This window comes from Rana temporaria, chromosome 8, assembly GCF_905171775.1.
Source record: "Rana temporaria chromosome 8, aRanTem1.1, whole genome shotgun sequence".
Lineage (NCBI taxonomy): Eukaryota > Metazoa > Chordata > Amphibia > Anura > Ranidae > Rana > Rana temporaria.
This window is the reverse complement of record NC_053496.1, coordinates 90,692,052-90,836,230: the sequence shown is the minus strand read 5'-3', so window position 1 is coordinate 90,836,230 and position 144,179 is coordinate 90,692,052. Positions and strand designations below refer to the sequence as shown.

General features: G+C 43.6%; 2 protein-coding genes across 9 annotated transcripts in view; one reads left to right on the top strand and one right to left on the bottom strand.

Moving 5' to 3' along the window:
- The window catches only part of PIK3AP1 (phosphoinositide-3-kinase adaptor protein 1), a 242,196-nt gene extending 225,128 nt beyond the window's left edge, over window positions 1-17,068 (bottom strand). The window contains exon 1 of one of the 2 annotated variants that reach the window (XM_040362258.1): window positions 16,885-17,068. In XM_040362258.1, coding sequence (XP_040218192.1) covers window positions 16,885-16,930 — 46 coding nt within the window. In that variant the 5' untranslated portion in view covers window positions 16,931-17,068. The remainder of the gene's footprint in view (window positions 1-16,884) is intronic. The other variant, XM_040362256.1, reaches the window with a different exon arrangement.
- A 17,540-nt stretch (window positions 17,069-34,608) lies between these two features.
- PPP3CB (protein phosphatase 3 catalytic subunit beta) lies at window positions 34,609-131,138 on the top strand. Of its 7 annotated transcripts, none has more exons than XM_040362253.1 (15): window positions 34,609-34,820; window positions 62,179-62,379; window positions 67,397-67,521; window positions 68,748-68,859; window positions 70,557-70,702; window positions 74,550-74,689; window positions 74,770-74,847; window positions 75,881-75,975; window positions 78,510-78,635; window positions 79,239-79,316; window positions 84,097-84,123; window positions 94,485-94,569; window positions 100,872-100,969; window positions 116,451-116,480; window positions 129,150-131,138. In XM_040362253.1, exons 1-15 carry the CDS (start codon window positions 34,805-34,807, stop codon window positions 129,323-129,325), a joined length of 1,533 nt encoding a protein of 510 aa, XP_040218187.1. In that variant the 5' UTR covers window positions 34,609-34,804; the 3' UTR covers window positions 129,326-131,138. The 7 variants fall into 7 exon arrangements, with proteins under 7 accessions (XP_040218187.1, XP_040218182.1, XP_040218183.1 ...); XM_040362248.1 differs by having other exon boundaries at window positions 34,609-34,853; XM_040362249.1 differs by lacking the exon at window positions 84,097-84,123 and having other exon boundaries at window positions 34,609-34,853.
- Window positions 131,139-144,179: the final 13,041 nt, after the last annotated feature.

The window sequence follows — 144,179 nt, the reverse complement described above, 5'->3', positions numbered from 1 at the left end:
GGTGACAATTGATGGCACAGTTGCTGTTTGATGGCATGGCACAGTGGTGACAATTGTTGGCACAGTGACTGCATTTGATGGCATGGCACAGTGGTGACAATTGATGGCACAGTTGCTGTGTTTGATGGCATGGCACAGTGGTGACAATTGATGGCACAGTGGCTGCATTTGGTGGCATGGCACAGTGGTGACAATTGATGGCACAGTTGCTGTGTTGCATGGCACAGTGGTGACAATTGATGGCACAGTGGCTGCATTTGGTGGCATGGCACAGTGGTGACAATTGATGGCACGGTTGCTGTGTTGCATGGCACAGTGGTGACAATTGATGGCACAGTGGCTGCGTTTGATGGCATGGCACAGTGGTGACAATTGATGGCACAGTGACTGCATTTGATGGCATGGCACAGTGGTGACAATTGATGGCACAGTTGCTGTGTTGCATGGCACAGTGGTGACAATTGATGGCACAGTTGCTGTGTTTGATGGCATGGCACAGTGGTGACAATTGATGGCACAGTGGCTGCATTTGGTGGCATGGCACAGTGGCTGCGTTTGATGGCACAGTGGCTGCATGTGATGGGCACAGTGAGGCTGCAATTTTTTTTTTTTCGTTTGCACCCCCCCAAAAATTTTGAGCACCAGCCGCCACTGTTTCTAACATAGAAAGCATATTACAGTATAGTGGATTTGTATTGTGCACTGTGCAGCATTGTGACGGGTGTATTTGGGTACGGCAGAATTTTTTTTTCTGTTTTGATGCTTTACCTCTTGCTACACACAGTGACAAATGATACTGGAAAAAAAGTTTTATAACTGGTGTGATACATTCTGCTTTTTGTCAGTGTAGGGAGAGGTTGCTGTGCAGAGCAGGGACAGACTGTAGTGACACAAATCGTTAGCTAACAGGTCCACAAAAGTCCTTTTAAGGACTGGTATAGGTGTACTATTGTTTGGTGTGCAGTATATAGGGGTGTAATACACTTATAATATACTTTCTAATATAGAAAGTAGGGCTGCAACTTACGATTATTTTCATAATCGATTAGTTGGCCGCTTATTGTTTTGATTAATCGATTAATCGGATAATAGCCTTAAAAAAAAAATGCATTTTTTTGGGGCAATTTGTTGTTGGGCAGATTACAAAACACAAATTGCCGCAAAAACACATTATATGCTTTTCTGAAGCTTCTCCATTGAAGTATATTGAACCAAAAAAAAACAAAATAGCACCGTTTTGCGTTATAAAGTCCTTGCCCTTTCCAAATACGCAGCAGCTGAAAAAAAATCATGGATGTGAAGTGTCCCATAGGAAAACATGTAAATGAACTATAGTGTGTTTCTGCAAAAAGCACCAAAGAACAGAGGTGTGAACCCAGGCCTGAGATGTTTAGTAACATAATGGGGTTTAAAGAAAATAAGTACAAAAAGAGCAAATAATCGCTACTGTAAGGGGTTAATTTTTTAAATGTGGGACAGTGAAAATAATATTTACAGTAGCGATTAGCTTTTTTGTACCATAAAGGGCTAATTTTAGTTTTTTTAACCCTATTATGCTACTGGCCGATTAATCAATTATGAAAATTGTAATCGATTTTTTTTATAGTCGATTAGTTGTCGATTAATCGATTTGTTGTTTCGGCCCTAATAGAAAGCATATTATAGTGGATTTGGTGACTGGTGGTGTATTTGCATGGTGACTGGTGGTGTATTTGGGTACTGCAGAATTCTCTTTTCTGTTTTGTTGTGTTACCTCTGCTACACACAGTTACTGGAAAAAAGTTTTATAACTGGTGCAATAAACCAGTGGCCCCACAAAACAACAGATTGAAGCGGGGTGTTATATAAAAATATACTTTCATAATAGTGTATTTGGGTACTGCAGAACTTTTGCCTGTTTCGCTGCGTTACCTCTGCTACACACAGTGACAAAATTTACTGAAAAAAAGTTTTATAACTGGTGTGAAAAAAAACAGTGGCCCCCCAAAATGACAGATTGAAGCGGGGTGCTATATAAAAATATACTTTCATAATAGTGTATTTGGGTACTGAAGAATTTTTATCTCTTTCGCTGCGTTACCTCTGCTACACACAGTGACAAAATGTACTGAAAAAAAGTTTTATAACTGGTGCGATAAACCAGTGGCCCCCCAAAACGACAGATTGAAGCAGGGTGTTATATACCTTCTTCCACATATACTGTGCTTCTTTAGAGACTTTTGTCACAGGGTCATTTAAAAAATGACAGGCAGAGGAAGAGGCAGGCCCTTCCGCAGGGGTGGTAGGGGTAGGGCAGGAGAACCAGGCTGGAGCCAAAGTGGGAAGTGGCACAAGGTGTGTTCGATTACATCAAAGGACGCACCAGATTTGGTTGAGTGGCTCACCACCAACACCACCACCACCACCACCATATACCCTCCGCTTGAGTCACAGGAATTATTTTCCGATCCATCAGAAGACATTTCCGATGCACAGCCATTCTTGGCATTGGATCAGGAAGAGGAGGTAGCAACAGCCGCCACTCAGCAGTCTGACGACAGTACCCAGATCAGCCCAAGGAGGTTGGTCCCTGCTGTTGTTGCCTACCCTGAGATCTCTAATGTTAGTGGTGGGGAAGGTGACGTCGATGATGACGTGTCTACAGACGTCACGTGGGTGCCCACAAGAGAGGAAGAGATGGACCAGCAGATAGGGAGGAGAAGCAGGCCAAACTAGACTGCTGATGTATCAGGAGGGATCCATCAACCATGTACGGTCACATCTGGCACTCCCAGGATGCCGGCCCATGGCTCCGCAGTATGGGCTTTTTTTTAACGTGTCCGCTGCTGACAATAGTGTTGCCATCTGCAGCCTTTGCAGTCAACGCAAAAGTCGAGGTAAGCCCAACACTCACCTAGGGACGACCGCCTTAAGAAGGCACCTGGCCTCCCATCACCGAGCCCAGTGGGAGCAACGCCATCAGAACCCACAAAGCCACACTCCAGGCTCTCACCGTCCAGCCTCTTCTCCTTCTCCTCTATTCTCACAATTGTCCTCCACTCCACCTTCATCATGCCGTCCTCACATTTTTCTGCAAAAAGGCAGGCTTCCATGGCCCAAATGTTCGATCCTAAAAAAACGATGATGCCGGATAACCCTCTTGCCCAACGGTTGACCGCTGGCTTGTCGGAACTGATAGCCCGCCAACTACTGCCATATAAACTGGTGGACTCCGAGGCCTTTCGAAAATTTGTGGCCATTGGAACACCACAATGGAAGGTCCCAGGAAGGAAATATTTCTCACAGAAGGGCATCCCAGAGCTACATGGCCATGTTCAGCAGAAAGTGAATGTATCTCTGGCACACAGTGTCGGAGCCAAGATACATCTGACCACAGACACGTGGTCTAGCAAGCACGGGCAGGGAAGGTATATAACTTTTACTGCCCACTGGGTGAACCTTCTGATGGCCGTCAATCATGTAACTCGTGGCACCCATGTAGATTTGGTTTTACTGCCACGGATTGCATGCAGGCCTGCCTCTTCTTCTCCTCCTCCTCCTACTCCATCCTCCCTCTCCTCCTCGGCTGACTCCTTTTCCGATGCTACCGTCTCTTCCGCTGCGCCGCCCAAGATCCTAAGAACCTATTCGACATGCCAGGTGAGACGTTGCCATGCTGTGCTGTGTCTGTTGTGCCTGGGAGACAAGAGCCACACTGGTCCTGCACTCCTTTCAGCTTTGCGTTCACAGGCAGATTAGTGGCTAACACCGCTCAATTTGACAGTTGGTAAAGTGGTGTGCAACAACGGTGCCAATCAGCTAAGCGCGCTGAAACAGGGAAAAATTACACATGTGCCATGCATGGCACACGTCCTGAACTTGGTCGTGCAGCGATTCGTTGCCAAATACCCTAGGGTCCAGGACGTCTTGCGGCAGGCCAGGAAAATCTCGGGCCATTTCTGAAGGTCTTACATGGTCATGGCTCGCCTTGCTGACATTCAGCAGCGACATAACCTGCCTGTTAGACGTCTTATTTGTGACTGCCCGACGAGATGGAACTCAACCTTGTATATGCTTGATAGGCTGCTCCAGCAACGACTACCTGTACGAACTCTGCCGCAGGACAGGTTCTGGGGAGTTTTTTTTTTTTCACCGCGCCAGTGACTACTAATGCTCGACTCATGCAGACTTCTGCGGCCATTTGATGAGATCACCAAACTGGTCAGTCGCAGCCAGCAAATGTGGGCCTTCATGCTCCAGTGTTTTAAGAGGGACCTCCGTATAAAAAGCATAAAGGACAAGGACCAGTACTGGGTGGCAATGTACTTAGACCCCCGGTACAAACAAAAAAAGGCTGAAATATTACCACCATCACAGAGGGCTATCAGAATGCAGCACTTCCAGGGCTTGCTTCGAGAAATGCTGCATTCTGCTTTTGCGTGCGCTGGCAGAGGAATTTCCACTCACAGAGAAACAGTTGCGGGTACCAATCCAACAGCACCTGCAAGAAGAGGGCGGTTTGAAGATGTGTTGGTAACTAATGATATGAGATCATTCTTTCAGCCGACCCATCGACAGCTGTCCTCCGGATCCAGCATTAGGGAACGCCTAGACTGACAGGTGTCCGACTACATTGGGTTAACGGCCGATGTGGATGCACTGAGAAGTGATGAACCCCTGGACTACTGGGTGGGCAGGCTTGACCTCTGGCCAGAGCTTGCACAATTTGCAATGGAACTGTTGGCTTGCTCCTCGTCCAGTGTCCTGTCCGATAGGACGTTCAGCGCAGCAGGGGGGGGGGGGTCGTGACCGATAAGCGCACTCGCCTAGCTCACGACAGTGTTGACTACCTCACATTTCTAAAAATGAATGAGGCATGGATCTCGGAGGAATTCAACACATGTGACCAGTAGACCATGTTTGATTAAAATTCCTGATGATAGGCCACAAATATCCGCCACCGCCCATAACAATTCATGGTCCCTGTCTTAGGTAAATACAGCAGCATAAAAAGTCTTTTATGTCCATTGAATGCCTAATTTTTGGGGCCTGCACTTATTTATCCTGTGAATGCCTAATGTACCTCCTGCCACAGAATACAAAGTTGTTTGCTGTCAGGTGAACGCCTGTGGGCTAATTTGTGGGGCCTGTAATGGGCGGCACTTACTTCTGCATCCGGTGAATGCCTAATGTACCACCAGCCACAGAATACAAAGTTGTTTGCTGTCAGGTGAATGCCTGTGGGCTAATTTTTGGGGCCTGTACTGGCCGACGCTTAATTCTGTATCCGGTGAATGCCTAATGTACCACCAGCCACAAAATACAAAGTTGTTTGCTGTCAGGTGAACGCCTGTGGGCTAATTTTTGGGGCCTGTACTGGCTGACACTTACTTCTGTATCCGGTGAATAGCTTAATGTACCTCCAGCCACAGAATACAAAGATGTTTGCTGTCAGGTGAACGCCTGTCGGCTAATTTTTGGGGCCTGTAATGGCCGACACTTACTTCTGTATCTGGTTTTTCGCTTAATACTTCTGGTAGGTCAGTGTCCATGTTGTGGGACTATTTGTGCACAGCTAGTAAGTATTTTGTGGCTGCAAATATGACCTGCAGGTTTTTAATGTTCGCCTGCCATTAAAGTCAATGGGGCCTGCCGCAAACTTGCGGTTCGCGAACATTTGAGAAAGTTTGCGGTTAGCGTTCGCGAACCTCCCCGTCAGATGTTCGTCCATCACTACCCGTGAATAGATCAGACTTTCATTTGTAGCAGCCGTTTCTTTGTGTTTAGAGGGAGATTGTTCCTCATCAGCTCTTTATGTCTCCAAAAACTTGCACTATAGCAATTCAAGCTCTATCATCAACATCGTTCTACAGGTTTTCATTAAGGTCAAATTCCAAGTTATTGTAAGTTGGTTATATGCTTTTCTTTCATTTTCAAGTAGCAATACTCATTCTCTGTTATACTAGTGTTATTTTTTTAAATCAGAAAGAAAATTTATAAGGTGGACTCTGCCACTATACTAAAATAAAGTAACTGTTGTCACATACAAAGTGTAGGTATACATACCTTCAGCAGGCGCAGTCTGATCTTCCCATTATGCCCAAATGCCAAGCTGTTCTGACAAGCTTTAGAACAGGTAAGCAGATCAGAAAAAATCGAAGAGATTTACTCACCTGCAAACTAGTTAAAGTGGATCAACATTAGCTTCTTGGGGCCAAATCCTCAAAAGAGATACGACGGAGTAACTGCTGTTACTCCGTCGTATACCTGGTCCTAACTATGGAACTGATCCACAGAATCAGTTTCCCATTGTTAGGACGAAGATCCGACATGTGTAATTGAATTACACTGTCGGATCTTAGGATGCAGTACCGCATCCGCCGCTGGGGGCATTTCGCGCCGAAATGCCGCCTCGGGTATGCAAATTAGGACTTACGGAGATCCACGAAGCTTTTCAGCTTCGTTTTTTCTCCGTAAGTTTTATTTTGCAAACGCAAAATTAGGGCTGCTTTTACAAGGTGTAAACTGTTTACACCTTGTAAAAACAGACCTTTCTTGCTAGCGATTTTTTTTTTATTTAAAAAAAAAAATTTGGCGACATATCTTTTTTTTTACCCCGACGCAACTTGATTGTCCCGTCGCGATCCACAAAGCCCGACGTAACGTAATTTCGCGCTATGCACGTCAGGAAAATGACGTCACGAGCATGCGCAGTACGGCCGGCGCGGGAGCGCGCCTCATTTAAATGGGAATCGCCCCTGGAGAAGAGGAACGCCTTGCGCCGGCCGGATTTAAGTTACACCGCTCAAAATTTCTAGGTAAGTGCTTTGTGGATCGGGCACTTAGGTAGAAATTTTGCGGCGGTGTAACTTAAATAGGAAAAATTACGTTGCGCCGCTTCTTTGTGGATTACCCCCTTGGTTTCTTTTTATTGGTGCATGTTTTGTACAGATTAATAAATTATTGTTAAAATGTGGATTCAAAGAGAAACAACCGATACATCCTCATAACATCCTATCCATCTATTGCCTAATAGGCTAGCTTTTTTGCTAGTTACTGCTAATAAGTGTTTATCCAACCACACTCACATGTTAAATTGTAAAAATGTGTAAAAAAAAATAAAGGAATACAGTATATGGTATAGCTGTAATGTTTTCAACAGCTTTTATTCAAGGCAGCACTTGCTTTTGCTATTGTTGTACTGGGCATCATTCAAAAATGAACATATCACCCATGCAGACTGTTCACAGAGGCCCCAAAAGAAAAGAAGAATTAATAGGGTTACCATCAGCAAAGGAGAAACTTGGGTATCTCAATTTATTTGTCTTTTGGCTTTGAAAGTAATAAAGAGACGAATGAGAGAACAGCTCATATGTTTGATGGCATTTGACAGGTTGCAGAAGCAAAGTGTCAGGAAAATCATGAGCATGGCCATGACTTGTGTGTGTGTGCATTATACAGACCATGGCCCAATAGGCAGGTGTCCAGCAATGCGCTCTAGTGTGTGTGTGCTTACACTAATGTGCTTTAGTGTAAAAGAGGCAATGGCAATTGACAATGGCTTTGGCACCAGTCACCCTAATTATAAATTCTGTGCTTAAAGAGGTGTTCCCGGACGAAATTGTGATTTTAGACTAAAAACACCACTTTACTTCTCATTCTTCTTGTATTCTATTAAAGTTATTCTGTATATAAATGTCCGTTTTCACATGGCTGTTGGGGCCATGACTTCCTGTTTGTCAGTCCTTTTGTTGCCCATAAATAAAAACCAAGGACCTGTGCTCGGGAGGGACAGTCATGCTATGGAGCCAAGAATGTGAGGATGGTGACTATGTCTGTTTACTTGGGGAAATGCGGGAGACAGGGGTTTACTGAGATCAGTGTTGCCAACCCACCGAAGTGAAATTTACTGGCAGAACGGCAAAATTTACAAACGGCACTGACAAAAAAATCATGAAATTTACTGACAGATACACATTCTTTATTGACACTGCAAAAAAGTACCTGAAATGAATTTTTTCTTTTTTGCAAAACAGTGCAAATATCAATATGTGAACTATAAACACATAGCTAGTGCTATTAGCTATGTGTTTGCGGTAAAAAAAAGTCAAACATATTTCTCCATTGACATAAAGGTCAGGAAACTATAACACAGCCGGCACAGAGTTCCCCCTTACATCAGAGTCTGCAGGATTCCCCCTTACAGTGCAAGGGACCTCCTCTCCACAGTCCACACATGTCTGTTTCTTCACGTAACCCCCATCCCAGCGGCGCTCCCACTCTTGACTCCTTTCTAGGCTCCCCTCAGAGACTGCAGACATGATAAAAGACAAGAGATGGTCAAAGGCTGCGGACATGATACAGGAGGTGGACAGAGACTGCGGACACACTACAGGAGGTGGACAGAGACTGGGGACATACTACAGGAGGTGAACAGAGACTGCGGACATACTACAGGAGGTGGACAGAGACTGTGGACATATTACAGGAGGTGGACAGAGACTGCGGACATACTACAGGAGGTGGACAGATCCTGCGGACATACTACAGGAGGTGAACAGAGGCAGCAAACATGATGGTGTCCTCCTCACCCCCTCACAGTAGCCTCCTCCTCTATCCACCATCATATTACTTCTCCACATCATCAGTGTGCTGTGTCCTCCTCCTGTGCCCCTTTCACCTTTCCACAGGTCAGGGCAGCACAGTTTTTCAGTTGTCAGCTGGGCTGCCTCTTCGATCTCCGGGAACACGGGCTGGATACTGGAGTCTTGCTTCTTTCCGGATGGCTGTCCTCTCTGTGAATTTAGGCCCAGGCTTCTGGCCTAGCGACACGCTGTGTTGTCCTCAGCAGCTCCTCAGAGGAGAAGATGCCGGTCCCGAGAGAGCAAAAACAGGAGTGCCCTTTCCTTAACCACTTCCCGCCCGGCCTATGGCCGATTTACGTCCGGGAAGTGGTTGTGAAATCCTGACAGGACGTCCATGGACGTCCTGCAGGATTTCATGCCGCGCGCGCCCGTGGGGGCATGCAGCGCGGCGATCGGTGATGCGGGGTGTCAGTCTGACACCCTGCATCACCGATCTCGGTAAAGAGCCTCCGGCGGAGACTCTTTACCACGTGATCAGCCGTGTCCAACGGCTGATCACAATGTAAACAGGAAGAGCCGTTGATGGCTCTTCCTCACTCGCGTCTGACAGACGCGAGTATAGGAGAGCCGATCGGCGGCTCTCCTGACAGGGGGGGGGGGTTCGCGCTGATTGTTTATCAGCGCAGCCCCCCCTCGGATCGCCACACTGGACCACCAGGGAAGCCCACCCTGGTGGTCCAGGGTGGGGCAAAAAAAAAGTCTAAAAAAAAAAAAAGCATTAAGAAAAAAAAAAAGATGCTAATCAGTGCCCACAAATGGGCACTGACTGGCACCCTGGGAAAATCAGTGCTGCCCCACAGTGTCCATCAGTGCCACCCCACAGTGTCCATCAGTGCCACCCCACAGTGCCCATCCATGCCCAGTGCCCACCTATCAGTGCCCATCTGTGCCACCCATAAGTATCCATCAGTGCCACCCATAAGTGTCGCCCATGAGTGCCCATCTGTGCCGCCCATGAGTGCCCATCAGTCCCGCCTATGTGTGCCCATCAGTGCCGCCTATGTGTGCCCATCAGTGCCGCCTATGAGTGCCCATCAGTGCCGCATACCAGCGCCGCCAATCAGTGCCACCTCATCTGTGCCCGTCAGTACTACCTCATCGATGTCCATCAGTGCCATCTCATCGGTGCCCATCAGTGCCGCCATATCAGTGCCCGTAATTAAATGAGAAAAACGTATTTACAAAAAAATTAACAGAAAAAAATAAAAACGTAATTTTTTTTCAAATTTTTTTTTCAAAATTTTCAGCCTTTTTTTAGTTGTTGCGCAAAAAAAAAAATCGCAGAGGTGATCAAATACCACCAAAAGAAAGCTCTATTTGTGGGGAAAAAAGGACGCCAATTTTGTTTGGGTACAGTGTAGCATGACCGCGCAATTGCCATTCAAAGTGCGACAGTGCTGAAAGCTGAAAATTGGCTTGGGCGGGAAGGTGCGTAAGTGCCTGGTATGGAAGTGGTTAAGTAACCTCCCCATAAGTCTGTGCGGAGGTGTCACATGTTCCAGTGCTGCAGGGCATTGTGGGATGTGTAGTCTGTTTCTCCTAAGAGTCAATGGAGTCCATATCTCCCGCTACTTGCAATCCCACAATGCATAACTCCTTAAAGGTATCTTACATATTTACAAGCGTGAATAAAGTCCCAGCGGGGATGGCCTGTCATTAGACTCTGACAGGATGACCCCGCTACATCAATATCTGTTCTTATTCTGCATGTATAGATGCTGCCCAATACCATTTCTGTATGCTGAATGTAGTTCTCAGGTATATGATATCGTGTCTGCATGTTGCCACTTATCTTATTCTGTATGCTGAATGTAGTCCTCAGTATATATCGTGTCTGCATGGTGCCACTTATCTTATTCTGTATGCTGAATGTAGTTCTCAGTGTATGATATTGTGTCTGCAGGGTGTATAGAGACTTTGTATTGGTTTATTGTTGTATTAATTGTATTTTTATTGAAGTATGCACTTTACTAAGGTGGAAGCTGTGTAAAAAAGAAGAAGGGGTGTTTTGTAGTACTGCCTGTGTCATATTATTATCTTGCACTTTTTGATTTATGTACCTTTATTAGGGTGATAATTGTGTATATAGGAGATTAAACACCTACATGAAGTTAAAATGTTGTATAAAAACACACTGGGGTAGATTCAGGTAGATTTGCGCATCCTTATGCATGCGCAGCGTAGTTCATATGCGCTACGCCGGCGCAATCGTGTGAGGTTACCACCTGATTCAGGATGCCTTTTCGCGTTACTTTGCGCCGGCGTAAGGTAAATTTGAGGGCGCAAGCCTGCGCAAGTGAAAGTGGGTGTGCCCCTATGCAAATGATGGGCTGACCGTACAGCAGTGGCTTACGCCCGGCGTATCCTCGACGGAGCATGCGCAGATCGAGCGCTTCCATGTGCGCATGCGTGCAACTACGCCCATCCCACTTCCTGGGCTACGCCGGCCCACCTGTCCCAAATTTGCTATGGCACCTCCTCAGAGGGTAAAAAAGAGGAAGAATAATTTTAATTCCAGGGAGATGGAGGTCATGTTGGCGGTACTGACCAAGTATGATGCCGCCCTGCATGGCGCCCAGCGTAAAAATACCAGCACGGCACAGAGGAGGGCAATATATGAATCCATCACCCTGGACATAAATGCCATTGGGAATGAAGAGAGGATATGGGAGGAGATTCAGAAGAAACTGAATGATATGCGGCGTCGGGTCCGTGACAAACTTGTCCTAATCCGCAAACATGACAGGGGCACGGGAGGAGGACCAGCCTGCCCATTGCGTTTAACTGCGGAGGAGGAGGTTATAGCGCAATGTTTGGCGAAGGAGCAGGTGGAGGGAGTCCCAGGATATGACTCCACTGTTGGGGACTTGGGGACAGGTAAGTGTGTTTTATCTCCTATTTGTTGTGTATCATGGGAGGGGGTAGAAGGGAACATGTAACAAGTGTGTGGTTCCACCAACATGTGTTTTTTTGTGTCATCCACAGATGTTGAGGATGAAGCTGGGCCGTCGTCGGCTGCAGGGCGACCCGCGCCATCCCCATATCATCATGGGGTCCAGTCAGCCCCCATGCAAATACTGGGCATGTTGGTGGAGGAGAGCGCCCATAGGCCAACTATGGAGGAGGTAGTTGTGGAGGTGTTGATTGACCTCCACCATGAGGACTCAATCTACCTCCAGGAGGATCCCACCATCCCTGACCTCCCCGACCATCACGTCATCCCCCTCCAGGGCAAGCCCCTCTAGTGTGGCCCCCTCCAGTGTCCCTCCCACCAGTGTCCCTCCCTCCAGTGTCCCTCCCTCCAGTGTGGCCCCCTCCAGGGCAGCCCCCTCCCCATCTTCTCCCTCAGTACGGGCCCCAGCCTCTCCTCCCAGGAAGGCTCTATCTAAAACGAGGGGTGTACCATCAGGCCTCCAAGAAGGGCTGCAGGAGGAACAGGGCCGGCAGACACGCCATATAGGGGCCATGGTGGCAGACTTGAGGCGGGTGGCGGACAGCCTGGCCTCCTCCTCCTCCTCGTCAGTGCAGCAGGCCCTCACCCTGCATGCTGAGCTTGGCAGGAAAAATATGGAGAGCCTGGAGGAAGTGATCTGCAATAGTGTGGCGATGGTCACCTGCATGGTGGAGCAGCAGGCGGCCACAGCATTGCTCACAGCGGAGGTGAGCAGGTTGGCAGAGGCCAACACTGCTGCTGTGCGGAAGGAGGGGAGACTAACCCGGCGGCACCAGCAGCACAACACCACCCGGCAGCTTCGGATGCTGGCACAGACAAACTCTGTGCTCACCCGCCTGGCCAACGCCATGGAGGGCAGGCAGGCACCACCTGCCAGGAGTGAGCAAGTAGGGGATGATGCTCCTCCCCCCCCCTCCATCCCCACCCCATGCTCCATCCTCACCCCAGGCTCCACCACGCCAACTGAGGAGCCAGACCTGGGGCACCCGTGGCACCAGGATGGCCAAAAGGAAAAAGATGAGGATTTTTCTGCGGCTCTGAATTTGTTTTGGAATTGAGATTTATGCTCAGATTATGAGCTTTTTTTTATTATTTGTATGCTCAGATTATGAGCTTTTTTTTATTATTTGTATGCTCAGATTATGAGCTTTTTTGTTTCATTTTTATGCTCAAAGTTTGAGTTTTCTGGTTTCTTTTGTAAACACACGGTGAGGAGTGTATACTACAGTGTGACTGGTGTGTGAATGGGGGGGGGGTGTCACTCCTGCTGGAAAAGGGGTGTCACCCTCTGCCATGTGAAAGGTGTATGAATGTACAGCAACATAATTGGAGCCTTGGCGTGGCGTTGCTGCTCCCTAGTACCGTGCGGTATCCTTGGGTCTAATCCAATTTTTGGTGGATGTGGGGTGTGTGTGCTAGGGACCACAGTGGTGTGCATGCACGCATTCTACTTGTGACATGATTAATGTGTGTGTTTAACGTGCAAAGAGGCGTTCCACGAGACAACTCCTGACTGCTCTTCCCTCAGTAGACTGGGTAGAGTTGGTTAGAGGGGGATTGCGTGGGTCGGGGGTCAGGTCATCACGTATGTCAATCTGCAGGCCCTTTCTCATGGCGAAGTTGTGCAGAATGCAACATGCACCGATGATCTGGCACACAAAGTTTGGGGAATACAACAGGGTACCCCCAGACTTATCCAGGCATCGGAAACGGGACTTCAGGAGGCCAAAGGTGCGTTCCACCACTCCACGGGTACGTGCGTGTGCTTCATTGTATCTTTCCTCTCCTGGGGTTTGGGGGTTCCGGAATGGAGTCATGAGATGGGGTCCAAGTGCATATGCCGCGTCACCTGGAAGGGAAAAGACAGGAGGATGTTAGTCATGCATGTGCCCCTCATGATGTCTGCATCATGGGGGGGGACAGTCATACCTGACACCCATGTCACTCACCAACCAGCCAGCTGTCCCCATACACGTTCTGTTCAAATTCTGTGGAGATGGGGTTTTGATGGTATATGAAGCTGTCATGGCAGGACCCTGGGTGTTTGGCACGGACGTGCCATATGAGGCCTTGGGCATCAACTATCACCTGTACATTGATTGAATGCCAGTGCTTCCGATTGCAGTATATGTGCTCTATGTCACGGGGGGGGCCGTAGTGCCACATGTGTGCAATCAATGGCCCCCACAGTGCGTGGGAATCTGGCAATTTGATAGAAATCTGTCACTGCCTTCTGCCGCAGGTCCTCCTGGTGGGTTTGATGAAGTGGTGGGACATGCGTCTGAGGATTGCAGGGACAACCTGGTGCACACATCTGCTCATGGAGGATTGTGACATCCCAGCCACAATTCCACTTGTACGCTGAAAAGATCCACTGGCCAGGAAATGCAGTGTTGCCACTACCTTGACCAGTGGCTCCACTGCATGTCCACGATGTGTCTTGCTGGTGATGTCATCATGCAGGATTGTGGCTAATTCCAGGATGACTTCAGGGCTGAATCTAAACATGCGAAACACCTCCGAATCCCCCATGGCAAAGACGTTCCTGCGCACTCGGTATATCCTCTCCCGTGCCCTCCTACGAGTCGGTTCACTCAGTAGTATTGCTAGGACCATGGCTGCCCCTGGCATGTTGGCACACAGATGTGATGTCCTGCAAGTGTGGGTACTCTGCTTGCTCAGCTCGTCCGTATTGGTGCTGCTGTAGTTGCTCTCCAGCTGACCTGTGGACATCTGTTGCCAAGTTGCCCCTGCTTTTATGAGGAGCAAGTTTGCCCTGGCCGTACAGCTTGCGCGCATTGTGCGCAAACTGCGGCTGCTGACACGTGCAGGTTTGTGAATCAGCGTTTGTTCCTCATTTGCATATTTGCTGAGGGAAAAGAATGGGAGCGCAAGATGCGCACAGCGTAAAAATGCCCATTAAATGCGCCGGCGGAGAGAAACTACGTCTGTAGGAAGAAGCCTAATTTCAGGCGTAGCTCTTTTTCTGGGTCATCCGCATAGTTGCGTGGGCGCAAATTCTTACTTATGTGGCACATATCGAGATGCGTCGGCGCAAGTCCTTCCTGAATCTACCCCACTGTAGGTAAAAAGGGGAGGTGTACAGTACAATAGTACTGTTAAGCGCCACACTATATAAACATTGGGCCAGATCCACAAAGAAGTTACGTCAGGGTAACGTTACCCCTGGGTCTATGAGGCGTACGCAATGTTAAGTATGGACGTCGGTACAGCGTAACATTTTCCGTCGTTTGCGTAAAACGTTTACGAATAGGGCTTTGCGTAAATTACGTTCACGTCGTCTAGGCATTGAGCGGGCGTAATTTAATTTGAAAAATCTACGTGATACTGAGCATGCGCCGTTCGAAAAAAAGCGTCATTTACGTGGGGTCATGGTTAGTTTACATAAAACACGTCCCCATGTTCCTCATTTGATTTAGGCGCGCTTACGTCGGAACATTTACGCTACCCCGCCGAAACTTTATAGGCAAGTGCTTTGTGAATACAGCACTTGCCTCTCAAAATTGCGGCGGCATAGCGTTACTACGATACGCTACGCCCATTTAAAGTTACACCTATCTAGGTTTTTTGCTTTTCACAATTTGTACCCTATTAGTGGGGTATAAACACAGTCGAGGAAGCTGCATCTATCGAGGGTTCCATAGCGTGGAGTATTGAGTTTATTGATTGTTGTCACTGCTGCCAAACTGTCCTGCCACTGGCCAGTTTTCTGGAATTTGCACAGTGCGGGCAGCTTATTCAAACCCGTGAAGCATTACCAATATGCTGCTGCTCATAGGTAGCCTGCAATCAAGAAGGAGACTATAGTTAGGCTCTCAGGGGTGCAAAGTGTACAGCCTTATCTGCTGCTTCATTGCTTTTTCTGGGACTGTGCTGCACAGGTACATTTTATATTTTAGTCAGGCACAGCACTGTTTTTTGTGGGTGGAGTCTTTTACGTTAAAGAGTGGGAACACTGAAAGTATAGTATTTGCATAAATTTTCTTATATATACTGTATGTTCTAAAAGAAAAAGAGGGGGGGTGTAGGTTGGCGCTGTTCTGATGAAAGAAAGGTGACCGCAAAGTAGCCTTTAACTGGGTGTGTACCCGAAACTAATAATAAGGTGTAAACGTAAAATGTGTACGACACGTGAATAAATAAAGAAACCTGGAAAAGTTTTTGGAAAAAAACTTTAGAAAACAATTTTTTTTTTAATCCACTTTATTTATTTATTTATTTATTTTCTTATTTCATACATAAATATGCCTAATTGGCATCCGTTGCATTTCAATTGACATACATTATACAACATTTTTACGTTCCTATAATATAGTCTCTATATTTTTATATGGCTTCATTCCTAAGTGGATTTAAAAGAAGCTTATGGCCCGTAAAGAAAAACCAATTGTATTATAGCAGACATCTCTAACCAAGGTAAAGACGTCGCTAGGATGAAATGGCGCACGCATGTAATCCATGACACTCACATTACACAACATACCTAAAGAAAGTCCCCGCGGGGCATACATATATTTAATGACACTTAGATTGAAAAAAAAAAAATTAAATAGAAAAAATAAAGTGAAAAAATTAAAATTTAAATGTTATAAAAAGGTTATTACCCTATCTGCAATAATATGTATGTTTGTTACAGGATCAAATTCATTTTAAAATATATAATATTTAAAAAAATTCCATTTAAAATTTTAATATTTTAAAAAGTATACTTTTTAAAAACAAAAGAGGATGCATAATATATGAAGCCTAAGAATTGCATGATGTATCGAGATTGCTAAATTGCAATAATGGGAAGAGGATATATAATTAATTTGTGACTTATGGGATGTATACAAAATGGGTATACAAAAAAGGAAGTAGGATCTGGTGTTGGAATAGAATAAAATTAAATTAAATGAGGGAAGAAACTGTATTATAAGATATATAAGAGATAAAGGCCAGATAGGTGGCGATTACTAGTCAGAAATTAGTGAGAAAACAATTAAGGTCAAGGTCTATATTCATTCCAGCTGGCTGGAGAGTATCGAGCTGGAAAATCCATTTTGTTTCATTCTGTGATATCTTGATCCTTTTGTTGTATGTTCTGTCTCAAGGACATTCAGCTAAACCAATCTTGTCCCATAAACTTCAGATACCATATTTCTTTGATCTCAGTTTTATTAGAACAAGCTAGGTAAAACTACAAAATAGCAGAAATAGACCTCAATCAGTACACTATTGCATACAATACAGCATACATAGCAGAAACAACGATATACAATACAAGATGAGATAGTAAAAACTCACTTTTTAAGTTCTCTAAAGGGTGATGGCGATAGATTGAGACAGACATGTTCTGCTCCCTGCAGTGTCTTCTCAGAGCATGGTGGCTGTTTACTTCCTGTGAAGATTCTACCCAGAATACCTTGCTTACTCACTACTTCCTGGGTTACACACAATGCATGAAATAATAAACAGAACTGAAGCAAAACCAAAAAAGAACACTAGATGGAGCCTGCACTCCAAATGATTGTCTTATGCAAATTACAAACTTTACATGTTATTTTCAACACAGATACAAATAATCAGAATAAAAGTCTGTTGGACAGAACACTCCCCGCCTAACGTCACTAACAGAGTAATCCGTAGAAACCAACAGAACAAGTTCAGTCACTGGTCTTAAGAATACTTAAAGCGGGGGTTCACCCAAAAAAAAAAAAAATTCATTTTACACACATTAGATCCAGCATAGTAAGGGCATTTAAATTCAGCGTTTTTTCTTTTTTTTCCCTCTGTACATACCTTTAGATTCTGTTTTTCTCCAGGGCTTCCGGGTTCCGATGACTGCAGGGCTGGGCGTTCCTATGCTTCCGTTGGATTGACGGCTTGTGAAACAGGTGACCTGTCGCACACCGCGCATCACCAGATGTATCTATACGGCGCCTGCGCAGTGAGCTCTACACGGCGGGTGCAGGCGCCGTATAGTGCCGACTCCTAGCTCTGGTATTTCCGGAAATCTGGTGACGCACGTTGTGCGACAGGTCACCTGTTTCACAAGCCGTCAATCATCCAACGAAAAGATAGGAACGCCCAGTCCCGCAAGCATCGGAAACCCCGAGGCTGGGATAGGAACGCCCAGTCCCGGAGACATCACAACGCGGAAGCCCTGGACAAAATCAGGATATAAAGGTAAGTGCAGAGAGAAAAAAAAACATGCCGAAATGAAATTACCTTACTATGCTGGCTCTAATGTAAAAAAAAAACGTTTTCCGGGTGAACCTCCACTTTAAGCCTCATTCTGTTGAAAAGTCTTGACCTCAACCCTACGGACAAGATTATCCTTGCTTGTCAGTACTTTGGTGACCAGACCTAAAGGCCACATATTCTTTAGTGTCTGGCAATCTTTCATAAGCACAACATCACCAAGTTTAAGATTAGGATTTTCAGTGTGCCACTTTCTCCTTAGTTGTAGAGTAGGGGGCAGATCCACAAAGGAAGTACGCCGGCGTATCTACGTGATGTGCTCCCCGACCTGTAGAGCTAAGCAGCTGGGAACGCGAGGCTGTGCTACAGCGGTAGCGGAGATCCCGGACGACCCAAACTTTCGTACCGCATATTGGCGGTGAAACATCTGCAGCCCCAGTGCCGGGTAGGCACCAATACAGTAAGAGGCCATTTTGGCTTTTCCTTTGTTTTTAAAATAAGTTTTTATTAAAGCAATATTACGCTATTGGCTTCTCCATTGTTTTTTTTCACATATCCTTATTTGGAACTCCTGGTGATGAGGTTTAACATCAATCTTTCCTGTCGGCATGTGTGCAGGCACAATCCTGCATAAGCTCTTTTGACTAACTTTTTCAGTAAAGTAGTCAATTCTTTCTGGTAAGCGCATCCATTTTTCATCAGCACATTTTTGGGTGTAAAGAAGATTTGAGTGTGGTGGTGGCATTTTACTTTCACATAAGCAAGATACAGCAAAATAAGAAGATTTAAAATCATTTATTTGTTACACTTCACTTATTTATTGTTGGGACTTTGACGTCATCGAGTTACTCATGACATAGAGACACTATTGAATTTAATTGTATTATCTACTTTAGTAATATTAGAGTATATTATGATCACGAATATTATGTTTAATGTTTTATTGATTTATCACTTTGTGGTCTAGCGCCCTCTATTCATCCATTTCAAACTCTCACTAGACAGATTTTAGAGCAGGATTTGCCACCTGTACTGCCTTTGCAGACTTCAGTGCACTGTGAAGTGATTGCTGTGGCATCTGTACTAGAGTCTTTGGTCTCCCTGCCTTGCTCCTTGTCACCATGGACAGGTGGGAAGGTTCTTGGAGTAGGCCTTGGTTGTAGAACTGTGTTGTGCTTTGTGCTGTCACACTGTACATTTGACACTGACCTTACAGTCCTTGGCAAAGTGTGTGGATGAAGAGCAGCACTTCTGCATTTCAGAAGAGGATGCAGCATCTTATGTAGGGTCGCTGTCTTGATCCTCTGGCTTAGTGGGAAGAAATGTTAGTTTTGTGCACTGCTACTGGAGCTCTGAGTTGCTTAGGGCCAGAAGAAGTGGTATAAGACACTGGAAAAATGAAGCTGGGGTCATCTTTCATTCCTGCTTGTCTGTCCACAAACTCACTAAAGGGTGGAAAAGGCACATTGTGTTTTCGTTTGTAGTTACAGCCATGAGCGATCCATCTTTCGTGTAACTCATAAGGAAGTTTTTGTGTTAAGGAGTTAATACCTCTAGCCAGGGCCGTCTTTACCACAGGGCAAACGGGGCAGCTGCCAAGGGCCCTGTCACTGTTGGGGGCCCAAAGCAACCCCCCTTTTTTTTTTTTTTTAGGGGTCCGGAGGCCCCCAGAGCCCCAGATGGCAACCCCCCTTTTTTTTATTTATTTTGAAATGAAAAAAATTTTTTTTATATATTTTTATTTTTTATTAACCACTTCCCTACCGGCCCATAGTAAAATGACGTCCACAAAGAACTTCTGCCGTTCAGAGTGGACGTCATATGACGTCCTGGGCTTTCCGGGTGGATATCTGAATGATGCCTGCAGCTAAGAGGCATCATTCAGATATCCTTCTAAACTGCCGGCGATTCTGCACAACGTAAGAACGATCATAGCGGCGGTTCCGCCGCTAGATCGTTCTTACAGGCGGCGGGAGGGGACATCCCCCCCCTCCCGCCGCCATCCGGTGCTTCTCCGGGCTCTCCCGTGCCATCGGGGGCCCGGAGAACGAATCGTCCGGCGCTCGCAGGAAGCATAGAGATGACTGGTGACCAGATGGTCACCAGTCATCTCTATGACCGTCGGAGGACCCGGGCGCGATGTGATGACGTCACGCCCGGGTCCCCGTAAGTAAACAAAGCCGCGATTGCGGCTGCTAAGCAACCACAAGCATGAGATCGGTGAATTTTTTTTCACCGATTTCATGCTTTCCAGCCTGGAGGAGAGATGTGGGGTCTTATTGACCACCCCGCATCTCTCCATAAAGAGTACCTGTCACACACATTCCTATTACAAGGGATGTTTACATTCCTTGTAATAGGAATAAAAGTGATAAAAAAAAAAAAAAATTAAAAAAAAAAGTGTAAAAAAAGAAATAAATATATAAAAAAAAAAAAGAAATAAAAATTTATTTTTTTAACGCCCCTGTCCCCGGTAGCTTGCGCGCAGAAGCGAACGCACACGCAAGTCCCGCCGACATATCTAAACGCCGTTTAAACCACATATGTGAGGTATCGCCGCGTGCGTTAGAGTGCCAGCAACAATTCTAGCACTAGATCTCCTCTGTAAATCTAAACTGGTAACCTGTAAAAAATTTCAAATCGTTGCCTATGGAGATTTTTAAGTACCGAAGTTTGGCGCCATTCCATGAGTGTGCGCAATTTTAAAGCGTGACATGTTAGGTATCTATTTACTCGGTGTAACATCATATTTCATATTTTACAGAAAAATTGGGCTAACTTTACTGTTTTTAAATTTTTTTAATTCATGAAACAATTTTTTTCCCAAAAAAAGGCGTTTGAAAAATTATTGCGCAAATACCGTGCAAGATAAAAGGTTTCAATGACCGTCGTTTTATTCCCTAGGGTGTCTGCTAAAAAAACATATATAATGTTTGGGGGTTCTGCGTAATTTTCTAGCAAAAAAATTATGATTTGTACATGTAGGAGAGAAGTGCCAGAATAGGCCTGGTATGGAAGTGTGTATAACTGCCCGGTATGGAAGAGGTTAAAAAGGGACAATTTTTTTTTAGGGGACCCCAGGGGCCCGGAGGCCCCCGGGGCCCCAGATGGCAACCCCCTTTTTTTTATTTTATTTTTTATTAAAGGGCCAATTTTTTTTAGAGGTCTGGGGGTCCCCAGGGGCCCGTAGTTCCCCATGGCCCCGGATGACAACCCCCCTTTTTTTTATAAAAAAAATATTTTTTTATATATTTCTTTATTTCTTTTATTTTTATATATATATATATATATATATATATATATATATATATATTATAATATAAATGTTATTATTATTATTATTATTATTAAAGGACCCAGAGGTCCCCAGGGCCCCGGATGGCAACCGCCCTTTTTTTTATAAAAAACTTTTTTTTATATTATTTTATTTCTTTTATATATATATATATATATATATATATATATATATATATATATATATATATATATATATATATATATATATATATATATATTTGTATTAAAGGGCTCAGAGGTCCCCAGGGCCCCATGTGGCAAACACCCTTTTTTATTTTTCTTAATAATGTTTATTTTTTTATTTTTGTTTATATATTTTTTTTAATTTTTTTTTATTAAAGGGCCCAGAGGTCCCCAGGGCCCTGGATGGCAACCTCCCCTTTTTTTTATAAATGTTTCTTTTTTATATATATATTTTTTATTTTTTATTAAAGGGCCCAGAGGTCCCGGATGGCGATCGCCGTTTTTTTGTAATTAATTTTTTATAAAAAAAAATTATTAAAGGGCCCCAGATGGCAACCCCCTTTTTAAAATATATTTTTTATATATATTTTTTATTTCTTTTTTTCTTTTTATTAAAGGGCCCAGAGGTCCCCAGTGCCCCGGATGGCTACACCCCTTTTTTTAATATATATTTTTCTTTATTTCTTTCTTTATTTCTTTTTTTGTAAAGGGCCCCCCGCTTCTAAATTCGCGGCAGCCCCCCCTGCTTCTCAATTCCAGGCGGCAGCACCCCCCATCCCGGTTCTCTGCTCCAGGGGGCCCATGCCTGAAGCTGTGTAAGTGGCCTCATAATTCCTGATGGCGGCCCTGCCGCCCGTTAAGCCCCTGTGCTGCCCACAAATCAGGCTGAAAATCATCAGCGGCACGCAGCCAGTGACAGTACTGCTTCCCTTCCCAGTGTTTTAAAATGTACAGCACCCCTGGCTTCCCTTTAGACGTGTACTTCTCCCTTCCTGCCACTGGGTGCTGCTTGTATATAAAAGTGAATTAGAATGTGATTTTATAACATCCCCAGTTTGCTCTTCCCAGGGCTGACTTCTTCATGTCCTGCTCCTCAAGGTATGTCACTGTTTGCTAATCTATATTGTAAATAGAAATTTTCTGTAGAGTGTGCCCAAAGTCTTTATAATATTTGATGATTCACTGCAGGTCTGGTCAGTGTTTTAAAAAGTTCCTCTATTTTACACATGGCATGGCATGGGGGGTCACAGCACCGTCTGTCCATTCTGCTTTAGCACCATGGGACCCCATGCCATGCCATGTGTAAAATAGAGGAACTCTTTAAATCACAGACCAGACCTGCAGTCCAGGCTGAGTAAGGTCTCAGAGCACATGGCATTACTGTCTGTATTTATCTGCTTGATGGGCTTATTTTGGGCCTGGCTGGTTCACATGTATGTGTTTTGGCGGCCCACATTTGCGCAGGCACAGCAGCCCATTCATTTGAATGAGCCGCCATGCCTGCATTTCCTGCAAAGAAAAGCGCATGCCTCATGTAATAGGCTGCGCACACGGCACACCTATGCCCATCAAGCACTGAAATACAGCACTGTCTGTCCATTCTGCTGTCTGCTGTGACTTATCTGCAGTTCCCGCACTGTCAAACTTGCTGCATTTTTAGACGTTTAGGTCATGCTTTAAAAAACACAGTGCTTTTGTGTGTGCAAGAACTGCAGGTAAGTAGCATGGTGCAAAAGCAGAACGGATTTCAAGGCAACTGTATTTTTAAAATGCTGAATGCACCTTTTTTCTGCAGGAAACAAAGGCATGGCAGCCCATTCAAATCAATGGACTGCTGTGCCTGCACAAATGAGGGCCGCCAAAACACATACATGTGAACCAGCCAGGCCCAAAATAAGCTGGAGGGGGGCCCAAAAAAAGTTTGCCCAGGGCCCAAACCATATTAAAGACGGCCCTGGTGCTTGTTGATGAACACAAAGCCACACGTCTATGCTTGAAAACATGTGCATGCACATTAGCCTGACAGCTGGCATGCTGTTCTGGGCAGCAAACCTCTTTCTCACTTTTATGTAAAAAGATTTTAATAATGTACAAAACGACATCAGTATTTAATTTGCATGAAAACTAATGTGCCATTGAGACAGTACCATAAGGTGGTTAACACTATTGTCTTAATTGCACCCATATTATCTTTAACATGGGTATTCTCTTGTAGTGATGCCATCGGCAGTTCCTGTATATTACCTTGTATTGCATCTGCCTTACCTTTGGGAAACTATTGAGCCTGTTCATTAATTAGACAGTCCAGCTATCACCTTAACTGCATTCTAGTGAATTATATTTTCCCCTTGTGCATTATGCTAGTTACACCACAGAGACCATATAATCACAATAGAGAAAAATCATGAACTGAACAAACCGAGTGTATCATCTTCCAACCCCCCACTGGGAATTTAGAATTACAATTCTACATACACAAAATGTTGCAATACTTGTCAGCGTGGTCAAATATACTGTACTGAAATATACTATACTGCAGCATTGCTTAGATCAGGCATGTCCAAAGTCCGGCCCGCGTTCCAGTTTCGGACAGCCCGCCAGGTCATTTTGACATTTATGTCTTTTGTGGCCCCCAACGAATCCCAGAGTGTCGGGGGCCACAGAAGAAATACATGCTGGCTGCCTTGGAGGCGGGACCAGCGCCGTGCATACAGGAGTACTTCCTGTTTACACAGCGACCTGTGCAAAAGGAAGTCCAGTCACCTGGGCTGCCATTGGACGACTGTTCTGTCCATCACAGGAGGCAGGACTTTCGATTAAAGAGGCCGCAGATAAAACAGGAAATTCTCCTGTATGTCTGTCTGCGATTTTCACGCCCCCTCCCTGTCTCCTTCAATGCTGCAGATGAATGTATCAGGCTGCAATGGTGAGTCTGCATTCATGGCAAGGGGGGTGCTGCATTCAGGGCAAGGGGGTGCTGCATTCAGGGCAAGGGGGTGCTGCATTCAGGGCAAGGGGGGTTCTGCAATCATGGCAAGGGGGGGTGCTGCATTCATGGCACTTGTGAGGCTGTATTGATGGGTAGTGACCCTTATTTTGATTCAGTTCTTTATTTAAAATGTAAGATTTTTTAAAGTGAAGGTGCATGTTATACGCCGATAAATACGGTATATCCAAATAACACGCCTGAGCTCATCTCTTTACCACACACAGCCACAAAGGCAAGATATCCCATTTTTTTTATTAGCAATTAAAATGTTATAAAACTGATTAGGACATGTCTAAGGCCGCGTAAACACAATAGGATCGCCAGAGGAGAATGGTCTGAAGGACCGCTTTCATCAGTCCAAACCGATCGTGTGTAGGCCCCATAGGTTCTTTAACCTTCGGTCAAAAAAATTAGAACTTGCTTTAAAATTTAACCGATGGACGCTTAACTGATAGGTCAAAAACCGATCGTTAGTATGCAAAAGCATCGGTTAAAAACCTGTGCATGCTCAGAATCAAGTCGACGCATGCTTGGAAGCATTGAACTTAGTTTTTTTCAGCACGTCGTTGTGTTTTACGTCACCGCGTTCTGATACGATCGTTTTTTTAACCGATGGTGTGTAGGCGCGACGGACCATCAGTCAGGTTCATCGGTTAACCGATGACAACTGTCCTTCGGACCGCTCTCATCGGATGGACCGATCGTGTGTACGCGGCCTAAGATTATAGAGGAGGCAGTACAGGGGGCCTGCTGTTGATTATACGGTGACAGGAGCTAACATATTATTCGAGGCACTATTAATTTGTGACAGGAGAGATACTTTATATGGAGACCCAATATGCTGCCTGGCTGAAATAATGTTGTGTTCTAAATCTGGCATTTTTAATTCCAATGTTTAATTGTTTCACGTTTACATTTTTTTCTTTCTTTTTTTTTGTTCTGCTTTGGAATACCCATTTGTAGTTTCTTGTTGTGTTTTATGAATAAACAAATAAAATAATTGAAAAAGGTGAAAGAACAATGGTGTCTGTATACAGTGTCCCTAGAAATGGATGTCCTTATCCTTTTGCCATGTGGCACTACAAGTGTCAGCAAGATTATTAATAGCAATGATGTCTGTATACAGTGTCCATTTAACTTATTTAGTGGTGCAGTGTCCCTGTTTCATGCAAATGGGCAACAGCCCTCTCACCTAACTTTCTAGCCTCTTCTTCCTGTTTGACTGCCTCTGCCTCCTGCAGATCAGTCTTCTTTGCTTCTGCTGTGGACCCTTCTTCATCCACTGTGGGAGAGAAAGACACTTCTGGCCCTCCTGCAGACACTAAGGGTAAGAGATTCAACAGGGACTAGCAACCGCTTCACCAGATCTATGTTGGTCCCTACGTTCAACAAACTTCTTCTAGACCCTGGCAGCCAAGGACACACAATGACCAGTGTCTCAAAATTCTGAGACTTTCCAACCCTCAATGGATCACATGACAACATTATCCGCAGGTAGTCATCACAAGGGTAATCCTACATCTGAATACTCTGGATCTCTATATCTTCCAACTTTTGCAGGGGATACGACAAAAACCTCTTGTAAAAGTCTCTGGTCAGCAAAGTAACCGGCGCACGTTTAGGAGATATTTCCACTACCTATAGGTAAGCCTTATTCTAGGCTTACCTATAGGTAGAAGTCCAACAAGTGGGTTTACAACCAATTTAACCCCCTTCCTGCCCAAGCCAATTTTCAGCTTTCTGTGCTGTCGCTGTTTAAATGACAATTGGGCGGTCATGCAACACTGTACCCAAAAATAATTTTTATCATTTTGTTGCAACAAATAGAGCTTTCTTTTGGTGGTATTTGATCACCTCTGCGGTTTTTATATTTTGCTAAACAAATAAAAAAATACCAAAAATGTTGAAAAAAAAACGGATTTTTGTACTTACTGTAAAATCATTTTCTCTGAAGTTCATGGACGGACACAGCTCCAAATAATCTTGACAGTAGGGTTATGTTCCATCTATCAGGAGAGGACTAGGCAGACCGTCCAGGGGGCGGGCCCTCTGGTCATAACCCCTCATCCTGCAGCCAGCAGCTCAGTTCGTCTAAAAGCAGTACAAACCTAAAAAGGAGGGGTAGGTGCTGTGTCCGTCAATGAACTTCAGAGAAAGGGATTTTACAGTGAGTAAAAAAAATCCTATTTTCTCTTTCGTTCATGGACAGACGCAGCTCCAAATAATCTCCACAGTAGAGACGTCCCCAAGCAGTGTAAAAAAAAAAAAAACGATGGGTGGGCATAGCAAGCAAACCAACTTCCACCCAAAAACAAAACAGTGCTCCTCAATGGAGGAGTTGCAACCTTAAACAGCCACCTGCAAAACTTTGCGGCCGAAACAAGCATCTACAGATGCATGCACATCAACCTTGTAATATTTAGTCAAGGTATGAACGTACGACCAGGTCGCTGCCTTGCACACCTGTGAGACAGACGCTTGATGTCAGGAGGCCCAGGAAGCACCTATTGCCCTGGTAGAATGTGCCGTGACAGGAAAGGGAGGCGCCCGCCCCTGTAGGGCATAGGCCTGAATCACGATCTGTCTGATCCACCGAGAAACGGTGGCCGACGATACCGCCAGACCCTTCTTTGGACCAGTGACTGATACAAACAGTGAGTCTGACCTCCGGAACGGAGCCGTAGCAGAGAGATATACTCACAGAGCTCGGACAACATCCAAAGAATGTAGAGCAACCTCTTTTGGATGCGATGGCCGAGGACACAGGGATGGAAGCACCAATGTCCTTATTAAGATAAAAGGCCAAAACAACTTTCGGAAGAAAAGAAGGCTGCGGGCGTAACACCGCCTTATCCTTGTGGAGGATCAAGTAGGGGGACTTGTAAGATAAGGCCGCCAATTCAAAAACCCTCCTGACTGATGTAATGGCTACCAGAAAGGCCACCTTCTGAGAGAGAGTGTCAAAAGGGGAATCTCTCTAATGTTCTCAAAAGGAGGTTTCTGAATTGCTGAGAGCACCAGATTCAAATCCCACCGGGTAGTGGTGGCCGAACTTGAGGGGCCACATGTCGAACCCCTTGCACAAATGTTCTCACCAGTGGATGAGCCGCCACGGGTCATTGAAAGAAAACAGCCAAGGCTGAAATCTACCCCTTTATGGTGCTAAGGGCAAGACTCTGATCCACCCCACGCTATAAAAACAGCAGGATTCTGAAAACCGAATACGCCCGCGGGTGCCACTCAATCTCCTTACACATGGAGATGTAGGCTTTCCACGTGCGATGATAGATCTTCCTAGAAGAAGACTTCCGTGCCCTCAGCATGGTGGAAATTACAGAGTCAGACAGACCCTGGTCCCTCAGTACCTGACTTTCAACAGCCATGCCGTTAAAGCCAGCGACTGTAAAGCAGGATGAAGAATAGGGCCTTGCGACAGAAGGTCCTCCCGCATTGGCAGTCGCCAAGAGACATCCGCCACCAGGCATACAAGGGTGCCAAGGCCAATCTGGAGCAATTATAATCACCGGATTCCCTCGGTCTCCACCCTGCGAAGCAGACGAGGAAGAAGCTTCAGCGGGAGAAGGTATACTGTATATCAGCCGATACTGTCCCCACGGAACCACCAACGCATTAGTCGCATCCGCCCAGGGATCTTTTGACCTGGTCACAAACCTCACTACCTTCCGATTGAGTGGAGAAGCCAGGAAATCCACATCTGGCGTGCCCCATCTCCGGCAAAGTCGCTGAAACATGTCCGGGTGTAGTGACCATTCTCCTGGCTTAGGTAGTCTGCTTGCCAGTTTTCTACGCCCGGAATGTATACGGCCGACACTCTCCGCTCTGCCGACCGAAGGATGTGAGCGACCTCCAATGCTGAAGGCGAGCTTCTTGTTCCTCCTTGATGGTTGACATTTGCCACCACCGTGGCGTTGTCCGACTGGATCCTGACTGGACGTCCCTGAAGCCTCAGAGACCACATATAGGGGCACAGTCTGATCGCCCGAAGTTCCAACACATTGATCGGCAGACAGGATACCTCCTGCGTCCATCGACCGTATGCAGGCTGAACAACCCAAGCAACCCCCCAGCCGGTCAGGCATAGCGTCCGTCGTGATCACCGTCCAGTGAAAAGGAAGGAACGACTTCCAGGACTGAAGGGCCGGAGATCTCACCCACCATACCTGACTGATTGACTTGTCCCATTTGGACAGGATTTTCTTCTGCAAGACACGAGTGTGGAATTGAGCACACGGTACCGCCTCAAAGGTGGCCACAATGAGACCCAGAACTCGCATGCAGAAGCGCAGTGTCAACCACCTGCGGGATGCCAACAGCTTCACCGCCGACCAAAGAGTCTGCAACTTCTTCAAGGGGAGATAAACTCTCGCCTCTGAGGAGTCCAGAATTAAACCCAGGTACTCCAGGCGCTGAGTCGGCACCAACACAGACTTCTGTAGGTTCAGTACCCAACAGAACTCCTGAAGAGTTTGACTGGCAATTGCTACATCCTCCTCTAAGTCTGAGCCCAAAGCGGCTCTGAGCAGGAGGTCGTCCAAGTAGCCCACGATATCGATTCCTCGCTGTCTCAGCAAGGCCAGAATCGGAGCGAACACCTTGGTGAAAACCCTTGGTGCTGATGCCAGGCCGAAAGGGAGAGCCACAAACTGGTAGTGGTTGTCCCCTACGGCAAAGCGCAGAAACTTCTGATGCCTGGAATATATGGGGACATGCAAGTATGCAAGGACGCCAGAAAATCTCCCGGATGGAGTGCAGCGACCACAGAGCGAATTGATTCCATCCTGAATTTTCGTACCTTCACAAAGGCGTTGAGGGCCTTGAGATCCAGGATTGGACAGACCCCATCCTTTTTTGGGACTACAAACAGATTGGAGTAAAATCCCTGAAACCTTTCCAGCAGCGGCACAGATACTATTACCCCGCGCCTCAGCAGGTCCTCCCCTTTCCCCAATAGGGCCTTTCCGACGAGCGGAAAGAAGATGAAGATTTGAGGGAAAGAATCTGTTTGGTGGGCAAGACAGAAACTCTATCTTGTACCCTGATGAAACCACTTTGCAAACCCACTGGTCGGAAAGCAGGGAGGTCCAGCAAGCTGAAAACTCGAAGGCGACCCCCCCACCTCAGAGTCGGGCGGAGGCAAACCTTCATACTGTCGCAGATTTATTCGCAGGCATGATTTTCTTGCGAATCCAGGGACCCTTTTGTCCCTCAGCTGGCCCCTTGTCAGCCTGGGAACGCTTAACTGCGGGCCCAGACTGACGAAAATACCGCTTTTGAGCATAAAAGGAGGGCCCTGGCCTATGGCGTGGTTCCTTACTCTTTCTGGATTGTGGGAGCAAAGTACTCTTACCCCGGGTGGCATCCTTAATAATGTCGTCCAGCGAGGCTCCAAATAGCCTCTCACTCAGGAAGGGTTAATCTGCCAGAGCCCTCTTGGAAATCTGGTCCGCGGACCAGCATTTTAGCCAAATCAGGCGACGTAGTACCACAGCAGATACTGAGGCTCTGGAGAGCAAGGGAGCTGTATCCAAAGCTGCATCGCAGACGTACGTAAGGCCATGCACCAGCTGGTCAGCCAACTCCACACAGATCGGGGAAGCCTGTTGCTTCTCCAGCTCGCAGGGGAACAATTTTGCCCACTCGGTAAGAGTCTGTGACACCGGGGCCGTAGAAAATACTGGTTGCAAAGCTGACCCCAGCATGGTCAACATAGACCGGGCCACCGCTTCGGACCTCCTGTCAGTAGGGTCCTTAAATGCAGGAGTCCCTTCTACCAGAATTGTGGTGAACTTGTTCAACCTAGACACCGGGGGGTCCACAACCGGGGGAGATGCCCATTTTTTCAAAAGGCTTTCCTGAAAAGGGTAACGGACCGCCATGTGTTTTGGGACCGTAAAGGTCCTCTGCAGCTGTTCCCATTCCTTGTCTATAAACTTATCAAAAGAAGTCACATAAGGAAAAACCTTTGCAGTGTAGGTCGACTTGCGGGACCCAAAACGAACCTGCACCTCAGCAGATGCCTCAATCGCATCCTCCAATTTGAGGTTTTCCCGCACAGCGGTGATAAGTGCCCCCTCAAGCGCCTTCTCCTGCTCTGCCCCGGACACAGAGTCCTCCTTACTCTCCGAATGGTCCCGGTCCATGTCCTCGGATACCTCCGAGTCTGAATCAGTGCTGTCCCCAGATGATGGTGGGGCGCTTTTTACCCCCCTTACGCCCACACACTGCTTCCACCCTGGCAACAAATGATTCCAGGACCGCTGACAAAGCGTCTACCCCAGTTCATGTCTTTTTCAGACGAAACGTGTCGGGTCATACGCTAGCTCCAGCTGCTCATACCACACCTTTGGATTGTTTATTTGTATTTTTTTTTTACAATATTTTAAGTTGTGGAGCCTTTTAAGATTTTAATAAATTCAGTTTTTTGGATTTACACCATGTGGAGGATTTCCCTTTCTTTTTCATATATTTGACATCTGGGAAAGCTTTTTGGTCTGGATACTTTACCTCGCCATATCGGGTCCCTGTTTTGGAGTCATCAATCCTGGAGGAGGTGCTGTGGATGGGAGAGGAGATGATCTGCAGATCCGGTTCCCGCTAGTCCTTGATTTGGACATAAGCGCAAGCGATCCACCACTGTAGGGTGAGTTGGGTCCACACTGGAGGGTAAGAGTATTTATTTCTCCCCCCAGCCCTAAGGTGACGGCACTCCCTGGTGACGTTTCTGAACAGCACACCACTTCTGCCTATATAGATCATTTGAAGTTATTTACTATTTCTTCACACCGATTTGTAACCTGGACACTTATTGATGATTTCACAGTGACAGATGTCACGGAATTCACTTTGGACTTATATTCCATTAAGCGATTATTTGATTCATTTCTTTTATTGCAGTGGTTATTTACACTTACTCTTTTTGTGTTGTTTACCACTATGATTAGTAGTGTTTCATGAATTCATGTTGCGTACACACACATGCTATTTTAGCATGTGTACAGTGATTTGCACATATCACTATTGGTTTTCACACTTTATAATTTAGCATTTTTTATGCTATAGAGTGGGGTCTTCTCATCTCTTCCAACACTCAGCGCTACACTTTATTATCTTTGCACTGTTACAATTTCCATCTTATTGTTGTGTTAGCAGCTTTTACTATTATCATTGTTGGCCCAATATTCTAAATATTTTTTGTAAAAGCATCTACCTGTACTGCAGGTGCTGGGGGACCAGTTGCTATCACTGGAATCTCTGGGGAAGAAGCGCCAGCCTCTGACGCCATACTGCTCACCTGACAGCCACTCAGGGACCAAGTCAAGGTATACTGAAAAAAAGGCCCACCCTCCCTGCTGCCACAGACAGAGGGGTTAACCCCAGAGAAACTCACCGCCCTGACCTGGGTTCTGTTCAGCGCTGCGGTCCGCACTAAGACCCAGCAGAGTCTCTGAGGTGATCTGCCGTTCGCACTGTACAGAATGAGCCATTTGAGCGCTAGAGACCAAAACCAGTGTTAAAACCACAACAAAATGGCCGCTGCTCGCCTCATGAAAAAAAGAGCGAGAGCTACAAGAAAATGATCGCCGGCTGTAATTGCAATTTGCATTAGGAACAGTGCAGCTACAAGAAAATGACTGCCAGCTGCATTGTAATAAATACAGTGCGGCTACAAGAAAATGGCGCCGGCGCGAATCCCCTGAGGTAAAAGAAAGCCTGCAAATGCCCGAACCTCCGAGCGGAGGCCCCCCTAATGGCAGACCACCAACACAGATAGCGGACCCCCACACAGCGCACAGCCCCCATTTCAGGACCTGTAAAAAAACAAACAAAAAAAAAAGTTTAAAAATAAAAGTTCTTCTAGGACCAATGGGCCCCTAGGGAGCCAGGTCTTTATGCTATGCTAGGCAGAAAAAAACTGAGCTGCTGACTACAGGATGAGGGGTTATGACCAGAGGGCCCGCCTCCTGGTCAGCAGTGTTGCCAACCCCCTGAAATGAAATTTCCTGGCAGGATGCCAAAAATTTATGAACAACACCAATTTTTTACTGACACTGCAAAAAAGTACCCAAAATTACAGTTTTCACTGCTAAACAATGCAAATATCAATATTTAAACTATAAACAGGTAGCTAGTGCTATCAGCAGTGTGTTTAATTTGGTTTTAACAAAAGTCAAAAACCAACTGCCTCCATTGACATGAAGGTCAGGTTACTGTATGCCAGCTAGCACAATGTTCCCCCTTACATCATAGTCTGCAGGATTCCCCCTTACAGTGCAAAGGAACTCTTATGCAAAGGGGAATGCTGCAGATCATGATGTAAGGGGAACTCTGATGTAAGGGGGGGGGGGGGGGGCTCTGGTGTCCAGAGACCACCTTCCGCAGCGTGAATACACTAATGTAAGGGGGGGGGGGACTAATATAAATGGGGAACCTTTGTATCAGTGTCCCCCAACATTATTGTATTTACTCCCCCTTATACCAGCAAACCCCCCCCCCCCAGACTGGCCTGGCGGCACTGACCTCTTAGGTGCGCCGTGCAGGGCCCAGTCAGATGGCTCTAGCTTTGGTGGCTCTGGTTTTATCCTATAGTCTCCTTTCCACAGTCCACACACGTCCGACTCCTCTCGAGACCCCCATCCCGGCAGTGTTCCCACTCTTGACTCCTCTCCAGACTCCCCCTCAGACACTGCAGACATGATACAAGAGGTGGACAGAGGCTGCGGACATGGTACAGGAGGTGGAGGACAGAGGCTGCGGACATGGTACAGGAGGTGGAGGACAAAGGCTGCGGACATGGTACAGGAGGTGGAGGACAGAGGCTGCGGACATGGTACAGGAGGTGGAGGACAGAGGCTGCGGACATGGTACAGGAAGTGGAGGACAGAGACTGCGGACATGGTACAGGAGGTGGAGGACAGAGACTGCGGACATGGTACAGGAGGTGGAGGACAGAGGTTGCGGACATGGTACAGGAGGTGGAGGACAGAGGCTGCGGACATGGTACAGGAGGTGGAGGACAGAGGCTGCGGACATGGTACAGGACAGAGGCTGCGGACATGGTACAGGAGGTGGAGGACAGAGGCTGCGGACATGGTACAGGATGTGGGGGACAGAGGCTGCGGACATGGTACAGGAGGTGGAGGACAGAGGCTGCGGATATGGTACAGGGGGTGGAGGACAGAGACTGCGGACATGGTACAGGAGGTGGAGGACAGAGACTGCGGACATGGTACAGGAGGTGGAGGACAGAGGCTGCGGACATGGTACAGGAGGTGGAGGACAGAGGCTGCGGACATGGTACAGGAGGTGGACAGAGACTGCGGACATGGTACAGGACAGAGGCTGCGGACATGGTACAGGAGGTGGAGGACAGAGGCTGCGGACATGGTACAGGAGGTGGAGGACAGAGGCTGCGGACATGGTACAGGAGGTGGAGGACAGAGACTGCGGACATGGTACAGGAGGTGGAGGACAGAGGCTGCGGACATGGTACAGGAGGTGGAGGACAGAGGCTGCGGACATGGTACAGGCAGGCTTCGGAACGGCGCATGATTGGACACGGCTGATCACATTGAGGCTCTTTACCAAGATCGTTGTAGCGGTTTGTCAGACTGACACACCACACATCGGCGCATTGTGCCCCCCCCCCCCCCCCCGGCAGCTGTTATCCTGCTGGACGTCATATGACGTCCAGTCAGGATAACTGAACCACTGCCTGGCTGTCCTTTTGTTATAGGGCGGGCGGGAAGTTGTTAAAGTGTTTTTTTTTTGGTTGAGTGGGAAGAGATTAGAACACCTGTCAGTTTTTATTACTTTCTGTGCCCCCCCCCCCCCCCTATGTTAGGGAGATTTACCTGCTCTATTTGTCCCGCTTACTGTTATTATCAAAAGTGAAAGTAAAAGAAAATAATCTCACATTTTGGATTGACACCAGAAGGAGGGAAAATCTTCCAATGAAGAAGTTCTGGGGATACCCTGGGATTCCCTCACTTTGGAGGGATTTCCTGTTTTGGAAATGAAGGGAAATATCATCTATGGGTCACATGGGGTACTAACCTTTCCTCGCTCTATCCAAATAAATAATAGAAAAAGGTTTTGCCTTTAGGTACACATTTAGTACAGCGGTGGCGCTATGGTGAATGGGTCTGTGAAGAAGTGCTTCCCGTGGGGTATGGGCCGAGTTTTGTGGAGAATAGTTTGTATCGTTATATAGATTTGTATCCATAATCGGAGCATTTGTTATGAGCCCATAACGCAAAGCGTGCTAGACGCGTACTGCCACACATTTCTACTGATAGCAATGTGTCAGCCAATCCTCCCCAAGGTGCCCTCAGTGTAAATGGTGACTGTAGGTCAGTGACCTGTGAAATATACACTCCCGAGGGAGGGAAATGACTGGTCACAGTATACCAGGCACACAAAGCAGCTCCTTCCCTGAGGCCGTACAGCCCGGTGCCCTGTGTGAGAGAGTGTCCTCAGCCCGCTCCCAGCCCTCTCTCTCTCCCCCCGACTCCTCCCGTGTGAGGGGAGAGCCGGCGTGGTGCATGCTGGGCCGGGACATCCCCCTTCCCGCGCTGTGTGAGCCGCAGAGTCTGCGCTGCCTCCGCCATGTTGCCAGCAGCCGCTACCGTCAGTCTGTAGCCGTGCGCCGCTCGTGTCCTCCCTCTCCCCTCCTCCTCCCTCCCTCACAGTCCGGAGCCGCCAGGAGGAGGCCGCCCGCCGAGTCACCGACAGCAGGGAGCGGCCACCCCAGCCATGTCCACCAAGGACGGTAAACACTCCACCACCGAGCGGGCAATTAAATGTGAGTGTGTTTGTATGTGTGTGTCCCCTCGGCTGTCGGGGGAAGCCCCTCGTCCGTCCTATATGACAGCTCTCAGTGTCTCCCCCTCCTCCTCAGCTTGTAGGCAGCGAGAATAAAGATGGCGGCCCGGCAGCTGATGGCTGGAACCGGACTTGGGGGGAGACGGAGGAGCCCGGCCTGCTGCCCCCCCCCCCCGGCACTGTCAGGCCGCTGGTGTAGACGGGCCGCGCTGTAGTCATGGCAACCACGCCGGCTGGCCCCGCATTCCCCTGTGTCAGTGTGCCGGCCGGGTCCTCCCTGCTTCCATCATAAGCGGATCGGAGGATTCCTGGCAGATCCCTGTAGCCGGGGGTGCAGCGGGCAGTGTGATTCCCGTGCACGGGGGATTCCTGGACGTGTTTATTATTGGTAATCCTCCTGGAGGGGGGAGAGGAGGAGGAGGAGGGGATATTGACAGATTCCAGGGAGTACAGCTGCTTTCTCCTCGTGGACGGACACATCACTGCATTGATTTACAGCCTGTCACGGAGCCAAGGGGACTCTCATCATCACCTCTCTCTTCCTCTATTGGGGGGTTGTCATTTTGTTCAGTTTTCTTTTTTAGAACAGTATGGAGGTCTTTGTGTTTTAGGACTCATTTACACCCTGTGTTCTCTGTGCGTTCCTGCGTGTGCCTTTTTTTTTTGTGTGTGTTTGTTTGGAATAATTTTGTAATTTTATTAAACGTTTTTTACCTAGTTGTACTTGTATGCATTTGCAGTGCGTTTCAGTGTGGAACAATCATCAGGGTGGATCTGATTTAAATCGAGTCCATTTTAAAGGGAAAGTTCACCTTTTACAGAAAACTCTGCAAGGTGAACTTACACAGGTGCCCCTCTTTACCCCCCCCCCCCCGGTCCCGCTCACCTGGACCGCCGCTATCTCTGGTTCTAAGCCCTGGTATATCCGCACCAGAAGCCCTCTCTGCTGAATGTCCAAAACAGCCCTCGTCAGGAGGGACGTTTGGAGCATTCTAATTGGCCGGTGCCGACCGATCAGCAGCCACATAGCCATCCTGCCAGCTATGGAGAAGACTCAAGGAAGAGGATTTCTAAGCCCCGGCTCCTGACACGGATATACTGGGGCTTATAACCAGGGATGGCGGCGGTTCAGGGGCGACGAGTGGGACCTGTGTATGTTCACCTCACAGATATTTCTGTAAAGGTAAACTTTACAGAAAAAGTTTTTTAAGAGCAACTGTCATCTCTGTCCTGCAGCGGCTCCTCCTCTGACCCGCGGTTGACTCACCAACAGTCTCATTCACCTTAATGGGATGGTTGGTGATACAACAAGGTGAGGGACGTGGCAGCAGCAGGTGAGTGGATGCCCGCTAACAGGCGCTGCCATGATGGGTCTGAAATGACAGGTTCTCTTTAAATGTAAGGACTCATTCTTGCTGGTAATTGGAAGCTTTAATATTTGCAAACAAAACAAAGGTTTCCTATTTAGAATAATAAGTTGTCAGGTTAGGAAATATTCCCACACAATTTATTTTTATTTTTATGGCCTGCTGCTATTTTGCTCCTCAAGGGAGCAATAAAGCACTTCAAGCTATTTACAGAAAGTTCACAAAGTTTATAAGCTGCTTAGAAGGTTTCACTTTTATTTTTACTGCTTGCCCTTCCTCCCCACACTTAGAACCTGGGTACAGGTGCATTTCTCTTCAGTCATACAGTTTGTTGTGTACATAGATTTGCAAAACAATGGAATATTTCTAAACTTTGTTTTATCTCATGGTTACTGTGAAACTGTGTGAATGCATCAAATGTTATCTCAGCTTGCAGAACTTGGATTCATTCAATGGGTTTACCAAAAAATGTAAATATTGCAGAAGATACAGCCTCATGCTACAAAACTAAGCTCAATCTCATTCTGAATAAACTAATCTAATTTATCTTAAATTGGTGGATTTGATTTAAATCAACTTGATTAAATCTTATTTTTTAAAGAGCAACTTTCATTTCTGTCCCGCAGTGGTTCCTCCTCTGACCCTCTGTTGACTCACCGACAGTCCCATTCACTTTAATGGGACAGCTGGTGATGCGACAGTGACACAGCAAGGTGAGGGACATGGACGGTAGCAGGTGAGTGGACGCCCGCTAACAGGCGCTGCCATGGTAATCTGAAATGACAGGTGCTCGTTAAATGTAAGGACTTATTCTTGCTGGTAGTTGGAATCATGAATACAGTATTTTCAAACAAAATTAAGGTTTCCTATTTAGAATAATAAGCTGTCAGTTTAGTAAAACGGCGATATCAGAACCAATTCAATTACAGTTTGTAGTGTACATAGATTTGCAAAACAATGGGATAAAGGAATATTTCTGAACATTGTTTTATCTCATGGTTACTGTGACATTGTGTGAATGCATCAATGCAGTGCATGTTATCTTGGCTTGCAGATTCATTGAATGAGTTTACCAAACATGTAAATATTGCAGAATATACAGCCTCATGCTATATAACTAAGCTCTATTTCATGCTGAATAAACTAAATTATTAATGTAACTTAAAGCGGGAGTTCACCCGAAAAACAATTTTTAACATTAGATTGAGGCTCATTTTGTCAAGGGGAATGGGGTGTTTTTTTTTTTTTAAATCGAAGCAGTACTTACCGTTTTAGAGATAGATCTTCTCCGCCGCTTCCGGGTATAGTCTTCGGGACTGGGCGTTCCTATTTGATTGACAGGCTTCCGACGGTCGCATACATCGCGTCACGAGTAGCCGAACGTCGGTGCGGCTCTATACGGCGCCTGCGCACCGACGTTCGGCTACTTTCGGAAAATCGTGACGCGATGTATGTGACCGTCGGAAGCCTGTCAATCAAATAGGAACGCGCAGTCCCGCAGCCCATACCCGGAATTTGCTTTCCCCTCCAAAATAACTCCACACGCAGCCATTAATGTCTAAACCGCTGGAAACAAAAGTGAGTACACCCCTGAATGAATATGTCCAAATTTGGCCCATTTAAGGATTTTTGTCCTCCCCAGTGTCATGTGACTCGTTGGTGTTACAAGTTCTCAGATGTAAATGGGGAGCAGGAGTGTTAAATTTGGTGTTATTGCTCTTATCTCATAGTCACTGGAAGTTCAATGTGGCACCTCCATGGCAAAGAACTCTGGGGATCTGAAAAAAAAAGAAAGCCTAGGCAACCTTGGCCCTCCTGCTGTTTTGAAACCACAAATCCCATGAGACATTGCAAGACCCCGACAATCGCAGGCATGACTCCTATAGGCAGAGGCATGATGGGATTTGTAGTTTCATCACAGCTGGAGGGCTGAGGTTACCTACCCCTGGCCTAGGCTATAAGAAGATTTCCAAGACCCTGAAACTGAGCTGCAGCACAGTGGCCAAGACCATACAGCGGTTTAACAGGACAGGTTCCACTCAGAACAGGCCTCGCCATGGTTGACCAAAAAAATTGAATGCACGTGCTCAGCGTCATATCCAGAGGTTGTCTTTGTGAAATAGACGTATAAGTGCTGCCAGCATTTCTGCAGAGGTTGAATGGGTGGCAGGTCAGCCTGTCAGTGCTCAGACCATTTGCCGCACACTACATCAAATTGGTCTGCATAGCTGTCATCCCAGAAGGAAGCCTCTTCTAAAGATGATGCACAAGAAAGCCTGCAAACAGTTTGCTGAAGACAAGCCTAAGGACATGGATTACTGGAAACGTGTCCTGTGGTCTGATGAGACCAAGATAAACTTATTTGGCTCGGATGGTGTCAAGCATGTGTGTTGGGGAGTACAAAGTGTGTCTTTTACACTGTTATACAAGCTGTGCACTCACTACTTTGCATTGTAGCAAAGTGGCATTTCTTCAGCGTTGTCACATGAAAATATATGTTTACAAAAATGTAAGGGGTGTACTCACTTTTGTGAGATACTGTACATCCTTTATTTTTTTCATATGCATTTGTACTATGTTCATATCAGGGTTTGACAAATTTGCTTAGAATCTAGGAGCCAGCTAAAAAAGTTAGGAGCCAGAAAACGCACCCCGTCCCGACGAGCTCGCGTGCAGAAGCGAACACATACGTGAGCAGCGCCCGCACATGTAAACGGTATTCAAACCACACATGTAAGATTTCAGAGACATCTGTGCAGGTTTCTGCACAGATGTCAATGTAAATCGCAAACCGAAATCGCAAAAAGTAGTACAGAAACAACTTTTTGGATTCGGTGCGGCCCTGCAAGTGTAGCGTCGCACCGATTGGTGCAGTGCCATTGCTGGCAATTGCCACTGATTTGACATGCGATTTGACATGTCAAATCATACCAATGTGAACCAGGGCTAAAGGCAGGATTGTATGTTTGAATGCTCACTGCGTTTTTCCTTGTTATGGCGTTTCTGATGCTTTTAGAAGATGTTTTTTTTAATACATGTATTCAGACTGTTGTCTGTGCTGTACGCACCTGTCCATATCACTCGTCTGGGTAAATACACGGTTATTGTGATATATGTGTCACCGGCAGGGCTGTGGAGTCGGTAGATAAATGTTCCGACTCCGACTCCTCAGTTTTATGTACTTCCGACTCCGACTCCTCTGTATTAATATGCGACTGTATTTTATACATTCCTTGAGGGAAAGAAACGCAACCTACCACAGGACTACTGGCTGGGAAGCCAACAGTCTACTGTATTGCACAGTTTAAGCAAAAGACAAACACAATGAAAACAATGAAAACAATCAAGTGACTGGATAGTAGCAGCAGGCATAAACATCAGGAACAGGATCTTTACCAGTTCAAAAATAAAAAAACACATTATTTGGTTGTTTTAGAACAAAAACAAAGCTTATCTATAATGAACCAAAAACAAAATCTGTAAAACCTAGAAATGGTTTATATTAATCTTGAAATGTAGTTATAGGCTTAGCAAATGCAAATCAATTCAATGTAGAGTTCTAAGGAAGAGAATTGCCTCTGCCAGATCCTCTTTAATAGAGGCTCTTAAGTCAGACTTTATTATTTTTAGGGCTGAAAATAATCTTTCGACACTGACTTGGGTGGGTGGCATTGCAGTAACTATTCTGGCCACATCACTAACGATCTCTGGATAAACAAGGATGGCTTCTTCAACAGTAAGTTTTGATGAGCGATCATACTTTTCAACTTCTTTTAGTGCTTTATAAAACTCCTGTTGGAATTTTTTTATTTGGCCACTTACTGGTTCTCTAACATGCGTTCCCTGTAAAAGCAGAACACAACACTATGGAAAGTATAAGTATTGCAGCTCCTAATTGTGCGTTGCGTGCCATATAGTGAAGCACATGAAAAGCACGCTTCTTCACGGTCACTTAACGTGTTCGTTTTGCGGTTACGTGAGGCACTGCATGCATTGGTCTTTATTCTTACAGTAGAGAAGTCATTAATTATAACTTTTTTAACTTTCTGAATTGGGACATTCAAACTTGCTTTTTTTTTTTTTTTTTTATTCCAATCTAAATTTAGTAGGAGTCGGAGTCGGTGCATTGTTTGCCGACTCCGACTCCAGGTACCCAAAATTTCCCCCGACTCCTCGACTCCGACTCCGACTCCACAGCCCTGGTCACCGGCGCAATTTTTTTTAATAAGTATATAAAACGTGTCAATGTGTCTTTAAATAGCAGATCTGCTGCCGTCACAAATTCCCCACCAATAGTGTGGGGTAAGCAATATTACAGTAAACGGGGATAACTGTGCTGGCCCTAAAATAATAATATATATATATCTTACCACATCTCTTAGAGTGAATAATACCCATCAATAATTAATCAAAAAAATCAATCAAGTGCATAATAAGTAAACTACAATAATATAGAAAAACATTTTTTTTTCTAAATATAAAATATTTGTGAATAAACAGAAATCATGTATTTGACAAAGGACAGTCCCAATATTCCTCCCCAAAGATGGTTATCCGAATCCCACGTGCACAAAGTCACATACGTGACTGGAAAACTTTCACCAATTCGTTAAAACACCACCACCTTCTAAAATGGACACTCGCCAGAAACAAGATAAGCAAATGCCTTTGCTTTATGCCAGGGTTAACCACTCCACTCCGCGTTTCTGAAGATTTCCAAACGGTATGACAACAATCCACCACACGCCTACACATTGATTTATCGCAGGATTTCGTAGAAGGCAAACGTTCATCATTGCGCAACATATGCATTATTCAACAATAGAAGTAGAAAAGACGTTTGGTTTCCCGGGACTGGCGTGCGATCTAAGCCTCGATGTGCTGCGAGTTGGGGCAGGAAGTGACGTTGGCGTTACCCAGAAGCCTATAGGCGTTTTGCGTCCAATCGTGCGTCTTCAGGAGGCTTCCTGGCTGGAAAAACTCTGTGCCGATCTATAGGCACCAATTCTTGTTTGAGGTATCTTTGCCCATTCTTCCTTACAAAAGTCTTCCAGTTCTTTGAGATATCTGGGCTGTCTGTCACGCACTGCTCTTTTAAGGTCTATCCATAGATTTTCAATTATGTTGAGGTCAGGAGATTGTGAAGGCCATGGCAAAACCTTCAGTTTACGCCTCTTGATGTAATCCCCCGTGGATTTTGAGGCGTGTTTAGGATCATTATCCATTTGTAGACGCCATCCTCTCTTTAACTTCAGCTTTTTCACAGATGGCATCAAGTTACCATCCAAAATTTGCTGAAATTTTATTGAATCCATTTTTCCTTCTACTCGTGAAATGTTCCTGTGCCACTGGCTGCAATACAACCCCAAAGCATGATTAATCCACCCCCATGCTTAACAGTTGGACAGAGGTTCTTTTCATTAAATTCTGTGCCCATTCTTCTCCAAACGTACCTTTGCTCATTCCGGCCAAAAAGTTCTATTTTAACCTCATCGGTCCACAGAACTTGTTTCCAAAATGCATCAGGCTTGTCTATATGTTCATTTGCAAATTTCAAACGCTGGTTTTTGTGGTGAGGACGTAGAAGAGGTTTTCTTCTGATGACTCTTCCATGAAGACCATATTTGTACAAGTATCTCTTTATAGTGGAATAGTGTACCACAACTCCAGTGTCTGCCAGATCTTTCTGGAGGGATCGTGCAGTCAAACGTGGGTTTTGAATTGCTTTTCTCACAATCCTGCAAGCTGTTCTGTCTGATATTTATCTTGGTCTTCCAGATCTTGCTTCCACTGTTCCTGATGACTGCCATTTCTTAATTACATTCCGAACAGAGGATATTGACATCTGAAAACGCTTTGCTATCTTCTTATAGACTTCTCCAGCTTTGTGAGCGTCAACTATTTTCAGTTTTCTAGATAACTGCTTAGAAGAACCCATGGTGCTGATTGTTGGGGCAAGGTCAGAGGAGTCTGGGCATTTAAAGTGGGAGTTCACCCATTTATTTATTTTTTTCTCTTTTCCCCTTAGATTGATGCTTGTTTTGTCTAGGGGAATCGGCTAGTTGTTTTAAAATATGAGCCGTACTTACCGTTTTCGAGATGCATCTTCTCCGTCGCTTCCGGGGTATGGGTCTTCGGGAGCGTTCCTTCTTGATTGACAGTCTTCCGAGAGGCTTCCGACGGTCGCATCCATCGCGTCACTCGTAGCCAAAAGAAGCCGAACGTCGGTGCGGCTCTATACTGCGCCTGCGCACCGACGTTTGGCTTCTTTCGGAAAATCGTGACGCAATGGATGCGACTGTCGGAAGCCTCTCGGAAGACTGTCAATCAACATAGGAACGCCCAGTCCCGCAGCCCATACCCGGAAGTGGCGGAGAAGATGCGGTAGGTACGGCTCATATTTTAAAACAACTAGCCGATTCCCCTAGACAAAACGAGCATCCAGCTATGGGGAAAAAGTGTAATGTGTGGGTGAACCTCTGCTTTAAAAGCTTTGAGATTGACGTCACCTGATCTTCCTGGACGATGATTGAGAACAATCCATGACACTGGCAGGTCTCAGCTTTGCAAAGGGGGCAGTGCATACTATAAATTCTGCAGGGTGCCCAAACTTTTGCAGACGCCATTTTTTTTGTTTTCTGTAATTTTGACAGTGTAAATGATGGAAATAAAATCTAACTTTTTTGACATATTATAAGAATGTCTAATCTTTAATTTTATGCCTTTTGGAGATTTTTCCATCTTTCCTTGGCTTCGTTATGCACATTAAAGTGGAGGTTCACCTTAAAAAAAAATTCTAACAATACATTGAGAAGACTGATTACACTGCGGGTATGCTGGGGTTTTATTTTTTATTTTTTTCGTACATACCTCGTTATCACCGTTTCATCCCTCTGCTTCCGGGTATGATTCTTGCTGGACTGGGCGTTCATAGTTGATTGACGTTCCTCCGACCGGCGCATACTGCGCTTCACGACTTTCCGGAAAGTCGTGACGCGCAGTATGCGTCGGTCGGAGGAACGTCAATTAACTAGGAACGCCCAGACCCGCAAGAATCATACCCGGAAGCCAAGGGATGAAACTGCGATAACGAGGTATGTACGAAAAAAAACAAAAACATGGTGGCAGCATGCTGTGGGGGTGTTTTTCAGCTGCAGGGACAGGGTGACTGGTTGCAATTGAGGGAAAGATGAATGCGGCCAAGTACAGGGATATCCTGGACGAAAACCTTCTCCAGAGTGCTCTGGACCTCAGACTGGGCCAAAGGTTTACCTTCCAACAAGACAATGACCCTAAGCACACAGCTAAAATAATGAAGGAGTGGCTTCGCAACAACTCCGTGACTGTTCTTGAATGGCCCAGCCAGAGCCCTGACTAAAAACCCAATTGAGCATCTCTGGAGAGACCTAAAAATGGCTGTCCACCAATGTTTACTATCCAACCTGACAGAACTGGAGAGGATCTGCAAGGAGGAATGGCAGAGGATCCCCAAATCCAGGTGTGAAAAACATGTTGCATCTTTCCCAAAAAGACTCATGGCTGTATTAGATCAAAAGGGTGCTTCTACTAAATACTGAGCAAAGGGTCTGAATACTTAGGACCATGTAATATTTTCAGTTTTTCTTTTAATAAATCTGCAAAAATGTCCAAAATTCTGTGTTTTTATGTCAATATGGGGTGCTGTGTGTACATTGAGGAAAAAAATGAACTGAAATGATTTTAGCAAATGGCTGCAATATAACAGAGTGAAAAATTTAAGGGGGTCTCAATAATTTCTGTACCCACTGTGTGTGTGTGTGTGTGTGTGTGATTTATATATATATATATATATATATACATATATATATATATATATATATATATATATATATATATATATATATATATATATATATATATATATATATATAAAATATTAGTGTAGGGTTGGACAAAATCCAGGCGCCTGGTCGCAACTGCGACAAGAAATAGCGACCTAACGCCCGGCAAAGCTTAGGCCTGCAGAAGCATAGCTTCCTTTTGTGATCTGGCGCCATCTTGTGGTGGCCTTCGGCATGACAAGTAAAACAGCACTTCTAATGTGTTTTTCACTGCCATCTCCTTCCCTCTAATTAGAGCCCCCAAACATTTTATATATATATATGTATAATTTATTCTAACACCCTAGAGAATAAAATGGCGGCCGTTGCAATACTTTGTCACACCGTATTTGCGCAGCGGTTTTTCACAAGCGTACTTATTTGGGGAAAAAATACACTTTTTTTAATTAAAAAAATAAGACAACAATTTTTATTTTTATTTTGTGAAAGATAATGTTATGCCAAGTAAATTGATACCCAACATGTCACGCTTCAAAATTGCGTCCGCTCGTGGAATGGCGACAAACTTTTACCCTTTAAAATCTCCATAGGCGACGTTTTAAAAAATTCTACAGGTTGCATGTTTTGAGTTAGAGGAGGTCTAGGGCTAGAATTATTGCTCTCGCTCTACCAATCGTGGCAATACCTCACGTGTGGTTTGAATACCGTTTACATATGCGGGCGCTTCTCACATATGCAATCGCTTCTGCACGCGACATCGGCGGGGCGCGGCGCGTTTTCTGGCTCCTACATTTTTTAGCTGGCTCCTAGATTCCAAGCAAATTTGTCAAACCCTGATATTGTGTGTGTGTGTATGTTTGGGGGTTCTAAGTAATTTTCTAGCAAAAAAAAAAAGATTTTAAACTTGAAACCAACAAATGACAGAAAAAGGTTTGGTGTTAAGTGGTTTAAACTTTCTTAATTTACACTCAGACGTGTATTCCTTTGATGTAAAAGACAAATTGTTACAATGTTTAGACTTCACAACTGACCAAATGATCCCTGTTTTAATGCATACTGTTAGGATAATTCAGTTGGTTGCAGACTGGTTGGTAAGTTGAGCTGGGAATTTTCTTTGGTTTTGTTTGACATGCGTTGCCCTTCCTTGTGCTTCTTGCTGCAAAGACCAGTTATAGGTGGGGGCAGTGGCCCTTTAGTTATACTTCAATAAAGTTTGACAGGAATCTGCATACACTTGAAATATCAATTAACCGTGTATGCATATACGTTACATTTTGTTTTAATCCCTGCACATGATATAAAAGAGCAAACACAAGGATCACTTAGCTTTGCCTCACTAAACATTTCAGTAAATCATATTCTGTAGGGTGAGTTCAGCAGAATATAACAGAATATAGAAGTGTTTTTAAAGTGTATCCAACGCTAAAGAGGTTTCTTTGTTTTGGATAGAGTGTTGGTTTTGGGGGGGGGGGGGTTGCTGTCTGTGTATGTTTTAGTGATCCTTGTTATTGAACCTGAAAGTGAGGGAAAATCCAAATGTAGAGACTTGTTCTGTTGACATCTAAGAGGGAATTTACTTGACTTTTTCCAGATTTCCTCACTTCTGTTCTCTGTAGGACAGGAAGTGAAGGGATATTTCTGGGACATGCATGACAAAGCAAAAGATTTTTTTTTATATACTGGTAAAGGTATTATACGTGTTGTTAAAGCCTTACTGGCATGAACATTTTGTCAGGTTATTTCAGCAATTTAACAACTAAATCAGACACTTTTTCTGTACATACATGCAGTATGTACAGAAAAAAAAGTGTCTGATTTAGTTGTTAAATTGCTAAAATAACCTGACAAAATGTTCATGCCAGGGAGAATTTAACCAACATGTATAATACCTTTACCAGTATATCAAAAGCAAAAATCTTTCAACATTACAAACTTTCTATACGGTACATTGGGGGTTATTTACTAAAGGTTAATACACTTTACTACAAGTGCAAAGTGCACTTGAACTTGCACTTGGAAGTGCCGTCGCTGTTTATCCGAGGAAGGACATGCAAGGAAAATAAACAGCATTTTAGCTTGCACATGATTGGATGATAAAATCAACAGAGCTTCCCCTCATTTCAGATCTATCCCTCAGAATTACAGCGACTGCACTTCCAAGTCGTTCAGTGCAATTTCTAGTGCATTTTGCACTTGTAGTTTGCACTTGTAGTGCAAAGTGGATTTGCCTTTCGTAAAAAATAACCCCCAATGTCCTTTGTCAGATTTTGTAGACGTTTTGTTGGCTGTTTACAAGACAAACAGTTTTTTTTTTGCTAGAAAATTACTTAAAACCCCCACACATTATACATTTTTTTTCTAACACCCTAGAGAATAAAATGGCGATCATTACAATACTTTTTGTCACAAAATTGCACCCGCTCGTGGCATGGTGTCAAACTTTTACCCTTAAAAATCTCGATAGGTGACGTTTACAAAATTCTATAGGTTGCATTTTTTGAGCTACAGAGGAGGTCTAGGGCTATAATTATTGCTCTCGCTCTAACGATCACGGCGATACCTCTCCCGCCGCCGATAACGGTGATCTCGCGGCGGAGAACACCGTTATCTTTTACAGTACCGCTCACACTAAAGATGGATATCTTGGTTGTGGCAGCAGCTGCTGTCGTTACCGAGATATCCATCTTTAAAGTGCCGCCGTATATAGTAAGGCGGTCGGGAAGTGGTTAAAATACAAATATGGAGTCTGTGGGGATACTGAACTGATGTGTACTGTTTACTAATATCCGTGCCATGATGGTTACTGTTTCATGTTGAATATCATTGTTTGCCATCCAGTAGGACAGTTCTATTTTCCAGAGAAGTGCATGAAGTAAGTAGAAGCACATTGTTAGTCAAGTTTTCAAAATAAATATTTCTGGAGTTTATATATACCCAACAATGAAATTTGATATTCATACAAATGTAATTTTATTAGGAAATACAAAACCTCTTCCTTTAAGCTCCATGGAAATACAAAAAGTTTTAAATTACGACTCCTAGTTTGGAGTTCTACAAATGGTAAAGCTATTTTTGTATTGCAACTCCTTAAAATAGAATTTGGTTTTCTGTCTGGTGCAAGTATGCAGCTACAGACCTTTAGTACATTGCATCCCAGTGAACTTTGCACTCGGCATTACCTTTTTAAGTGTCCTATTGAAGCTACATTCACTCAACCATCTTACGTTTGTTTTATTTAAAGGTAAACTATAGCCACAGAGATCTATTCAAATTCTTAGGACCCATTCACACCATAAACTTCTGTCATGTTCAGCGAGCAGTACTACCCATTAATTGCGACTTCTTCAACCAAATGTGTGCACAAGGTTGCTGTGTGCTAGTGCAGAGATTAACTGCTTGCCGCCCAGCCACAGTCGTTATACGCCGGCAGGTTGGCCCTCCAGTGTGAATCGCCATAGCTGTACGTTTCATCTCGCAGGCGCAGTTGTCCGCTCAACCCACGATCGCCTAGTACAGAGACAGAACGGGCATCTGCCTTTGCAAGGCGAATCTGTGTTCTGACAGGAGACATGACAGATCTACTGTTCCCAGTCATTGGGAATCGTGATCTGTCATGTCATTGGCAGCCCCCCCTCTACAGTTAGAACACATCTAGGGAACACAGTTACCCCTTGATCGCCCCCTGGTGTTAACCGCCTCCCTGCCAGTGTCCTTTTTGCATTGATCAGTGCATTTTTATAGCAGGATATACAGTAAAAGAATTCTATGGCTAAGCGCTAGGGGTGCAACGGATCGTCACCGATCCGTGCTCCGAACGGGTCACCCCGTTCGGATCGGCACACCCCACGATCCGCGGAGCGCTCCGGAGCCTAGGCCTAGGAAAGTCCCCGGCTTCGGCCTAGCTCCGGAGCGGCGGCCATCTTGCTCCACCCAGTCTGCTTTGACACGCCTCCCCGGGGAGGCGTGTCACGCTGTGCACTGGGCTCTGGCAAGCAGACTTGGAGAGGGAATGTTAGTGAAGCACTGGTTGAGAGGAGGGGGAAAAAAAAAAAGAGCACAGTAGCAATTCACAAGGGTGGATTAAAGAGGCTGTTTGGACAGGACTTGTTAAAAGTACAATCTTGCTGTTTTTACAGCAAGATTATTTACTACTACTGCGTGTTATTTCCCCCCAGTTCTGACAATGACTATAAAGTGTGTGTGTGAATATATATATATATATATATATATATATATATATATTTTTTTTTTTGGACCGATGAAAAGGGACTTTTTTTTTTTTTTTGCTGATCCGAAAATGATCCGATCCGTGAGTTTTTTGATCCGTTGCACCCCTACTAAGCGCAGCAAACCCACAGGGAAGCTAAAGGTAGATGTGAGTAAACTGCAGCGCATCGGTGTGAAGGCAGCCCTATACTATTATGCTCAGTGTATTACTTCACACTGACCTGAAGATCTTTTCTTCCCTGCTACTGGTACCACTCTGGAGACCGATAGCCAGTTAAAGAGAAGGACTGCAGTTGGTATCACTCCGCATGTGACAGAAGCCATCAATACAGAGGAGGCATCAGTTTATCCCGCTCTTGCTCCCTACTACAGCTCCAACTTTACAAGTAGTCCATCTGCATTGCACTCTGTTTGATGCTCTGGAATGGTGGGTCGGCAAGACCAGACGGTGATCTACCAGTCACCTGTCTGCAGTCTACTGCTAGATCGCAATCTATTGGTTGCTGATTCCTGCCTTAGAGTAAACGTAGGCAACGTAAAAAATGTACACCCCATTAATTACTTTGCTTAAATAATTTACATAGATCTCTGTGGCTGAAGTTATACTTTAACCACTTAAGACCCGAACCATTATGCAGGTAAAGAAACTGTCAGTGGTAAATGTGGTATACACTATATACAATCACCCGACACTAGTTAGTTTCCACAATCCATGACTTAACTTCACAGTTCACACAAATACGTTTTAAATACAAACTGTAGCACTGACGTAAGTAATTTTTTCTTATTAAACTTTAACCACTTAAGACCCGGACCTTTAGGCTAAAGGACCTGGCCAGTTTTTGCGATTTGGCACTGCATCGCTTTAACTGACAATTGCATGGTCGTGCGATGTGGCTCCCAAACAAAATTGGCTTCCTTTTTTTCCCACAAATAGAGCTTTCTTTTGGTGGTATTTGATCAATGTGTCAATTGAAAATGTGCGGCCTAATAGAAGTCTTGGGCGACCGCTGGTAAACCGGTCGGTAAAACGCAAATACATCTGTGCTGTAGCCAAACTGCAGCAGTGTGAACCTGGCGTTATCCGGAGTTTGGCTTCAATTTGGTAGTGTATCTAAATCTGCACCTGCGTTCCCAAGTCTGCCCACCTGCATACGCCGAGTTCAGTTTGTATTGTTTAGATCAGGGATCTCCAAACTTTTCAAAGGGCCAGTTTATTGTCCTTCAGACTTTAGGAGGGCCGGATTGTGGGCATAAAATGTCCCGGGCCCGGCATCAGTGAGAAAAAATGAGGGCCTCCGGGTTCGTGGTCAGTAGGAAGAGTAGTGGTGCCCCTATTAGTATAAGGAATAGTATCCCATCATTGCTATCAGTGGAAGAAATAGTGCCTCCTTGTTGGTGTCAGTGGGAGGAATAGTACCCCAAGGGCCGGATAAAAACTAGCAAAGGGACGCATCTGCAATCGGCTGTTTTTTTTAATCTCCTTGCCGTACATACCGTTTTATTTATTTATTTATTTTTATATATATATATATATATATATATATATATATATATATATATGTATATATGTGTGTGTGTGTGTGTGTGTTCACCGCGGCTTCCGGGTATGGAATCTGCGGGACTGGGCGTTCTTAATTGATTGACATGCTTCCGTCCGGCGCATACAGCGCGTCACGAGTTGCCGAAAGAAGCCGAACGTCGATGCGCAGGCGCCGTATAGAGCCGATTCACACTCCGGCTTCTTTCGGCAACTCGTGACGCGCTGTATGCGCCGGTCGGAAGCATGTCAATCAATTAGGAACGCCCAGTCCCGCAGATTCCAGTACCCGGAAGCCGCGGTGAACATTTTATTTATTTATTTATTTATTTATATATATATATATATATATATATATATATATATATATATATATATATATATGTGTGTGTGTGTGTGTGTGTGTGTGTGTGTGTGTGTGTGTGTGTGTGTGTGTGTGTGTGTGTGTGTGTGTATATGTGTATATATATATATATATATATATATATATATATATATATATATATATATATATATATATATATATATATATATATATATATATATACGGTATGTAGGGCAAGGAGATTAAAAAAAACAGCCGATTGTCATTCTAACAACTCGGCTGAATGTAATGGTAAAACATTTTTTTTTGGTGAACCCCCGCTTTAACTTGCAATAGCCCTGGGCTCCTTCCACGTGCCAGGAATTCGCTGTGCCTGGGTTCAGGATCGCAATAAAAGGAGTAGTACTGACTGCTCAAGTAGAAGCATCTACACAAAGGCTGTGCATACAGATAGTTGGTAAAGCCCATACACACGGGCCGAATATTGGACAAAATCAGCTGTTACAGTAGAAACTGGACAACTTTCAGCGTGTGTGTATAGCTGCTTGTCTGTCAGAAGCCATTTTCACGACCAGCTTCTGTCGAACGAACATGCGATCAGCGCTTGCAGCCACTGTCAAAAAACAACAGTGGGGGAGATCACGATGCTAACATTGCTTAGTTAGTAACGTGACTTCCTCAGTTTTTTCCGTTCAGCCTGCTGGGCTAAATGAAAAAGACTTAACATTTGTGTAGCTGTACCAGGGAGGTTGTAAGCGACTGATACCAAGTAAAATTTAGGCACTTGTACTAGTTGCAAAAAATAAATAAAAATGAATTGAGGGCTCACTTAAAAGCAACTGTAAAAGAAAACAAACATTCACCTTTATAAAGCACATAGATCCGCGTTATAAATGCGCTGTGCTGTTTTCTGGATCCTGAAGCCCGCAAACACAGCAAAGTCGGGAGTAGAGCCAGGTCATGGAAGATGACCAGCTCTCCAAACATCACAGAACTGTGTCTGCCATTTATTAAGCAGAGAAAACTCAGTGTGGCTCTGTGGGCTGGACACCATGACCCAATTTATATGAATGGAATGGGCCATTATGGTGTGCATAGCCAGGTTCAGCCTCATGGAGAGCAGGTAGCAATTTTTGTTGCAGATGAGCCCTGATGATTTATTTTGGAATATAGATCTGTATTAACTTGTGCCAAACATATCTATATCTTAGCGTTCAGCTATGGGGCAGAAGGTTGAGCATTATGAGTAATAGCTTAGAAGTTAAAGTGTAAACCCTTACAGACCACTTTAACCTACAGGTAAGCCTAGATTAAGGCTTACCTGTAGGTGCAACAAATATCTCCTAAACCTACACGGTTTAGGAGATCTTTGCAGAAAAGGCTGCACCGCACAGACTATGACACATGCCGCACGCTCCCGATGCTAGTGCTACTCTGCAAGGGGCGGGGGTGATTTTAGCAATAAAATACACGTCTTAGCTGGGCACATTGCAAAACCCGACCATCAACAGTGCAAAACCCGCCCTTCATTTGCGCCCCACCCCGCTAAGACTTGTACTTTATTGCTAAATTCACCCCCGCCCCTTGCAGAGTAGCACTAGCATCGGGAGCGTGCAGCATGTGTCATAGTCTGTGTGCAGGCGCCGTGTAAAGAGCTGACTCTCAGCTCTACACCTTCGGCTATTTTCGGAGGCTCAGTTGCCTGCGCAGTACAGGGGGGTCCTTATCCGGGGGGGGGGGGACTTATTCGGCAGAACACTGTCGCTGACGTCATCGCGGCTCCGGCCAATCACAGCACCGGAGTCGCAATACTCATAAGTAACTCGGGTATCAATGGCGGCAGCGGAGGTGAGGAACGAGAGTCGCTTTGGGGGCTTCGATCTCAGGTAAGTAATTCATAGTGAGCTACTATGCATACTGGCTCATTATGCCTTTCTCTTACAGGTGTTTTTTTTTTTTTTTTTTTTAAGAAATGCTTTAGAGGGTTGACTTCCTCTTTAAACTGTATGTCTGGGCATGTTTTATATCTGCTGTTAAATTTACCATAGTGGAATCTCAAACAAAGACATGCTGGGGGGTGCAAAGGTGTGCTGGGGGTAGAATTTTTTTTTTCTGTGGGTATGGAGGTGAACTTGGGGATACAGAGTATTCTGATAGGTGCAGTGGTATGGAAGTGTGGTGGGGGCAGCAAAGGTGTGCAAGCAGGGCAGGACTTAGGGTGGTGGGGGCCCCTGGGCTTGAGTGTTGATTGAGGGGCCCCCTGGAGCCGAGAAGCGGGGGGGGGGGGTCTAAGTTGTTGAGCGGGGTGGGGGGTGCCAGAGTCTAATCTCGGGAGGGGCACTGCCAAAATTTCTGCAGGCAATTTGTAGGGGCAATGGTTGGTGTTGGCGCTTCAATCATCACGGCACCGTGGTTAATATGGTGTCAGGATGATTGAAGCACATTATTTGAATTATTACTGTGTGGGAGCAGCCAGGTGGAGGGGGGGACAGGGGGGTTGCAGCCAGGTGGAGGTAAGGAAAAGGTGGTTGCAGCCAGGTGGAGGGAAGGAAATCCCCCGCAGCTGCAGCTCTGCCTGTGTCCCTTCACAGAGAGCCTGTCAGCAACGCTGATGGGGTTGGCATCAGCACAGCCTGCAGTGCAGTTGTTGAGCGGGGGGGGGGGGGGTTCTGATCGAAATTGTTGAGGGGGGGCGCCGACCGTAGTTGTTGAGGGGGGGGGGTGAAGGGGACTTCTTACCTCTTCATCAGCAGCAGCATGGCTCTTCCTGCTTCCTCCTCCCGGGGCCCCCTATTGGGAGATGTGCAAAAAGGTGCAGAAGTGTGATGGGTGTACTGGGGCGTACAGAGGTGTTCTGAGACTACAGAGATTTGCTCGGAGGGTTTGGAGGTGTGCTGGGGGTGCAAAGATGTGCTAGGGAATACGGAAGTGCTCTGGTGGATATAGAGGCATGCTGTGCTATTTGAGCATACTGTAATACTTGTGGATTATGCAGTAATATTTGTGGTGGAGTATGCTGTAATATTTGAGCATGTGGTACTATTTGTGGTTTTAGCGTCTGTAATATTTGTGGTGGTGTATACTGTAATATTTGTGGTGGTGCATACTGTAGTATTTGTGGCGGAGCATGCTGTAACTTTTGTGGTGCATAACACAGATTGCAAATTGTGCTTTCACCTGTCCCGCGTAGAAAAAAATCCGAGCACAGGGCCTGCAGACCACTTTTAAAGCAGGCTAAGTTCAAATTTTTTACAGTGGCGTTTGCTTATTGGGTAAAATGGTGATGATGTGCTGTGAACCTACTAAAATTACTATAATAAAGTAAGTGCTGGTGCAAGATTAGAACACACAATGTGTATCGGTGCAATCTTCCTGGGTGCTAAAGTGCAAAGTGAAACCATATTTAACAATAACAAGTGATGGTAACTTGAAAATAATTACATATTGATAAACAGTGAAATAAACTGACATGCAATCTTAAAATTAGTAACTATAATAAGTAAAAAGTCCAAATGTAGGTAAAGTCCAAGTGTAAACTCTGTAAAAGAGTATCTGTGACATGTAATTCCAGATAATACTGCGACAATCAAATGCAGTTAAGATGAGTGGTAAATCCCTCCACTGTGAAAGCCATTGGCTCCCGCTGTTGTCAATCAAATTCAATGACGCGGGGGGGCGGGGCCGAGCCCTGTATTCTGTGTGAATGGACAGATGCAGGACACGGGAGCGCGCCCGCACAGGTGTCCACCTTAGAGCCTTCTCCAACATGAACACTCGATGCGGGGAGGAGCCACCAGTGCCGCTAAGGGACCACAGAAGAGGAGGACCGGGGGCCAGTCTGTGAAAAACTGCACAGTGGAGGCAAGTATCACATGTTGTTTAAAAAAAGAAAACAAAAAGAGGGTTTACAACCCCTTTTAAGGTAAAAAATGTTTACCCATTAGAACACCTTTTAACTACTTGCCGACCAGCCACTGTCGTCATACGGCGGCAGGTTGGCTCCCCTGTACGAATCGCTGTATAGGGGGGCGCTTGATGCCGAAGCCCCTTGATTTGCCCCCTAGTCAGGGCTGTGGAGTCGGTAGATAAATGTTCCGACTCCTCAGTTTTATGTATTTCCGACTCCGACTCCGACTCCGACTCCTCTGTATTAATATGCGAATGTATTTTATACATTCCTTGAGGGAAAGAAACGCAACCTACCACAGGACTACTGGCTGGGAAGCCAACAGTCTACTGCATTGCACAGTTTAAGCAAAAGACAAACACAATGAAAACAAAGTTTTATTAATTTTTTTTTATTAAAGCGGAGGTTCACCCATACATAACTATTTTTCCCCTTAGATGAATGCTCGTTTTGTCTAGGGGAATCGGCTAGTTGTTTTAAAATATGAGCTGTACTTACCGTTTACGAGATGCATCTTCTCCGCCGCTTCCGGGTATGGGCTGCGGGACTGGGCGTTCCTATTTTGATTGACAGTCTTCCGAGAGGCTTCCGACGGTCGCATCCATCGCGTCACGATTTTCCGAAAGAAGCCGAACGTCGGTGCGCAGGCGCAGTATAGAGCCGCACCGCCGTTCGGCTTCTTTCGGCTACTAGTGACGCGATGGATGTGACCGTCGGAAGCCTCTCGGAAGACTGTCAATCAAGAAGGAACGCCCGCTCCCGAAGACCATACCCGGAAGCAACGGAGAAGATGCATCTCAAACGGTAAGTACATTATACCGCGATAAATACGATATAGATATATATATATATAACACAACCCCAGTGCATCTGTGCCTACTGTTTTACCTGTCTAATAGCTCTGTGGAATTAGTAAATGCAGATAAATTTGGGGAAATCTCCTCCCTTCGTGTATCTGAAATTCTGTGTGGATTTAGAGTATTATTCCAGAAGGGCAGTTGTGAATTTACATGGAGTGGAAAAAGCCACAGTATATTATATTCTTCTTTCATAGAATATCGGTGCACAGTTTAGTTTTTATGGTTACAATGTTGTGATGGAGTGTGTAAAGGTTGTCAGGCTGTGAAATTTTGAAATGACTGAAAACAAAGTACAGAGATCTTTTGAGCTTATTTAAATATTAAGAAGGCAAGTATATTTTGTTGTGGAATGGAATTATACTACCTTAAACCAATTACATATTTTTAAGACGTCATAAATATAACTATTAACAGGGCAAAGCTTTTTTGCAATGGAAAATCAATGATCAGATAGCAACAGAATGATTATTCAATTAGTTCTTGTAAAACGTAATACTATGATTATCTGCCACACAGTTTTGTTTAAAGGGGTTGAAAAACCTCCTGTGATGCAGCAGCCCCCCTTTTACTTGCCTGAACCTGGTCTTTCCAGTGACTTGGACGAGCACATCAGCTCCAGCCAGTGTCTCGGGTCCTGATTGGATAGATTGATAGCAGCGCAGCCATTGGCTCGTGCTGCTGCTGTCAATCACATTCAATGTTGCGGGGGTGCGTGGCCGAGTCCTGTTGTCTGCCAATAGATGCAGCAGCAGGACAAGGGAGAGCGGCTCTCCAACAGGGCACTCGAGAAGAGGTGGAGCTAGGAGCGCTGCTGAGGGACCCCAGAAAAGGAGGACCGCGGCAACTCTGTGCAAAACCCACTACACAGAGGAGGTAAGTACAACACGCTTGTTTTTTAAACAAACCTTTAGATATCCTTTAATGCTCCTGTGGCGACATACTGTGAGGGGGGACAAACTAATTTGTTGCAAAGAAGTTTAAAGCAAACGTAAACCCTCCTATCTTTTAAAGCCAAGGAAGCTTCCACCTTTGCCTTTATTTGATCTGCAATTGTCATAGTACTGCACATGTGATTAGTTATGACACCAGTCGTTTGACGGCTTGAGAGTTTGGTTGAGAGCACATTATATATATATATATATATATATATATATATATATATATATATATATATATATATATATATATATATATTTTTTTTATATATATATATATATATTTTTTTTATATATATATAAAAAAAATTATTTTTTTTTTTTTTCAGAATACAGAAAACTAATCTCATAGTGATTGAGTATGAACATAATAGACCATTTATTGATACTTTTTTTGATGATGTGGGTTTAGTGACACATTAATGTTCACTAAAATACTGTATTCAGCATATTTTTACTTTGCATTTGGAAACTGCCTGCTGCATGTTACTGATCCAATTAAAAATGTTGTGAAGATGAAATGGGTATCTAATGTCAGTGGTCTCTTAGCTTGGATGTCATCATGTTTTGACAGTAGTCCAACAGACTGGGAAGCATAAAAAGTACATTAGACTACCGCATCTAAATTCCCAAATATCACCAGAGTTAATATGCATAGGCTGTAAAGATTTTTTGCCAATTCTTTTATTGTACAATGGCTTAAAATATATAAATGCAGCAAATGGCACTTACAGCCTAGGTATGTGAGTTGGTGACAGAAAAAGAAACTTAAGCTGGCTACAAATTATACAATTTTTTTTTTTGTTCAATTTCCTTTAGATTTACCTTCAATGTAGTGCAAGGGCCTGCCTGATTGCATACAATTTGAAAGTGTTTACGTTTGACCTCATATTATATGGTTTTGGTAAATCTAAAGAAAAGTTGTACAAGAAAATTGTATAAAAGTTATACACATTCCTGACCGTACAATTTGACTTACTTTAGGTTTGTAATTGGTGCACTGCCTTTTTACATTAGTCGGATGTAGAGTTGGGAACGATTCACCCTGTTTGGGGAACATCCGCATTTTCAAGGTGTTCGGTGGGGGTTTGCCTCTCCGAACACCCATTCTGTGCCCTGATTGGGCAAAGAGCAGTAAAAGCTGGTTGTTATGGAGCTGGCCATGGCCTACTTAACAACCAATGTGTTATCAGCTGTCAATGAGCTTCCCAGCTGACGGCTGAATAAAAAGCAAAACAAACATTTGTAAGTAAAAAAAAGAAATGCTGTGCCCCCCCCTGCCATGTTGAAGGCATGTGGCCTGTTATGGTTTGGAAGTGGAGTGCTTGCTTGTCTGCCCCCCAGTATAAATTTGGGGGGAGGGGGTCCACACCATTTTTGTTTTAATTTTGGTGTGGGGTTCACCTTAAAATTCATACCAGACCCATTGGGGATCTGCCTTGCCATTTTTTTTTCGTTATTTTTATTTTTTGAAGTAGCCGGGTGGTGGCAATTGCAACCACGAGTCAATTTGATTGTGAATGGGTCTCTCCTGTGGCTGTCTAACCAGTGGAGTGTGTGTGTTTTTTCCCCCATTAGTCTGTGGATTACAGAAATGCCAATGTCTATGTGCAGGTTCACACTAGTGCGATGCCAGACATGGCATGTGATTTGGCACTGCATTGCTGTGCAGATCACATGCGATGTCTGTGTGATGCGATTTCAGCCATACAAACTGTCTGAAATCGCATGCGCACCAAAATGGTACAGGACCCTTTTTTTGGTATCGCACCCATGCAATCCGATTTCTGCACCATTTCACAGTTGCAAACCGATCTGGAGCGTCATTAACTTTACATTGGCACCCCAAGCGGTTCGCAGATCTCATTGTGAACCTCTTCGCAATTCAGGTGCGATGCGGTAACCGGGACTGAATCCGCAGGGTTTCCCGCAATACACCAGTGCGCGAGCCTTACAGATAAATTTTGATGTATTTGTATGAGCCTACTTTTATGACTGGCTTTAGCATCTTATTTAGCTGTGTGGCACATTTTCTGAGTAATCGCCTGGTGAATGACGTTCCAACGGTCTACAGAAGAGTTTTGTTTATAGAATCTGAAAGTGTCCTGTTTACGGTTTGCTTGAATATTATGGCAATTTGTTGTCCCTAGTGGTGAGCTTCCTCGGTTTATCGGTTGCCTCCTTGCAAATTTGTTTCCTAATATGCTGCTTGCTGACCAGCAAAGATAGCTTTTAAGACCTGTAACTGTTGCCTCGGTAGATTTTCCTGTCAGCCCAGCACAGTATGTAAAAAATAAATCAAGTGCAATAAACGGATAAGAGTCCACAACACAAGGAAGACAAATTGTTTTGATGAGCTATGTTCAATACATGTTTTGTCAGAATGTTTATTTGTAGTGGCATTTGAGATTGAACTGAATTTGCAAAGTATGAGAAGTCGTATTACAGCATGAAGTTATCTATTTAATGAGAGACTTCTGCTCAAGATTTCCCTGTTTGAGTTGGCACTCCTCACTCTGACCTTTATGAAAAAGTATGTAGTCAGTAAATTACAAACTGGTAACTTATCTCGCCTTTGCTTGTGTTAATTGGCCACTGTGGGGACTAGCTGGAGTGTGATAATGAGCCTGTACAGAGGTTGAACTATTCATTAGCACTTGTAACAAATAATTTTTTTCTGTACAATTTCTGCAGCCTTTTCAGAATGTTTACCTTTTTCCTCATACAAGTGGTCGTAGTCTTTTTATTTTTTATTTATTTATACATATGCAAAAATCCGACACTTTCCATGTCGATTTAAAAAATGTTTTTTGCCGTTTGTCTTCACTCAGTTTTGTTGCAAACTTAAAGGGGTTGTAAAGGTTCGTGTTTTTTCACCTTTAACACATCCTATGCTATGTTTACCAGCCCCTGGTTTACTTTCCTGAGCCCTCAAAAGTCCTGTGTCGAGAACGTGCTTGATCTCGGCCCAGTCTTCTCGGCTCTTCATTGGATCGGTTGATAGCAGCGCAACCATTGACTCGCTCTGCTGTTAGTCAACTCCAATGACGCGAGGGCCAGGGGGCTGGGCCAAGTCCTGTAGTCGGCGGCTATGGATGCTGAATACAGGACTCGGGAGCGCGCCCGCAAGGTAACCCCCTTGGGGGAGCGCTTCCCAGAGGGGGTTATCAGAAGCGCGGAGGAGCCGAGACAGCTGCTGAGGGACCCTAGAAGACGAGGATCGGGGCCACTGTGCAAAACAAGCTGCACAGTGGAGGTAAGTATGACATGTTTGTTATTTAAAAAAAAAAAATTGAAGCTTTAGTATCACTTTAAAGGAGAAGTCCAGCCTGAGCTTTTTAGGCTGGGCTTCTCCTCTGGGTCACGAGTGCAATTCGTTTTGCACTCCTGTGACACGGTTTCAGCGGAGATCGGTCTGAAGTCCACTGTCTGCTGACGTCACTACCATCAATCGAGGCATCGCGTCATCCAGACTTCCCAAGTCTGGACCCGCCAGCTGCCTTGATCGATGGCAGTCTCGGCATCTCAGCGAGCCGATGAGATGGACGCTCCCCGCTCCTCCACAGCTCAGCGCTCCAGTGAGCGTGGAGAATCAGAAAATAGAGACACTGACTGACAGCCGTCGGCTCTCCTCTCACGGAGCTGTTAAAACCGAGCCATCAGCGATGTTCAGGGGATGGGTTCTCAGTGCAGAGACACCGGGGGACAGCTGCAGCATCAGTCTGATGCTTCATCCACCTAGCTAAGTATGAATCTTTAAAGGGGAGTTCCAGCCTTTTAGTCTTTATTAGTGTGGGCACCCGGCCGTGACAGCTTTCGGCTTCACGGCCGGGCACTCACTGCGCATGTGCGAGTGGGAAGAGTGCTTAAAGCGGAAGTTCCACTTTTGGTTGGAACTCCGCTTTAATAAAAAAAAACATGCTTCTCTTTTAAGCCCTACATGCCTATGGGTAAAATAAATAAATATTTTGCAACTTTGACATGCGTTATTAAAACTGTAAATCTCATCACAACTACGTTGTGCATCCAGGTGAATTATACCTTCACCAGGAGAAATTGGGCCTTCGTTTGGTGGTAAATTGGTAATGGATATCTGATTTTTTATTTATTTTTTATCAAAGATAACTGGTCCAAAATAAAAACATTTATTTTTATTTTTATGTAGCCATATATATATTTCTTGTCACTACCATAACCTTCCACCAAAGAACAACCTAAAATATATTCTGCTCATGACGATCACAAAGATGACATATATGTGTGTGTTGTTTGTACCCATAGTACAGCTCAAAAACAATAGTGTGCATTTTTTTTTTTATCCTACATAAAACACACTGATACTAATATAAAATTATATTTATTTTTAAATCCTGCCCAAAATATGCTGACCTTGACCCTTACTTGACCCAGACACTAACCCTGTCGCTGACCTAGATGAAACCTTGATGTAGGTATTTTTTATTTTTTTACACACATAGCTGCATAGTTCTGGTTGAAAAAAGACACAAGCCCATCTAGCTCAACCAATAAAGGGGGGGGGGGGTACAATCCTACAGTATCTCACAAAAGGGAGTAGACCCCTGACATTTTTGTAAATATTTATTATATCTTTTCATGTGACAACACTGAAGAAATTACACTTTGCTACAATGTAGTGAGTGTACAACTTGTATAACAGTGTAAAGTTGCTGTCCCCTCAAAATAACTCGACACACAGCCATTAATGTCTAAACTGCTGGCAACAAAAGTGAGTACACCCCTAAGTGAAAATGTCAAAATCAGGCCCAATTAGCCATTTTCCCTCCCCAGTGTCATGCGACTCTGGTGTCTGTGAACTGTGGTCTCAGGTGTGAATGGGGAGCAGGTGTTTTAAATTTGGTGTGATCGCTCTCACGCTGCCCACTGGAAGTTCAACATGGCACCTCATGGCAAAGAACTTTCCGAGGGTCTGATAAAAAGAATTGTTGCTCTACATAAAGATGGCCTAGGCTATAAGAAGATTGCCAAGACCCTGAAACTGAGCTGCAGTACGGTGGCTAAGACCATACAGCGGTTTAACAGAACTGGTTTCACTCAGAACAGGCCTTGCCATGGTCGACCAAAGAAGTTAAATGCACGTGCTCATTGTCGTATCCGGAGGCTGTCTTTGGGAAACAGATAGAAGGGATGGGGGTTCAGCCTGTCAGTGCTCAGACCATACGCCGCACACTGCATCAAATTGGTCTGCATGGTTGTCATCCCAGAAGGAAGCCTCTTCTAAAGATGATGTACAAGAGTGCCTGCAAACAGTTTGCTGAAGAAAGGCAGAAAAGGCCATGAATTACTGGAACCATGTCCTGTGGACTGATGAGACCAAATTAAACTTATTTGGTTCAGATGGTGTCAAGCATGTGTGGCGGCAACAAGATGAGGAGTACAAAGACAAATATGCCTTGCCTACAGTCGAGCATTGTGGAGTGTCATGGTCTGGGGTTGCAGTTCATTGAGGGAACCATGAATACCAACATGTACTGTGACCTATTGAAGCACAGCATGATCCACTACCTTTGGAGACTGGGCCACAGGGCAGTATTCCAACAGAACGACCACACACACCTCCAGGATGACCACTGCTTTGCTAAAGAAGCTGAGGCTAAAGGTGATGGACTGGTCAAGCATGTCTCCAGATCTAAACCCTATTGAGCATCTGTGGGGCATCCTCAAACAGAAGGTGGAGGAGCGCAAGGTCCCTAACATTCACCAGCTCTGTGATGTCATGGAGAAGTGGAAGAGCACTCCAGTGGCAACCTGTGAAGCTCTGGTGAACTCTATTCCCAAGAGGGTTAAGGTAGTGCTGGAAAATAATGGTAGCCACACAGACTATTGACACTTGGGGCCCAGTTTGGACATTTTTACTTAGGGGTGTACTCTTTTGTTGCCAGTGGTATAGACGACAATAGCTGTGTGTTGAATTTTTTTTTCCAGGGGACAGCAAATGACATTCTTTTGTCCACACTGTTCAGCGTGGATGAGGGAACCAATTGATTTATCTAGTTCAATCTGATACAAGACCAACATTTGAAGCATGTATGCCCAGCTTAACATGGCTGTATTTGTTTTTAATATAAATGTTAAATAGTAAAATTAATAATGGTTTTGTCATTTGTTAATGGCTACTGGATATAAGAAAAGATGACACGTCATATTAGTATTCAGCTTCGTTATATGTTTAGAATCTAAATGTTATGTGTTTAGAATCTGTGTGTTTTTATTTTTACTAAGTTTCCAGTTTTGCCAAGTCATGAAAAAAAAAAAGACACTAATTTAAACTTTATTTATTTGTAGCTGTTCCTTTTCCCCCAACTAATCGGTTAACGTCAGAAGAGGTATTTGACACTGATGGCAAACCTAGAGTGGATGTTTTAAAGAACCACTTAATAAAAGAAGGTCGGGTAGATGAAGAAATTGCACTTAGGATCATCAATGAGGGTGCTGCCATTTTACGACGAGAGAAGACTATGATAGAAGTCGAAGCACCTATTACAGGTAGGAGATAACCTTTTAAAATGTATTTGTTTTCCTTGGAATAAAGATCACGATTCTCTGCGTAACATAATTTCTCACTTTCTACAAAAAAATTGGGCTAACTTTTTATTGTGTATTTAATAATTTTTTTGTTCATTGAAGTGTATTTTTCCCAAGAAATTGCGTTTGAAAGATCGCTGTGCGAATACAGTTTGACATAAAATATTGAAATAACTGCCATTTTATCTCTAGGGTCTCTGGTAAAAAAAATATATATAACGTTTTCAGGTTCTGAGTAACTTTCTAGCAAAAAATACTGATTTTAACCACTTGCTTTCTGGGCACCCAGGCCAATTGTCAGCTTTCAGCGCTGTCACTTTTTAAATAATTGCACGGTTATGCTACACTGTACCCAAATGAATTTTTTTTATCATTTCTATTCCCACAAATAGAGCTTTATTTTTAATCGCTGCTGGTTTTTGAAAACGTTGAAATTTTTTTTTTTTGCAAACAGGTAATTTTTCTCCTTCATTTGGTGTGCGCTGATGAGGCTGAACCGATGGGCACTGATAGGCTGCACTGATGGGCACTTTTGATGTGGCACTGAGGGGTTTCACTGATGGGCGACACTGAGGGGTGGCACTGAGGGGGACTGGTAGGTGATACTGGCTGCACTGATGGGAACTGATTGCGGCACTGGTGGGCACTGACAGGTGGCACTGGTGGGCAGCTCTCTGTGTTTGGGACCAATGTCCCAGCTGTCATTGGCTGAGAGCTGATCATGTGGTAAGGGGTCTCCTTAACTCGGTAATCACAGAGAGCGCTGAAAGCGCCCTGCAGGCAGCGTCCAGACAGCACATGCTCGGGAGGGCTTACATGGACGCCCTACCGGCAATTACGGCTCGTGCTGTAGTTGTTTTCCGGCTATATCGTGGGCTGGTTACCTTGTAAGCAACATGTGTCAGAAAAAGGCTTAGTCTTTTTAAAGCTGAGTTTCACACAAAAGTGGAACTTTCTGCTTTAAGGAATCCTAACCCCCGCCATGCCACATTTTGGCATGTCATTTTTCACATGTATCCAACTCCCGCTGCCGCTCCGTGCCACCTAGGCGATGATGACTCCCCCTCTTTCCCAGCATTCTTCTGGGACGCGTCACAGGTCCCAGAGGATTGCCCGGCCACTCATTGATAACATCACCTAGACCAAGCTTTATACCCGTGTTATTTTGGGTCTTTGAAGTATTGTCAACATAACATAAATAATAGAATCTAGAAAACAGGAACAAAAAAAAAAATAGGGGAGAAGTGAAAGGAAAAACAGGGGAAAAAGACAGAGGGTGGAAGAGGTTGGGGGAATAGGGGGTGAAGAATCCCTCCCCATACCCACCATGGTCATAGTATGGTAAATGGCTCCCGATTAATTGGTGAGTGTTTTTTGAAACTCTGGGGAATGTTAAAACACTGTCCAAGGGGCCCAAGTAAAAGTACGTTGATCTAATTTTATACTATTCTATTCTGCTGCAATTAGATGTTTGGGGTACAGAACGGAATCAAATTTTGCAACCCATTCTGCGACAGATGGTGATTTGAGGCAGTGTGTAGAGATAACAATAGTAAGAAAATCAAGCAATATATCTGGGATAATTGGCAACAGCATTTGGTATCTCAGTACCTGTCACTTTAGCATATTTCCATAAACTACAGGCCAAAAATTGTTTAATAGTAGCACACCCCTAGCCGATGTAAGTCCTATCACTGACCACAGTATGGCATGGATGACGTTTGAATAGCAGGGCATCTATGCCAACTAGTAAGACTTTAAACATTTTTCTCTTGCGTCTAGCCAAAGATAGTTTATGAGAAAGGATAGATAAAAGCCTTTGTTCAGTCTTTCAGATCTGCTTGTGTCCTTATATCCCTTTTCCAGGTTGTAGTGTATTTAGGTAAATCAAGGGAGGCTGGTTGAAGCAGAATACTATATTATACAGTTGCGAGGCTGCATGGGTGGAGTCTTGTAGAAGAATTTGTTCAAAAGGGGTAAGTGGTGATGTCAAGTTAATCCTGTCTGGAAGGAAATATACAAAAGATGTTAACTGCTGGTGAGCTAGTCAGTTAGGCCACCTACCAAGATCTGTGTTTTGCTGTGTGCCATGTTGTGTTGTTTGGACCATTCGTCGATGATTAGTTTTAGTCCATGTTCCAAACATATGTCTGTGCATAACGGGAATGCTGGGTTATCAAAGGATGATGCCATGGACCATATATATGAAGAAATAGGCATGGGAGCATGAGTGTGACCCAAGCTACCAAGATTTTTTATAAGGGTTAGGAAAGATGAAATGTCTTTTGAGCTTTGGCATATATCCACAGTAGGGCACATAAATGAAGTCACACAAAAGTGTGAGCGGGTACCTGTCAAAACCAGGTACCCACTTCCCCTCCCGTCCGAAAGGTTCCTAATGTGGCAGCGGAGAGGGGGAGGAGGCAAATAAGTGGAGCTTTCCCTTTTGGGTGGAGCTCTGCTTTAAGAATGGCAACAGCCGGTTTGGATTTTCGAAATTGTTAAAATTTTGAGTGACTACATTTCTTCTGACTTCTCCCAACTGTTTACTAAAACAAGACCTAGGAACCAGCTAGATGGCACTGTTGACAAAAGGCAAATGGGACATTATTTTTAGTGTGGTCTGCTGGATTTGTTTCCTGGGGCTAGCATTCTCATAATAAATACCCTGGAGCTAGAGCTGCCTACAGTCAGGCAAGCTTGGGCTTGCAAAGGCACTTAGGAACCCACTGCCTCTTCACTTTTTTTTTTTTTTTAAAACCTGTGGGGTAGGGTATGCTCTTTTAAATGTTTTATACGAATGTACATAGTCTTAGGGTGGTTTGATGAGCAGTAATAGGGCTGAAATGCTTTCCTGGAAAAACTGCTACTCCCATGATCTATTGTGTGCCATTTACAGTGCCTTGAAAAAGTATTCATACCCCTTGAAATTTTCCAAATTTTTGTCACGTTACAGCCATTAACATTATCAGTTATGATCCGCCCCGTGAACTTCCGCTTGCTCAGCGGGGATCGCTCCGATGATCCCCGCTGAGCTGGTGGATGACAGGGCGGTCCCCGCACACTGTGCAGGGACCGCCCTGTCTTTTCTTGGCTCTCCTCTATGGGGGGATCAGATGAACATGGACAGTATGTCCGTGTTCATCCGATCCGATCCGCAGATGGATGGAAAAATAGGGTTTTCCTCCTTCTGCAAAATCGGAGGATTGCGGAATCGGGTGTCAGCGATGTTCATCCGCTGACACCCACAATCTCATGGGGACCAATGTATGTCCCCATTTCATCCGCACACGGATGGATGAAGAAGTGGACGTACGGTCCACCCGTGTGAAAGAGCCCTAAGGCTTTGGATGCGACTCGCAGCAGTGGGTCTGGTGAGTCCCTGTTCTTCTGTTTCAGAGCCAAATTTTTGCCTGAATTCGGCCCTGAAACTGAGCCAAAGACACACAGCGCTTTTTTTTTTTTTTTAACAAATAAATATCTGAAAAGTGTGGCGTGCATTTGTATTCAGCTTCCTTTACTCTGATACCCCTAACTAGATAAACTAATTGCATTCAGAAGTCGCCTAATTAGTAAATAGTTTGTAATTTAATCTCTGTATAAATACAGCTGTTCTGTTCTGTAAAGGCCCTCAGAGGTTTGTTAGAGAACCTTAATGAACAAACGGCATCATGAAGGCCAAGGAACACACCAGACAGGTCAGGGATTAAGTTGTTGAGAAGTTTAACACAGGGTTAGGTTATAAAACAATATCCCAAGCTTTGAACATCTCACCAAACACTGTTCAATCCATCATCCGAAAATGGAAAGAGTATGGCACAACTGCAAACCTACCAAGACATGGCTGTCCACCTAAACTGAAAGGCAAGGAGATCATTACTCAGAGAAGCAGCCAAGAGGTCCATGGTAACTCTGGAGGAGCTGCAGAGATCCACAGCTCAGGTGGGAGAATCTGCCCACAGGACAACTATTGGTTGTGTTCTCCATAATTCTTGAAGTAAAAAGTGGCAAGAAGAAATTGTTGCAAGAAAGCCATAAGAAGTCCAGTTTGCAAGAAGCTATGTGGGGCAAATCGCAAATATGTGGAAGAAGATGCTCTGCTCAGATGAGACCAAAATGTTACTTTTTGGCCTAAAAGCAAAACGCTATGTGTGGCGGAAAACTAACACTGCACATCACCCTGAACACACCACCCCCACCGTGAAACATGGTGGTGGCAGCATCATGTTGTGATGATGTTAGTCTGCAAAAGACTTGAGACTGGGGCGGAGGTTTACCTTCCAGCAGGACAACGACCCTAAACATACAGCCAGAGCTAAAATGGAATGGTTTAGATCAGGGATATGCAATTGGCGGACCTCCAGCTGTTGCAGAACTACAAGTCCCATGAGGCATAGCAAAACTCTGCCAGCCACAAGCATGACACCCAGAGGCATGATGGAACTTGTAGTTTTGCAACAGCTGGAGGTCCGCTAATTGCATATCCCTGGTTTAGATCAACGCATATTCATGTCCAGACCTAAATCCAATTGAATCTGTGGCAAGACTTGAATATTGATGTTCTTGGGCACTTAATCCAATCTGACAGAGCTTGAGCCATTTTCCTTCCACTTCACAATTATGTGCCCCTTTGTGTTGTTCTATCACACAAAATCCCAATAAAATACATTTACGTTTTTGGTTGTAACATGACAAAATGTGGAAAATTTCAATGGGTGTGAATGAATACTTTTTCAAGGCACTGTGTATGTGACCAAGAACCTACGAATATAATCTAAGTTAGATCAGTTGATCTCTTCAGCAGATGTCGCATGTTTGAATATTTTTGCTTTTGGCAATGCAAAGCTACATTTTCATCTGCTTTTAGGAATCGGGAAAAATAGCAGTGCATTTTCTTGTTTTTTGCCCATTAGTTCTCTGTCTAGGTTGTATCCTAATAATTATACTCACTTTACCTTTCTCTTTTTTTTCCCCTCAGTTTGCGGCGATATTCATGGCCAGTTCTTTGACCTGATGAAGTTATTTGAAGTAGGGGGATCGCCAGCTAACACAAGATACCTCTTTTTGGGGGACTATGTAGACAGAGGTTATTTTAGCATAGAGGTAAATTGCCTTGTTTCATTTACTGCTATTTTTTAACCTTTTGTATGCTTGTTCTCCAAAAATAATGTATACACATCAACTATTTATTGGCCCTGTAATTTATTTCATTACATTTTTTCTTACTGTGTTTTCCGGTCTACTTGCAACATCTTCCGTGAGCTCTCAAACTTCTCATTTTCTACCTCACTTTCCTCTGTTTGGAACAAGTAGTGAAGCTTTATTGCAGACATTGAGATTGCACTGCTCTATATGCACACTATGAATCTCATAGTCCATCTTGGGAGCATAGTAGGTGAGGTTGAAAAGGTCCATCAAGTCCAACATATGTGTGTGATTATATGTCAGTATTATTACATTGTATATCCCTGTATGTTGTGGTCCTTCAGGTGCTTATTTAATAGTTTTTTAAACTATCGATGATCCCTGCTGAAACCACTGCCTGTGGAAGGGAATTCCACATCCTTGCCACCCTTACAGTAAAGAACCCTACAGTTTGAAGGTTAAACCTCTTTTCTTCTAATTTTAATGATTGGCCACTCTGAAGCGTCCCTTCTCCAGACGGAATAAGTTCAGTGCTCGTAACGTTTCTTCATAACTAATGTCCCCCAGTCCCTTTATTAGTTTGGTTGCCCTTGTCTGTACTCGCTCCAATTCCAGCACATCCTTCCTGAGGTCTGGTACCCAGAACTAGAAAGCATTCTCTAGGTGTGGCCAGATCAGTCTTGTAGAGCGGGAGAATTATCGATTTTATTTCTTGAGTTAAGCAAATCAAAGCGATCAAGCAAATGTGGCAGTGTAACCACGGACCGTAGCCAACAGGAAGTCAGATCAGTAGAGAGAAAAAAAGGAATTTGGAGGTTGGAAAATGGAAGGTACTTTAAGTCAAGCTTGCATACTTAAATATCATTTTTTTTTTTTTTAAAACGTTTAGCATCACTTTAAAAGTAGTGTCATTACATTGGCTAAAAATGTATGCTTAAAGTCTTTCTCTGGGGAAAACCAGAGTTTCCCTTACAGTTGGGCTTATCCCACCCTGCAAGGTTTAAATTCTCAAAGTAATGCTTATTTATGTACCCTTGCTTTGAGTCTGCATAGATCAATGCCAATCAACGCACCTGGTATGAACATGTCCTTTACTCATGGTTGCACTCGTCACACTTTGCCCTTAATAAAATTAATTGTGTTTTGCAGTAATTTGTTTTTTATCTGCTTTTTCTATTTTACAGTGTGTGTTATATTTATGGGTTCTGAAGATCCTCTACCCGAATACACTCTTTCTTTTGAGAGGAAACCATGAATGCAGGCACCTTACAGAATATTTCACATTTAAGCAAGAATGTAAGTAACACTTTTTCAAATATAAACGGATTGTGCACTAAAAGTAATCTTGTAGACTTAAGCGATTTTCAAATGAAAGATGAACCAAAGCTAAATAAAAATATTTTTTAGGAATTTTTTATTTTTTTTTACCTGCCAAAGGATTTGCATTGTCTATCCAGTCCTGAGATTTACAGTACATCTACCTCTGCTGCAGTTCAGTGATATGTGTATAGGTTTCCTTCCCATTTTTTGACTATTGCTGAATGAAAAGCAAAATAATGATGCGCTCATTTGCCTGTCACTTTAATCTGTCTTCATGTCGGAATTCTTTTTTTTTTCACCACAGCCAACTGATTGGCTTCTTGGGCTGTTTTTTTACTCCTGCTGCCCAGTAGACTGCAGGAGGCCGACACAATGAAAATGTTGCAGTGCAGGAGTTCTTGCATTTACAGGGAGGAAGAAACCACCTGCTTATTATATGCTTTGCAACTGTTTGACTTTGTAATGGTACACTAATGTGACTTTACCATTCAGTGTAAGTCTATCACTCAGGCCCAATAAAGACAAACTGTAACTCTGGACAAATGACTAAATGCACAAAATAAAATACTGTTTACGTGCCAAAGGATTTGCAAGTCTCTCCCCCCAGCCTGCTCATCATAGCCTCTGTCAAATGAGCAGGGAACTGACCCAGTAATTAGTCATCAGAAACTAGGCACACTGATCTTACCAACTATAGAGGTGCACTGCAGTAATGACTTAAAGCTGATCTCCAGGTTTCCTGTCAGTTTGTTTGGGCCAATCTGGTCCAAATGAGCAATTTCCTCGCTAACTGCAGAATTGGCACTAAGCACTGTATTGTATGTAGCTTAAGCACAGTGCCAGGTTCTGGCTGTTAGACGAAGACTTCCTGTCTCACACCCAGAACAAAACAGTGCCAGTTGGAGTGGTGCTCAGCCATTTATAGGCAGCTTTGTATTCTGAGTCCGAGATTGTGACATCATCAGCCTGCCTCTCCACCTCATCCAATCGGAGGAAGATTTGTGTTCATTCACAGAATACAAAGCTGTCTATAAATTTCTGAGTGCTGCTCAGACTGACTCTTGTTTTGTTCCAGGTGTGAGACAGGAAGTCTGTGTCACATCCGGAAGCCTGTACTGTACTGTATGCTGTTCACACAGTGCTTGGAGCCAGTATAGCAATTAGTGAAGGAAATAGTTTGTTTGCACCAACTTGGTCCAAGCGAAGTGACAGGCAACCTGGAGATCAGCTTTAACCACTTACTGACCAACTGCCGCAGATGTACTGCTGCAAGGTGGCTCAGTTGTGCAAATTGCTGTAACGGTACAACGATTCCTGCACTAGCTTTCATAGGCGTGCACGCGCACTACATTTTTTTTTTCCTGATATGTTTTATAGCAGAAAGTAAAAAATAAAAACCACAGAGATGATCAAATATACCACCAAAAAAAAACTTCATTTGTGGGGGAATAATGGACTTCAATTTTGTTTTGGTTACAACATTGCACGACCATGCAATTGTCAGTTAAAGTAACACAGTGCTGTATCACAAAAAAAAATGGCCTGGTCCTTAAGTAAATCCTTCCAGGGCTGAGGTGATTAAAATATAAACCCAGTGAAAAATACATCACTTTTTCTTATAAATTAAAAGATCGATTAAAGATTTTCATATTGACAAGTGCTTTTCTCTATAGGTAAAATAAAATATTCAGAGAGGGTGTATGAAGCCTGTATGGAAGCATTTGATTGTCTTCCTTTAGCTGCACTTTTAAACCAACAGTTTCTTTGTGTCCATGGAGGACTGTCCCCAGAAATACACACATTAGATGACATCAAAAGAGTGAGTATATTAATGAATGCATGCGTTGTTCTAAAACACTGTCTTTTTTGCATTTCTGTTTGATCTGGTAGCTTATAAGTTGGTGTCTCTATCCACTTCTTTTATTATTATTGAGTGCTCTACCAGAATAGTTGGTGGTACCAATAAAATTGTTGAAGCTGCATGAGAGAACTTCAGCAATTTATAAACAGGATAAATATTTACTTTTTTACAAAGTCATTAAAACTCATGGGTAATGCTAAGATGTATTGTTTTGTTGCACCGAACGGGTGAATTTTAATGCTAGGCCCACTAAAGCGGTGTTCCACCCAAAAGGGGAAGCTTTGCTTATTTGCCTCCTTCCCCTCTCCGGTGCCACATTTTGGCACCTTTCAGGGGGGAAAGGGGAGCAGGTACCTGTTTTTGACAGGTACCCATCCCCACTACTGGGAGATTGTGGCGTGATCACTCAGATGTTCAGCCCCCCCCCTTCTCCTTCCCTTGATGCTGGGCCAGATCATGCTGTTCTCATGAGAACAAAACAGATTTTAATATAGCATATATACATTTTATATATTGTTTGTAATATAAGAGGGGTTTAAACCTGTTGGTCTTTGTTTATAGTGGTTATGGGGTTGATTTACGAAAGACAATTCGTCTGTTCACTTTTCAAATGAAGTTGCACTTTGCAAGAGACTGTGCTCCAGAGGTTAGTGAATGACTTCAATCATTCTTTTATGTGCAAGCCAAAATTGGGTTATCTTGTACAGTACAGGACACACACCGCTTATAACTACACCATGGGCTATAGGTTTATACCTTTAGGTGATTGGACACTGGCAGGCTTTTGAGGGCACACCCCCTGGTGTGGCTCCCCTAAAACCCTGCCCTACTGCATGGGTACTCAGTTTTTTTGCTAGTGCTTGATGGTGATGGACCTCTTCTCCTTCACGGAGAAATCGGCTTCATTAATTTATAATGTTTTCTTTATTATTTTCCTCTGATACTTCTATCAGCCCTCACTGTCTTCTAATGCCTACACATAAGCAGTGTATCTGGATAGGTGCACTCTGTGTAGAACCTTGGGGACAGCCTGTGATGTTGCTTTAGACACGTACCCCTTGTTGGCCGCTCTCCAAGGCACTTTGGAGCAACGTGTCGAGTTGGCTACAGGGTGCTATACAGGTCCAGAGCCATAGTCCATTCCCTGAGGGACCCTGTCCCTGAAGACCCTTTTAAGGGTATGCTTTCTGTGGCGCTTGAAGCCTGTACTTTATATACAGTCCAGTGTTGTGGACAAGTAAGACGGGGTCACCCTGTTTATCCAGATGTATGCGGTCTGGGGGGACTTTGGATGTGGACATCCTGGCCTTTAAATACAAGTTACTGCTGTTTGATGCCAGGATTAGAGATCATCAAGCTCTGGCCTTTGATGCACTAGTTATCTCCTGGTCTCAGTTCAGGCTAATTTATGCCTTCCCACTACTGTGGATTCTGCCTTTCCTGCTCCGCTAAATTGAGCAAGAGAGGAAACCAGTGATTCTAGTGGCTCCTGACTGGCCCAGAAGAATCTGGTATACAGACTATAACTGGCTTCTTCCAAACAGGCCTAATCTCTTGTCTCCAAAGCATTTTATTTCACTGTGCAGAGCAAAAAGGGTCAGATAAAGGAGGATCTGGTCCTCTCTGCCCTGCATAAACCACCCTTTAAACCCATCAGTGATAAAATATTCCTATAAATATTTTTGCCAACAAAGAAGCCTTTTTTGGCTGCTGTTTATCAGAAATATCTCTGAACTAGTGGCTCTTTCCTGTAAAAAGCCTTTCCTCATACTTCATAATAAGACCATCTTTTCTTCCAAAGGTGGTTTCAGTGCGCCATTGCAATGAGGACATTATTCTGCCATCCTTGTGCACTGCTCCTAAGCATTCAAAGGCAGTATCTCTACATTGCCTGGATGTATTCTGAGCCATTAGATTAGAGTATACCTAAAACCTACTGCTTCCGTTAGACAAACTAGTTCCCTGTTTGTTCTTTCCTCAGGACCTCGCAAAGGGGCATCTGCTTCGAAATTCACCATTGCTCTGTGGATCAGGAACTTGATTTCAAAAGCTTGTTTCCACTTCCCTAGATCTGTAGGAGTATCCTGTACCTTTAGACACCAAGATTCTGTTTCCCAACTGTATAAGACAACCACCCAGTCTTCTGTCTATACATTTTCAAAATGTTAGCAGCTGGATGTCTATTCTTTTGCAGGTGCTGCTTTTGGCTGCAAGGTTCTTACAGCAGCATGCTGAACTTGGGTCTTTGATCCCCATTGTATTTTGGGCCTTTTGGCACAATTCTATTTACTTTGTTGTTGCCCACCCTTTGTATTCATAGCATGGGGATGTCCCATGATTTATGAGTAAATTGCCTAAATCCTGTGCTGTACAATTTAGCATAAAAGGAATTTTGACACTTGCCTAAAATCATAGATGCTCAACCTGTTGCCCTCCAGCTGTTGCAGAACTAAAAGTCCCATGAGGCATCGTAAGGCTGTGATTCCCAAAGGCTGATGCATGTTGGTACTTGTAGTTTTGCAACAGCTGGAGGGCCACAGGTTAAGCACCAATGCTGTAAATTCTATATCTTGGAGTACAGTACAGGACATACACCACCCTTCCTAAATGCCTTTTTACTCTGCATTGCTTGCTACAAAGCTGAATGGGGCATGTGCTCTTGGGGCATATATCAAGAGCTTGCCATTGTCCAAAAGTTGTCTGTGTCCTGTACTGCACTCCATGATATGGAATTACAGGAAAGTCAAAATTATTATTATTTTACTTGCACATAATTAGGTATTCTTTTGCAAAGTGATACTTCACCACATTAACTAAGTTCTTGGGCAAATTCCCTTGGAAAGTGCAGCTTTCCTTGAACAGACTATTTTTTAGTAAATCAACCATGTGTCCTTCTTTAAGGCCTGTACACACAATAAGAAAATCAGAAGTAAAATTTCTTATGGCGAACGATTGGCTAATCATCGGTATAGTGCTTTTGACAGCCTATTCTCACTTTTTGGGGGATAAAACCTGAAGGTGCAAGCTATAAAAATGTTATCGTATGGGAACGCAACATCCGATTTTGATAAGTTTTCATCCGAAAAAAATAAAAAAAATAATGGTAAAAGCAAGGCTACACATGCTCGGAAATGAGAGAATACATTCCAAAACATTACATCACTTCCGAAGTTGTATTCTTTCGTATGAGAATTTTCGTAATTGTGGAAGGCATTCTCCAGAGTAATTCTATATCTGTGGGAAGTGTGGATTTGTAGAAGGTGTTACTTACCACTATCCATTGGCTGCCAATTCAATCCTTTAAAACACACCTGCATCAGTGGCAGAAGTTTTACAATTTTCTTTGGAAAAAAAAATCTCTTTACATACCGGGTACTTATCCTGGAATTGTCCATTGGTATTTATAAAGCTTGAAGAAAATGTTATGTTTTTGTTATTAGTTTGATGGGTAGGTTAGTAGAATGCAGATGTGGGTACTGTTATCAGTTGGTCCCACATTTCAGTTCGGTTACAGATGTCCAAGATTGAGCATTATATGTGAACTCCAATGCAAATTGTGTTGCTTGTATTAGGCATTAACCTGTATAAACAGCGTTTTTATACAGCAAATGGCAGTTTATGGAGATGTTATATGCATTAATTTTAAACTTTTTTTTTTTTTTTCCCAAGCTTGTAGCATTATTTAAAAAAAATAAGTAGATTTTCTTTATATTGGTATGCTAGTGATGAGATAAGCTTTTGCAAGGCTTGTTTATTTTAGTCTCGGTGAGTGATAAAAAAAACTTGATATATGTCTTGATTGCAGTTAGACAGGTTTAAAGAACCTCCGGCATTTGGTCCTATGTGCGATTTGTTGTGGTCTGATCCCTCTGAAGACTTTGGTAATGAGAAAACACAAGAACATTTCAGTCACAATACAGTTAGAGGATGCTCTTACTTCTACAGGTATGTGAACTTTCTTAATCTCTAATAGCTATATATTGCTATTAATGTTTTGTGCTGAAATTTGTGTGTTTTCTTTGCAGTTACCCAGCTGTTTGTGAGTTTTTGCTGACTAACAATCTGCTGTCAATCATCAGAGCACATGAAGCACAAGATGCAGGGTAAGTAAGTTTGAAGGATGTACTGTTGGCTAAACTGTATTTGTTAAAAATAAAAATAAATTAACTGTACTAACAGAGGAGAAATTCTGGGGAAATTAATATCTCCCATCTGACGTGCACTCAGAAGGAAGTACAATTGATCAAAACGTGAAAAAGGAAAAAAACAAACTCCTCCTTTGACCACCCATCTCGCACTTCTTGGATCTGTCAGCATAGACGTGTTTTAAATACAGTAATGTGTGTCTGATGCTCTTGGAGCACCGTGCTTTCTACCATACAATATTGGCCTACAATTATGTCAGACAAGAAAGGTTTGCAGTACAACCTTGCTTTCCTTTGTATGCCACATGCGCACTGTTATCTCTTTGGTACTTTTTTCCTACTAGAGTTTAGCAGCAAAAAAGCATGGTAAAAAAAACGAAAAAAAAAAAACGGTTTTACATGCATGTTTGGAATAATTGTATTCTATTGGCTAGAGTGTTAACTTATTCTGGCCATTGAAGTGTAATAATGTGCATATTTAAACATTCCTATTGTTAACATTCATTTTTGTTTAGGTGCTTTTAAACATTTTTTTGTATGCTCGAAAGTGCCTCTCCTAAAAGCGGCTTTTTTCCCCTGTAAATGCCTAATGGTGTGCATGAACAAAATGTGTGGACATTCAGCAGATAAAAAAGCTCAAACGCATATCAAAGCAGCTTTTTTATACTCAAGTGTGCATGAGGCCTTACTCAGTAACTCCCTTTCCATGCTCCATAGATGTCATGACAGTCCTTTGTGGTAATAGAGAGCTGGGGTGTTGATCAGATTGCATTTGCTTGAGCTTCTACACAAAGCAGCCATAAACATATTCTTTGCTTCCCTGCAAGGGCTGCTAATAGGGGCACTAGCAGTGGACTGATAGTGGCTTGGATTTAAAGGGTAAGGCAATTTCAGAAATATCTTTGGCATGAGAAAATTAAATATGACTTTGGCAGTGGCTGCAGTTATGATCTTTGTTTCATTGTATCTATTTTTTTTTCTTTACCTGCAGTTACCGAATGTACAGAAAAAGTCAAACAACGGGGTTTCCATCTTTAATTACAATATTTTCAGCACCCAATTACTTGGATGTCTACAATAATAAAGGTGTGTTTTGGTACATTTCTAAATGATTTTGTAGGTTGTAAAATATTTTAAAGAGAAATTATGTTTTTATATTCATAAGGTTTAAAATTGTGTTAAACCAATGTTTTGTGCTTCTTTTATTTTACAATTACAGCGGAACCTCGGATTACGAGCATAATCCGTTTCAGGAGAATGCTCGTAATCCAAAGTACTTGCATGTCACCTGGCCTTTCCGTCCGGCTTCGGCACACCCCCACCTCAGGCCAAACACTGTACTGCACAGCGCTTTGGCCTGAATCCTGCTTGTTTCGCGAGACAACACTTGCAAACCTAGTTAGATTTTTTTTTAAATACAGTCATCGTATTGCGAAACGCTTGTTAACTACGTTACTCGCAATCCGAGGTTCCACTGTAAACTTATGAGGGTGCACAGAACTATATGGGTTTTCTAAAGAGCGCGCAGCAGCTAGTTACTTTTAGGATCCTTCTATTTTGATTGAAACTTTTGAACAGGTACTGAAAACGGCATTTGGGAGGTTGATGGGTCCCTACATTGGCTTAGTCATTTGTGGGGGTTAAATAAAGTTTGACTTATTGAGCTCTATAAGCTGGCTCTGTCATTAAATCTTATAAGGACAGCCTGGAAAGCAAATGGAAGAGAAATACGATTATAATTTGAAAGTACATTATATTCAAATGCAGCATTCCATATTTACATGACTTAAAAAGATTTTTTTAATTCAGAATTTGTAGTTGCCTGTGCTGCATACAGTCAGTGCCGACCTTTTTGGGTGCTGCTCGGGTGACTTACCATCAGTATGTACACAGGGAGTCACTTGCTTGGCATCGCCACCCATTCAGAGAATGTATGATATTTTTTCAATGAATACAAGGCAGTCTTTTTGAATGTGGCAGTGAGGATGGGCAAATCGGAGAACATTTTGTATACCATAAAGAAAATTGCAAGACGTTCTCTGAAATGTAAAAGTGCCAACTGAACAACCCTATGTGTTCAGTATACAGATAGCATTGACTGTATGTAGAACAAGCTACATAGCAACATAATTTCTACATCTTCAGCAGCCTATGAAGAATTTAATTTTTGGGGTTATACTGTTGTCTACAGGAGATTTGGAAACTGGCAAACAAAAGGAATGTAGATCAGCCCAGGATAACCCCTCCTACTACCTGCATGCTTCAGATTTAGTAGTGTCCTAAGAGGATTGATGTATTTTCTTCAGGTTTGCTGTATTACCAGCTAACCCATTTTCTTTATTTGTCCATTAAGGGGCACATGAATTCAAATACTGTTGGCCAATACTTCCAGCGACAGAAGGAAAAAATAGTTGTGAAAAGCCTGCTATAACCCCTCCTACTCCCAGCATGACTGTGTATTACCAGTGACCTACAGGATGACTGTCTTTTCTTCAGCTTTTACTGGCCCTTTTTATTTCTCATTATTGTTTTTTGTTTTTACTGGATTCTACAGTTCAGTGCTATAAAAGGGTGAAACCTGATTATGAATATCATCTTGGGATTTTCTCAAGGATCGGGTTTCACCCTTTTTATAGCACTGATCGCTGTTTAATGTCAATGGTCCCAAAAATGTGTCAAAAGTGTCCGATCTGTCCAGCGCAATGTTGCAATACCGCAAAAAATTGCAGATCACCGCTATTACTAGTTAAAAGCCATAATTCTTTCGCATAGTTTGTAGACGCTATAACTTTTGCGCAAACCAATCAATATACGTTTAATGTGTTTTTTTTTAACCAATAATATGTAGAAGAATATATATCGGCCTAAACCCCTTAAGGCATATTTATTATAGCAAAAGGTAAAAAATTACCCCCCCCCCCAAACTTGTCACTCTTTTTTTGTTTATAGCGCATAAAAATAAAAACCTTAGAGGTGATTAAATACCACCAAAAGAAAGCTCTATTTGGAGGATAAAAAGGATGCAAATTCTATTTGGGTACAGCATTGCATTGTCGGTAAAAAGCAATGCAGTGTCAAATTGTAAAAAGTTCTCTGGTCAGGAAGGGGTTAAAATCTTTTGGGGCTGAAGTGGTTAATAATGTTGGTTGCTTGCGCTATTATTGAGCATGAAAGACTACTAAAGTAAGAGCCTTTAACAAAACTAGAATTGATGCTAGGTTTGCTTCTTTTTGATGTGCCAAGCAGGCCATACCAAGTGACACAATTTTATTTTGTATTTGGAGATTTCCATTTTAATGGAAAGCTGTCTATTCATGGGCTGGTTATCAGCAGAGAGGGCCTGTTAAAGCACTGCATTGAGTTGGGACATTTTATGTACTGGGAAAAAAATTTGCAGATGAAATTAAATTAAAAATCACTTGTATAGTTTTCTGTTAGAGAGTTGCCATGTGTGGCTTAAAATACTAAGTGAAAGTAAGCAAATTATTGATGTATAGATATTTTTTTTTTAAAGGCCAACAATTGGGCTACTGTGGCTAAGAAAAGACAGTTATACTGAAATGATTTTTTTAATTTTTAGGGTGTTATTGCCTTTAATGATTTCCACACTTGCATTACAGCTGCTGTATTAAAGTATGAAAATAATGTTATGAATATCAGACAATTCAACTGTTCACCACACCCGTACTGGCTGCCGAACTTCATGGATGTGTTCACGTGGTCATTGCCATTTGTTGGTGAAAAAGGTATTGGCTTTGTTCCTCTTTTTAGTTAGAGATCATTTTAGAAATGCATGACTAGTGATAAGCAAATTAGGAGGATCTGATTTTCTTTAAATTTGCCTAAAAATGCACATAGACTTTTCCAGACTGTGGATCCATACAGTTCATGAACCCCCTTTGCCTAAATGATTCTTCTCAGGTGGCATCTGGCTGAGTAGTATCAATATACAGGCAATACCAACCGGTGATTATTCCACTTAGTCACATGACCCCTGAGCTTTTTTTTTTTTCTCCCCTCCAGTGACCTGGTCCCTGAAAAAAGTCACTGTGCTCCTTTGCCTGCATTATGGTGATACTCGGTCACCAGCTTCTGTAGTGAAGATCCTGAGTTTGCGGCCTATTACAGTGACTGGGGGGGGGCAGTGGAGCAGCATAGGACCAGTTAATTTTTAACAGGATTTGCTGGGGGAGGGGAGGTGTGGTAGTAACTCTACTTTAACGTCGGCTTTTAAATTCTGTGCATTTGGCTAAGATTTCATAAAAAGGTGTGACGTTCATTTGTGAAGCATATGCAAAATGTAATTGCTGAAGTGTACCCTAACATGTATTTTGTTCTGTTGATCACAGTGACTGAGATGCTGGTGAATGTTCTGAGCATTTGCTCAGATGATGAATTAATGACAGAAGGAGAAGACCAGTTTGACGGTAGGATCATTGTAATATTCCTGGCTCGCTTTTATGGTTGTCTGTATATTGCAACATACCATTTCTACATGTATGGTTCTGTGACCAACAAAGGTCATCAAAGCACTGTTTGGTCAGTTTCTTGGAGTACAGACGTTCTACTCTTTAAAGCTGAACTTCACCCCAAAAGAATGTGTTTTTTAAGGCACTAAGGTTTTTTTTGCTGCAGCACTTTGTCCTTTCTCACCTAGGCAAGAATGGCGTTGGGCACGCGCATGAAGTTGTGCTGAAGGGCTCTGGGACCTCTTTCTCAGCACATGCGTCCTCACAACTCGGTGGACAGAGCCCTTTGTCACATCTGTGCATGCATCAGACAGTACATTTAAGGCAGCACCAGTGGAGGGGGGAGCCACAATTAAGAGAACTGAAGTTTTTTCTTTATGAAATCATTGAACGTCACTTTTTGTTTGTCAGTGTTCACTGCTTTAAAAGAATCTAAAATACAATTTGGTACATCCTTGAATTACTAAACAGGGCTGTTTGCAATTGAAAGAAACTAAAAACTGTAGCATTCAGTAATGGAAAATCATCACAGTTTTTTTTAAGTAGGAAACGCATGGTATTTATTTGATCAAATTGCTGGGCGTTTTTACAACCCCAAATCCAAAAGAGAACACTTGATATAATGTACATAAAAAACTAAATGCAATGATTTGAAAATTTCATGAACCTATTCACAATAGAAAACCAAACGCATATCAAATGTTTAAACTCAACAATCATGAGTCATCTTTGTCGTATTTTTTGTTTTAAGACACGCCAAATATTTTCAGTTGGTGAAAGATCTACCCTGCTGCTGTCATAGATGCGATTTAGCATTGTCATGCTAAATTTTGTAAGGCCTTCCCTGAATAGAAGACATCTGAATGGGAGCATGTGCTTCTCCAAAACCTGGATATATATCTTTAAGCATTGATGGTCCCTTTCTAGATGTGCAAGCTACCCATTCCTGTGCAACCCTATACTATCAGAGATGCCGGATTTTTAACCGAGTGCTGATAAGCCAAAAGTCCCTCTCCTCTTTAGTAAAAAGAATGCCCATGGTAGCCCAAAATGTCATATTTCGATTTGTCTAACAATAGAGCAGTTTTCCACTTTGAATCAGACCATTTTAAAAGTGCTTTGGCCTAGAGCAGTTAACAGCATTTCTGGATCATGTTCATATATGGTTTCTTTGCATGATATAGCTTTAGCTTGCAATTTGGATGGCAAGACGAACTGTGTTCACAGACAGTGATTTTTTGGAAGCATTTCTGAGCCAATGCAGTGATGTCCATCACAGAATCATGCCTGTTTTTAATGCAGAGCCATCTGAGGGCCTGAAAATCATTGCTGTCCAGTATTGCATTTCAGCCTTCTCCCTTGTGCGCAGAAAGTTCTCCAGATTCTCAGACGCTTTTGATGATGGTTATCTTTAAAAACAATTTTGCATTGAGGAACATTATTCTGAAATTGTTTGACTTTTTTTAGATGCAGCTTTTCACAAATTGATGATTCCAGATTTTTGTAGCCCTGTGTCCCACAACTTTTAAGACACGTTGCTGCCATCCAATTCAAAATGACCTTATTTTTTTCTTAAAATGGTACCTTTTCGCAGTTTAAACAATGGTATATTTTCTATTGTGAATAAAATATGGGTTTAGATTTGCAAATCATTGCTATTTGTTTTTATGTATATTTTTATGTATATTTTACACAGCGTCCCAACTTTTTGGAACTGGGGTTGTAAGTAAAATGGGACGATAATTCTTTTACACTGAAGTTATAAACTGGTTAGATTTTAGAATTCACACATGATCCATATTTCAGCTGTAGATTGGAGCCTGGTGGACTGAGTCGCATGCTGATCAATAAGTAATGCACTGTCCTTGTATCCCAAGTTCTTTCTATCCAACCTGGGGTTTTGAGTTTTACATTCCCTTTGATATAAATAAAAAAATCTATCCAGGAAAGTACCTATTGTATTGGTTGTGGCTGCTGTGCATGCCCTGGAATTTGAATACAGACATCTAAGCCTGAAATAAAAGAAACCAGTAAGTATGTTATCCCTCCAGTCTGACTACTTAGTTCATGAGTATTTTTTTAATTTAAAGAGGTACTAAATCTAGATATAGCTATCTGTGTGTGTATGTGTGTGTATGTATGTATGTATATATATGTATATATATATATATATATATATATATATATATATATATATATATATATATATATATATATACACACACACACACACACCCCCACCTGCCCGCAGATAGATATCCATCTATCTATCTAATGATGTATGCATTGGGTCATAACCAGATGGGTGATTAAAGCCCGTCCTCCATGCAGAGCCTCTAACAGATGTGTGTGCATCCACCTTAGGGCTGCTTGAAGGCAACCCATAGAAGTGGATGCACACGCAGCAACTGCATGGACATAATTGAATGTCAAAGTGTAACATGCTGGCAGGAGCAGGTGCCACAGATCCAAACACGGAGGCTCTGCATTTGGATCCGTGCACCAGCTCCTGCGATTGTATCTGTGCAGCCACTTCTATAGGCTGCCCACACAGAGCTCTAAGGGGAATAATTGCTCATGTGTCTGCCAGTGGCTGTTCAGAGGACGGCCTTAATCGCCCATCTGAATGAGCCCTAAGGTCACATTCTCACTATTCTTACTATCACCACAGGTTGGACGCAGAGCTAAGCTACTGCCCATCACATGTCCTGTGATGTCACCTTAACTTTTACACGCCCTCCCTTTTAGGGCATTCAAAGCAGAGTGTGCTTTAAGTCAAGTATGTGATCTGCAGATGGGCAGAGCACAAGCTTGTTCAACAGTACAAACTGCTCTGAATAACCATATGGGGGGGGGGGGGCGGCATGTAATGGCCAAAGTGACATCACAGAACATGTAACACACTGTGGTTTAGCTTTTTCCCTGATCCAGACCTTGCTGTGGTAATAAAAACAATGATCACCATGACCTAGGAAGTAAGCCTTGCATAGTAATAAAATGGGTAGCATGAGACATGTGGCAATGATCTGCAGAGACTTAAAGCCTGCAGATCATTGCTACCAGGAAGGAGGAAGCTTTGGGAACTTCATGATCACCTGGACATTTTTTAGAGGACATTTTTATCTTAAAGGAGAAGTATAAGTTCATTCTGCGTACCTGTGTCTGGTTTTAAGCAGACAGCGGGCTAAAGTCTGCTGTTGGCTGACATCACTCAGCCAGTCCAGGCTCAAAAGATCCCAACCATATGGTCCGGATCAACATAGATGCCTGGACTGGCACCTGGCTCAGTCTCTCAACGATCTGCTAAGAGCCTGAGCCAGCCCCTCTAGTTCCCTCCACAGCCCAGTGCTCCAGTGCGTGCTGGAGGGGCAGAGCAGAGAGCCGCTGACTGACAGGGCTCTCTGCTTAGAGTGGCGCGAGAGAACTGAGCGGTCAGCAGTGTTTGAGCGCTCTGTTATCACTGAGGAGCCAGTGGGGGACTGATGCAGCATTAGATCGATGCATCCACCTAGGCGAGTTTAAATGTCCATACTTCTCTTTTAAAAAACTAAGGACACAAATATAGTAATAGATGCAATTGGGAAGGTTTAAATGTTTTTCAGACATTTTAGTAAATCCATTAAAGCTCAGATATTTTTCTTTGATTATGATTAAAACGGTCATTAGTTAAAACTCTCTTATTTATATTTTAACTTCCTCTACCTAACTAAACATTTTCCAAAACTTCGGATCACAGTATAAATCTGTTTGTGGGCAATATTGAGCGTTTACTAATCATTTTAATTTGGAAAAGCAAAAAGCATTCAACAAGGCCCTATATTGTTGTATAACTGTGGGTGCATTACCATATACTTATACCCTTATAGATTTGGATATTGATAAATGAACCATTTAAACTTTATTCAACATATCTAACTTTCATTTGTAATGTGCCCTTATAAATGGTAAATGTACTTGTCTCCTTAATAGTCTGGTAAGTCCTCGTCCATCACAAGTGTTTGGAAAATGACTATTTTGATTACTGGCCACAGTGTTACTGTTTACAGGTTTTCTGAGCTGCATTATGGGAAATGTCCTGCTGAATAAACTTTGCTTTGTTAACCTGTCCAATAGTTTTGCATTGATATAACTGTACATCATTTGATCACTGCTCACAATCCAGCTGTAAGCTTCTCACCTCCATTGTTATGTCCACATTTTCCGAACATCCGGTCTTTATTAAATTTGCCATCCTCTATTAAACTTCGGTAGCACCGCTGACAGTTTTATAGGCCCCTGTAAAAACGATTGTGGTTGTGTAAGTTATTCCGTGATTCGAAAACCTTGTGCCGCTGATGGCATGTCCATTTCTTAACTTTGCACTAGATTAGATTCTGTACTGTACCTCCTTAGATATGCTGTTTTTTTTTTTTTTTTAAACCCCATTGCTAAAGACCAGCAACAAATAACAGCACATTGTTGGTCGTGTGACTTTGAAGGGGTTAACACTGCAAATATTATTGTCTCTTACCATACTCTATACTATCTCATTCTAAACTTAATTCATGTATTTACTCCTGCCATTCTTTAGAGTCCTAGAGTTGTAGGTTCCCATTTTTTGGTTTCCTTTCTCATTTTTTTGCCAGTCCACTTTCATTCTTGCTGCTGCCAAGTAAAATATCTTTATTTTTTTTTATTTGTCTCACTCACCTATTTCTCCATCGTTCACTTCCTTTTTTTCTGGACTCTCCATCTGAAGAACGACTCATATATGGCAATAAAAAAGGTACAGACCAGACAGAGCACCATTGTTTTGAAATATGACTTCCAAGTTTTTTTTTTTTTTTCTTTCCCTTTTTGGAGTTGCTACACAATACATTTAAATGATGTCACATGTCAATTTTTTGTGTAGCCTTTTTTTTTTACTTGTCCCCCCTCTTATTAGTATTTTGTTTTTTTATCGCTCAACGTTTTTTTTCCCCCATGAGCATTTGGATATAATTTGCATCGTTCTGAAGTCATATTCCTAGACATCTGTCTTTCTGTGCATGGCATTTTCTCCTCAGTGTTTCTTTCCATTCTGTTCATTTGTAGATTTCCATCCTCTGTCTATATCTAACATTCCATATCTTTTGGTCCTGCATGACTAGGGGAACATTTGTCTGTGTTCTGCTTCATGGTTTTAGTAATGAACATTTTTTTCCTTTTACATTTCTGCATGTAAAATGTTTCAGACAATACTCTCACTTTTATTTAGATCGTTGTTGTTTGTGCGGTGTTGGGGAGGGAGATTAACTATTTAACTGTGTAGAAATAAGTTAAAAAAAACTAAGAAGATTTATTTATTTTTAAAGCTGAACCCTGGGTTAAAAAAAAAGCTCAGTTTTTTTCTAAGGCCACGTACACACGATCGGTTAAACCGATGAGAACGGTCTGATGGACCGTTTTCATCGGTCCAAACCGATCGTGTGTGGGCCCCATCGGTTATTTATCCATAGGTTAAAAAAAAAGCAATTTTGTTTTAAATTTAACCGATGGATACCTAACCGATAGGAAAAAAAAAACGATCGTTTGTAGCCACGTCTATCGGTTAAAAATCCACGCATGCTCAGAATCAAGTCGACGCATGCTTGGAAGCATTGAACTTCGTTTTTTTTCAGCACGTCGTTGTGTTTTACGTCACCGCGTTCTGACACGATCGTTTTTTTAAACGATGGTGTGTAGGCGCGACGGACCATCAGTCAGCTTCATCGGTTAACCGATGAAATCGGTCCATCAGACCGTTTTCATCGGATGGACCGATCGTGTGTACAGGGCTTAAGGGTATTAGAGGAGGATGTATTACCACAATCTTCGTTCTGGCCATCTTTAGTGCTGTCCTTTTCTCCCTGATCTAATAGTTTATTATAGCCGTGCTTGGGAAATGAGTATTGGCTGCTGCCTCCCCTCAAAGTCCCTAATATCTAAAATGTGTAAAAATCTGTGGTGGTATAGGTAGAAAAGTGCTAAAGTGCTTCAGTGAAGTAAATAAAAGTGAAATATGTGACACAGAACTCCTCCTACAAAGGTGTATACTGTGCAAATACTGACCAGCAAGGTATACTGTGTAGGAGGAGTTCTGTGTCACACATTTCAATTTAAATTTTCTTCACTGAAGGACTTTAGCACTTTTGTACCTATACTACTATTTAAGTGGCTGGCACCGCCACTTACCCCAACACCGCAGATTTTTTACTCCTTTCTCCCTGGTGCTTTAGTCCGTAGGCAGTTCCTCTGTATCATCACATACAATGCAGGGCTATTAACCCTACATTGCACGTGGAGGAGGCAAGCATGTGACAGCAGCTGAGAGCTTCTTGAAGGCTGGAAATGGATGGAGGAAGCCTGCTAGAGACAGAAATAAGGTAAGTATTATTCCATATTCATGTACCTCCTAGACTTAACATTTTAACCCTTGCAGGGAAGGTGGGGAACACAACCACAGTGTTTTTTTTATTTAATCCTGGAGTTCAGCTTTAATTAAATTATACCTCCAACCAGAACTTTTTAGTTGGTTTTATGTAGAGTGGTGAAGTCATATACAATCTATCAAAAAGTTTTTTATTATGTGTCCTAGTTGGAGATATTCACCCTCGCTTTCAGGTAATGACTTGGACAGGAAGTGAGGAAACTTCCCCCAAATGGTAATTAAGGCAGCAATAAAACCTGACAGAGGGACTGATACTACGCTCTTCAAAAGTTTGAAATGGAGTTCTACTTTAATACTGCTAGTTTAATGTAGCAGTGTTCATAACTATGACATTTCAGTAAACCTAGGGGGAAACCCCATTCGCTCTAAAAGTTCTAATCCACTTTTATATTGAATTTAAAAAAAATGGTAACAAATTGTTGTCCAATCTTAAGGCTATCGTTAATAAAACTTAGAATGCTGTTTATATTTGTTTCCTTTCTATTGTGTTATGTGTAATTTGATCTTGAGTCCTTGGTGCAGTATAAAGGCTAATTCACATGGGCATTCTGCTGAGCTCATGAAGGGAGTCCCTGTATGTGAATGGTAGTACATTGGCAATACAGATTCACCTGCATGGCCGAGTTTGACAAGTACGTAGGGATGGGTGCGCAAGCTGTGTCCAGGCACCTGTTTCCGTGTACCTGTCTAACTCAGCTGTGTTGCAGCGTCCGTACAGTGGGTGCATTCCCAGTTGTACGGGCTGCCAGTATGCAGCTCAGTGGTAGCAGAGAAAAGTAAAAACAAATGGCTTTATAGGTTCTACAGGGCTGAGCGTCCATGTGATTGAGGCCTTAATCTAGGAGCTAACATGCTGATTATGCATAGACCTTTCCAAGAGTGGTTTCTTAAGGACAATGATATTAAAGGCTGCCTATACATGTTGAGATCAAGTCAGCCAGCTTGGTTTTGGGCAGCCCAGTCATTCTTGCAGGTAAGGAAAACCTCCACTAAGAAAATACATAGGCTGCCATTGCTAAACTTCTTTTTAAGTTGCTAATTGTCTGGATACTATACTAAGGCAAAGGCTAATTTGAAACAAATATTCTGTGTATAATTTTAGCCTTTCCTCTGAATTTACTAGCTGCATATTTTGTTTTGCATTATTGACTAAATGTATTGAGGTCAGAGACTGCCAGGAGGGGATCAGCAAGGGCAGCCTCTGTATTTTATTTTTTTCTTCAGAATTACAGGTGTATTTTAACAAACATTGGGCCAGATCCACAACCAGCAGGCTTAACTTAAATGTTCCGATTTAAGTTACACCGCGGCAAAATTTCTACCTAAGTGCCCGATCCACAAAGCACTTACCTAGAAATTTGCAGCTGTGTAACTTAAATCTGTCCGGCGCAAGGCGGGCCCAATCTAATGGGGCGAGTCCCATTTAAATTTGGCACGCTCCCGCGCCGGACGTACTGCGCATGCTCCCGACGCTGTTTTCCCGACGTGCTTTGCGTTACGTTACGCCGAGTTTTGTGAATCACGACGGGTAAAAAAGAGATGCGGCGGGAAAAAAAAAAAAAATTTGACAGCGACGCGGGAAAGAAGGGTATACTTTTACATGGTGTACTAAGTTTACACTTTGTAAAAGCAGCCCTAATTTTGCGACGGCAAACTAACACTTACGGAGAAATAACGAAGGGAAAAACCTTTGTGGATCTCCGTAAGTGCCAATTTGCATACCCGACGAGAAATGCCCCCAGCGGCGGCCGCGGTACTGCATCCTAAGATCCGACAGTGTAAAACTTAGGAATATCTATGCATAACTGATTCTATGAATCAGTCGCATAGATAGAAACAGGGATACGCCTGCGTATCAGCAGATACGCCTGCGTATCCCTTTTGTGGATCTGGCCCATTGTTCCAAACCTTTAGGCCTCGTTCACACCATGTGCAGGGATGTGAGTTTTTCTGCACCTGTCACAAGCAAAGCCATTGTTTTCCATGCCCTGTTTACACCACAACACTGGTGAAATACAAAAAACACAGTCACTTCCAGCTCTAATAGGTCTTCCAAGGTGTGATGTAACGGATATCAGATAAATGGTGGTGTAAAAGGTACATATGGTATCCCAAAGCTAGGTGGATGCTGCCTTCCTCAGATGGAGCAATCCGTAAGGAACTACATGAAAAACAGAAATGGAAGGCGTGCACACCTAGTGCATTACCAGAGATAATTTCATAATAAAAATTTCTGTATAAAAGTGGGTACTCGCAAAATGACACTGACAAAAGGCCATAAACACAGTACATGCACAGAACACTGGGTACAGCTAATGTGTTTCGGGGGCACACCCCCTTCCTCAGAGCTAGGCCTAGCCTAGCTCTGAGGAAGGGGGTGCGCCCCTGAAACGCATTGGCTGTACCCTGTGTTCTGTGCATGTCCATGCCCTGTGTTTATGGCCTTTTGTCAGTTGCATTTTGTGAGTACCCACTTTTATACAGATTTTTTTTTATTATGAAATTATCTCTGGTAATGCACTAGGTGTGCACGCCTTCCATTTCTGTTCTTCTTGTACCACAACACTGGTATCGCATGCAATGTGTTTTGCAGTTTTCTGCGCAGAAAAAACAAACTGATTTGACACGGATTCAACATTGTGGCGTGAATAGGGCACAGAGAGAACAATTGTTTTTTGTGTGCTTTTGCAGAGAATTTGTTACATATCGCTGCACAGAAAAAAAACTCACCATGACAGCAGTGTTATCATGTGAACAAGGCACATAGAAAATAATGTATTTCTTTGTGTTCTTGCAGAGACCCATGTCATAAATATGCACCTCTCTGCACGTGGTGTGAACAAGCCTATACAGGTCAAATCTGTGCATGTTTTCCTATAGGTTTTTATGCACGTATGGTGTGAACGAGATCTTAATGATGGACATTCAGCCACAAAATCATAATTGCAGATCAAAGAGAAGACAATGTATGTGGTCATACAGTGACTATGTATGCAGAGCCTGCTTTAATTTTACGGCTGAGTCCATTATTTCTATTATCGTGACTCATTATGCAATATGTTGATAACCAGTCACAGTAGTTACTAGGGTTGTCCCGATACCACTTTTTTAAGACCGAGTACAAGTACCAATACCCCCCCAAGTACTCACCGATACCGATTACCCATACTTTTTTTTTATGTCATGTGACAGTTTGACTGGGCGGCACTGATGGCTGGCACTTTTGGGCACTGATAGGTGGCACTTATGGGCAGGCACTGAAATGTAGCACTGATTGGCATTTGCATAATAAATTACATGAATGATGAGCAGAAAGGGAGGATTTTGCAATTCTATATGGCATATAGCATTGCAAAAGCTTTCATTGCCTCTCATAATTCATGTCATTTAACATCTAGTAAGTATGCTGCAAAGCCCATCTTGGTACACCTTGCACTCGGCTGCAGTAAGCCAGCAGCGGACATCTGGTTACACCCAGCCCAAACTATATGGGCTGGGTGTAACCAGATGTCCGCTGCTGGTTTACTGCAGCCGAGTGCAGGGTGTACCAAGATGGGTGTTGTGATGTTTACCCTCCAGAGACACGAAACGTCACTTCTTGTACTTAATTTGGCCGTTCCAGTCATTGTTTTGGACAGAATATGCGCCGGTGCCCTGCATTCCTGCCAGCTTGCCGTAGTTATCCTGCTGCCAGACCGATCTCCTTTCCGCCCGCCGACTTCCGGGTGCAGGTATTGGATTAGGCATCGGGAGCACTTGCGGTCCTTGATGCTAGTATCGGGACCACCCTAGTAGCCATCTTTTCCCTATACATAAATGCAATATTCCCAATGCACACATTCCTGTAAAAAGGTCTGTATTGAAGAATGGGTGCTGAAGTGACCAACGGTCGGAACCGTGTATAGTCAAAGAAAGTAATGTAACCAGCACACCAGGATCTCCAAAAATGGGTCCAAAACTTTAATCCATAATTACAGTAAAAAGTGGCGTTTTCGGAGCCATGCAGGACCCCTTCATCAAGCATACTCCTCGCATAAATACCCCCACACTATGGAAATCACAGAAAACAGCTGTATCGTAAAATACCAAGATTCCATACTTTCAATACGAAAGTTCACCACATGATAACCACCCAGACTGCCGATATCCTCTTTTTGGGTTTAAGTAGTTTCACAACTTATCAGTTTGTCAGAATTTTCATCAGTCTCTTTCCCCAGTAGCCTTGTTGACTTAAAGCGGGGGTTCACCCTATAAACCCAAAAAAAAAAAAAATGTTTTGTTCTACCATAAAATCAGGCATTGTAGCGCGAGCTACAGTATGCCTGTCCCGATTTTTTTTTTCCCCGTACTCACCGTTTATTAGTACATCGAAGATACCGACTCCCCTCGGGGAATGGGCGTGCCTATGGAGACGGAGGATGATTGACGGCCGGCTCTGGCGCGTCACGCTTCTCCGGAAATAGCCGAAATAGGCTTGGCTCTTCACGGCGCCTGCGCATAGCCTGTGCGCAGGCACCGTGAAGAGCCGAGACCTACTCCGGCTGTCTTCGGGGAGAGTGACGTGCCAGGGCCGGCCGTCAATCATCCTCCCTCTCCATAGGCACGCCCATTCCCCGCGGGAGCCGAAATCTATAATGTACGATTACACTGTGAGTCCGGGGTTAAAAAAATCGGGACAGGCATACTGTAGCTCGCGCTACAATGCCTGTCTCGATGGTAAAATCATGTCAGTGAGGGTGAACTACCGCTTTAAGCTAGCAATAGATCTAAATTTGGTCAGTTCAGCAGAACTGTTTTGGCATGTTTTTTTATTTTTATTTTCGATCAGCCTACCGGCTGATCAGAGGCCAGGGGGGAAGCTATATGTGGCCACGTTTACTTATGTTCTAAAATCACAATGCACAAATGCATAGTCGAAATGCCTCGGTAATAATATGTTGGAGTAGAAATCTGTTTGCGAGCTAGTTCTGTGCTCCTGGCCAGAACAGACACTTCCCTCTGTAAGGAAAATGTAAAAGGCATAATACAGTAGAAAATGAATGATATACTGCAATTTACTCTGTTTTCCTGAGAACCATACCAGGACCTAAAATTAGAATCTCATTTGTGGTGATGCTGCTGGCACTGCAGGAATAAGACCCAGAGTGCATACCATTCCAAAACTATGCACGATGGGCCTAGATTTGGTCCATGTAAACGTATTTCTTTATCTAGTAGTACCCTAATGATTTGTGCTCCTGGGCATTTCATGGGTATTTTTTTAAAACCCTAACCCCAGTATGTGTTTTTTTTTTTTTTCTGTTTTTTAATGTTTGGAACAAAATTGGGAATAGTCAAAATGGTCTTTTTTTTTTTAAAAAAAATTTTTATTTCTGTCTGACGCCATATTGTGAGGATTTTCCCCTAATTCCAGTCACTGTGAGGAAAGGGGTGGTTATCACCAGGACAGGGGCGCCCAGACCTCAGTAAAACTTTGTCAGAGATTCTAAACTTTCCTCACTGATGTGTTTCATCTGTGTCCCTTTTGAAAGGACTCCCATGAATTGGAAGTTAGGGGAAATATGCACAGTAGTTTACACACATGGCAATAAAAATCTGGAAAATGCTTTCCCCACCTTTCCCCCCACAAAAAACAAAAAAATTGGGAGTTTTTCATTACCATAAAGCAATGCTGTTCTGAAAGATATCTTAGGGCTGGAGTTGACCACTTTCTAATTGGCTGGAATCTCTGGATTAAGTACTTTGAGTCACAGACCCAGAACAAACCCGAATCACGTTAAGCCAGAGTAAAGTCAGGATGTATTGGAAATCGGTTACTTCGTATTGAAACCAGAAGAGCAGCCTAATAGCCAGGCCCACAATGACATCCTTCATAGGTTTTGAAAATATGACTAAAATTTAGAATAGAGACGTTTTTTCCTACTTAAAGGGATTGTAAAGGTTTGTTTTTTATTTTCTAAATCGGTTCCTTTAAGCTAGTGCATTGTTGGTTCACTTACCTTTTCCTTCGACTTTCCTTCTAAAATGTTTTTTTCTTTGTCTGAACTTCTCACTTCCTCTTCCTCCTCAAGCTGCTCTGGCTGACTAACCCACAGCCAGATGATGGGGGCGAGCTTACTGAGGAGGAACAGGAAGTGAGAAATTCAGACAAAGGAAAAAAAAAACATTTAGAAGGGAAATCGAAAGAAAGGGTAAGTGAACCAACAATGCACTAGCTTAAAGTGGTTGTAAACCCCTCCTTACAACTTGCACCTACAGGTAAGCCTAGATTAAGGCTTACCTGTAGGTGCAAGAAATATCTCCTTAACCTACACGTTTAAGGAGATATTTGCTGTAAGGACTGCACTGATGTCTTCGGCGCAGGCGCACTGAGCGTGCCGTGTTTGTTAATGGGGCAATGGGGGGTTAATGCTCTAATGCTGCAATCCCGTGCATGTGCGGGGAACTGCCGACGTCATCGCCGCTCCGGCCAGTCACAGCACCGGAGTGGCGAAACAAGGAAGAAGACTCCAAGAGACGTGGCGGCTGAGGGGACTGACTAGAACTTCACGGGCTTCGATCTCGGGTAAGTCAATCATAATGAGCTAGTATGCTATACATACTAGCTTATGACTTTCTCTTGCAGGGGTTTTTAAAAAAAATTAAAATAAAGGTTGAGGGTTTATTTCCTCTTTAAGGCTGGGTTCACACTACTACACTACTTTCATCCTACTTTGCTCTGCTACATTGGTCCTACATCCATCCTACTTTCATGAACAGGATACTACTTTGGTCCGACTTCAATGATATTCAATGGGCCTGAAGTAGGATCAATGTAGGACCAAAAGTAGTACAGGGAGCATTTTCAAAGTCGGACCGACTTGTGTAGGACACTACAAGACGCTCTCATAGGGAAACATTGAACACAGAGCAAAGTAGGATGAAAGTAGTGTAGTAGTGTGAACCCAGCCTAAAGGAACCTATTTAGAAAAAAAAAAATCGAACCTTTACAACCCTTTTAATTATCCTCCCTTAGTAACATGTAAAGAGTGTACCCTTGCACTTACTTGTTAGAGCAGTACTCCTCTGAACGTAGCACACATTTGAGATATTAAAACATTGCAGACAGTGAATATAGGACCAAATGATCTCAATTATCCTAGATATTTTAAAAATACATATATTCACCAATCTCAAAAGAGAAAAACCTCTGCCGTCTGTGTTTATCCTGACAAAAAGGGGAGTGTGTTCATTTTCATGATGGTAGGTATTTAGTATTGGATAGTGCTGATTGAATACAATGCTTTTGAAGAGACTCTTATAACAGCTACATGCTTGCACATACTTTTAGCTGCGGAGTGAATGCCCTTAATTTTCTATGTCCCTGAGCCCCTGTGTATGACTTTTGAGCTGAAATCTATAGTCCTAAGCACAGTGGAGAGTGCTTTCAGTTAGAGAGGCTGTTTCTCGGCTGTATAAAGTCTTCTCCATAATTTACCTGAGCCATGTGGTAGAGTGGTCCTGGTGCAGAATTCTGTATATACACAAGAAACCGTTTCTCTTTTGCTTCAAGCAAAGGTTAATGTGTCTTGTCTGAGGATGTGGAGGGGAGTCGCATGTGGAACTTATGTATTCTGTATGCCTCAAATTTGAGGGGCCCTAGGTGCATACACAAAATGTTTTAAAAGCAGATAAATGTCCTTAGGGGTGTATTTTTTAAAATTTAGAACAGAATTGGCCACATTGGAAGCACAGAGAATATTGACATTCATATGCTATTGCTAAGTGTTCTTATTGCCCCTAGCAACCTGACAGATTTGTCTCCATTTCAATTCCAAGCCTGCTCTGAAAAAAACGACAGATTTGAAGGTGAAAATGGTCATCAAGAGTAATTTTGCTTAAAAGAATATTTCATGCATTAAGCCGTTCATGCGTAAATTATATAGCATACATACAACTATAAGTTACATGGTTTAGACCAATGTTTCTCAACTCCAGTACTTGGGTACCCCCAACAGTTCATGTTTTCAGGATTTTCCTCAGATGAAATGGCTGTGGTATTTGCTAAGGCAGTGAAACTCATCAAATCACCTGTGCAATAAATGGTAAGCCTGGAAACATGACCTTTTGGGGGGTATCTGAGGACTGTAGTTGCAAAACGTTGGTTTAGACCACACGTTTGTACACATCATGCATACAGTGTTTTTACTACTAACAACTGTTCATATGCCAACCAAAGTCTCTGCCCTCCTTGCCTCATCATGATGCCAGCCAGAGTACAAAAAAAAGCAGGTTAGGCCACATTTTCTTTACCATATCAGCAGCATATATACTGTTTTATGTAATCCTGTTTCACACATATCTTTGTGCCTATTGAAAGTCATTTAATGTTTTAACACCTCAACTTCATTATCAAAATGTCACATGTTCATATGTATAATGTATCTAAACTTTAACAGCAGGAATGTTTGTGTTTTTTTACCCATAGTTCAGCGGTCTATTTGGTCTGGTTTGTTTTTTATATTTTGCTTCTACTGGTGCACTTAACCAATACTCTTGTAAGTTTGCGAAAAACAAACTTTAAAAGCGTGTGGTGGCGTGTTGGCAATTCTTGTCAGATTTGCATATGATTCTGTGTAATATTCTCACCAAAGAAATATGAATTCCTGAGCTTGAGATTCTTTTTATTCCATTGAAAGTAGGTACAGCTGCTGCTCGTAAAGAAATCATCAGGAACAAAATTCGGGCGATAGGCAAGATGGCAAGAGTCTTCTCTGTGCTCAGGTAGGCCAACATGTTTAGTGATAGCTCTGAATAAATGATGGTGTATTTGTGAATATTTCAAGAGAAACTGTCAATAATATGGGAAAAATGGAAGTTGAACTATTTCTGTTATCGTTTGATTTTCAGGAAACTGTATGGGTATGTTAAAGGGGTTGTAAAGGTACAATTTTTTTTCCTAAATGGCTTCCTTTACCTTGGTGCCGTCCTCCTTCACTTACCTCATCCTTCGATTTTGCTTTTAAATGTCCTTATTTCTTCTGAGAAATGCTCACTTCCTGTTCTTCTGTCTATAACTCCACACAGTAATGCGAGGCTTTCTCCCTGGTGTGGAGTGTCGTGCTTGTCCCCCTCCCTCGGACTACAGGAGAGTCAGGACGCCCACTAACACAGCTCCCCTTTATCTGCAAAGTAGAGAGCGTCCTGACTCTCATGTAGTACAAGGGAGGGCGCGAGCACGACACTCCACACCAGGGAGAAAGCCTCACATTACTGTGTGGAGTTACAGACAGAAGAACAGGAAGTGAGGATTTCTCAGAAGAAATAAATACATTTAAAAGCAAAATTGAAGGATGAGGTAAGTGAAGGAGGACTGCACTAAGGTAAAGGAAGCTATTTAGGAAAAAAAATTGTACCTTTGCAACCCCTTTATTAGGAGCGGGGGAGTCCTATGATTACTCTGCATTTAAAAAAGTAAAGGCTGGGATAGAATGATTCAGCCTGACGCCCAACCTAAACTACCCAAAGTTGGCTACTGGTTATTTCTGACACTCAACCTTTGTTTGCAGTGAATTTGTTTCTGTACCAAGAGTGTTAAAGGGTATGTAAAGGAAATTTTTTTTTCTTTTTCTTTTAAATAACAAACATGTTATACTTACCTCCACTGTGCAGCTCGTTTTGCACAAAGTGGCCCCGAACCTGGTTTTCTGGGGTCCCTCGGAGGCTGTCTCGGCTCCCCCTCGCAAGAACTCATCAACTTCATGCGAGCGTGCTCGCATGGTGATGAGTTATTTCGGGGGCGCTCCTGTGATACAGCCGGCGGCCATAGCCACTCACTGTATCAGTCAGCCCCGCCCCCCGGTGCGCCGCGTCATTGGATGTGATTGACAGCAGCGCCAGCCAATAGCTGCGCTGCTTTCAATCAACCAATGAATGAGCCGAGAATCAAGCACGTTCACGGCGCGGGACTTTCGAGGGGTCAGGTAAGTAAACATACTCTGGTTACAGAGCTCATCCATTCAGAAAATATGATTTGCCTATTGCCTACTGAAACAGCTCATGCATTAAAAACAGTCACTTGTGTTTGCAGATGTCTCTGTAATATGGTGGGATCTCTCATTTAAAGAGATAAGATGTAGACCTGCTGTAAGTCGTAATATAACAATTTGAAAATGGACAGATGGAGATCTGGGTTGGATGGCAGACAGGTGGTCCGTTTACATCCGACCGCCCCTAGAGAAGCGAGGACTGTGTCTGCTCTGCGTTAGCGGAGCAGACACGGACCAGCTCGGGAATCAGCAGACAGATTCCGTGCTGATTAGGCCGACTCCAACAGAGCCAGCCCCTTGTGGAAGAAGCCTAATACACCTTTTCTCAGAAAAATAAGACCCCCAGCACCCTAAACTAAAGTAGAGCCCCACCCTACTACATAAATCGATTGTAAAGTCTTGTTTTTTTTTTGTTTTGTTTTTTTTTCTATAAAAATAAAACCTGCTATACTTGCCTGCTCTGATGCAGTGGATTTGCACAGAGCAGCCCAGATCCTCTTCGTCTCAGGTCCCTCTTTGTTGCTCCTGGCCCCTCCCTCCAGTTGCATGCCCCCACAGCAAGCAGCTTACTATGTGGGCACCCGAGCCGAGTAACAGCTCCCTGTGTCCATTCAGACAAGGAGCCGTGGCTGAGCCCTGCCCCCCCTATCTCCTGGTTGGCTATTCTACTTTGATTCCCAGCAGGGGGAGCCAATGCCACCGCTGCTTTCTCAGCTAATCAGGAGTGGGAGTCTCGGACGGCCAAGGCCTTTGTAGACCTTAATGGATAGAGATGGGGCTATTTTGACTTTACAACCCCTTTAACAGTCCATGATCAAAGGCAACCTCCTGCAGTTTTTTTTACATCCTTGGTGTACAAAGCTCTGACCTGCCTGCACATTATTTTCACATTGACGTCTTTGGGGGAGTACGCCTAATGTCTCTACAGTAGGAGTATGGTTCCATATATGTCTACAGAAAATTGCTGCACTGGGACACCAGCACCCAAGGAGATTTTTGCACCTAGAATGTAAATCTTGCTGTCAATGAGAGGGGAGTGTGCACCAGGCTAAGAGGATTCTAAATTGGTTAGTTTTTGTTGAAGGGTGGTTATGTACTTGAACTTTTAAAAGACAAAGGCAAGTTGTCCACATCCCCTCTGTAAGCCACCTACCCAGATACATACCAGAAAGCCTGGCTTGTTAACTAGTTTAGCGGCACTTTGAATAAGGATTAGGATTTGAATATGCTAATACATTGGTTTTCTGTTAGGCCGGCCATTGACGGAGTGATTTTCTGTCCTGCAACCACAGGTTGCAGGACAGAAAATCGCTTGATTCCCTCAGTGAGCGTTAATTGGGGAATTCCTCCCGCAGAGCCATTGCGTTCTCCCGGCAGTGGGGTGGGAGAAGCCATCCCCACCGGGAGAATACAGGGATTATTGCTAGCGACTATTAAAGCCGCTAGCAATAATTGCATGTAAAATCAGACAGGCTGGTTGTACCCAAATTGATCGATAAACTTGGTACATTCAGCCTACCCATACATGGTTTGAATCTCTGCAGATTCCTGCTGTTTTTATCCACTTAACTAAAACTTATTGGCAATACAGATGGACCTTCACAGTTTGTACCGGCAACTTATACTTGGGGAGCAGTAATCATAATGTGGGGTGCCTGCTGAGGTATCCGCACAGTGTCCTTCAATACGCATTTCCATGAGACCAACACTAAAAACGATTTAGCAAATACAATACATACTGATTAGTTCATTGAAGCAAACTGCTGACCAAGTAAAACTGTATGTACAAGTGTATGTGTCAAATAATTTTTATATAGTTTAAAGTAGGTTGAGATATGCCAGTGTTTTTTAATTTGCTTTTTAATTCACATCTTTGTTGTTGCTATTATACAAAGATGATTTCCCAACTCCCCACCCCATGTGACAGAAGACTTTGCTGTAGATTGTCATACAAATCACTTGTAGAACAAATTCAGCTGCATGATTCTGAAGACCAATTAGAATGTTCTCATTGTATCAAAAATGTGTGACCTATTTTTTTATTTATTTTTTATCCTGAAAGTATATTATGGCTTCATTTACTAGTTAGTATTATGTTTTATGGGAACAGCTAACCCCAACCTGATATATTTCTCCTTGGTTACTTACCTTGGATTGTGTTGGGAATGAAGCTTGTGCAGACATCCGTCGTGGGAATACACTAGCCAGCATTCTGCTGCTGTAATATCCACACTATAAGTTCTGACTGGATCACTTACCAACCATGCAGCTGATGGGTGGGTACAATGCTCAGGAATGCTTTTACCCATTGACTGAAGCATATCCTGACACCTTGCTCTGCATGCCTGCTTTCTTTTGGATCCTCTCCTTATTTTAATTTGTTTTATTCTAATGCATTTAGATTTGAGGTAAGAACTGTGCTCTTTTTTATTTACTGTTATGTGCCTCTCTATCCAGATCACTTGGCATGAAACGTATACAGTTCTTTTTCAACCGAATTGGATTAAGTATTTATACTGTCTTAAACATCAGTGCTAAGTTCTAGAGCAGTGATGCACTATATTGATGGGCCCCATAAGCTAAGCTGCCTACAGAGGGATGCATACTTTATCCTACAGAGGGATGCATACGAGGCTTAAAGTGGATGTAAAGGACACACAATTGTCAGTTGTCAGAAAGGGGCTAAAAGGAAGGGAGCGTGTGCGCAAGCGGCACAGTGGGGGATCTGATGTGCATGGCTGGTGGACACGAAGTAGGAATAATGATGTGTTTCCTCCCCTAGTAAGTCACATCCCCTCTGTTAGAACACACATTTAACCCCTTGATCGCCCCTTTAGTGTTAACCCCCCCTGCCAGTGGCATTTACACGATAATCGGTGCAATTTTATAGCACTGATCGCTGTAAAAATGTCAATGGTCCCAAAAATGTGTCAAGTGTCCGATCTGTCTGCCGCAATACCGCTAAAAATCGCAGATTGCCACTATTGCTCGTAATAAAAGAAAAAAAATTATAAAAATGCCATAAATCTTTCCCATAGTTTGTAGACGCTATAACTTTTGCGCAAACCAATCAATATATATATATATTTTACTTTTTGCTAAAATACCCCTATTTAAAAAAAAAAAATATATATATATATATATATAATTTTTTTTTTAAATGGGGGGTATTTTAGCAAAAAGTAAAATATATATTATATATATATTATATATATATATATATATATATATATATATATATATATATATATATATATATATATATATATATATATATATATACACATACATACACACACACACGGTATATATATATATATATATATATATATATATATATATATATATATATATATATATATATATATATTTTCCAAACCTCATAGGTGATCAAATGCCACCAAAAGCAAGCTCCATTTGTGAAGAAAAGACACAAATTTAGTTTGGGTACAGCATTGCATGACCGCACAATTGTCAGTTAAAGCGACGCAGTGCCAAATTGTAAAAAGTAATTATAAAATAGGGGGGTAGAGGTGGCGCTTGCTAAATAAAATAAACCACTAATAAATGCAATCATATAAAAATAAAATACCAATAGGTCCTGTGCAAAAAAGGCAATAGGTGAATAAGTATCCAATTGAGCCCAAATTTTCTTGTGCAAGAAATTATAAATGATCTGTGCCCAATTAATCCTGTGTAAGATGAACATATATGAAGATATGCAAATCCAAAATAGTGCAAATACGCAAAAATTGCAAAATGCAAAGGTAAAAATTAAATAATAAAAATTTATAAAAATAAATTAAAATGTTACAAAAAACGAACATGAAGCAGAAGTTCTAAATTTTCACTAAAAAAAAAACGTGCAAAAGAATCACCATGCAAGAAAATGTCTGAGCATGGTGCAGTATAATTGATAAAAAGTAATTTATTAATTCAATGGATTCACTTACAATAAAACAGCATATAAATGGAGGACTTATGGAAGTGAAGTCACCACAGCTCTGTATCGCTGACGCGTTGCGTCACTGTCCACGTGACTTTATCAAAGGACGTCATTTATCATATCTTGCACCTTATTGCATTTGCACAAGAATATGTGGGCTCATTTGGATACTTATTCACTTATTGCCCTTTTTTTCACAGGATCTATTGGTATTTTATTTTTATATTATTGCATTTATTAGTGGTTTATTTTATTTAGCAAGCACCACCTCTACCCCCCTATTTTATATTGCTCTTAGTGTGTGAACACCCCAGTGGTTGCTGCTGCTTTTTTATTGACTAAATTAGTTTTTACACTTGTGGTTGCACATTAGTATCCCTTATATAAATTGTAAAAAGTGCTCTGGTCAGGGAGGGGGTAAAATCTTCCGGAGCTGAAGTGGTTAATGCTCAGCAATATACACACTAGATGTAATAATGGTCATTGCATTTAAATCACTGAGGGCATACAGAAAGCATCTTTAAAAATATAGGTTACATTTGTTAATTATATACACCCTTTAAGAAGTTGGCTAGGATGTCGTCACTCCTGCGAATGCATGCAGGAGCCGTTGGTCGCTGAACTTGCTAGTGAAGAAATGGCTCGGAGGGACGTTTCTTCACAGCGCATGCACCGATGACATCATAGGCGGACTACAAGGTAAATATCCCTGAAACGGTGCATGTTTAGGAGATATTTACAGTACCTAGATTATAGGTTTACCTATAGGTACAAGTTGCACAGAGGGGTTTGCAACCACTTTAACTTCTAAGCTGCAGGGCCAGGTCTGATTGATGAGGTGTTTTGTAAGGTACTTCAGCAAAACAGTGTAAATATTTTTTTTACCTCCTGCTACTTTGGTTGACCCTTTATTTCTTTAGAAACTATTTCCGCATGGGGTGACAATGCCATATGAAAGTGGCAGGGTGTTTTCTAAGTTTGCACTCTGCTTTTCAGATTGTGTCTATATATTCCAAAGTTTTGCCAGTTTCTACTGACATTTGCACAATATTTCAAAACCCTAATTTTTGTTTCCTTGTTGTGTTTCCTAGGGAGGAAAGTGAAAGTGTGTTGACGCTGAAGGGTTTAACCCCCACTGGAATGCTGCCGAGCGGAGTACTGGCTGGCGGACGGCAGACTTTACAAAGTGGTAATGATAAAAAAAACTTTCTGTACCTCAGGTGGTTTGGGGCACACCTCATTCCCTTTCCAGTTGTACAACCAATGCATGCTGGGAATTTCTAATGCTTTTTAGCTCATGTCTCAGTGGCTAACGATGGTACATTGCTCAAGCTTTCCCTGTGCAATAGAAGCTAGCAGTTCATACCACAGGTACAAATCACAACAGCTTACATCAGTGATGGCGAACCTTGGCACCCCAGATGTTTTGGAACTACATTTCCCATGATGCTCAACTACACTGCAGAGTGCTCGAGCATCATGGGAAATGTAGTTCCAAAACATCTGGGGTGCCAAGGTTCGCCATCACTGGCTTACATCATCCCCACCTCCTTCCAAGCAAAACCTACATTTCCTGTGTTCCCCTCTTGCCTTTTACAGGTCTTTCTTTCCTTCAGGTGACAGGAAAAGGAAAGTGTGTTATTACAGAGATAATGTACTGTAGATGCAGTGCTTTATAAAAATTAAAAATGTTTTGCCACGTTAAAAAAAGCAGGCATGTTTACTGTCAACTGGAGCTAAAAATACGATACATCACAAAGGCTACTATGCAGTGTTTGGTTTTGTACCCTGGTGTTCTAAAATGTGTTCTGTTTTTTTTCCCCCCTAATGTAAAACTAACATCTTACAAATTTCCCCAATCTGCTTGGTTTTCTCTCTCAAGGTGTATCTAATTCTTCCTGTTAGTCTGGTCTGTCTAGTCCCCTCTTTGTATTAGTTTATAGTTGTAGTAGTATATGTAGAAATTGTCTTGTGTCTCAACCTGTTGGTGGACGTCTTGTATTTGAAGGATGGGGTTTCTGTTGCACATAAGATGCATTTTTATTTGCACAAGGTTTATTGTATTATCAGTATGGACGATCAGCAAAAAAAACATATACTATATAAATAACAGTCTGAAAGGTATGAAGTGTGCCAATATTGTGCATGAAAAGATAAAGACCTAAAATTAAATATCAGCGATCTTTTGTATTGAATACAATTAAAGGTCAAGCATGGTATCCTCATCTTGAAATAAGCTACAGGATTGCCTAATTATCTGAAAAATGAAGATTGAAAAACATTTCTGATTTGACCGTCAGATACTTGACTGGCTGTTGGTAACATCTTAAAGGATTCTCAAATGTTTCTTGAAAAGACTGACGTAATATTGAACTGCACTGTACTGTATTTGTTCAGAATAATGTATTTTGAGTCCTATGATCCTTAGCGCGAGGTGTTTAGACCTACCGTATTTATTTACATTTTTAGAAAGTAAAGGGGTGTCTTTTTTTGAGTTGGTATACCACGATTTCATGTACCCAGCAACCAAAAGAAGTCTGTTATTTTCTAGAAATAATGCAATTTCATGTAGGTGCTACAATATTTAAATCTTACAATCCGATAGTAAAAAAACATAAAGCAGGATTGGACACATTTTCCCAATTCTGGTTTTATTCCAGTAATTGTATAACAGGTAAATGCTAGTTTTAAAGAATGGGTGACAGTTGCATTTGCAGCCAGTAGTTGAGAAAATTCCAAGCTGGACCAAAGCCATTAAATGTGATTCAACATCAGGATTTATGTTCACATAGCACGAATATTCTGGAAAGGTAGTGGTCTAGACTTCCTTTATATAAGATACAGGAATACACTTACCCAAGAAATGGACTTGTAGTAACTTATCACTCTTGCACGTGGCCTTGAGTTAGGTGTACAGCTGTACATATTAAAATAACTACCTGTTGTAGGCACACCCAGAAACCACAGCTGCAGTGTATTATTGCCCATTGAGATGTATTACAGAAAACGTTGTGTGAGGCTTTATGTGTGGGCTTTGAGTGTCAGCAGTTGCGTGCCTACGCTGCGCTTGGCGGTTTTCTTTTAGACCCCTTTCAAACTGAAGCGTTTTTTACAGCGTTTTAGCGTTAAAAATAGCACTATTAAAACGCTCATAAAACGCTCTCCATGCATCTCAATGGACCCCTTCACACTGAGTCCTGCAAGCAGCTTTTGGGCGCTGAAAAGAACACTCCAAAAACTTCCCTCTCCATTGAAATGAATTGAAAGCGCTGTAAAACGCCTTACCCTTTCACACTGAGGCACTGCAAAAACGCCCTAAATGTTAGGGTCTTAGTGGTGCTTTACCAGCACATTGGGATTGCAGATGAGGCTTTGCTTGAATAACGCTCGAAAAACGCCCCAGTGTGAAAGGGGCCTTACACATCTCAAAAAGACTCAAATAGTTGTGGCTCCTAGGCACCATAACAAGAATCATATTTTGCTATGTACACAGCCATACATTTAATGTACTGTCATGTGCAAGAGCCCTAGATAGCAGGGTAATGGGATAGAGATTGTCGCATTGTTTGATCATAAACAACCTAAGGCACATTTAAAGGGAAACTCAAATAAAAAACAATAATATAGAATGTACAATTGTGACACAAGTAATTTGTTAATAAAGTGGGTGTAAACCCTTGCATATACCCAGTGAAGTGATCAGCCTCAGATGATACACAAAGTTCAGATAATGTTAGGAGATTTGTTCTTCCTGTTCAACACTACAATAAAGCCTGGGCAAACAGCTATAGCAGCCAATTGGAGGAAAGGCACACACCCCCTCTCCTCATAGGTAGAGACTTTCAGAGCTGATCGTTGAATAGTTCAGGGCTCTGCTAATCTATAGCATCCTCCCCAACACAAAACTCAGGCTACTTTTATCATATGTGACAGAGAACTTGTCAGGAGTTATCAGGCTGATAACAGAAGTGCTGTAGGCAACTAGGGGACATACTGCTTTGAAGAGGGATAACAAAATGCTGCCGATAGATGTGCCCAGCTCAAATTTCATGAATCGGTTTTACATCCAATTTAACCACTTCAGTCCTGGAGGGATTTGCCCCCTTAATGACCAGGCCATATTTCTATATAAACAAAAAAGACTGACCGTTTTGAGGAAAAAAATATATATTTTTTATTTTCTGCTTTAAAGCACACCCAATAAAAACCTTTATAAAATCAAAATTCTTTATCAATTTAGGCCAATTTGTTTTCTGCTACATATATTTATAAAAACAAAATAGGGGATAGATTTATGGCATTTTTATTTTATAATTTTTTTTACTAGTAATGGCAGTGATTTTTAGTGGGACTGTGACATTGTGGCTGACAGACCGGACACCTAACTGACATTTTTCACACTTTTTTTCGTTTTTGGGAACCAGTGACATTACAGTGCTCAGTTCTAAAAATATGCACCGACGTACTAATGGGACTGGCAGGGAAGGGGTTATCGGGGTCAATCAGGGGGTTAACTGTGTGCTGGGGGGGGGACAACAACACATAGATCCATCTTCCTGCATAGCAGAAAGACAGGATCTCTGTGTGATACCCTAGCAGAACGGAGATCTGCCCTGTTTTACTATGTAAGATCCCAGTTCTGTCACTGTGGCGGACATAGTCTGTCGGACCCGCTGATTGGCTCCCCCACTGGCCAATCGGCGAGTGAGCCCACAGATTTCACAGCTGAGCCAACCTGCCGCAGTATAACCGCGGCGGCTGTTTGGCAAGCGGTTAAAATTGCCTTTTATTTTCAATCTGAAGTGCTGTGTATTTCTGTAAAATGCCATATGGCTATCTGGAGGCATTCTGTACACAGATGGTGTACAGAACGCCTCCTAGAAATGTTTTTTTCCTGCTTGTGGGATTGGCTTGCCGAATTTCCCAGGCCATACTAAGACAAAAGTCAGATTTTGGGCAACAAAAATGTCAGTTTATGTGAGATACTCCCTAAGGGAAATCACGTCTAAGGGGATAGAGACCTTGCAATTTTTCTCATTCGAGCCCTTGAAGTGCAGCAGCTGATTAATAATTATGAAACCACTCCCAAATTTCTTCACAATAACAAAAGGTAGGAATCTGCAACAAAGTGTGTTCAAATCTTGGCAATGTACATCGATCACCTAGAAAGATTTTTTTTTTTTTTTTCTCTCAATAAAAGTGAGAGTTGCTCTTCAACATATCTGCCTTGTAGTGTGGTACAGTTTTCTAAAAATCATGTTTCTCCCATGGTCCTTAGGGATCTACAGTACAGATGTAAAACCTGCTACAAGTAAATAATGCAGATGTGCGAATGGACCCCTAAGCTGCTATGAATCTCCATTTCCAGGGAAAGACCTTATGTTTTGCAAATTTGTGAAAAGGGGGATTTGTAATCTAGATAAAACCGTATTGTTGCTGCTAAATCTGCAAGAGATTTAGGAACCCCTGACAATTTCCATGATTGTAATTTATAAATGTTTGGGTGCTTGGATCACCAATTTCATTTTGAACTATCAAATAACTGAAGGACACAGTAATATTTCCATAGTGAAATGAGGTTTATTGGATTAACAGAAAATGCGCACTATGCATCAAAACAAAATTAGACAGGTTCATAAATTTGGACACCCTTGTCATTTTGTTGTTTTGAATACCTGTAACTACTTGGCACTGATTAATTGGAACACACAATTGGTTTGGTGAGCTCATTAATCTTTCAAATTCAGATGGGTGCATCCAATCATGAGAAAGGGTATTTAAGGTGGCCAATTGCAAGTTGTTCTCTTTGACTCTCATCTATAGAGTGGCAACATGGGGGCCTCAAAACAACTCTCAAATTACCTGAAAACAAAGATTGTTCTACATTATGGTTTAGGGGAAGGCTACAAAAAGTTATTGCAGAGATATAAGCTGTCAGTGTCCACTGTGAGGAAATGGAAAACCACAGGCACAGTTCTGTGGCAGGCCACATAAAATATTGGAGTGGCAAAGATGAAGGATGGTGAGCATGGTCAAAAACAGCCCACAGACCCCCTCCAAAGACCTACAACGTCAACTTGCTGCTGATGGTGTCACTGTGCATCCTTCAACAATTCAGCACACTTTGCACAGGGAGAAGCTGTATGGGAGAGTGATGGGAAAGAAGCCTTTTCTGCGCACACGCCACAAATGGAGTCGCTTGAGGTATACAAACGCACATTTGGACAAGCCAGCTTCATTTTGGAATAAGGTGCTGTGGACTGATGAAACAAAGATTGAGTTATTTGGTCATAACAAGGGGGGCTATGCATGGCGGAAAAAGAACACAGCATTCCAAGAAAAACACTTGCTACCCACTGTAAATTTGGTGGAGATTCCATCATGCTGTGGGGCTGTGTGGCCAGTGTCGGGACTGGGAATCTGGTTAAAGTTGAGGGTCGCATGGATTCCACTCAATATCGGCAGATTCTTGGGAATAATGTTGGGGTATCAGTCACAAAGTTGAAGTTGCGCCGTGGCTGGATATTTCAACAAGACAACACCCAAAACACTGCTCAAAATCTACTCTGCATTTATGCACAGGAACAAGTACAATGTTCTGGAATGGCCATCCCAGTCCGCAGACCTGAATATCATTGAACGTCTGTGGGATGATTTGAAGCGGGCTGTCCATTCTCGGCAACCATCAAACCTAACTGAACTGGAGATGTTTTGTTAGGAGGAATGGTCCAAAATACATTCATCTAGAATCCAGACACTCGTTACAGGCTATAGGAGGCATCTAGTGGCTGTAATTTCTGCTAAAGAAGGCTATACTAAATATTGATGTGGTTTTTCTGTTGGGGTGTCCAAATTTCTGCACCTGTCTAATGTTGTTTTTATGCATATTGCGCATTTTCTGTTAATCATAAACCTCATTTCACTACTGAAATATTACAGTGTCCTTCAGTTATTTGCTAGATCAAAATGAAATTGCTGATCCAAACACCCAAATATTTATAAATGACAATCATGGAAATTGTCAGGGGTTCCTTAACTTTTTGTATTTACAGTGGAGTTAATCTTTTGATGTCTTTCTCTGTAGTAGTATCAGTTGTTGCCTACCCTAGTTTTAGCAATCATACAAGGCATACTGCAAAAAGAAATCTCCTGAATACATATCCAACTAGATAACATTTCCAATGCTTTTTACTCAATTACAGTCAGTCAACTTTAGTTTAATAAATCTAGGCTTAAGCCGGCCATAGATGGAGTGATTTTCTCTTCTGCAACCACGGGTTGTAAGAAAGAAAATCTCATGATTCCCCCCATCAACACGGTCAGTGTTGATGTGGGAATCCCTCCCGCTGAGCTATTGTGTTCTCCCGGTGGGGGGGAGCCGTACCTGCTAGGAGATCACACGGCTATAGCCGCTGGCAATAATCACATGAAAAAAATCCAACAGGCTGGTAGTACCCAAGTTGATTGATCAATAAACTTGGGTACAATCAGCCTGCCCATACATGGTTTGGATCTGGGCAGGTCCCTGCTGAATCGGCCAAGATTCGAACCATGAAATAATATAAAAAGCAGGTGGTGGCGCCAACCTAAAGTGTAGATTAATGTCAAATAATAATAAATGTTGTATGGGTGATACAATGAGACCAAAAAAGGTCAAAAATTGCTGCGTGGTGATCCAAATAACAAACAAAAATTTTCAAAATACAAATAATAATAAAAACAAAAAGTGTACCAGTGCTAAAATCTCATTCCATCTCTGCTTCATGCAAAAAGATTGAGTGAATCAATGAATATAGATATATATATGGTGCAGTGTGCTTTCAACAAACAGTATTCATACTGTGAGTAAAAAAGTCTTTACGCAAAAAGTTCCATGCATTAAATAAATAAATAAATAAATGAAGGTGCTGTGTGCTTCTTCCACGTGAAATCAACGTAGATATAAATCTTCTGTGCAAAAATCGTGCTCACTCCCTGTGGTCCCGCACTCACCAGATACTTGAACCCCTGCAGGGGTAACAGGCGTTCACAGTATAATATACTGACAAATCCCTGGATCTTCCCAGAATCTAAAAAACTCCACCGCTCAGAAGAGGAGACAAATAGATTGCCCAATAGCGTGATACCGTTTTTAAAAGTGATGAACAATTCGAGATTTTCCTAGCTTGTGACGGAAAATATTAATTATATGAAGACAGGAGGCGAGTATCTTATGCATTATCTTTCTTTAATAATGCCCATAGCAGAAATACAGTAAACATTTATTGTAACTTAAAAAATTCAAAGAACTACCCTTCCCAGCAGTCCCTGGGCCAGTGTAGCCCCTCCCAGACCGTAGCCTATATAAGGGACTGTCTGAGGTAACCTATTCCTCTTTCTTCATGCGAATTAGTGTAAACAGGAACCGAAAGTCCAATTAGACATCTCCGCGGCTGCCGGGAACCTTCCGACCGGAACACAACATCCGAATCTGGAGGAAACGAAAGGACAAGGCCAACACGGACCAACTTCATCCGGACCAGCTTCATCCCAACGGGGACTATAGGAAACCCAAACCATTCGGAGCCGACCGGTCAGTTGTCCTCAGGAACATGGACCAACGGATTCAGTCAACGGCATCCCGACTCCGGATCTGGAACGCAGTAGGAACCTCCATCTGCGGTGAACTAAACCCATGGATCGAAACGGACAGCAATCCCAACGGGGATAGTGAAAACGAACTCCCGGGGCGTACCAGCCTCCGACTTGCAGGGTGCGTGGTTCATCAGTCTAGAACGAGAGAGAGACAACCTCGTGACAGGGTTGGGTTGGGAGGGAAGATACTCGCCTCCTGTCTTCATATAATTAATATTTTCCGTCACAAGCTAGGAAAATCTCGAATTATACATCAGACAGGAGGCTCATATCTTATGCAAGTTCAAAGCTATAACAATGCATATGACCAATAACAATCAAAATAATCCACAACACTGACATAGATATGTGTACCTCCTGTTCAAAGCGGGATTGGCGGAAAAGCGGTCGCTGACAACAGTCCGCCGCTATAGTAAGTCACAGAGGAAACCGGAAAGAGAGGATTAACGTAGGAAACGAGGAGTTGAAAGACTTGCGAAGATCGCAGCGAGGCTGTCAAGGACATATAAGTCTGTAGACAGCGGACCACATACAGTTGTGGATGTGCGGGAAAGAACGGGTAGAAAAACCGATCGAAGTACCGTCTGGTCCAACGCACGACGGAAAAAGACTTGAGTCTCTGAGGCGAGGAATGACGCCTGGATATGTCCAAAGCCTTGACGTCTGACCCACGATGATGGAAATCAGACACAAGAAGACAGTAAGCTCGAAAGACAGTAACCTCAAAACAGAGTGTCAACGTCCCCCAGCCCGAGAACATGATCATGACCTTGGAAAAATCCCAAGTGTGCTGGTACATTGGGCGATTTAAACTTAACGCCTTCAAAATTGACACACCAACGGATCCAAAGAGTCTGCCCGATAATTGGCTATTACAGACCCTGGCGCTTGAACGGGGTCGACCCGTCGTTGATCACACCAAGTAACCCAGAGTCCCCAGGTAGATCGAGATGCTGATCTAGTCCCGGGGCCCAGTCCAAGGCAGGGAATCCCTAGCTGTTCCCGAAAGGTCGTAGTCTGCGACCGGAACCCCGATACTAACCATGTGAGGAGAGGTAGGATGTGCTTCGTGAGTAGAGGGTGCAGATCCCCGTTCGGACCAGCGAGGAGGTGGGGGGAATGAGGAAACAACCTGGGGAGTTCCACCGTCATCCTCAGAAGGAGGGGAAACCATGGTTGCGTCGGCCACCACGGAGTGAACCGCACGACTGATGCCCTCCGGCTCGCTAAGTGAAGGAGGACCCTGAGGGTCACCGGGAACACATGGTGCGCCTCCGGATCCGGCCTCCGGTTGTAAGAGCGCGGAAACTGGTGGCTGATACGGGGAACAAACAGGTCCATAGAGAAGGATCCGTGAAGTGAGCGAGGATCAGGGACCCTGACCGGTGCGGTCGCCAATCGTTGGAATCGGTCGGGTAACGAGAATCCAATCTGCCACCCTATAGGGATAGTCTGTGGCATATCCCGCAATCGGGACAATGTTGCATTCCAGGCAGAAGTGCCCGAAGTCTTACTAGATCCGCTAGGATTCTGGATCAGGGGCCCACCAAGCGATCGACGTACCGGACTGCGGGTACGTTGTCCGAACGCAATAGCACACAGCAGATGGACGTGCGTGGCAACAGACTTCCGATGGCAAAAAAGGCCGTCAGGGGTGTACGTGTTTATGTGCAGCCGAGGGTTCTCTGCGGACCACGTCCTACCGGAGGACGAGGGACTGCACCGAGCACCCCAGCCGAGGCGGCTGGTATCCGACCCTATGACGAAATCCGGTGAGGAGTTGAAAATGTCTCGCCGTTCCGTTTGACGGCATGACGTAACCACTACCGTAGGTCCACCATGGCTTCACTTAGTTTGTATAGCGAAGCCCCTAGCGAAGATGTAGAGTCTCGAGTCTCTGGAGGGTTCGACAGTGAAGAGGGGCTGGAGAGTGGCCTGGATTGACACCGGGAACAGGCCGACTAAGCGAGTCAGTCCGCGTAAGGACACCCGCTGCTGCCCAGCATGATACTGATGTCTTTGCGGATGGCGGCTAATTGGGTATGGGTAGCCGAAGGATCGCTAGGTTGGTGTCCACCAAGAACCCCAAAAACTCTATCTCCTGAAATAGGGAGATAATAGGTGTTCATGATCTATGAGGAGTCCCAGATCGCGAAGCGATCCGACCATCCAGGAGGCGTGTTCGCTCGCTAGGCGAGGGGAACCAGCCATTAGAAGTAGGTCGTTCAAGTAGATGTTCAACCTCACCCTTGTTCCACAGGGCAGTAAGTTGGTGAGATTTCTCAAGCTCCCACCGGACGAAAAACCGCCTTTCTTCTTCCTGATCGGGAAGATGTTGTTGAGGAAGTTCAAAGAGAGCGGGTCCATCTCTACTATCGGCTGTTTGGTCCAAGGTCTAGCAACCTGTTGTCCATTAGGACGGTGTTTAGGTTTGAAAAACCGAATGGGATGGTGAACCAGGTATACGCCTGGTAATATAACTCCATTTGTCCTACCGTCTTAAAGATATCATCAATTAGCGTGATCCCATTGTGCTAGGTCAACCGGCTTACAGAGGAGGTAGCCTGCTCACTAAGGCGTAGGGTTAGGTGATAGGTCCAGAGATCTAAGACCCAGTACTGTGAGGTCCCAAAGGCCCTCTCTATTCCCTTCCTGGAATACTGAATGATTATGGGATCCACCTCTGGAGTGAGCACCACCGTATTTGGTAATGGAAGGGTGAGTATTCCACCCTCAACTTGTCCGGTTAGCGTACCGATCGATCTCCGGGTCCAGCATTCGATCTATTGGATCACCTCAGGTAGAGGTGCCCAGTCACCGGAGTGTGGGTGGCCAATCACCTCCTGATCGAAAAATGGTACTCCACAAGAGTCCAATAAGGTTTTACCCTGGGACCTAGGGTTGGCGTCGTCATGGAGCGCCATGTGCCCACTGCTCACATAATCATCATCATTATCATCATCATTGTCATCCTCAGACTCAAAGGTGTTAGCCGCCTCGTACTCCGCGGACGACTCTGGAAGAGTCCACGAGGAGTCTGGCTCAGTCCGTCTAGCGGATCGCTGCCTCTGCATGTGCATCTCCCCGAGGCTCGGGGGTCGATTGGAGTCTGGGAAGGCAGTGGGTCGGCAGGCCCGGGAGGGTACTGCCTGGGGCATGTTATTTACTTCCCCTGCCGGGGAGTCCGTGGGTCGGCAGTCCTGGGAAGGTACTGCCTGGGGCATGTTATTTACTTCCCCTGTCGGGGAGTCAATGGGTCGGCAGTCCTGGGAGGGTACTGCCTGGGGCATGTTATTTACTTCCCCTGCCGGGGAGTCCGTGGGTCGGCAGTCCTGGGAAGGTACTGCCTGGGGCATGTTATTTACTTCCCCTGCCGGGGAGTCAGAGGGTCGGCAGTCCTGGGAGGGTACTGCCTGAGGCATGTTAATTACTTCCCCTGCCGGGGAGACGGAGGCCACATTAATGTGACGGCGCATACGGGACGCCATGCCCTACTCAGGGGCGTTATATCCTTGCCGGGAGATCCGGACATATGGGTGCATGTGGGTTGGAACAACCGATGCCCTGGTAGTCTGGTCGGACCTACCGACCAGCTCAGGAACCAGTGCAGCACTGAGGTAGGTAGGGCCTTCCAGGGCTGCGTCCACCACTTCAGTGGTACCAGTAGGGAGTAAAGGATCTGTCGCTAGCCACAGGAGAAGAGTCAGCTGTCTGCGGACAGCACGGCCGTGCAGCACAGGAAGATATGGAAGTTATGTACTATAACTTGTATAGTAATTTCTATAATTCATTCAATTATTGTTATAATTTGTTTATTTATATATATATATATATATGTATTTATTTATTCAATTATATATAAAGTATAGTTTAATAGTTTATATTTTAAAATTTGTTTATTATATATATTTATATATTTATTTATTTATTCAATCAAATAGATTGTATAAATTATTTATTTATAGGCATCTATGTTCATTGATTTATTTATATTTATTTAATAAGTCAATAATTTATTCATTCGTATAATTATTTAAATTTATTATTTATTTACATGTATTAATATATTCATTATATGTAGAATAGACTACAGGGGAATAAATTCCCAGAACAAGAACTGATGTTAATGTAACTGAAGGTGAAGGAGTGACAGAAGCAGGGGAGGGGAGGAATTCCCCACCAGATAGGTGTGAGTGACAGAAGTTAGATGAGGGGAGATATTCCCCACCACAAGGGGAGCTAGACGTGAGGCTTGGGGCCGTAGTCTCGCGAGACTACGGCCTAACGTGATTCGCATAGATCAGTGAGATCTACACAGAGTTCCAACCATACAGCCGCCCGCACCCTGGCGTGGCGGCGATGGGGAGAGACGGTCTAGCACACGGAGGATGGGGTCCCCAGGACAGGTCCGCAGCAATGGCGCCGTCGATTCGCGACAATAGCGTGATTGGTGCAGGGAGATCCTCACCGCCACGCCCCCCTCAGAGATGAGACGCTCTGAGGAGAAGGAGAAGAAGGGAGGTAGGAAAAAAGGCGCCGAGATGTTAAAATGGCGCCGTCCTACCTCCAGTCAGAAAACGAGCAGTGTGCAGAGCGCACCGGGGGGGGAACAAAAGAAGCAAAGCAGCGGTATTTTGTAAAATAAACAAATAAAGAAGCCCAATGACTGTAAGATGTACACATCAGAGGAAACCGCGTTCTCTACAAAACGGGTGGCACAGATAGCAAAGTGGGAAAAGCATACAGCAAAAACTAAACGTTTATCATTTTTAGAAATATCAGTTGTGCTTCATAAGACAGAAGGTTGATAGAACAACACACATATGAAGGTCTGAGGGGATCAGAGGGTATATACAGATACAGGTGGAAGTTAAAGGGAATAGCGGAGGAGGGAAAAACCTCCGTAGCTGTAATAAAAGCCGGGGTGGGAGGGGGGGGGGGATCCCCAGCACCCTGTGGAAAGACGATGTGACATTAGGATCTACACAAATTAAAAAGGCTGCTGATAACCAAATAACAAGCAAGCCTACATAAAAATTATAAACATAGAGTAATGTACTTATCTGAGTTCTGGCTATGAGCAGAAAGAAAGAGGAATAGGTTACCTCAGACAGTCCCTTATATAGGCTACGGTCTGGGAGGGGCTACACTGGCCCAGGGACTGCTGGGAAGGGTAGTTCTTTGAATTTTTTAAGTTACAATAAATGTTTACTGTATTTCTGCTATGGGCATTATTAAAGAAAGATAATGCATAAGATATGAGCCTCCTGTCTGATGTATAATTTTTTTATTCACATTTAACAGGGTACTCACATTTTAGTAGAAAGGTTAATACACATAAAACATAAAACGTGCTGTAGCTTAGAATAGCGTCTGCTCTACCGGTTTCGTCGATCTGACGTCATCTGGAGCGCGCTCCAGATGACGTCAGATCGACGAAACCGGTAGAGCAGACGCTATTCTAAGCTACAGCACGTTTTATGTTTTATGTGTATTAACCTTTCTACTAAAATGTGAGTACCCTGTTAAATGTGAATAAAAAAATTGTTCATCACTTTTAAAAACGGTATCACGCTATTGGGCAATCTATTTGTCTCCTCTTCTGAGCGGTGGAGTTTTTTAGATTCTGGGAAGATCCAGGGATTTGTCAGTATATTATACTGTGAACGCCTGTTACCCCTGCAGGGGTTCAAGTATCTGGTGAGTGCGGGACCACAGGGAGTGAGCACGATTTTTGCACAGAAGATTTATATCTACGTTGATTTCACGTGGAAGAAGCACACAGCACCTTCATTTATTTATTTATTTATTTAATGCATGGAACTTTTTGCGTAAAGACTTTTTTACTCACAGTATGAATACTGTTTGTTGAAAGCACACTGCACCATATATATATCTATATTCATTGATTCACTCAATCTTTTTGCATGAAGCAGAGATGGAATGAGATTTTAGCACTGGTACACTTTTTGTTTTTATTATTATTTGTATTTTGAAAATTTTTGTTTGTTATTTGGATCACCACGCAGCAATTTTTGACCTTTTTTGGTCTCATTGTATCACCCATACAACATTTATTATTATTTGACATTAATCTACACTTTAGGTTGGCGCCACCACCTGCTTTTTATATTATTTCATACTTTTCTCCATTTTTGGGGATTTTTCTGCAGGGGCAGCCCCTCATACTCATTATATATATACCTTTCAAACACCTGAGAGCCTAATTATTTTTAAATATTCTGTAGAGCAGATTCACATTTTTCTTTTTTTTAAGATTCGAACCATCTATGGCCGGCTTAAAGTGGATATAAACCTGATTCATGAAATTTCACTTAAGCACATATATCGATCTCTCTCTCTTTCTTTCTCGATAACTTCTAACAAGTTATCTGTCAACCCAGATAAAACCAGCCTGAAATTTGTATGGAGGGAGATTGCTATGAATTTGCAGATAACTTGTCTATTCACTGCACATTCCTTCCTTTGCCTCCAATCCGCTGTCTTGGGTGTATGCCAAGAATACACTCCCAGTGCTGAACAGGAAGGGAAAATCTCTAGCAGGATGAACACTTTCTAAACAATATATAAAGCTGAAGACCACAGATATACATGTAAAAATTATGTAGGGAGATTTGTTTCATCACTGTGTATCTGAGGCTGTTCCATTCACTGGGTATATGTGAGGGTTTACATCCACTTTAAGCTGGAGCATGGCAAGATGTGTTTTAATACTCAGAAGTTTAGAACTCTCTGGGCTTCAGGTTGAACAGCAGTGTCACTCACTCAGTGCTGTCTGCATACTTGATATTTTCATATATAGAATTTGTGTGCACAGTGACTGCTGTGGTCTTCATAGGAATCTATAGTGTCCAGCTTGGACTAAAGAACATGAAGCTGGATTGTGCTAATGAAAATAGAGACCAACTTCAGCACATGGCAGTGGTGTTCAGCTTAAAGGAGTTGTAAAGACAGAAGGTTTTTATCTCAATGTATTCTATGCATTGATAAAAAAAAAAACACCTGTGTGTAACAGCCTCCCCAGCCCCCCTTAAATACATACTGAGCTGCATCTCTCTCCAGCGATGGCTGTCTGGGACTCTCCTCCTGATTGGCTGAGAGATAGCAGCGGTGCCATTGGCTCCCGCGGCTGTCAGTCAAAGTCGGATAGCCAATCGGGGGAGAGAGGGGGTGGGGCCAGTTCAGGGCTCCATGTCTGAATGGACACAGGGAGCTGTGACTCTTCTCGGGTGCCCCCATAGCATGCGGCTTGCTGTGGAGGCACTCGACAGGAGGGAGGGGCCAGGAGCAGCAAAGAGGGGAAAAACCAACTGCATAGAGTAGGTAAGTATAAATATGTATGTTATTTTATTTTTAAATGAGAAATTTACAATCACTTTAACACTTGCTTATCATACTAAGTTCTGTTGCAAAGGTAAGTGAAAAATATCCCCACTATATGGTTCTGGGGTCTCTTTCCAATTTAACACGGCTTGAAACCCTTGTCCATTCCACCTAAAATTGCACTGTTTTTGGGTAATCTTGATAATGTTATTTGGTTCTTGTGTCAGTTTCCCTTCTGTAGCTGTCCAAATATACTTTCCTTTTATATTTGTGATGAAATTGCTATATTTTTATTCAGCAATGTTTGCATGTTTGTTAGGAAGCATTTTAGTTTTATATTGACAAGAAAAAGAAACCTAAATGTAAAACTGCCTATGAGAACTTTTTTGTTTTAAATGTAGAATTTCATTAACTCAAACATGAAAAAATAATTTTTCTTCTCATAATTATAAGAAAATGTAAATTTCCTACCTCTTTAGTTTTCCATTTTTACTACCAGGCAACATTACATAGCTAACAAACGTATTCTTCAAATGCATTTGTTGTGTACTGGAAAATGATGGGTGTGATACAGATAATTGGGGTGGAAGCATATAATAGAGAATTGGTCATTTTTTAACTTTTGTGTTATCCGATATTACACTTCTCATCTTTTTCATTCATTTTGCATGCATCTGCTCACTTCTGTACAGCCACAGTTGAGGCAATTGAGGCTGATAAAGGTATGCTTCGTGTCAGGTCTGTTTGGGTGGGGACTTAATGTTTGTGTGGTTTTGACCCAGTTTTTACTTGCACAACCAGAGATGGATCCCATTATTGATCCGTCCCCCCTTTTTGTACTCCCAGATGAGTTACTCATTTTTTGTTTCTTATCTGTGGCATGGTGTATAGACTATCTTGGATCTGTTTACACCTCACTAGAATGTTTCTGTGTACTCTGTGTTCTGTGTTTGTGCAGTGGAAGGAAAGATCCAGTGTTTTCTAGATTCATTTCTTCTCTAGAAATTTGATTTATGCATGTCCCTAATCATAATTCCTGTGTGGCACATTTCAGTCGTGTGGTTGTATAACTGTTCTGGTGGTGCAAGACCTTTTATTTCCTTTTTTGTTGTCAATTTGTTTTTTTTAACAAATATCACATTGTATTTAAATCGAATTAAAGGTTTTATTGTACATGAGAATCAAATTAAGAATCTCAGAGCGGATTTTCCTGAGTTAGTGAACAGGATGGCTTATGTTTAATTCACATGGCAGACATGGGTGTTACCTAGTCCGAGCATGATACATTGTTCACTGTATTTTTTATTGTTAATAAAAAGAAGCATGAAGCAAGTCAGTGTTGCAGAGCTTCAATGGGCATTGCGTTTCTATGTGGATGGATTAACAGCAATAAGCATTTATTAATTGGTTTGCGCAAAAGTTATAGCGTTTACAAAATAGGGGATAGTTTTATGGCTTTTTTTTTTTTTTACTAGTAATGGCGGCGATCAGTGATTTTTTTTTTCGTGACATTATGGCGGACACATCGGACACATGACACTGATCTCCGCTCCGAGTACACAGAGCCGAGATCATTGTCACTAGTCAGAGCGGGGAGATGCTTGTTTACACAAGCATCTCCCCGCTCTATACCTCCGTGAGACGATCGCGGGGATCCCCACATCGATCGATCCCCCGACTCACGGGGATGACGGCAGCCGCCACCACACAGACGGGCATTTCAAGTGGACGTACATATACGTCGATATGCCTGTCCGTGCCATTCTGCCGACGTATATGTGCAGGAGGCAGACCTTAAGCAGTCAAACCTTATGGTTTTTTTTTCACACCTTTTCACGAAAAACATGTCTATTTTGCAGCGTTTAGGGTGCCATTAAAGTATGTGAAGTCTTACTTTGCAAAACAATCCATTTAGTTTAAGGCCCCTTTCTCACGGGCCAAAATCTACTAGGCATCCGCTTGCTCTGTGAGGGATCAGTCTGGTGATCCCTGCTGAGCAGGTGGATGGTTGGTCCATGTCCGCTCTGCTAATGCAGATGGGATACAGACACAGCCTGCTCTCCTCTATGGGCGGTCAAATGTAAACGGACTGGTTTCAGTTTACAACTGCCATCCGCTCTGCTAGATGGTAGGCCATCTGTCTATTTTTAGCAGATCGGATTGGATGTAGGAGGGGGTGTAGGCACAGAATGGAGGGTCCAATCGAAAAACTGACAACAAAAGGCAAAACATTTGTGTGTCAAAAAATATACCTTTTTTGTTAAGTGATCATATAACCTCTGCTCTCAGCTGGGTTAGGAACGTGGAGAAACAGGAGTATGCAGAGTTTCCCAGTAAATGGCTGCCGGGGGGGGGGGGGGGGTAATTTGTGTATGCTGTCAGTACATTGGAGAACAGGCAGGCTGTTCTCACAGCTAGAAAACTGACCATACTGGGATGGATGTGTGTGGTCAGTTTGAAATAGGAAATCAGGGACTGGCAGTAACACCGGGTATTTTACAAAACGGGAAGAATGCAAAGAGAACAGGATTTATCACAAGTACAAAAGGCACATATCAGTAATAAGAAATGTTGAGGTAACACATTCTTTAACAATGAATGGCACTGCAAGCTCTTCTTTTCCTGCAGTGCCACAAGCCATTTTCCAGATCCCTTCGTTTACGAGGAAAATGTAAAATGTGTGTGTGTGTTTTAATAGACAAAAAGTGTGTGGGGGAGGGAGGGGACAAAAACAGTACATCTCTGCAATACATGTACATTTGCCCATATGTTAAAATCACTGTAGTTATATTAAATACCTGTCAATCTTCTAGTCATCCATTAGGTTGACAATGCTGTCTGCACTGAAATGCCAAGTAACGTTTTCAGCTCTACCTCCCATGATGAACTAATAAACACCCTCCCCTCCGCCTCTCTTTATCTTCATAACAATAGTTATGATAGTTCTGTAGTCGACCTTGAGATTTCAGTGCAGCAGAAGCGCAGTAGTGTTGGCTCAAACTGGAAGTTAGGAGCACATTGAATTTTTAGCAGATTAACAGATACTTGTACTAGTGTTAAAGCTGAATGCTAAGCAAATCTAAAAGATGCACATTAATGCAGCTCTGTAATCATTAAAACATGACTACGTGTATTTTCTTGATCGTACAGGACACAGGCTGCTTTAACTTTTTTATTTTGCTGCCAAAGCTCTTTTTGCTTGATTGATTTTTTTTGTATTCATTCCCCCCCCCCCCCCACAGATTAGGTAAGACGCCCCCAACCATTGTATGTTTTATGATTGGCAAACTCCTCAGCAAAGGCTTGACTGTACCCAGCCCTCACATTGTGGATGGTGCTGGGAAGGTCTCTAATGTTACTTTGCAATGCAATGAATTCTGCTGTGGGTGCTTCACTTGGCACGTGGTGCAGATCCAGAGCCCTAGTCTGCTTGGTGCAGAGACCAGCCCCTGAAGATCCCTGTAGGGTTATGCCCACTGTTAAGGGTGAAACCAGCATGAGGTTCAGTCTCTTATAGCTACCACTGAAGTGGGGAGTACAGGCCAGATGCCCTTTAAACATTCACCCAGGGTGCCCATTTATTTTCTCTTCTGGGACGCACTTATGACTGCTACCACATTTTCAGGCATTACAGGGTAGCCAGTGTTAAGGTTTGTTGGCATTTGTTTTACTTATTCTACTGAAGAGTATCTAGTGTGGTGTTGTGCTATTTACCCTCTTGGTGGCACTGTACTGCACCTACACAACCTGAAACTCATTGCATGTATTCGCGGCCTGTTTTGAGGTTGGTGGTCAATGCACGTGTGCACCCTGCCCCTTCCTCTTTGGTTTTGAGACACCAGTTGAGGAACATCTCCAGGTTCTTATCTTTGAGATTGCATTAATAGCGTTTTACTCTTTTCTTATCCTGGGTAACGGCTTACAGGTGCTTGCACCGAGGCGTCCTTCATTCTGTACCACTTCTGCGTAGGTCATAAGTACTGCCTTGGACATTTTGTTCACACACACATGCCCAACCATAAGCAGAAAGATATGAGGGGTCAGATTGGCTCAGGTTGGGGTTGTAGTACATCAGTTGAGGGGTCAGGTACCCTCTTCTCTAATGGTTTCCCCATTCTGACTCGCTGCCTTCCTTTGTCCATTTTGCTAGTCCATCAACCACACTAGGCTCATTTCTGTCTAGGATTTTTTTGTCACAATGTGTCTGATTTCATTTGCAAACTTTCTGGCCTACTTGAGGCTCTAGACTACAGGGACCATGGGCGTACCCTTTCAACCTCCAGCTTCTGTCTTTGGCTTTGCCTTTGAGCCAGACACAATACAAGAGGAAGGAAATATCTGCTCAGGAGGATTCCTGGTGTTCTAAAGATTCTGATCAGGGTGACATGCTTTCTACAGAAATCTACCAAACTCAAGCAGACTATTTACACTGATGGGTTCATGTCACAGGTCCTACAAGACTGGTGGACCATTCATAGTGCAGTGCGGCTCACGCAATGGGCAACCAGCTGTGAAGCTGAAAGCAGCATATCCAGCTACCCACAGTTAGGATACCTTTGCCATTGGCTCCTGCTGCTGTCAGTCAAATCCAGTGAAATGGGAGCAAGGCTGTGGGGGCAGAGTCCGGCTGTCTGTATCAATGGACACAGCAGCAGGAACCTGGGGTGCACCCGCACGAGTGCCCTCATTGAATTTGGCTCTCCCTGGGGGTACTAGAGAAGAGGAGGAGCCAGGAGTGGGGGTGCAGTGCAGAAAGGGAGGATCCGGGAGCCACTCTGTAAAGCTTTGTTTAAAAAAAATAACAAACCTGTTATACTTGCCTCCTCTGTGCAAGGGTTTTGCACAATCACTTTGATCCTTTCTTGGGCAGAGCTGCAAATACGGGCCCTGTCTGCAGTCCACATCCCAGGCATGGAAGATGGTCAGGCAGACTTTCTTGCAACAGGTAGGGGACACTATATTTGTGCACCTCCTGGGGTCCTGATTCAACAATAAACTTGAAATGTTTGTTGCCAGGTCAAGAGAATTTTGGGCCTTCATTGTGGATGCTTTGGTAACGCTGTGGGATAATTTCAACCTAAAGTATGCCTTTTTGCCTTCCCAGATTCTCCCTTGGCAACTCCACAGGAATGAGAAGGATGACAATTGGGCGATTACAATCACATTCCAAATTCACCTAGGACAGGGGTCGGCAACCCGCGGCTCCGGAGCCGCATGCGGCTCTTTTAAACCTTTGCCGCGGCTCCGGGACACCTTTTGCGGCCAGCGGAGGACTTTACACAGCGATCCCGGAGTTAACAGTTCGGGCGCGCTGTGACAAATGTCCCGCCCTCCTCCTCCTAGCAGACTAGCTTGTGTGATAGAGCCAGTGTGCTGTCTGTCACACAAGCTGGTCTAGAGGAGGAGGGCGGGACATTTGTCAGCGCGCCAGTGTGGGGGAGCATCGTGACACAGCACAGTGTTAACAGTAAGGCTGTGAGGGGCTTACAATGAGGGGGCTGCCTTGCGATGGTGACGGGAGCTAATTATTTTTAATGATGATGATGGTGGGAGGGGGGGGGGGGGGGGGGGCTGGCTTGCTATGGTGAGTGGAGCTGATGATTTTTTAATGATGAATCATCATTAAGAAATCATCAGCTCCCGTCACCATCGCAAGCCAGCCCCCCCCCCCCCCACCATCATCATCATTAAAAAATCATCAGCTCCCCTCACCATCGCAAGCCAGCCCCCCCCCCCCCCCACCATCATCATCATTAAAAAATCATCAGCTCCCCTCACCATCGCAAGCCAGCCCCCCCCCCCCATGGGGGGGGGGGGCTGACCTGCGATGGTGAGGGGAGCTGATGATTTTTTTATGATGATGATAATGGTGGGGGCTGGCATGATTTTTTAATGATGATGGTGGGGGCTGGCATGATTTTTTAATGATGATGATGGGGGCTGGCATGATTTTTTTTATGATGATGGTGGGGGCTGGCATGAGTTTTTAATGATGATGGTGGGGGCTGGCATGATTTTTTTATGATGATGGTGGGGGCTGGCATGATTTTTTTATGATGATGGTGGGGGCTGGCATGATTTTTTTATGATGGTGGGGGCTGGCATGATTTTTTTATGATGGTGGGGACTGGCATGATTTTTTAATGATGATGATGATGGTGGCGGCTGGCTTGCGATGGTGAGGGGAGCTGATGATTTTTTTATGATGATGATGGTGTCGGCTGGCTTGCGATGGTGAGGGGGCTGATGATTTTGTAATGATGATGGTGGGGGGGGGGCTGATGATGATGATGGTGAGGGGGGATGATGATTTTGTAATGATGATGGTGGGGGGGGGCTGATGATGGTGAGGGGGGGGGCTGATGGTGATGTAATTAATGATGGTGGGGCTGATGATTTTGTAATGATGATGGTGGGGGGCTGATGATGGTGAGGGGGGGATGATGATTTTGTAATGATGATGGTGAGGGGGGCTGATGATTTTGTAATGATGATGGTGAGGGGGGCTGATGATTTTGTAATGATGATGGTGAGGGGGGCTGATGATTTTGTAATGATGATGGTGAGGGGGGCTGATGATTTTGTAATGATGATGGTGAGGGGGGCTGATGATTTTGTAATGATGATGATGATTGCATTTGCTGGGCATGTGGAGGTGGAATCTTATCCGATATTGGGCATGTGGAGGTGGAATCTTATCCGATATTGGGCATGTGGAGGTGGAATCTTATCCGATATTGGGCATGTGGAGGTGGAATCTTATCCGATATTGGGCATGTGGAGGTGGAATCTTGACAATATCAGATAAGATTCCACCTCCACATGCCCAGCAAATGCAATACTGTAAAATATCAATTAGCAGTGTTATATTTGTTTTAAATGTCGCAATGGTTTTGCGGCTCCCAGTTTTTTTTTTCATTCGGAAACGGGTCCAAGTGGCTCTTTATGTCTTAAAGGTTGCAGACCCCTGACCTAGGAGGACATTGGTACTCACATAATCGAGCTCCTGGCAGACGCTCCATGGGGCCTTCCATATCCTCTAGACCAGGGATATGCAATTAGCGGACCTCCAGCTGTTGCAAAACTACCAGTCCCATCATGCTTTTGCCTCTGGGTGTCATGCTTGTGGCTGTCAGAGTCCTGCTATGCCTCATGGGAATTGTAGTTCTGCAACAGCTTAAGATCCGCTAAATGCATAACCCATAACTCTAGACCTATTTCAAGAACCAGTTTTCCAGGCTGCTCCTCAGTCACTCGCTTTAAGTATGGCTGTTGAAGCCACGGTCCTAAGGGACAGGAAGTCAAAAACTTGCTTTGCTTGGTGCAAGTACATCCTAGAAAGTACTCCGTGGGATGTATCCTTTCCTACAGTCTGGTTTGGCCTTCAGTACTATTAAGGGACAAATCTGAGCCTTAATTGTTCTCTTTTACAGACTCTTGGCATCTCACTCTCTAGTTAAACTCTCTGTTCAGGGAGTGGCTCACGTCTCTGCCACTTTGTTCCCCTGTATTCCTTTGGGATCTTGATTAGGTTCTCTTGGGTCTTCAGAAGCCGCCTTTTAAACCTATCGGGGATATTCTCTGGTCTGACCTTACCTATAAGGGACTTTTTGGCTGTATGGTTGGCCCTGGAACCTTGGAATAAAGTTTGATGATGATAATTTTTTTCAATAATGTACAGGCACTATTGCTGTGGTGCATCCGAATATTAGGTAGCTGGCTTCTACACACTGAAGGGCTACCACAATCACCTTAAGTGGTGAAGGTCTATGTACAGTATATGGTTCTGAAATTGGCTCTTCAATTTCAAAACAATATACAAATCTTACAAGAAAATGTAATTTATTGTGGCCATCACCTCTGCGAGGAGAGTTTCAGAGTTGGCGACCTTATCCTCTAAAGCAGGGGCCCCCAAACTTTCTAAACAAGGGGCCAGTTTACTGTACTTCAGACTCAAGAGAAGCTGGACTGTGGCCAGCAGGAATAGAATTAGTTTTTTTGGCATCAATGTGTAACAGGCGCTCTCAGCGCCGTAATACACTCCACGCTGGAACGCGTACGACGACCGCGCGATTACGTAATCGCCCAGCGCCGCGTGCGTTCCAGCTTGGAACGCGGAAGTGCGGCTTGAATTAGTGCTTATGCATTACACCTGCATCCTACCTATAAAGAGAACAGTTTGCAAGACTGCACACTGTTCTATTATTGTCGGCCATAGCCGGCCTGGCTACCAACGAACTACATGTACTATCCATCCCCTCAATTAAAACGAGCAGTAACTGAGTAGCAGCGCAACCCGGATGCAAGCTGGGTATCTATTGCCTCCTTCCACACTGCCCATCTTACTGCTGTGTCTGGGGACACCCTAGGATATCCTGCACCAGGAGACCCTCCAAGACGCAATCCCATTGCTGCTGCAATACTCTGCGTACTCTCATCCTCTGCAAACGGATAAGTAGCAACTTTACCTAATTTATACTACTTAGAATTACCTGCTTCATATATTACCCTTATCAAGTACTGTATTTAAATTTGGATTATTGAATACTAATTTGCTGCCTGTGATTACTTAGTGTCTCTTCAGCTGTCCGCTGTAGAATATCTTTAAAGGGACATACACTCTCAACTCAGCTCAGCTATACTTGCCTCTCCTACGCAATTATTAATTGCATACAGTATTCTTAAAGCGGGGGTTCACCCTAAAAAAAAATAAAAATTTTGTCTACCATGCCATTCAGCATACTAGAGTCAGCTACAGTATGCCTTTATTTTATTTTTTTCGCTGTACTCACAGTTTAATCCATTAGTTAAGTTTCAGACTCCCTCGGGGAGTAGGCGTTCCTATGAAGAGGGAGTAACATGATTGACGGCCGGCTATGGCGCGTCACGCTTCGCGAACATAGCCGAAATAGGACTTGGCTCTTCACAGCGCCTGCTCAGTCAGCTCCTAGTCTGTGCGCAGGTGCCGTATAGCGCCGAGTCCTACTCCAGCTATTTTCGGGAAGCGTGACGCGCCATAGCCGGCCGTCAATCATGTTCCCCTCTTCTTAGGAACGCCTACTCCCCGCGGGGACTCTGAAACAAAACTAATGGATTAAACTGTGAGTACTGCGCAAAAAAAATAAAGGCATACTGTAGCTGACGCTAGTATGCTGGATGGCATGGTAGAAAGTTGTTTTTTAGGGTGAACCTCCACTTTAATTGCTACGTGCCTGACATACGTTCTTAAATGTATATGTGCCTTGTCCCTAAAATGCTGAACATGTTCGCTCTAACATTTTCATGCTAAGGCTCGAAGGTATCTCATACCTGCTCCCTTAGTAGTCCAATGCATTCCTTTATGTTTAAGTGATATGATGTAGAGAACCCCCAAACTCCTGTTCTCTGATTGGAGTGACGCCTGGGGTCCCATACTGATAATCACTATACATTGGAGTTTTTAATGCAGTTGTGCTTGTTGATCTTTATTGTAAAATTTCTACGCTAGCGGTTGGAGGCATGTTGTAATACCTCCACCCTTAGTAGCTCAATGCATTCCTATATGTGATAGAGATAATGTAGTGACCCCCCCCAAACTCCTGTTCTCTGATTGGAGTGACGCCTGGGGCCCAGTACTGAAATCTCACATAACATAGGGAGGTGCATTGAATTATTTTCTTAACTGCAGTTGTGGTTCACTCCCGTTCACCGTAGTTTGTGACACAGTGGAAGTAAACCGTGCCTTATCTTTGGTATTAGGGGGAGGAATAGTTCCCCATTGTTGGTGTCAGTGATAGAAATGGTACCCCATTGTTGATGTCAGTGGCAAGAATTATGCCCAATTTATGGTGTCAGAGGGCAGAATAGTGCATCATATCAGTGGAATGAACCAAAGGGTAGCATCTGGCTCCCGGACTGCAGTTTGGAGACCCCTGCTCTAAGGAACCCTTCTTGGTGTGTTGCACAAAGACCAGGTTGTCTTGAGTGCTAAGGCCTTCTTTCTCCTAAAGGTGGTGTCTGTCCTCCACCTTAATCTGGATATTGTCTATCCTTCTCTAAGCCCTGCTTCCAAACATAAGGAAATGTCTCCTCACTGTCTAGATGTGTGGTGAGAGTTTACCTCTCAGCTACTGCCACGTTTAGGAATTAAGACTCTTGAAGGTCTCCAAAAGGGGCTCCCTGCCTCTCATTTCACTATTGCTAGGTGGATCAGAAAATGTATCATTAAGGCCAATAGTCTGAAGAATAGGATTCCTCCCTTCTCTATTAGGGCACTTTCACACTGAGGCGGTGGGGGCGGTAGCATAGCGGTAAAGCGCTGCTAGTTTTGGTGCCGTTTTACTGCCGTTTAAGCGGCGTGCTTTTAACCCCCCCTCCAAAGGGGTTAAAAGCGTCCTTAAAGCGCCGCTGCCCATTCATTTCAATGGGCAGTGGTGGTGGATACACCACTGCCCCAAAGATGATGCATGCAGGACTTTTTTTTTTTAGCGTTCCGCAAGCACACCGCTCCAGTGTGAAAGCACCCAGGCTTTTACACTGGAGTGACAGGGGAGGCGCTTTGTAGGCACTTTTTTTTGCGCTAAAACAGCTGTAAAGCCCTCAGTGTGAAAGTGACCTTAAGGCATATTCTACTAAAACTGTTAGTGTCTGACTGGCTTTTCAGCATCAGGGACTCAGATTTGCAAGGCTGCCAGCTAGGCTTTTGTTTACACATTTCTTAAAGTCAAACTTTACTTAAAATCAGAATTTCTGTTGATCTCTCTCCCTCCTTTGCCACTGCTGTGAACACTTTTTTTTCTGGGAGCGGATACCTAGTTTTAACAGGTGCCCGCTCCCACTTCTGGTTGGATTGCCTAGGCGATCTGAGCAGAAGTTTGGCCCACATGCCCTCCCTGCCCACAACCTCCTGGAACACATGACAGGTCCCAGGGGGCTCCGAGTCCATTCATAAAGCACAGCGTGACTCGCGCATGCACAGGGCAGTAGAAGTCACAGCCAGCTTCTCACACTCAAGATGGTGCCGGGGTAGGAACCACCGGCCCCCGGTGAGGACAGCGCTCAATCTCTACAATGATGTTTATTAAAAGTCTGGGCACAGAGGAAGTGGGTTGAATGATGTTGACTGTTGGACGGAAGACATCTAGCAATAGAAGAAAAGCACTGTGTGGGTAGTGTCTGGATTGCAGCTGAATATTAATAATATAAAAACACAAAACCAGTTTTTGCTACTATTTACTGGGCTATTAATCTTTATCTTGTTTTTGGCTGGAGTTCTGCTTAAGAGACAAAATATGGGGAAATGTGTGTACAGAGATGTACTGTTGCAGTGTTGTCCGGACACACTTTAAACCACTGTGCTTCGATAAGGTATGAGGCTCAGGTTGGCCTCTACCGTGGGCTCACAGTGGATCAAGCGGGTTTGAAATTGGCAGTTCTTGCGAATTAAAGCAGAAGTTTGCCAGACCAAATTCTTTTGTAACCATAATGCACTACCTCTCCTTTAACCACTTGCAACCAGCGACGTAACCGTACGTCGCTATACTTTCGCTGGTTATACTGGGATGATGCCTGCAAGCATCATCCAGTACTGTTTTATTTGTAGCCACCACTACCCCCCCCCCTTTTCCGTTGTTTGTTTTGGCTCTCCCATTCCACTGGACAGCCAAACAAAGCCGGATTCAACTTTGATCGGCTTCTTGCTATAGTAAGCCAGAGGCGATGATCTGAAATCACTTCCGGTTTAGCCAGGATGTCAACGGCACCATTCTTTAAAAATCTAAAGTATTCAAAAACACTAATCTTGGTATTTTGAATGTTTTTAATGGTATAGGAGTGATTTGAGGTCTTATGGGCCCCAGATCCCCCCCATAAAGTGTACCTGTCACATGCCTATTGCTATTACAAAGGATGTTTGCATTCCTTGTGACAGCAATAAGAGAAAAATATTGAAAGCAACAGTGTATATAAATATACTTCAATTTTTTTTTTTTTAATTAGCACTTGAGTGGGTCAGGCATTTGTTGCTGACAGTTCATTCAGGAGCTGCCTTTTTCACAACACCATGCACAAAAAAAAAAAAAAAAAGACTCTGAACCCAAAACGCCACACAACTTCACTGTAACCCCTGCCATACATGGACACGACCGGGAAAAATAAATTTAAATATGAAACAATGCAAGTTTTTTGCAGGTGCATCATCTCAAACACTTCCCAAAAATTGACCAGCAGCATGTCAATTTAATTTAGGAGGGCTTAAGCTGTTCATACACTTTTTTTTTTTTTTTTTACTACGCTCTTGATTCCTCCATTCACACAATTCCTTCATGCTGGAAAATTGTATTCTGACAGCAGCATCCACAGAATACACTGATAAAGAAAAGTTTTCAAACACGTCTCTTCAACAGAAGTCGATCAAAAACCTCTGTCAAGCAGGGACTGCCACATACTGATCAAATACTAATCAAAATGTGTTTAATCCCTGCTGAACCAGCTGAATTTCGGTCAGTGTATGGCCAACTTTAGACATGAGACAACGGTTTGGTTACACTGAAAATAGAATACTATCAAAGTATACTGTGATCAAAAATGTCATTTAAAACCATGCTGGTTCCTAAATGCAGTGTACAGCTTTAAGAAAGATTTTTGTATTTTCCATGTTGGTCGTTAAGCTGCATGTAAATTTTTTGGGGGAACATTTTTGGCATTGGCACAGGCCTCCCATGGCAGTTGCCAGTTTCATACATATATATATATATATATATATATATATATATATATATATATATATATATATATATATATATATATATATTTTATTACAGGAAAATGGGCAGAATTTTAGGACACTTACCTGTCCAGGGCACCCACAATGTCCGCACATGAAACCGATCTGTCCCTCGGCTCTCGGGTGCTGCCGCCTCCATTTTCAGCAAGGGAATCGGGAAGTGAAGCCATGCTTCCCTACTGTGTATGCACGAGTCGCACTGCACGTTGTGAGTGGTCCCTGCTGTCTTCTGGGGCCTGTGTGTCTCCCAGAAGACAGCGGAGGGGCTGGACATGGCATAGATCGCCACGGATACTGCAGCGTTCTATGTCTGGAAGTGGGAGAAAATACCTGTATTAGACAGATATCTGCTCCCCCTCCCCCTGAAAGGTGCCAAATGTGACACCGGAGGTAGGATTCCAAAAAGTGGAAGTTCCATTTTTGTGTGGAACTCCGCTTTTAATGATTTTTGTGTTGAAAGCATAGCAAGAATACATGTGGCTAGTGCAAAGCTGTAATAAAAAAAATCTCTGAATTGTCTGTTCAGTGCTGTCGCATTATTATTCAGCTAATATCTATTACATTTCTGATATGTAAATCATATTAAATACAAATTACTTGAACTAACATTTCATTCTTGCATTTTAAGCAATACGAGGATTTTCGCCGCAACATAAAATCTGCAGTTTTGAAGAAGCAAAGGGATTGGACAGGATCAATGAAAGGATGCCTCCTAGGAAAGATGCCAGACAGCAAGATGGTATTAATTCAGTGAACACAAATGCCAAGGAAAATAATGGGACTGGCAATAACAACGCCCAGTGACAACACTCCATGTCCAGGTTTACTCACACCTTGCCTGAGAAGTCCTAGATTCATGCTTTGTGATAGAACAGCTTCAATAGCCAATGGGCACTAGAAGACCTAATAGCAGACAGTTCAAAGTTGTGGGAAATTCAGCAGTTTCCTGTGTGCAAACTTTCATGCTCCCAAGACAAGAAAATGCTAAAGTGTGAAACCCAGACACTTGCATTGTGCACGTTTCTAACCTGTCACTATTTGGTCTCTGAATCGTGGGAAGGTTTTGGGCTGTTTGTCATGAAAGCACATCTAGTGTAGCATCTCACGCTTATCATTGTTGACACTTAAGTTTACAAATGGAAATCTCTGTTTTTGTTCACTAGCTAGATTTTTTTTTCAAATCAAATTTAAGTACATCCCTCAAAAGCTATTTATTTAAAAGACATTTGTTTATTAAATGTCTTTAAACGATAGATTAGAGTCGTCTTAAATATACCGAGGCTGCAAAATGTATTTTAAAATGGATACGAACCAATGCCAAAATTAAAATGTTGGCTATTATTTAATGCTGACCTCAGGTGTATAAATTAGATGTTGAGGATTATGTATTATACTCGCTGTATTTTTTAGTTTTAAGGATTATGGAAAGATTTCTACATAGGAACATTTATTACTTGAACACAGATCAAACAAATATTTAATTTCAATACTTTTTGCCCGAAATTTGTGGAGATTTTTTCATCCCTTTAAAATAAAAAAATGTTTTCAAAAAGGACAAAAAAAAACAAACAAAAAAGATATATCAAGATTGTTCATTCTAGGGTACTTTTAATTGAGCAATGTACATTATGTTAAAGTAAATTTTGATTCATATCAAGTCTGTAAAGCTTGGCATTGTATTTTGTGTATGCATGTTTTCTTTTTTGCAAATATTTAATATATAAACCTATGATGTACAGGAACTGCATCTATAGGTTACATAGATGTTATGAATACATTTTAGTTTATTGTGAGTATTAAAGTTGCTTCTATGGCTGATCACGACTGAATAGCTGCAGGTTTTTTTTTTTTGTTTTTTTTTTATGGATTTCTTGAGTCTGCATAGACTGCGAACACTTCAAACGTTTGTTTAGACCGTGCAGGACTTAAGAAGATTGCTCTGTCCAAACGTTAAAACATTAGTGACTGTAAACCAAGACTGCATGTTCATTTCTTTTTTTAATATTTGCTGGACTGCTAAGTTGGAAGACTACAAGAACTTGCTTATTTGTTCCACAGAAAAATGAAATGTACTGATTTTCATTGTATTTTTGGTATATATTTTGACATTTACCTTTCCACCTCTGCAAGATCACTTGAACTTAAGGGTAACCTTTAGGATTTTTACCCCCCCCCCCCCCCCCATCCTGTCCCCCTTCATTCATGCTCTACAGACTGTACATACTCCAGGTCAGACATTTTATGCATGTTCTGAGTTATTGAAAACTTTTATAAACTGTAGCACACAATACAATTTGTGCATGGGCCGCTGCTCTGAACAGTGTGTCAATTTTGTATGTTCGCCCTTTTGCTTTTTAATATAATCTAAAATAAATTTAAAAAATGAACTGTTTTCCCTATTGGCAAAAATAGAAATTTGCCACAGCATCATGCAGCAGAAATGACACTTTGAACTCAGTATAAATTTCTCATGGAGAACCTTCTCTAGATGTGCAAGCCCTCTATAATGTATGTTTCTTCTATACTGCCAAACTTCTTCCTCTACAATATGCAACCTATTTGCAGGCGACAATGTATGATGTTCTCCCAAATAAAATGAAAATGTATTTAAAAATGATTCTCGCATGATTCTTGGTCCAGAATATAGGATTATGGGAACATTAGAAAGAGAAAATTATCACACAGATTTTCAAGGGGTTGCATCAGAGTGAGTATCCGTTTAAATCACAAGGTAAAAACGGTCTTAATAATTCTATATATAAAATAGGTTTTTAATTTCCATTTATTTATTTATGCAAAGCCTTAATCTGCTTTTGCTGAAGAGCATTTTTTTCTAAATCAGATTAAAAAGATGCATGTAATTTGATCCAAGAGGTACAGAGTCCTCATTACCCCTTATGTCCATCCAATTTTCTATTGGCAATGATAGCAGGAAGTGTGGACTGCTATTACAACTTGACGTTGTTTGAACGAGTAGTGGCACAACAGTGGGGTTAGGCTGGCGTGCAGTTTGCAGGAAAAACATTTTGCACGATTTCCTCATCAACACAGATAGTTGAATCCTTCCTGCTGAGAAGACAGTGATTATTGCTAGCGGCTATAAGAGCCGCTAGCAAAAATTACAAGTAAATCCAGCAGGCTGGTTGTACTCAAGTTGATGATCAAGTAATTTGGGTACATTCAGCCTGCCCACACGGTTTGAATCTCGGCCGGTTCAGCAGATTTGAACTGTCTATGGCCGGCCTAAGTAAGACTTCCCGTTACTGCAACTGTTAGTAATTTTTGTGGGCAAGCTGTGCTTAAGCCAGAAACTGAAGGTGAAGAAATTCAACCAACAGAAAACCTATAATTTACTTTTTTGTGCAGTGCAAGGAGAGCCATTTGTCTCAAATGCCAGGTGTCAGTGGTTGTATTTAACTTAAAGGGGTTGTAAAGGTTTGTTTTTTATTTTCTAAATAGGTTCCTTTAAGCTAGTGCATTGTTGGTTCACTTACCTTTTCCTTCGATTTCCCTTCTAAATGTTTTTTTTCTTTGTCTGAATTTCTCACTTCCTGTTTCTCAGTAAGCTTGCCACCATCATCCGAGCTGGGGTTAGTCAGCCAGAACAGCTTACTGAGGAGGAACAGGAAGTGAGAAATTCAGACAAAGGAAAAAAAAACATTTAAAAGGGAAATCGAAGGAAAAGGTAAGTAAACCAACAATGTACTAGCTTAAAGGAACCTATTTGGAAAATCAAAACCTTTACAACCCCTTTAATGAAAAAGGTAAAAAAAAATTGTAAAGTCTGAACCTAGTTTTAGAACTTTGACATATGTTAGTAAAACTGTACATATCTTTGCAACTACTTGGTGTATCCAGGTGATTTTTTTTATAATTATTGGTAAAACCTTAGGAGCCATACCCAGGCCCTAATGTTGGATAAGACTCTGGATCCTGCACGAGCACTTGCCTCAGCACTTGGTGCAATGTGTAGTCAGCCAAAGAGTGCTATGCAGGTCCTGAGCCATGGTCCATTCCTTTGGAACCCAGTTCCTGAAGGGCTGTTCAAGAAGTATGCCCACTGTGATGGGTGAAGCATGGACTCTATCAACGTTTGTGGATAGGCAAGACTTGGTCACCCTGCATCTCCTTGCTGTAACTGTAAATAGAAGCCATGTTTGAAATGTTTGCACTTTACAATGTAAACTTTTTAAAGCGGGAGTTCACCCTAAAAAAAAAATTTAAGATTAGATTCATGCTCATTTTGTCTAGGGGAATCGGCTATTTTTTAAAAAAAACGAAGCAGTACTTTTAGAGAGCGATCTTCTCCGCCGCTTCCGGGTATGGTCTTCGGGACTGGGTGTTCCTTCTTGATTGACAGTCTTCCGACGGTCGCATCTATCGCGTCACGAGTAGCCGAAAGAAGCCGAACGTCGGTGCGGCTCTATACGGCGCCTGCGCACCGACGTTCGGCTACTTTCGGAAAATCGTGACACGATAGATGCGACCGTCGGAAGCATGTCGGAAGACTGTCAATCAAGAAGGAACAAATATAAAACCAAGTATAAAAGAATCAAATAATTCAAAAATGATAAAACAGCGCTAAAAAGAGTGGTTTAAAATAGCTTGTGAAGGAGCTTAAAGGAGGATCTGCAACAGTGATGCGTGGAGTGATCACTTGAAAGGTGTTAAGTGCACCCCACACCAATCAGATAAGTGCACCCAAAGAAAACTGAAACTGTGGAATATCTCCCCTAAAGGGGTAGAGCTTACCACGGCCAGGGACAGTATGTGTTAATGGTCCCTTGAATGCATCACTCTCAGTCCTCAAATACTGTCACGGATGGTCATAGGGGGACACATGGAATGAGACAGATAGACAAGGTACAAATAATAGTGCAGTAATCTAAATATCAGAGCACCCTATGTGTAATAAGTAAATCCCCAATGATAATGCCCGTACAGAGAAATCACTTGTAAATGAGCCAAATAGATAGGTAAGCAGAGTGATGTCACCGCCGTCCTTTCAACGCCAGAGGCCGCACTGGTCCTATGGAGCGTGGTGCTGTGATCGTCGAATCCGGCTGGTCGGCTGTGGAACGCAACTCTGCTTCCTTGTTGCGCTGTTGTAGCCACGCCCTGACGTGTTTCGTCACATCCGACTTCGCCCTCTGTCGAAGTCGGAAGTGACGAAACGCGTCAGGGCGTGGCTACAACAGCGCAACAAGGAAGCAGAGTTGCGTTCCACAGCCGACCAGCCGGATTCGACGATCACAGCACCACGCTCCATAGGACCAGTGCGGCCTCTGGCGTTGAAAGGACGGCGGTGACATCACTCTGCTTACCTATCTATTTGGCTCATTTACAAGTGATTTCTCTGTACGGGCATTATCATAGGGGATTTACTTATTACACATAGGGTGCTCTGATATTTAGATTACTGCACTATTATTTGTACCTTGTCTATCTGTCTCATTCCATGTGTCCCCCTATGACCATCCGTGACAGTATTTGAGGACTGAGAGTGATGCATTCAAGGGACCATTAACACATACTGTTCCTGGCCGTGGTAAGCTCTACCCCTTTAGGGGAGATATTCCACAGTTTCAGTTTTCTTTGGGTGCACTCATCTGATTGGTGTGGGGTGCACTTAACACCTTTCAAGTGATCACTCCACGCATCACTGTTGCAGATCCTCCTTTAAGCTCCTTCACAAGCTATTTTAAACCACTCTTTTTAGCGCTGTTTTATCAATTTTGAATTATTTGATTCTTTTATACTTGATACTTGGTTTTATACTTTTAAATGGTCTTCCATTTTGTTTAAATAGCTGCTTCTAGGATTTTACTATTTCTATTTATTTACTGGTATTTCCTGCACTCCTTTGGAGATTGGCACATCACCTATCACTTGGGCTGTGTTTTCTAAACATAGTACTTTGGCGCCGGGCGTGCATCGTTGGCCTTTTTTCTTGCACCTCACGTTTTAATCAAGAAGGAACGCCCAGTCCCGCAGCCCATACCCGGAAGCGGCGGAGAAGATGTATCTCTAAAACGGTAAGTACGGCTTCGATTAAAAAAAAACTACCTGATTCCCCTAGACAAAATGAGCATGAATCCAATCTTAAAAATTGTTATTTCCGGGTGAACCTCCACTTTAACTTGTTACATATCATCACTGTTTGCATGCTTTATTGCCACCTCAGCCTATTTATTATAGATGATTTATATAGCCTTTATAAGGTGCTCAGGAGCTTTCCCCAGCCCTTTCACCACAAGGACAGTAAACACATGCTGTATACTCCTTCCGGATGTGCTGTGGCAAAAATAAATATTTGATCCCCTGCAGATTTTGTAAGTTTGCCAACTTACAAAGAAATGAAGGGTCTATAATTATCATAGGTGTATTTAAAAGGATAGAGACCAAATATCAACCAAAAAATCTGAAAAAACACACGATACAAATGTTGTTTTATTTTATTGAGTAAAATAAGTATTTGATCCCCTACCTACCAACCAACAATAATTCTGGCTCCCACAGACTGACTACAGTAAGGCCCCTTTCACACTGAGGAGTTTTCCAGGCGGTACAGCACTAAAAATAGCGCTGCTATACCGCCTGAAAAACTCCTGCCCAGCAACCTCAATGTGAAAGCCGGAGGGCTTTCACACTGAGGCGATGCGCTGGCAGGATAGAAAAAAATCTCCTGTCGGCAGCATCTTTGGAGCGGTATGTATACCGCTCCTTCCCATTTAAAACAATGGGAAACCGCGGCAATACCGCCCGCAATGTGCCTCTGCAGAGGCGCATTGCGGGCGGTATTAACCCTTTATCGGCCGCTAGCGGGGGTTAATACCGCACTGCTAGCGGCTGAATCCGGCGGTATAGCGCTGCTATACTGCCACCGCGGCTCCCTCCCCAGTGTGAAAGGGGCCTTAGTCTTGCACAGATTAGTCCTGTCAATTTTAAGATGCTTCGAACGACAACTCGTTATGTGTATAAAAGACACCTGTCCACAGAATCTTTCTTTCATTCAAACCGGGTGGCAAGTGGTTAAGGTCATGGAGTGGCCTAGCAAGTCTCTGGACCTTCTCACCCCCACACTCCCAGAATGGGGAGATTCACTAAACATAGTTGCTAATATAGATATGCTTCGGCTGTACACAAAAGCCTCGGCATTGTCGCACTTTATTCACCTTTGTCTTGCCATGCCCCTTTGGGTACAAAAACATCTGCAAAATCTATAAAGACGTTTCCCTTGCATGACTAAATGAAATTTTCAATCTAAGACGATTGTATCACTCCAGCAAAGATTTTTGAAAAGTGAAAATCCTTTCTGAGGTCTATCAAGTTCACATAAGTTTCCTGTTCCAGTAGTTGATCCTGCCATCTCAGTCTTAAACATCTACCGTAACTGTACCAGTTGAAAATGTTCCTTGATTCTAAGATTTTGCAGATAGAAAGTTTGAGAAAAATCTTAAACTTACTTTTGCAGGCCCAGCTCTGAAACAAACTTTCTGCAATTTCAGTATGTCAAACGGCAGCTGCCTGGACTAGAGCAATGAATAACCAACATGATCCTGTATTCCAAGACTTGCTGCTTAATTGAGCAATTGCAGCAATTACCTTCTGCCTGCTTCTTTGGGTGAGACCTGGGGAAGGAGGACACATCCTCTGAAATGTGTTGTCATAGCAACCACAGTATCTGACAGCTGGCATTGGTCGAGGATCATGTGGATGTGTATCTGGATCGAGTCTCCAGGAGATCGGAAGATCCTCGCTGTGAGTGGGCGGCTTGCGTGCAGCTTATAGGCAGCTGCCCACCGTTTAGCGGGAGGTGTCGGCTTGCCCTAGATCCAGCCTGGATGCCGTGCACATGGGAGAGCTACTACAGCTTTACTAATACGCGCTTGTTTTCCCTGAACACAATGTGAATGTTTAGTGTGACTTTATATTTTTTTTATCTTATACAAATAAATGGTGTTGCACTAGGAGCGGTGCGCTCTGTCCTTTTCTTTTTAGATTTTTTGTGTAGATGCCCAAAAAATATTAATAAAAATGCCATAAAACTATCCCCTATTTTGTAAACGCTATAACTTTTGCGCAAACCAATCAAACGATTATTTTTGGGAGATATTTATTTCAGCAAAAAGTTAAAAATATTGAATTTTTTTCAAAATTGTCGCTCTATTTTTTTTTATAGCGCAAAAAATAAAAACCGCAGAGGTGATCAAATACCACCAAAAGAAAGCTCTATTTGTGGAAAAAAAAGGATGCCAATTTTGTTTGGGAGCCACGTCGTACGACCGCGCAATTGTCAGTTAAAGCGACGCAGTGCCAAATCGCAAAAAGGGGCCAGGTCCTTACCTGCATAATGGTCCAGGTCTTAAGTGGTTAATGAAGCCAAAGCTGCATTATTGGTGTATTTTTATAGTTGCATAGGTGTGGTGTTTACATATCTTGTGTTTTGCCTTCAGTCTCTTATCACTATGCAAGTTTATTAAAGTGAATGTAACCCCACTCTTATCCTTTCTAAACTATTGCCATAGTGCTGATCTATAAGGATATATATATATGCCTCCTGCATGTATCCTTACCTGTCAAATGTCTCCCCTCTGTTTGTTATGAGACCCGAAAAATTGCAGATTCTGTGGATGGATCTGTTGTCTGGAGCTCGGTGGGTGGAGTTGTGATGTCAGTAGACTCCCCGCCCTCCTCTGCACTCCCCTTGTCAACATGCATTTTTTTCCTATGTATTTCTTACACTGAACTTCTGCTATGATCACTAACATCCAGTCAAAATCCAGAAAAGTAACCACATGACTTCAGAATAGGAGCGGGGGTGAGAATTAAAAAATAATGCCTGTCTGAAGCTAGTGCATGAGATATGTAAATAACCTGTCACTCACAGCAAGGGGGCGGAACGGAACGGACTAAGGTTTTTCTCTGCAAGTCCATTTTATTTCACTGAACAATAAGAGGATTGCTCGTAGCTGGATTAACTCGGCGATTCGGCACTGCGTTGCTTTAACTGACAATTGCGTGGTCGTGCGACGTGGCTCCCAAACAAAATTGGCGTCCTTTTTCCCCCACAAATAGAGCTTTCTTTTGGTGGTATTTGATCACCTCTGCGGTCTTTATTTTTTGCGCTATTACCAAAAATAGAGCGACAATTTTGAAAAAAAATGCAATATTTTTTCCTTTTTTTTTATAATAAATATCCCCCAAAAAGATATAAAAAAAACTTTTCTCTTATCGTCCATGGACGGACACAGCTCCTTAAGTCTTGACAAGTGGGTTATGTTCCCTGTTTACAGGAGAGGACTAGGCAGAAACATGTTAAATGGTTAAATACATGTTACATTAACAGAGTTGAACAGCCCAGGAGGGACAGGGCGGTCCCTCCAGACATAACCCTCCTCACTGCAGCATGCAGCCTCAGTTTCGTTCTGCCTAGCAAAGGAGAAGGACGTATGGCTCCCTTTGGGCCCAGCACCCTGAGGAGAAATTTTATTTTATTTTCACTTTTTCTTGAAGAATCTTCTTTCAACTGTCTGCTGAGTGACAGGCTGGATATTTTAGATCCTTGTAGTCTACTCAGTCCGACCAGCAAACGTGGACACACCTATGCAAAGAGGCTTGGTCTGCCACGCCATACCCCATGACTCCTGAGGTGGCCGTGAGCTTTGCTCTGAGGTCCACATATGACTGGGCTGTGGTGTTGTCTCACTCGCAGTGGACCGGGCCGACAGCTACCTCCATTGCGGTTGTAGGTCTGTCAGGAATGCGTCAGCGAGTCCTCGCTCAGACGGGTAAGTACAGTCCCTCCCGCTTTGGTACGGCTGGGCATTCCTGGGGTTCGGGGGTTCTCTTCTCCTCCCTTCCCTGCTCCTTTCCCTTGCTGCATTGCTAAGGCACGCTGTCCGGGGGGGGGGGGGGGCTTTCCTGAGAGGGCTGTGTTATCTGGCACCTTTTATTGTTTGATACTGGGTTTTTACTATGGGGGTTTTCACTGTAAAAGCCCTAGGAGGCTTTCCCTGTTTATAATGCCGCCGTTTGGCCGACCCTGGCGCCATTTTTTGGGAGGTTTTCAATTACATTGAAGACTCCCATTGGCGGCCATTTTGTCGTAGCCGCGCCATGTGCAAGCGGGCGGCCATCTTTGTGCAGTTCTGACCCCTAGTGCTGTATCTACGGCGCACACAGGTCCCTGCAGAGGCCACAGTTCCTTCATGGTTTCTTTCCTCTCCACACGCTGTGTGCTAAGAGCGGTCAGCAGCGCTGGGCAGTCTCCTCCTGAGGTGAGTCCCCTGGCAATAAGAGTAACAGACTTATATTGGTATAAGTTTTAAATACCCCGGGTCAGCGCAGCAAGTGGGTAAGATGCCCTGTATAGGGCCCTGGGAGCGTCAGTTTTTATGTAAAGACATGTCCATTACATACACACTATGTAAATGTCTTTTATATTTGGAGTCAGTATCTGGTCCTTCCCCAACATGCTCAGCAGCAGGTGTTAGCACCTAGGATCTCCACAGAGACTTGTTTGTTAGCCTTGGGCCAGGCTGGGGGCGGAATGCGGACGGGCGGGGGTTAAAAGAGTGCCCCCTCCCTCCATTATCCCCTGGGGAATGCTCCGTATTATTGTATATAAGGATATATGACCATATGTGGTTTTTATTTTTTCTATGGTCTATATGACACTTTTTTTGTGTGTCACCTTTAACCACTTAAGCCCCGGACCAATATGCTGCTAAATGCCCAAAGGCGTTTTTACAATTCGGCACTGCGTCGCTTTAACAGACAATTGCGCGGTCGTGCGACGTGGCTCCCAAACAAAATCGACGTCCTTTTTTCCCCACAAATAGAGCTTTCTTTTGGTGGTATTTGATCACCTCTGCGGTTTTTATTTTTTGCGCTATAAACAAAAATAGAGCGACAATTTTGAAAAAATTGCAATATTTTTTACTTTTTGCTGTAATAAATATCCCCCCAAAAACATATATAAATTTATTTTTTTTCCTCAGTTTAGGCCAATACGTATTCTTCTACCTATTTTTGGTAAAAAAAATCGCAATAAGCGTTTATCGATTGGTTTGCGAAAAATTTATAGCGTTTACAAAATAGGGGATAGTTTTATTATTATTAATTTTTTTTTACTACTAGTGGCGGCGATCAGCGATTATTTTCGTGACTGCGACATTATGGCGGACACTTAGGACAATTTTGACACATTTTTGGGACCACTGTCATTTTCACAGCAAAAAATGCATTTAAATTGCATTGTTTATTGTGAAAATGACAGTTGCAGTTTGGGAGTTAACCACAGGGGGCGCTGTAGGAGTTAGGGTTCACCTAGTGTGTGTTTACAACTGTAGGGGGGTGTGGCTGTAGGACTGACGTCATCGATCGAGTTTACCTATAAAAGGGATCACTCGATCGATGCAGCCGCCACAGTGAAGCACGGGGAAGCAGTGTTTACATACGGCTCTCCCCGTTCTTCAGCTCCGGGGAGCGATCGCGACGGAGCGGCTATAAACGAATAGCCGCGCCGTCGTCCCGGATCGCTCCCCGCGGCAATCCGACCACCGCATGTAGCGGGGGGGGGGTCCCCGATCGGACCCCCGACCCGCGGAAAGGCAAGGACGTACCTGTACGCCCATTTGCCTGTACGTGCCATTCTGTGGACGTACATATAAATGCGGCGGTTGGGAAGTGGTTAAAGTCCCACCCTCTGGGGGGTACTTTTGTTTTTTCTGCTATGGAGCCACCGACCAGGTGCCTGGGTCAGTGCAGGATAAGGCATTTATGGGTGTGCTTCTCACTGCTGTAAGGGACTCTCTTAAGCTGTATAGTGCAGCTGTGTTTCCGCCGAGGGCTCTGTCTTTTTTGGATCTCACAAATCAGACCGCTCTGTGAAGGTTCTCTCCTTCTGTGCCCTTCTTTGATAATTTCTAAGATGCGGAAAGAGAAAAGCCTCTGAGGTAGTCCCTCACCGCCTGGCGGTTCAGTGCCCTTGAGGAGAGCCCTTTCAGGGGATCCTCCGGGTGTCATGTATAGCTGACCACTCTCCCTATTACGGGAGTCCCCGCTTGTATGGATCTGGCTGTTAGAAGATCCGAAGTACTGGCCCTTGCCATGTTTACCATGCTGGGGTCCGTCTTGCGGCCTATTGTGGCTACTACTCTGGGGTCTCAGTCGATTTCTGAGTGAGCATTTTGCACCAGACAGTGGAGGAGCACCGGCTCTGTACCAAGGATATTAGGCTAGCGGACCCGTTGGTCCAGGGCCTCATATAGGTCTGTGATGCTTCTTTGAATGCTGCGCCCTTGTTATCCAGGGCTTCTGTTTCAGAGATGGTACGCGGTGGTATAGTGGTTAATTCCATTACTTGTCAGCAAGAGTCATTGGTCTGAATTACGGACACTGACACCAATCTAGCTGAAGCTTACATTGTCGCTCTCTGTGTCTGCGTGGGTTTCCTCCGGGTACTCCGGTTTCCTCCCACCCTCCAAAGACATGTGTGCATACACTTCCATAATATACATACACACTTTGTGTATGTATTATTACGGGGGCCGACAAGGGCTCAACTGGGGGACTAATTTGTCCCTGGGTGCGCAAACGCCAGCATCCAAATCCCGCCTATGCAGTCTTCCCTCCCTGCTCTAGATGGGGCGGCTTACAGGTTCACAATTCAGTGAATCTCCCTGCTCTCTGACTGATGGGTCTGCGAGGTGGTCTCTTCAGAGTCCTAGATAGGGTTTACGCCTATCCATAGAACAGAGTTATTTTCTCGTTTATTCCTCGCCCGGCTTGTCAGTCTGCCTGAGCAGTGTGGGACTTGCAAGTCCCGCAGGGACGCATACATGCATGTCCCGTTTTGCATATGTCACAGAATTTTCCGTGCTGGGGGAGGGCTTCTGTCAGTCTGTGGCCCTCCCTTTTGATCTGGCGTCAGCACTGAGGGTTTTCACTTAGGAGCTTGCAATTATCCTAACTTTGTTGGGATAGCGAGGTTTTGCCTTGTGGGCTTCTTGAACGACCTTCTTCTGAGGGCAGCTTCTGTCTCAGACCTAGTGGAGGTGTTTATAGCTATTCAGACCCTCCGAAGTTTCGGGTGGGTGCTAAACATTTGGAGCCGGTCCTGATTCTGACTCAAAGGGAGCGAAGGTCCTTCTTCCCCTGGAGAAATTGCAACTCTTCAGTCTGCAGTGAGGGTATTAGCATCACGCTATCGGTCTTCTCTCCGGGTACATGCAGGTCTGGGGCCTGTGGGTAGCCTCCTTCGAGGCGGCACTGTATGCCCAGTTCCACACTTGGGCTTTCCAGGGGGAAATACTGTCCAGGTGGTAAGAAATTTCTTGTCTCTGTAATCGCCAGATTCAAGTGCGCCACCTAGTCGGAGTCTTCCGAGTTGGTGACGGATATCCCCGGCTCTTCGGCCCGAGAAGTTGTTTCTTCCTTCCAGTGGTCGTTGTTTACGACGGACGCAGGCCTCACAGGTTGTGGGGACCCCTGGGGGGGGGGTCCAGTCGGCCCAGAGTCGCTGGACTTGCATGGACCTACGGCCACAACTCCCTGAATGTGCCTGCTCTCTTCTGATCTCGGTAGCTACCCAGGGTTGGGCCTGGTTAGTACCTAGGTGGGAGGCCGCCTGGGTGCTGTGGACCCTGTCTACCGTTCATTGTCCCACTATTTAGGTGATCAGGCTTTGATTCTCCTCGTGTTCAAGGAGGTTGCAAGGTTCTAGCCGACAATGCCACGACCGTGGCTTCTGTCTACCATGGGTATGCCAGCAGGCGGACTACTGGAGTCACCTGATGCTGGACCAGGGTGACTGTTTTTCTGTACCTGGGGGTGTTTCGGCTCCCTTGCAGGAAGTGAGTCTCACAGGGCAGGCAAGATTATAGCTCAGCGGTAGACTGCCTGCCCTGCATGCAGTTGCCTCTGGGTTCAAGCCCAGGAAGATCTGTGTCGTTACGTGGCCTGGGCTCGCCTTGTTTTTTTCCCACTCGTGGATCTCCTGGCCGCTCGTCTCCACCGCAAGGGTGTCGAAGTTAGTGACCAGGTCTAGTGCTCTGGTACTGATGCGTAAGTTGAGCTGGTGACCCTGTGGGGGTCTGTAGCGGCGGCCTTATACCGTTCCTCCATTTGTGTTGCTTACTCGGCTGCTCCATAGAGTGGAGGCTGAGGGGATCCCGATGTTCCTAATCATTCCAGATTGACATTGGCGTCCTTTGTACGCCGATTTCGGGCCTCCTACGGAGGTTGCTTTTCATACTTCAGGCGTGGTACGCGCTTTGCGGGTGTACCTACCTGCTAAGGCTCAGTTTTGGAGATCTGACCCTCGAGAGGTCCCATACTTCCTTCTGTTGTACAGTCACTGACTTGCTCAATATGGCTATTGGTTGCCAGACTTTAAGAGACTCTGTCATCTCAACCATGCTGAGGGCACGGTAGTCTTCTTCCAGGAGAATCTACAGTCACACCTGGCAAGCCTACATCTCTTGGTGCGAAGAGATGAAGTGACGTCCACGGATGTATTTGATGGCCAGGGTCCTGCTGTTTTTTTACAGCTTGGAGTGGATCTCAAATTACTTTTAAGCACCGTTTGGGGGCAGAGTTCAGCCTTGGCTGTGTTTTTTCAGTGGCCCTTTGGGGCCCGTTCCCTTGTGGGTTCCTCTTTGTGCAGAGGGTTTGTCATATTCTTTCCCCTCTTGGCCCATCTCTTTCCCAATGAGTTTTGACTGTGGTGCTCTCGGTTCCTCAGGAGCCTTCCTTTTGGAAACAGAGAGATTTTCTCTTAACACTATCTCGGAAGGTGGCCCTTTTCTTCCGTTAGAGGGGTCTCTGAGCTGGCGGGCTTGTCTTGCAAGCCGCCATGCTTGATCCTCCATAAGTATTAGGTGGTGGTGCGCCCGCGACCTTCCCTTCTTCCGAAGGGGGTCTCGGACTTTCGCCTGAATGGGGGCTTTGTTTCGTCCATCCTTTTCGCCCTCGGCCGGCGCATCCTACGGAGGTTGCTTTTCATACTTCAGGCGTGGTACGCGCTTTGCAGGTGTACTTACCTGCTACGGCTCCGTTTTGGAGATCTGACCCTCTTTTGTGTCGGTGTCTGGTCCACAAAGGGCCTGGCGGTCTCGTCGACCACCCTGTCTCGGTGGATCTGACAGACCGTCATACAGGCCTATGCTCTTAGGGGGGCGGGCCCCCGTTTTCCGGTCGCGGCACTTTCGACCAGGGCACCTGGTGGTTCCTGGGTTTTTCTGACTTCATATGTCGGTGTCACAGGTGTGCAGGGCGGCGACTTGTCCGTTCACGTTTTTCAAAATTTCCTGGTTGCTGTGAGTGCATCTTCTGATGCTTCTTTTGCCCGCTAGCGTTTGCAGTTGCATCTCCTCTGTTTGAGGAGAAGTTAAAATTGGTTTTACTGATATATTTCCCACCCCTTGTTTTGACACTGCTTGGGGACGTCCCACTTGTCAAGACTTAAGGAGCTGTGTCCGTCCATGGACGATAAGAGAAAAATAGGATTTTTTTGTACTCATCGTAAAATCCTTTTCTCTGACGTCCATGGACGGACACAGCTCCCACCCCTCCTTTTTAGGTTTGTACTGCTTGTTATGAACTGAGGCTGCATGCTGAAGTGAGGAGGGTTATGTCTGGAGGAACTGCCACC

Excerpts from the sequence above, each read along its gene's own strand:
- PPP3CB (XM_040362248.1), top strand. The coding sequence starts at position 34,805 with ATGTCCACCAAGGACGGTAAACACTCCACCACCGAGCGGGCAATTAAA. Across the intron at positions 74,690-74,769 it reads GGATGCTCTTACTTCTACAG|TTACCCAGCTGTTTGTGAGT; the intron begins GTATGTGAACTT and ends TTTTCTTTGCAG. Across the intron at positions 75,976-78,509 it reads GGATGTCTACAATAATAAAG|CTGCTGTATTAAAGTATGAA; the intron begins GTGTGTTTTGGT and ends CTTGCATTACAG.